General features: G+C 42.7%; 3 protein-coding genes across 6 annotated transcripts in view; 2 read left to right on the top strand and 1 right to left on the bottom strand.

Annotated features, from left to right (window-relative positions):
- LOC119797735 (drebrin-like protein B) overlaps positions 1-10,866 on the bottom strand; it is a 22,651-nt gene extending 11,785 nt beyond the window's left edge. The window contains exons 1-10 of the mRNA XM_038306937.1: positions 10,688-10,866; positions 10,549-10,604; positions 6,376-6,488; positions 5,543-5,617; positions 5,300-5,440; positions 4,663-4,740; positions 4,420-4,571; positions 4,280-4,334; positions 2,725-2,790; positions 1,028-1,139 (exon numbers count right to left, since the gene is read on the bottom strand). Of these exons, the coding sequence (XP_038162865.1) occupies positions 1,028-1,139; positions 2,725-2,790; positions 4,280-4,334; positions 4,420-4,571; positions 4,663-4,740; positions 5,300-5,440; positions 5,543-5,617; positions 6,376-6,488; positions 10,549-10,604; positions 10,688-10,770 (931 nt within the window). The 5' untranslated portion in view covers positions 10,771-10,866. The remainder of the gene's footprint in view (positions 1-1,027; positions 1,140-2,724; positions 2,791-4,279; positions 4,335-4,419; positions 4,572-4,662; positions 4,741-5,299; positions 5,441-5,542; positions 5,618-6,375; positions 6,489-10,548; positions 10,605-10,687) is intronic.
- A 17,296-nt stretch (positions 10,867-28,162) lies between these two features.
- Positions 28,163-70,238, top strand: hpse (heparanase). 2 transcript variants are annotated; one of them, XR_005282617.1, is made up of 13 exons: positions 28,163-28,403; positions 29,715-29,830; positions 41,676-41,804; positions 41,880-42,053; positions 53,229-53,400; positions 59,944-59,991; positions 62,167-62,260; positions 62,342-62,448; positions 63,469-63,583; positions 65,440-65,555; positions 65,641-65,787; positions 69,794-70,046; positions 70,102-70,238. XR_005282617.1 is itself a non-coding variant. In XM_038306938.1 (12 exons), exons 1-12 carry the CDS (start codon positions 28,198-28,200, stop codon positions 69,951-69,953), a joined length of 1,584 nt encoding a protein of 527 aa, XP_038162866.1. In that variant the 5' UTR covers positions 28,163-28,197; the 3' UTR covers positions 69,954-70,238. The 2 variants fall into 2 exon arrangements, 1 of the variants encoding a protein (XP_038162866.1); XM_038306938.1 differs by having other exon boundaries at positions 69,794-70,238.
- A 7,235-nt stretch (positions 70,239-77,473) lies between these two features.
- On the top strand, positions 77,474-126,104 carry LOC119797748 (serine/threonine-protein phosphatase 2B catalytic subunit gamma isoform-like). Of its 3 annotated transcripts, none has more exons than XM_038306950.1 (14): positions 77,474-78,018; positions 97,584-97,781; positions 101,683-101,807; positions 107,076-107,187; positions 107,264-107,409; positions 108,919-109,058; positions 111,395-111,472; positions 111,576-111,670; positions 111,745-111,870; positions 112,544-112,621; positions 114,851-114,935; positions 117,965-118,062; positions 118,998-119,024; positions 124,747-126,104. In XM_038306950.1, the coding sequence occupies exons 1-14, from the start codon at positions 77,967-77,969 to the stop codon at positions 124,923-124,925; spliced, it is 1,539 nt and encodes a 512-aa protein (XP_038162878.1). In that variant the 5' UTR covers positions 77,474-77,966; the 3' UTR covers positions 124,926-126,104. The 3 variants fall into 3 exon arrangements, with proteins under 3 accessions (XP_038162878.1, XP_038162877.1, XP_038162879.1); XM_038306949.1 differs by having other exon boundaries at positions 124,738-126,104; XM_038306951.1 differs by lacking the exon at positions 118,998-119,024 and having other exon boundaries at positions 124,738-126,104.
- Positions 126,105-133,946: the final 7,842 nt, after the last annotated feature.

Raw genomic sequence — 133,946 nt, 5'->3', positions numbered from 1 at the left:
GAGGGGAAAATCCACGTAGCGTTCATCTTCGGAGATCCCCGTCTCACCCAGTTCAGCGGGCGCTATGCACGATGGGTCAATGCAATCCGTGATTTTTGACGCAGGAAAACGAAAGCTATTTCCAGTTAGCTTTCTTTAGCATTTCACGTGAAATGTGACTCTCCTCACAGACGGCGTAACCCAGGGAAAGAGACCGATTTCATTTCTCGCCGCTTAGATTTAAACCCTGAATGACGTAGGGGTATTTCCTGCTGGGATTCCAGCCTTCTTGTCAGCTGATTGGACCATGCGTGAGCTGGCTGTGCCAGGGCTGGAGATTTTCAGAACTTTCCAGAATCATTCTTTTGTTCTCCTTGTGTAAAAGGAGGGATTGATGTGGTTCATCAAATTGATTTGTCTCCATTGTGGCAATATTTCCCAACAGGATTGTGTGTGGGATCTCACCGCGGGCAGGATTTTCTATCCAGCGGTCACAATCGAGGATGGCTGCACTCTCAAAAGCATCTCCGCCCTCGGACTGATTTTCTTCCTGCACGAAAATGTGTTTTGACAGGTTGGGCAGAGGGAAACCTCTTCTGTGAGCCTCGTCTTGATTGGTCTTTGCAGACACGATCACACAGGAAGTAGTGTCAGGAAGGCTTCTTGAAACTACTTCCTGTGTGATTGTGTCTGCAAGGACCAATCAGGAGGAGGGTTACAGAAAACGGTTGATTTCCACCTAACTTGTCAAAACACATTTACCTTTACTTGGGGAGAGAATCAGTTCAAGGGCAGAGACACTTGTGGAGCGCAGCCGTCCTTGAGCTTGGCCGCTGGACAGGAAATTGTACGTCCTCAGCCCGATCCCAGGCGCTTGCGGCGCTCCTCTCAGAGCAGCAGTTTTTCGCACGTGTGATTTTGTTGTTCGGCGGTAGATAAACCATGCGCAGAAGTAGTTTAACATACATGCGAGTATGTTTATTTTGCTGGTAGGCATTTTGAAATAAATGTGACACCATAGTTTAGTAACAGTTAGTTGTGCTCCTACCAGGTCGGGACGCAGCAGGAGGTGTTTTGTTATTGACTTCAAAGCTCTGCTCCTTCTGTTTGAATATGTCTCTGGGATTAAACGATCTCTGAGAAATCAATGACTTTGCCTCCTGGGAATGAAATAAAAAACAGCAATTACATGAAAGTCTGACAGACCAGGAAAGGACTATTTAGGTGCATTGGGAACCAGTGTAATCTAAAGGAGGGTACATCTATAATTAGATAATGAACCAGATTAAGATATTTGGAGCTGAAGGACCTAAGCCGTCATGATCTTGGCACTGATGGTTCGGTTTTTCCCTTTGCTCCTTGCTCCCCTGTCTTATTGGTTCTTCGGCTGATTAACGCCGATCATTTCCACCTGGTTCCTCTGCTATTCATGTTGTGTGCTTGCCTTCCATCAGTGCCAGGTTATTCGAGTGTTTTGGTGAGACTAACTCTAGCTTTCTGAAGTCTGTTCTGTTTTCATGGATGTGACCTGTTTCTGCCATGTGGATCCAGAGTTTTGCTTTGCCCCTGTCTGATCCGTTTGTCTAATCTGTTTTGGAATTGATTCCTGGATTCTACCGGCTCCAGAACCTGGACCTGACTTCTGACTCCAGCTTTGGATTTCCCCTTTGGACGCTGTTGCTGCTTGGCGTCGGATGGCGCCTGCTCCGCTCGCTCGCTAGGAATTCTAGGGGCAGCGCCCGTCATAAGCTGGGGACTCATTCCCCTCTTAGCTTCACATTTGTGTCTCCAGTCCAGTCTAGGTGAACATCAATGTATTTATACTCCTCCATCACATCCACTTATTCTATCCTGATGTTAACAATGTTGAAGATCAAATGATAACCATAGTCTAAGAGCCTTTAGGAGTCCAACCCTCATGTAAAAGACCAAGAACCCTGGTGTAAGCAAATGACAGTAATAATCCTTATTAATAATCATTTATTGGTATTACCCTCCATTTAAATGACCAATTAGCTATATCTTCCAGTTCTAGTTATTTAACATAATCATATCTTCTACAATTACACAACAGGATTCAAGGTTAGTTCTACTAGCATCTCCTATGCCTGCTCTTTAATGAGTCACCAAACTTTTTTTTCCTCCATCATAGGTAAGTAAGTACAATTTTTTTCAGTTTAAATCTAAGTTAGTTCATTCAGTGACTCCATTCTGGAGAGAAATATCAGCTGTGCGGCTGCCATCAACACCTTTGTTTACGGATGTTGGAGATTGGTCTGTTTTCCAGTGTAGTCCTGTTTCTCTGACTTTAACTAACTGGATGTGCTCTCTTCATCCTCTGACATGGGAGCTGGCTTGAAGCTTGTCTTCCTGGCTGTGTGTTGACAGCTGCCTTTTGGATCTCTGCTTCTTTTTCTATGTCTGCTTCTGTCTCCTTGAACCCCAGTGGGCCTCAGCAGATGGCCGCTCACACTGAGCCTCATTTTACAGGAGGTTTCTTCCTATTCAAAGGGAGTTTTTCCTCTCCATTGTCGCTACAAGCATGCTTGGTGTGAAGGATTGCTTTTGAATCAATGAGTCGATGCAATCAACTGGTTTTCCTTAGATAGAAAACTTTGAACTTATCTGACTGTATGATCTGGTTCAACTGTCTCTGACATGTTTTGTGAACTGACACTGAACTGAATAGAATAATATTCTGTATAAGTTGCTGTTACATCCATGTGCTCATTGAGCCATACTCACATTAGCTTTCTGAACAGATGCTGCAGCGTTGATTCCTGTTACCTTCTTTGTGTTTTCCTGCTGATTCTATAATAGTGAGATAGTTTCAAATTAAATAACTTGCTAAAAAAGAGAAACATAAACAATGGAAACATCATGTGTAAAGTTTGTTCTAAATCTCATTCAGATCTAAGGACCCCATAAGTTGAAAAATGTCTAACGGAGGGCTTAGTAGAAGACACACACCAGTTTCCACCATAAAACAAGCAACCATGGAAAGAGCTCAAATGCTGGTGGGTTCTAAAAGAGTCGTCAGCAGCAAAGTCTGAGCTCTGCATAAGGCCATGAGGCAAAATGAAATGGTTTGTCTCTTCACTCTGGGAGTTGGTGAAGACAGATGTGTCTGGATCTCTACTCACATCCTCAACCAAACAAGATGGAAATGTAAAAAAAAAAAGCCCCCCCTCCTGTTCTGACCTGGGCATTCTGAGATAATTACACATATTTTGACTTTATTTGAAGCTGAATGGGTTGATTGCACTGCATCACCCACAGTGGCCACACAATGATGGAGGTTTACTTGCAAACAAGACAATTCTCACAAAAAGGCATTAATACAGCTAGAACCAAGTCCTTAAAATGGAAGTCTTTTTCTTGTCAGGATGAGGGAGTTATTTATAGTAAATGGCATGTACTAATATAGCGCCTTTATTCAAGTTAGGAGACTTGACCAAAGCGCTTTACACTACATTCATTCACCCATTCACGCACACACTCACCCACTGATGGTTGCAAGCTACATTGTAGCCACAGCTGTCCTGGGGCTCACTGACAGAAGCGGGGCTGCCGTACACTGGCACCACCGGGCCCTCTGACCACCATCAGTAGACAATGCAGGTGAAGTGTCTTGCCCAAGGACACAACGACACTGATAGTCGGAGTCGGTGCTTGAACCGTCAACCCTTCGATTTCAGGGCAAACTCCTACATCCAACGCCACTGTCGCCCCGCAAGTTCATCCATCATATGAGTCTGGTTCAGAAACCCAGCTGCAGTGACCGTCTTTGCTGAGCATTAAGATCCTCAGCAACTATTAATAAGACCAAACAGGCTGACCAACAGCTGACCAATGTGCCTGAAACACCCAGAGTCTAATAACTTGTTCTAGTTTTACTAACCGTATGCACAAGGAAGAATATATTCCAACAGAGGGTTAGAGAAAACTATACAGTTTATAATCACCGCCTGGGTTCCCTCAGCTGTTTAAATTATGCTCTGACGTAGAGAATCTTTTTTTGGAAACAGAAATTACAGTTAGATTGTTCTCTTGGATGCAGCTGGGGGAAATGAACATTGTCGACTCTGTTAATATCAAAGGTGGAACTACCAGGAACACCTCAAATATTCTGGCTTTTGTATTTTTAACTTATAAGTGAACAATTCTTACTAAAATGCATCTCCTAGTTACATTATTACTTTATTTTACTTTCAAATGCTGGATTGTCTTCAGCAGATGTATAGTATTTAGAATGAGTAGGAAACAAACCGGACCAGACCGTCTTATTGTAATCACCTACCAGTTGGAGTAGCTCCCTTTCTTTTTCTTCCTCTTCTTTCTTTTTCTGAAGCATCCTGCCAGGTAGAAGGATAGAAATATCTCTGATGAACCTTTCTTGGTGAACACACTTGGTTTCATATTACGGTTATAATCACTCACTGCCGTTGTTCAATCTGCTGCGTTCTCTCCTTTGCTCTCCTCTCCCTCTCCTTCGCCTGTTTCTCATCCAAGTCCCTCCTCTCCCCCTCCAGCTTCTGCCTTTCCTGCTCCGCTCTCCTGCTCTCCTCCTTTCGCCATACCTCTTCATCCCTCTAAGAAGAGACATATATCCGACTTACACCTGGTAACAAAGCAGATACTGTGGTATGTAAGGCTGCAGGTGTTTTGCATGACAGGACAAACCTGAGTCTGGTCCCAGAAGTTATCCTTGTTGGTTTGTTGGATCTCCACTACAGCGTTGATTTTTCTGTAGACAGAACCCTGTTAAAAGAAGAAAAGAGTTAGCATGTTGTAAAAAATCTACTTTGGACAAGTAGTGTTAAGCACAAAGATTAGCTCTAAAAATAACCATCAAATTTGGACATAGATCAGCTGCAGGTCTAAATGATTTAAGATCTAGAATGAGCAACAGAAGGAATAGACCAGGGAAGTCAAACCAGGAAGGGCCATGTGGCTGCAGGTTTTCTTTTCAACCAAGCAATAGCACGCAGACTCCATTCATCTCATCAAGTCATCCTGTTAAGACTAGACTATTAGGAACTATATTTATCCAACATTATACTGGGCAAGTAAAAATTGTTTCTGGGCAAATTAAATGTGAAAGTCACTTGCCCAGAGGGCAAGTGATAAAAATCCTTAACGTCAACCCCTGGCATTGTTAAGGTTCAGCTACCTCATCTTCAGCCACTGGTACACATGATAATGGCCATCTAAGGGCAAAGTATATGACTCTTTTTTATTCATTATATTTATCTATTAATTATTTATTATTATTTATTAATTATTTCTTTCAACTTCATGTATGTGGAATTGTTCTCACCACTTGCTCCCTCGGGGGATCTAAGTAGTTTTGCTGTTTGTGGAAGTTATAGTTGGCTCCAGAAGCTTTGGCCACTTTGTTTAGGATCGTTTCTGGCTCCACATCCTCCTCTGTACGCGCGTTTATAGTCACATGGGCTCCCTAGGATCAAATGAGTCAAAACAATATGGGGCAGATGAAATATGAATTGCATAGGCTACGTTGTCAACTGGTAAAAGAATTGATTACAAAATTCAGACTTACCTTCAAAAAATTTGCAATGGAAGTCAGGTGGTTGGCGCACATGCCTTTACGAGAGTCCTTCACGCCTTCACCAGTCTACGTTAAGAGAGATGGTGTAATCCTATTAGGCTGTGCCTTACAGTTAACGTGGAAAGTAACAAAATATGTAAACGAACATAAACTTCAGGAGGCCAGTCCTGCAGAGGTTGAACGGCGCTTTAAAAAAGGTTCTTTACAGTTTTAGCATCTTTGACACTCTATGATGCTTTAGCTCATGAAACAAATTAAAATATCAGATAAAGATGAGCAAAGTAAAAACAAAAAATTTTTCAATGAATGTGAAAAGAATTTATCATTTAAAACCAACATGCTGTACGTTAAAACTATATCCGCTGGTTGAATGTAAATTAACTGATTAACTGATTAAAAAGGTTTTGGTTATCTGAGTTTTTAGTTTATAATGATTAGGCCTAAATAGACCAGAATCAGTAATAATTTAAATAACCTGTCAAACAACATGACATTTTTGATAGAAATTAAATGAATAGTAAATAACACAATTAATGTACTTTATAGAGTTAATTCAATAAAAACATCTGGATGAATTGGTTAAATCCATGCTCAGCAGAATTATGCTGGGACCTTTTCTGGTATATTTGCAAACCTGAGGAATGACTGGACTTACGAAGACTGAAGTCTGTTCCTAACATAGAAGATCTCATATTTAATGTTATGAGTCGGTTTAAAAGTAGTTGGGGATTAGTTACTAAAATGAATACGAGTCCCTATAAAGTCTTAATACCGGGGAAATAGGAAATTGTCTGAGATGAATAGACACAGAAAGAGAGACTTACCCAGTTTATAAGGACATATTTAGGAAGACCTGAATTGGGGTCTGGGACTCGACAGAATGCATACATGATTTTCCCAGAGTTCAGCTCCTCCACCAGCTCCTCCAACCCTCCACCTGAACATACAAACCCACACCTACATTATTATAAATGCATTTAATATGACTTTATGTAAAAAAAAGATTTCTATTCAATTTTTCCTGGTAAAGATCCAATATATTCATCAAAGACACACTTAGAATAGAAAAGTAACTGTTTGAAGAGAAAGAATCTGTATTTATGGTCAGGAATAATGTTTATCATCTGGAATGGGCTTGTTAAACCTCAGTTGTTAATCATAGATGCTTTTTCCTATCAGTACCATCCTATAAGGTATAAATTATTATTATTTTTTGTTACTGTATTTTAATCTTTGACTGCATACGTCAAAATGTTTAATGAAGGCAAAGTGAAGATACAGAGCAACCTAGATAGATATAAGAGCCTAATAAAAAATAAAGTAACTCTTCTCATTGCCAGGCTTTATAAAGGGAAACATGACAACCACGACCGTGACTCTGTGAAAAAAGACGCAGCAGGTAACCGAGGCAGTTCGATGGGTGTGTCGAAATATGACTCACCCACCAGGTGACAGTTCACAAAAGGACAACAACAGCAAATGTTTTTTCTCAGCTCTTTGTTTTGCCACCTGAGCCACTGCTCTGTCAGACCAGCATACCTATAGTAAATACACATGCGCAACTTGTCAGAATTTCCTTTGATCCCTTTAGTTTTGTATGAAAAATATATTTTAAACTACCTCAACCGCCGTGTATCCCTTTCGTCATGCACAAAAAAACTATTTAAGGTCAGTAAGTAATTTTCTTTTTTTTTTGTACATGACTAAAGGGATACACGTCCATAGTTTAAAGTCTATTTTTCGTACAAAATTAAAGAGATAAACTAAAAGGATAAAAATGGGTATTGTCTATGGGTATACTGGTCTGACAGAACACCGCCACACTCTGTCTGTACCATCACTCTGCTAACGTTTGATTTATTATTGTTATTGTTTAAGTCTGGGAATTCATTGACTGTAAGAAGAGGATTTAAAGGGAGGGATCGCTCCAGGCAAAAGAGCTGGGAATAATCTCCAAGGCGTAAATGTCTTCAGGGGCCTAAATAACAAAAGGGTCTTTCCACCCGCCCTGGAAGTGGAGCGCTACTCATAGGAGATACAAAGTGCACAGTACAGCAGGGGCCACATTCCCCTCCCTGACTGGTTTTCAGGAGGGCTAAGAGATCTATGTCAATTCACTTTTTGCAGAAGGAGCAAAAGAAAAAGGCAAAAAAAGTTGTAATAACCTCTGAGACATAAGCGCCTCCAGGGATCTCCTAGTGAGTCAGATTGGTGATGGTGGAACAGAGCAGTGATTCCCGACAGGGGGCACTTGTACTCCTATCGGTCCGCGGGTGCATTGCAAAGGTTGCATGAAAATATTAAATTTTTTAGGTAATAAAATAAAATAGGGCTTGGAAAATTAAACAAGCTTTTATCAACCAAAAAGTAAGTTTTTCCTGTGAGTTTGCTTTCAGCTTTGACACATATCAGAACCAAGCAGAGGAGCACATTGGATGTAGAGAACAGCCTGGGGTCAGTTGTTTTTCACACTGAGCTCATCAAAGCAGCTCAGGGGTCTGGATTAAAACAAACTAAAACTAATTAAGTCAGTCAATATTTTTTTGTAAAGTATTTTGTTCCCAATTCATCAGGTTTACTTGTGATTATAAGGGAGCTCCAGTTTTATAAATACAGTAGCAGCCATTCAAAATGGCCAACTTCCAGCCACTGGCCTTCTCCTGGGAATATTTTTTTACTCTGACTCCAACTTTAGAGCTTAATGTCGACAAATCATGACAGAAAGAATGTTTTAGTACAAAGATTGATTTTTAAAAATGAATCTTAGGGGACCAGCCAAGGGCCAATCAAGGAAAGTGGGGAAATTTTAAATGGCTATTACTGTACAGGTTTAAAATATGATTTTTATTTTGTATTTATTTTGATTTGTTATTAACTTTTAACTATTAAAAAGAATTCAAAATCCCAAGTTAAAAGTAAGTAAAATAGTTTTTATTTATTAGCAGTTATTGTAAATTCATCAATCTTTAAAACTTTTGAATGAGAGGTGGGACTCGTGGTAAGACAACATGCCCAAAGTGGGACACAAGTCAAAAATGGTAAGGAAACACAGGTATAGAGAGGAAGCTGGAGAGCAGCACCTGGTTTTCTTTGTTCTGTCGCAGTGAAAAAACAGTTAAACAAAACAGTAAAGCTTAAGCGAGGATAGAGAAATGGATGCCAAATTTAAATCTGACCAGCATGCTGGGTCCCTTGGTCTCCATGATTCTCGGAAAGAAGTATCTATGCTTTTTTTTTTATCTCTGCTTCTGTCTCCTTGAACCCCAGTGGGCCTCAGCAGATGGCCGCTCACACTGAGCCTGGTTCTGCTGGAGGTTTCTTCCTGTTCAAAGGGAGTTTTTCCTCTCCACTGTCGCTACAAGCATGCTTAGTGTGAGGGATTGCTGAATAGTCAATGAGTCGATGCAATCAGCTGGTTTTCCTTAGATAGAAAACTTTGAATCAATTTGACTGTATGATCTGGTTGAATTGTAAAATGCCTTGAGATGACATCTGTTGTGAATTGGTGCTACAGAAATAAACTGAGTTGAACTGAATTGAATTCTGTTCATTCGATAATGTTCTCTAACAAACCTTTGGGGCCTGAAACTAAACAGTACCTGAGGTAAAAATTAGGGATGCACGATATAATCGGCCCCCTATCGGTATCGGCCTTAAAACTGAATATCGGACATCGGCCCCCCCACGATATTTAACCCGATATTTGATCAGCTTCTGGGTTTCTAAAGTCTAAAAAAAAAATAAAATAAATACTACTTCTTCTTCTTCCTCAAAAACTTCTTTTTTACAGACTTAAAAACTTCTAAAGACGAGGGAAAAAATATTGATACATTAAAATATCCCAATATCTTCATATGCTGATATATTGCCATTTAAAAACACCATATCAATCTCTTTTACTAATGAAATATTGCTATATGTCATCGTTATGCTACGAAATCCCCCGAAAATTCACAAAATTTTGCAATATTTTTATATGTTGATATATTGACGCGGTATCGATCTATTTTACTAACAAAATCTCACAAGAATTTGCAAAATATCACGAGAGTTTGTAACAGAACGATGAAATTTCACGAGATTTTGAAAGTAAAATAGATCGATACCACGTTTTTAAAAATCTATTTGATATCAGCATATGAAAATATATTTGAGTATATTATTTTTCAAAGTGTCAGAAATGGATAACAAAACTGCTATTTTCAATGACTACTTATTTTGTCCAGCTTTAACATCGGTATCGATATCGGTTATCGGCTACATGAGTTTTAAAATATCGGCATATCGGATATCGGCCAAAATCACAATATCGTGCATCCCTATTAAAAATATACACGGTAAGAGTCATTTTACTAGTTAAAGTTGTTGAAAACCTTAAATAAAATGCAGTGCTCCAGAGATTAGATGGCTGAATCTAAAGGCACGAACCAACACCTGCATTTTTATGATAAAATATATCATTTTAACAACATCAAATCCCAATAAATTATTTCAAAGCTTTTAGCTGTAACAGGACACAAACTTAATTCAGACTTAAAGTTTAAAATGTAAATAGTCCTTTTTTCAAATGTGCTAAATGTCTCTTTAAAAGAAAAAAAGACTGATAAAGCAAATCTTAACGGTAATTTTCCACTTCAAGGGAATTAAAAACACCGGCAGTCTCAGCAAGTCCTTCTTATCTGAGCTGCTTCGTGAACATGAGTAAACTGCAAAAACAATCTAAAAATAAGCCAGCATTTCTTTAATTAAGTGTATTTACTTAAATTCAAGCAGGTAAATAAGATGATCTGCCAATGGAAGGAGTTTTTTACTCTTAAAATAAGCTAAACTACATAATATGCACTTGAAATAAGACAATGCAATTGTTTTTTCTTATTTTAAATGTAAATTGTTACTTACCTCCTAAATTCAAGAACAAAGGCACTTATTTTAAGAAAAAATAACATACTTTTTTTCCCAGCGTAAACTGAAATCCATAAATCATCATTAGCTCTTACCTCCCGTCTCTACCAGTCGGAGGTCATTGCTGTTGCCTTCATAGGTGAACAGAGCCCTTGAAGCACAAAAACAAGCAATGGGCGAAAACTATACACAATAATTCTATCCTACACTTTTGTTTTCAACAAAATAGCTCACCAGTCTGTGTCCGACTTAGCATCCACCACCTTCTTATAGGCGGCCGTCAGAGCAGGACCGTTTTTACTCAGGTTAACTGCCATCGTGTTCCAGGTCTTCAAACTCCAAACAAGCTGATGCTTTCAGAAGATTGAGAGAAATAGTTTGGGAAATAAGAAACTCTGGTTTCAGAAAAGATTCTGATCTCCTGTCACGTGTCCAACCAGTCAGGTTGGTTGATTTAAACCTGATGAGCCACATTCTTTAACAAGTTCCTCCCCTCTGACTTCAACACCTCCACTCTTTTATACCAAACATTAACACATCTATTTTAAACTGGTCCCTTGTAGATGTTTTTGGGAACTTTTATTCCATGTCAAATGTAACATAGCCTGAATATAGGATTGGCATGGCTGAGGGGAAATAAAAAGGAGTGTGAATGGCTGTGATTGTTTACATAAGGAACAGACGTCCCACAGGCAGGTATGGATTCAGCTAGTGTCTTACATAAGACATAGTGACATGAATGGCACTTATGGAAGATTTGACTCTTTGTCAATCTGCTCTACTTAGCAGCAGTCAGATGTTGACCTAAAATCGGGGGGGATTTACTCTTAGGCAATACTAGGCAGCTGCCTAGGGCCCCAAGTTCCTGGGGTTCCCCATACAACTTTGTTTATATGTATGGTTAATACAACTATTCCTTATTTGTGCACATTAATTATGTTTTTGATAAAAATATATCAAATATATCAAAGGTTTCTTCTTGTTAAAAGGGAGTTTTTCCTCTCCACTGCCGCTACATGCATGCTGGGTGGGTCAGATTGCGGAAGACTCAGATAGTAAACAGTCAATCATTCTGACTGTATGATCTGGTTGAATTTTCTCTGTTAAGCGTCTGTCATCATCTCAGCACTGATGCCTGGTCTAATTAATAATTTTAGACACCTGCTTAGCTCTTCTCATTTCTTGTTACAGCTTATCTGTAAAGGGGAGTGGCGGCCTATTGGGCATAGGGCTTTGGATCCTATGGTTGTGAGTTCGATCCCCCACAGACTGTCATTCTGGCTCCCTGAGCAAGACCCTTAACCCCACCCTTCTCCCTGGGTGCTGCACAATGGCAGCTCACTGCTCCCCAAAGGGAAGGGTTCAATGCAAAGAAGTAATTTTCTTCTGGGATTATTAGAGTACATAAAAAAAGAAAGATCTGATTCACTTGTGTTAGTCTCTCTTTAACCAGCCTTCAGACCAGTCATCAGTGCCATATTATTCCAGAGGTGGGTAAGAATTATTCTAGTGTACTTGGGTTCTGACGACCTGATCTTAACCTGTTCTGCCTCTCAACCTCCTAGCTTGCAGTTTCCCATCTGATCTTTTTCCGGACCTGTCTTCTGACTCCTGTCTGACCTCTCTCAGCAATATTTACCGACAACTGAGTCTGCCTGCCCTCATCCAGAACCGTGACCTGACTTGAATCTTGAATTTGCCTTCAGCGCCTCACTGGATCTCTGACCTCCCTGCTCTGAATGCCTACAAGGTCACTGACTTAGGCTTTGGCTTCACCCTCTGGGTCACCCTGCCTTCATCCGTGTGCTGATCTCCTTAATGTCCTCCGACCTCCCATGGAACAGCATCTGTTTTATCTTTTATCTCCCTTTTGTCTCCTTTCTTTCATCTTTTCTCTTTTTTTCAGTTTTTCCTTTCCTGTTCTACTTACATTGGAGTGTCAATAAAATCTGTAATCCTCCCTGCATGAATTATAATAAAATTATTTATATGCATAAATCAAGCGGAACACTATGGTGATAGCCGTACTGCTCCACTATTGAAAGCGAAACCTGTCGGGCTCTCGTTTTGGCATCAAGAATTATTCTTATTGCCACATCGCCAAACAGGGCACTGTTAAAAAAAAATAAAGGGACAGCGTCTGTTTATTGTAAGGCCAGGTTAGTGACTCACTTGTTCTTGATCATCCACTTTCACTAAGAAGTGGTCACTGACCTGCTGTCGCCACCTGCAGAGGTTCCTGCCCTCCAACCCGGTTTTGTTTTCAATAAAGGTTGTTTGCCTCAAATACCGGATCCTTCAGTTCAGAGCCTTGACAGCACCTTGAGATGGCATGAGTTTTGGCGCTATATAAATAGACTGTCAACCCCTGTGACTGAGATGCTACCTTTCCCAATCATTCCTCTTCATATATAACACCACTAACTACATACTGTGGAATAGTATAGTATATACTATGAAATTCTCATAGTAGCTTCGCCTCATCTGTTCTGCAGTGACACCATCCTGGAGAGAAATGGAACCTAGGCGGAAATTCAACTGAAGAAATTTGTTTTTTCATACATCCACCTGCAACACAGCCAATCAGCTTTGAACCACACCTCCACGAAAGCCAATCGGCATCCAAAGTTAATTTTAAAAGGCCTCTGATACGCACCTGTCTGCTCTTGTGCGCAGGCTGTGACTTCATTCAGAAGACAACCCCCCTCCAGCCCCTCCTCCACCATCGTAGCTAAAGCTTCATCAGAGCGTCATTCCTCCGGACTCTTATTGCATTCCCTGTCTCATCTTAACCGGTCCGGCAGAAGACCTCCATGCTGAGCCTGGTTCTACCAGAGGTTTCTTCCCAATGGGGAGTTTTTCCTCTCCACTGTTGCTCCATGCTTGCTCATCATGGACAGTGTCATGATCTGGCCTGTTTGCTCTCCCTTAATTAGTAATTCCTTTCACCTGCCCTCTTCCCTCCCTGCCTCATTATAATTTATTCCTCTCACCTGTTTCCTCTGGTTTATATTCAGTTCAGCCTGAGCATTCAGTGCCAGATCATTGCTTGTCTTTCTGTCAGTCTTTCTGTTCAGTTTTTATTTGGTTCATGTCCTGGATCCTGGCAGCCAGTGGAAAGAGGGTTTTAGTGTTTGTCTCGTCTCCTGATCGTCCACTGTTCCTCCCCTGCGGAGTCCTCTGGGTTTTTGGCTCATTATGGGGGGGGGTTCAGTTTTTATCTAAGTAAGCCTGGCTCCTGGGTGGAGACCAGTTTAAAGTCTGCTTCAAGTTCCGGTTCCACATCCTGTCTCGGCTACCCTCTTCCACTGAGCCTGCCTGTCTGCACCTGAACCTGTCTGCTCCTGTGCGTGACCACCTGGTCATGCTTCTGGTCCCAGTAAGACTCTGAACCCTCCTGGAAGCCTGTGGATGCCTGGAAGTCTGGATCCTGCCACCTGTCTCTGTTCCTGCCTGATCTGGATCCTGCCTGTTTCTGTCTGTTCCTGTCTGTTCTGGATCCCTGACCAGGATCAGCTTCCACCATCACCTCTGGGACTGCAGCACTGGGACACTTGTGGTCTGGACTGTTAAACCAGGTAAGTGACCAACACAGTTAATCTTCTATTGGTTGATCGTGGTCACTTACCTGTGTTTCCTCCCTAGAGTGTCTGAGATTGGGCGGTGCCCCGCCCCCCCTGCCTGCAGTGTCCGCGAGCCACAGCTCCGCTTTTGTTTTGTTTTTATTTTAATAAACCTTTTGAACTTTCCTACTGACTGTCTCTCCTGAATACTGGGTCCATCTGTCCTCGGTTCATGACAGACAGATTCTCTCAACCTGTCTTATCCAACTGGACTTCCATCTTCTCTAGTCCCTGGGTGAAGCTCTAGCATCAGCTCACGCAGTCCACTGGATCTCCCCATAAAGCTCAGCAGACCATCTCTCCAACCAGCAGTCTACAGACTGACCAACTCCATCTATCTCCACTCCACCACCAGTTTCAGGCCTGGGGGGGAAACAGCCTTGTTCTTTGCACCTGTTCATGCATATCTATCAAAATTAAGTGCTATGTTTCCTGCCGAGGCCTGAGCGCCACAGACCAAGTAATTGTATCAATAAATTTCTCCTAATTGTCTTTTTTCTTTGTGTGAGTTTTTCAGATTGAAATATCAGCTGTGCTGCTGCCATCAACACCTTCGTTTATAGATGTTGGAGATCGGCCTGTTTTTCCAGTGTAGTCCTGTTTCTCTGACCGTGACTGGCTGGATGTTTTCTCTTCATCATCATCAGAACTCGTCTGCCCAGTGGGCCTCAGCAGATGGCCGCTCACACTGAGCCTGGTTCTGCTGGAGGTTTCTTCCTGTTCAAAGGGAGTTTTTCCTCTCTACTGTCGCTACAAGCATGCTTAGTGTGAGGGATTGCTGAAGAGTCAATGAGTCGATGCAATCAGCTGGTTTTACTTAGATAGAAAACTCTGAATCAATCTGACTGGATGATCTGGTGAACTGGAAAGTTACTTGAGATGACATGTGTTGTGAATTGGCAATATGTAAATAAACCGAAATAAATTGAATAGAAGTGGGTTCGTAGACAAAAACTGAACTCAAGTAAATTTTGCAAAATTTGGCATCTAAAAATCTAAAATAAATGTAATAGAAGAAAAATAAATCCTGATTATCAAATTACATTAGTGCAGTGGTTCTCAAACTTTTTCTGTCATTCCCCACTTTGGACAAGGGGGAATTTTCAAGCCCCGCCTGTCCCCATCGCCCCAACACAATGCTAATGAAATATGCAACAATCTTAAAATTTTCCAATTTTATTGAAGTAACAAGTAGTATCTAAATACAAACTATCTACATCAAATAACAGCAAGCTCAAAAATAAAGAAAATAAAAATGCAGCTGTGTCAAAATTTGTATCAAGCTCAAAGATAGAAAAAATTAAAGTGCCACTCTGCAATCTGTTAATAAAAGAAAAGAAGTGAAATCCATCTGGCAAGACAGGTCTATTTATCCCTGCATTAGTGGCTGCGATGAGCCTGTTTTGCATTGCACAGTTTCTCAAAACGGGGTTGCAGGCTTGATACTGCCACTCTCAAGTCATGCTCAATGTTCAGCTGAGATCTGTATTTTGTTTTCAGTGAAGCAACAGTTGAAAAGCCCATCTCACAGAGATATGATGTGGAAAAGGGAAGAAGAATGCACACAGCTCTCTGCCCGATGAGTGGAAACTCCCTCTCCACTCCAAACCAGAATTCACTATTAGTCTGAGCATTAAACCTGAGCCTCAGGGTGGAGTCAGACGTCATTTCAATAAACTGGTCCTATTTATTTAAGATAAAATATTTCAAATTCAGTTATTTATGATCAACCTGCGCCGTCAATCCCGGCGCATGTGCGCTTCATTTGCAGTCTGGACGCTGAGGGTAAACATGCTGTGTCTCTGCAGCGCTGAGAGGGACTCCTGCGATAGCGGGGGAGAACGGGGTTGGGACGGAGGCGCCCCACGGCAGCACCTGCCGCTGGAGGACAAGAAAAGGAACGATACGTGCTTTCACGTAAGAGTCTCCAAAAGTCGCTAGATTTGTCGCTTTTTTTAAAAAGAGTCGCTGGAGGGGTCTAAAATATAGCAACAAAGTCGCTGAGTTGGCAACACTGGGGCGCGAAAGTTTATTCCGTTACAAATAATATGCCGACGTCACGTCAATCATTATTTTGGCACTTCAGTTCCAGGTGAAATTTTTCTCATATCTAATGTTCTTTTAATTAGACTGCATGTAGGCTAGTATAATGATTACTTTGTGGGTTTGATTGGTCTAAAAAGTGGCAACATACAGCTATAAGGACAGTTTGCTCTCACACATTCTACATACACATTCTACATTTATAGTCACACACACACACACACACCGGAACTTGGCGCGCCCCACCTGTCACGTCTCAATTCCCCACCAGTGGGTCGCGCCACACACTTTGAGAACCGCGGCGACACTTTCATAGATATTTTTTAGCACAAAACCAAATGAATTGAAACCAAAACTTACAGTACTATAACTGTATAACTGTGAAAAGTGTTTTCATTGACAGTATTAACTAAAGGGGTACAAAGCTTAATTTAACTTTATGTACAATTTACCTGCAAATGATTCAATACCTCAATAGATAAAACAATTAAATGTGTTTGAATAAGAAGTTTTAGACTGTAGGTTTGTTTCTCTCCAGTACATTTTTGGTCATTTTGATCAAAGCAAGTATGTGCTTCATTAAATAATTACTCATAGTGGGCAGATTAGCAAGATATTTTACGCAAGTTGTAATTTGACACACGGAAAATAAACAAGTACTGTATGTTAAAACTAGTCCTTAAAATGAATTTTCTTTAAGAAGTTACTGAAGTAACTTTAAGCTACTGTATCAAGTAAATTTTAATTACTAATTATTTTAATTTATTTGAAGTTATTGGTATAAAACAAAATTTTAACTTAGAGCAGCCTGTTTTATTTCAGATATTGGTAGAGCTAAATTAGAGGTGGCCTAGCTGGTGGATTTGATGAGTCATGATATCATGAAAAGGACCAGAACATAAGGATTTAATGTGTCATAGGGATTATCAAAAACATATATATATATATATATATATATATATATATATATATATATATATATATATATATATATATATATATATATATATATATATATATATATATATATATATATATAATTCTATTTTATTTTATTTTTTTTTTGAAAAATCCACACCTACACACCTATGAGTGAAACAGTGGCTCCCCCTAACCTTTAAAACAAGCATTTCAATGATTTGTACTGAGTCTTCTCCAGTGCTGGGATGAAATTGTCCCACTGATTCCTGCAAAGTTGTGGTTGTTATCAGGGAAAATTTTACATTTACGTTTAGGAAATTCTGGGCCCTAGGCAAAGACAGGGAGGGGGCCATCTAAATTGACTATTTGACAGCATGTCAAATAGTCCCATTATACAGATACAGAAATGTTAATAGAATAGACATCCATTCTCTGTTCTAGGTTGTGTCCCTCTCTTCTTGTCCCTTTTCTTCTTGTTTTCCTCTCTATGTTTTGTACTCAGCTGACTTTTCATGCTGTCTCTAAAGGAATGAAAGATTTTTTCCAAGCACTAAGCTCACTTAGCTGATTGCTCCTTCCTGTGTTTCCAAAAAGGCCAAAGTAAATAACCCAGTCCTTCTTTTCACTGTAGACAAGCCATGATCTGCTTATCTGTTCTCCATTTTTCATTTGGATGAAATAATAGCTGCATGAATCATGACAGCAGACAAGATAGAGGAGAGCAGGAGGCGGGGTTACCAATCTACTTGCTCTGGAGAGCAGAGTTCGCTGCTTTTAGATGTTGTCTCCAAAGTCTCCAGTAGCAGAAAAAAGTCTCTAGATTTGGCGCTAGGGGCTTTTTAGAAATCAAAGTGCTAGAGGGGTCTGAAAAGTGGCTAAATATAGCGACTAAAGCGCTAAGTTGGCAACACTGCTCTTTGCATCGTTTGTTTTCAAATAGTTTGCTGCTGTCTGTTTGGACCTTTCTGAACATGTGCAGCAAATGGATTGATCCAATATGGTGGACACTGAAGGGGGGGGGGGGGGGGGGGGGATGAGACACACTTAATATTACAAACGTTCTGATGGCATTTTAGCAAAAGGATTTTTATCAAAAACATAATCAATGTGCACAAATAAGGAATAGTTCTGTTAACCATACATGTAAACAGAGTTTTATGGGGCCCCAGGAACTCGGGGCCCTGGGCAACCGCCTAGTATTGCCTAATGGTAAATCCCCCCCAGGTTGTTATTATAGTTAATTAGCCACATTGATAGGTTAGCTTTTTTGAGGTCATTCCACAGATTCTCATAGAGTTCAGGTCAGGACTTTGACTAGACCCTCCAAAGTCTTTATTTGGTTTTCTTTACTCATGCAGAGATAGACTCGCTGGTGTGTTTTGGATCAATCTCGTTACAGATGCCTAGTTCATTTCCGCAATAAAGTTACCAACAGATGGACTCATGTTTTGTGTAAGGATTTTATGTCTGAAAGCAGAAGTTAGTGCTCAATTATCACAGCAGGTCTTCCAGGTCCTAACGTAGCAAAATAACCCCTGGCTTATTATTTCTATAGTGCCGATTCACAACACATGTCATCTCAAGGCACTTTACAGTTCACCAGATCATCCAATCAGATTGATTCAAAATTTTCTATCTAAGGAAAACCAGTTGATTGCATCAAGTCATTGACACAAGGGCAATCCCTCACACTAAGCATGCTGGCAAGATTGAGTGCTTGCTCAAAATACTAATACTGTTGGAATTTTGGACTATTTTTACAGGTCATTTCTTAATACAAAACAAAGATTCATTATAATTTTTGAGGCAGACACCCTGTCTACTTTTAAAGCTAGGCTTAAAATGTTCCTTTTTTGATAAAGCTTCTAGTTAGAGTGGCTCAGGTTATCCTGAGCTATCTCTATAGTTATGCTGCTATAGGCTTAGACTGCTGGAGGACATAGGGACCCCTTTTTCATCATTCTGCTTCATTCTATCTCTATTCTCCCACTCTGCAGAATCTGTTAGTTCAATCTCTAACGTTCTGCTCTCTCTGCTTTTTCTCACAGTAACTTCATCTGGTCTGTTCCTGTTTGGCTGTAACTCCATCCTAGAGAGAAATATCAGCTGTGCTGCTCGTCTGCCTGAGTGTTTCCTGGATGGGGCCGCCTTTTACAGTTACTTTTTATATCTCTTCTTCTGTCTCCTTGAACCCCAGTGGGCTTTAGCAGATGGCCCCTCACACTGAGCCTGGTTCTGCTGGAGGTTTCTTCCTGTTCAAAGGGAGTTTTTCCTCTCCACTGTCGCTACAAGCATGCTTAGTGTGAGGGATTGCTGAAGAGTCAATGAGTCGATGCAATCAACTGGTTTTCCTTAGATAGAAAATTTTGAATCAATCTGATTGGATGATCTGGTGAACTGTAAAGTGCCTTGAGATGACATGTGTTGTGAATCGGCACTATAGAAATAAACTCAATTGAAATGTAATTATTAACTTACATAAATTAATTTAATTGTGGAACACTAGAAATAAGTTATTAGCAGCCTTAATAAATAAATGTAAATGAATAATTGTTGCTTCTATTTTTCATGAGCCAAACTCAAAGATCAAATACTTTTTTTATGCATGAAGTAACAAGGAAACTGTTGTTGTACTGTGATTGCACAAGAATCTAATCCCTCCCACTTCTCACTTCCTCTGCAGCTCTGGCTCCGTAACTAACCTGGAGGCACCAAACAGTTTGGCAGAATCGCTTTGAGGCCAACTATTAGTCTTCCTCCATGGCCATTATTTAGCATGGTTTAATAAATGATCAATTTTAATCATAGTTTACTGTAAAGTAATAACATAACAGGTAAAACTATGGATATGTTATGTTTGCCTGATAAAATCACTTTCAGTTGTCAATAAATTACTGTATTAATTTGTTTTTCAAAATTGTTCACACATCTGGTTGACTTTACTTTCACAGTTATGCTTAATAATACCAATGTGCAAAAAAAATCATTTTTTCAACATTTCTGAAAAACTTGGGCAGTTATGTTTTATGTGAAACCCAATCTGTGTGTATGATCTGATTCAGCTGTGACTTTATATGACTTACACACTACATAAGCGTAATTAAATAAGCGTAAATAAATGTTTGCTGTTCATCCTGTCATACCTGCAATGCAGGAGCATGCACGCTTCAAAATGTTGCTTCATGCACCGCTAACAATGCTGAAAGTTTTGTAGCAGCTAAACTGATTGTTCTTCTGGTTGGAAAATATGTTAGTAATTGTGAAAATGAAAGAATGATTCTACAGTGTAACAAGCTTGTCACACTGATCACGCAACAGCTGCACTTTATGGCCCCATAATTAAATATGGGGCCATAAAGTGCAAAAAAGCAGAACAAATCAGAATTACTGACTACAAACAGTCAACATAGCTTTTCACTGAGCACTTTTTTCACCATAACAGTCTAATTTCGCTTCTGCATTATGGCAGCAGATGCATCAATCCTTTTGTCGATGTCCCACTCATTTCTCCCCTCACTTAATTAAATTTTGTTTCACTTCAGTTTATTTATAAAGATTTATTCACAACACGTCATCTCAAAGCAATTTACTGAGACGATTCAATCAGATGGTAAAGTCAGATTGGTAAAAAGGTTTTCAATCCAAGGGACACCAGCTGATTGTATCATGAGCCTGTGGTGAATGTACATATGTGCTTGCATTTTGTTGTTGACTTTACAGCAATCCCTCACACTGAGCATGCATGCAGCTACAGGGCAACTGGGGGTTCAAAGAGACAAAAGTGGACATGCAAAGGAAACATAGAGGGAATTAAGCCATAAATACTATCAGTGTTAGAAAAGGTAACAGTAAACTAGCTCTATTGGTGGCTCTTTCTGTCATGATGTTTTAAGAGATCTGACCCACATACAGAATACCAATCAGAGTAAAAGTTTAACAGGTTTATTGAGGAGTACAGTTGGGTTGAATTCAGGGGAACTCAGTGAGCTGGTGAACCCGAACTGGAAGTGAGAAGGGAAGTTCACAGAGGTTAGTTCAGGGTCCGTGGGAACTTTGAACGACGTCTTGCAAAAACAGAGATAAACGGGGCTCACATTTGCGGAGAATGGTTTCCTCCCAGAATCCAGTCGGTGTGGGTTTTCAAGAGATTGAGGGGGTCGTTAGAGGGCGGACAGGTTTTGGTTTGGTTGGTTCCTGAGGAGCAATGGAGCGGACCTTCACTTTCCAGGAGAACTTGAATGGGACGTATGGAGATTAATCCCCTGCTCAGTGTGAAACTCAAACAATCCTTCCAGGGGGAGAAGGCCAAACATCTAGTATGCACGATGACTTCCTGCCGAAAGGCAAAAGACAAAAATAATGTTAGACTCACAGAAACAAAAGAATCAGTTAGACTCAGCTAAACTAAGCATGGCTAGAGTACCCAAAACTGGCAAACACTCTGGCGTCGAGGTAGTGACAGTCCACTGCTTAAGTATTCCTCCCGATAATGATCCAACGACACGCAGGTGTGCAGGGAGGACCAACGAGGACAGGGCGCCACCTGGTGGTGGAGGAAGAGACAAAGACAAAACAGACCACACAAACTGGATTCCTGACACTTTCTAGGAAAGAAACAGTTAAGCAGATGGGTTCTGAGCCAGTTTTTATACCAAAGAAGATGGAACAGAGCATATACATTACTTACAGTGAAATCTGAGCCCATAGCCATGGCAAGGAAAAAATAGAACAACGCACTGAAAGACTGCAAAATTGAAGAAAAGAGATAGAATAAAAAAATGTCCCTATGTCCTCCAGCAGCAGCATAAATACAGTGACAGCTTAGGACACTCTGATACACTTCAACGATAGAATTGATCAAAAAGGAACGTTTTAGCCTGGTTAGCCAAGATGTGTTGCCAAAAATGCTGTCCTGCTGGTTCTTTAAGGTGCAGAGTCTAGACAGTTTATAAGCAACATGAAGGAAAAGACAGACGAGGAAGGAGCTGCACTTGTGATTAAATTTAAAGTTTGTGTTGTTTTTCATTTGCTGTTCACACTTTGTTTTACCACCTCATTTTGCCTTGTGTGCATACAGTAGCAGCCATTCAAAATGGCCATTCCCGTTTTCCCGTTTTTTTATTCTGACTCCTCCCTTTCACTGAATTACAGGGTCTGACCAGGAGATGGTGCTTCTCTTTAGATCTTAATGTCCACAAATCACCACAGAAAGAATATTTTAGTACAAAGATTGATGTTTAAAAAGGAATTGAAGGGGGATCAGCCAAGGAAAGTGGGGAAAAGTGGAATGGCTACTACTGTCAATAACATTGACAGCTAAGTTTACTGGTTAGTTTCTTACACTTCAATTCAACACTTGTCAAATTATTATAAAATTTTTGTTATTTTATTTTTTTCTCATATTCAATTCAATTCAGTTTATTTCTATAGCAGAAATTCACAACACAAGTCATCTCAAGGCACTCCCTGAGCATGCGTGGGTTCTCTCCGGGTACTCCGGCTTCCTCCTACAGTCCAAAAACGTGACTGTTAGGTTGATTGGCTTCTCTAAATTGTCATTAGGTGTGAGTGTGTGCATGAATGGTTGTTTGTTGTGTCTCTGTGTTGCCCTGCGATGGACTGGCGACCTGTCCAGGGTGTAGCCCGCCTCTAGCCCATTGACTGCTGGAGATAGGCACCAGCACCCCTCGTAACCCACTCAGGACAAGCGTGTTAGATAATGGATGGTATATAAAATGTATAGACTTTTATTTTAATTTATTTGTTAACACTTATCAAAAGTAAAATGGCAATAGTTGCCTAATATTAGTGAGTAATGTAACATAATGAAGCAAAGTAAATGTTAAATGTCAGAGAAAATGATTAATATCTACTTAAATTACTTCATGACAGCAAACTCTACAAGGATATAACATTTACTTAAAATTTTGAGTAATATGCAAGTTCACTTTAATTAATTTTTTAAAATAAATCTAACTTAAAACTTGGATGTAATTAAGTAAATGTTACTTAATATCTTCACAACTGTTATGCTTAATGGAAAGTAAAATTCACTTGATACTGGCAAGTGAGTGTTACTTGATATTGCAGCATTAAATTTTACTTAAATCATTTGAGTGCAAATACTTACAATATATTTTTTAAGTAAATCTTCTGAGCTATTTTTTTCAGTGTAGGCTTTGCTTATGCATCTCTTTGATGAATTATAGCTTGCATATAGACAAGTTAACTTTATCACAATTCGGTAAAAAGACAATTAGAAGAACTTTACATGAATCAAACATTAAAATAGAAGGAAAATATAGCAAGCAAAGATAAAAACAGGATTAAAGCAGGAAGTGAAGCAGATAAAACAGCTGACCCACAAACTTAAACTAATGATAGCTCAGTTAACAGTTTAACTTGAACAGCGTGGTTCAACTTTGAAATATTTAGTACCCACTGCAGTAGGGGTGATAAATATGATAATCAAACAGATATTATCTTGCTGGTTTTGTGTTAGAACAATAAATGAAAGTGTGCATCAAGATCAAATTATGGTAAAACAGATAATTCTGCACATACATGGAAAGAATTTACCACAAGTTTAATAAGAAAAATCATTCAGCTCCAAGTCAAACATATTAGACACTGCTGTTCTGTCAGACCAGCATACCCCATCAGACCGGCATACCCCATCAGACCAGCATACCCCATCAGACCGGCATACCCCATCAGATCAGTGTGCCCCATCAGACCAGCATACCCCATCAGATCAGCATGCCCCATCAGACCAGCATGCCCCATCAGACCAGCATACCCCATCAGACCGGCATACCCCATCAGACCAGCATCCCCCATCAGAGCAGCATGCCCCATCAGACCAATTCAATTCAGTTTATTTATATAGCGCCAAATTCACAACACATGTCATCTCAAGGCACTTTACAGTTCAACCTGATCATACAGTCAAATTGATACAAAGTTTTCTATCTAAGGAAAACCAGTTGATTGCATCGACTCAAATACAATCCCTCACACTAAGCATGCTTGTAGCGACAGTGGAGAGGAAAAACTCCCTTTTAACCAGCATCCCGCATCAGACCAGCATACCCCATCAGACCAGCATACCCCATCAGATCAGCATACCCCATCAGACCAGCATACCCCATCAGACCAGCATACCCCATCAGATCAGTGTGCCCCATCAGACCAGCATACCCCATCAGATCAGCATACCCCATCAGATCAGCATACCCCATCAGACCAGCATACCCCATCAGACCAGCATACCCCATCAGACCGGCATACCCCATCAGATCAGTGTGCCCCATCAGACCAGCATACCCCATCAGACCAGCATACCCCATCAGATCAGCATACCCCATCAGATCAGCATACCCCATCAGACCAGCATACCCTATCAGACCAGCATACCCCATCAGACCGGCATACCCCATCAGACCAGCATACCCTATCAGACCAGCATACCCTATCAGACCAGCATACCCCATCAGACCGGCATACCCCATCAGACCAGCATACCCCATCAGACCGGCATACCCCATCAGACCAGCATACCCCATCAGACCAGCATACCCCATCAGACCAGCATACCAAAAGTCAATTCACATTTGCAAGATGTCAGATCTGCATTTATACCTTTAGTTTTGTACGAAAAAGATCAGATCACCATACGCTTCAAAAAACACCAAAAAGTAAGTACTTAAATAGTTTTTTTGCGAATGACTAAAGGGATACATGCCCATTGAGGTAGTTTGAAGTTTATTTTTTCATACAAAACTAAAGAGATAAACTAAAGGGATACATGGGTATTGACTATGGGTATGCTGGTCTGACTGGGAATGCTAATCTGACAGAACACTGGCCCCAGCAGACCCTGACAGGGCATGGCAGGGTAGATATAGATGGGTGAGATGGGTGTATATATTTCAATTCAATTTATCTATATAAATCCAGTTCACAACACGTGTCATTTCAAGGCACTTAACAATTCAACCAGATCATCCAGTCTAATTTATTTAAAGTTTTCTGTCTAAGGAAAACCAGTTGATTGCATCAACTCATTGGCTCGAAGGCAATCCCCTACAACAAGAATTTATTCAACTTTTTTGTTTCAATAAACGTTTTGAATTTTCCTACTGACTGTCTCACCTTGAATACTGGGTCCATCCGTCCGGTTTCTTGACAGAAACCTCCTATAGAACCAGGCTCAGTGTGAGCGGCCATCTGCTGAGGCCGACTGGGGTTCAACAAGACAGAAGCAGACGTACAGAAACAAGCAGACAACATGAACTTGTCAACCAGCTCCACAGGCGGCCCCGTCCAGGAAATACACAGCCAGGCAGATGAGCTCTGAACCAGCCACCCACGTCAGAGGATGAAGGCAGCACATCCAGCCAGTCATAGAGAAACAAGACTACACTGAAAAACAGGCCGAGCTCCAATATCTAAAAACAAAGGTGTTGATGGCAGCAGCACAGCTGATATTTCTCTCCAGGATGGAGTCACACCCAAACAGGAACAGACCAGATGAAGCTACTATGAGAAAAAGCAGAGAGAGCAGAACGTTAGAGATTGAACTAACAGATTCTGCAGAGTGGGAGAATAAAGATTGAATGATGAAAAAGGGGTCCTTATGTCCTCCAGCAGTCTAAGCCTATAGCAGCATAACTAAAGAGATAGCTCAGGATAACCTGAGCCACTCTAACTAGAAGCTTTATGCTTTATCTAAGGTGTCCAGAGCTGCAATTCACTGTTTGGCTTATTTGATATTTCAAATGATGAAGTAACCCTCCCTGATCTGCCACCTTATTGTGGTGGAGGGGTTTAAGTGTCCCAATGATCTTAGGAGCTAGGCTGTCTGGGGGCTTTATGCCCCTTAGTAGGGTCATCCAAGGCAGACAGGTCCTAGGTGAGGGGCCAGACAAAGAGCAGCCCAAAAGACCCCTTATGATGAATACAACAAATGGATCTAGTGTTCCCTCGCCCAGACGCGAGTCACCGGGGCCCCACTCTGGAGCCAGGCCTGGAGGCGGGGCACGCTGGCGAGTGCCTGGTGGCCGGGCTTTTACCCATGGAGCCCGGCCAGGAGAGGAAACATGGGTCCCTCTTCCAATGGGCTCACCACCTGTAGGAGGGGCCAAAGGGGTTGGGTGCATTGTGTGATTCAATTCAGTTTATTTCTATAGCGCCATGTCATCTCAAGGCATTTTACAGTTCAACCAGATCATCCAGTCAGATTGATTCAAAGTTTTCTATATAAGGAAAACCTGTTGATTGCATCGACTCATTGACTCTTCAGCAATCCCTCACAGTAAGCATGCTTGTAGCGACAGTGGAGAGGAAAAACTCCCTTTGAACAGGAAGAAACCTCCAGCAGAACCAGGCTCAGTGTGAGCGGACATCTGCTGAGGCCCACTGGGCAGAGGAGCTCTGAGCCAACTCCCATGTCAGATGATGAAGAGAGCAGATCCAGCCAGTCACAGTCAGAAAAGCAGGACTACACTGGAAAAACAGGCCGATCTCCAACATCTATAAAGAAAGGTGTTGATGTCATCAGCACAGCTGATATTTCAATCTGAAAAACTCACAAAAAAAGGGGACTGGAGAGTGTGTTCCAACTACAGAGGAATCACACTCTTAAGCCTTCCTGGTAAGGTCTATTCCGGGGTTCTGGAAAGGAGGGTCCGTCGGATATTCAAATCTCGGATTCAGGAGGAGCAGTTTGGTTTTTGTCCTGGCCGTGGAGCACTGGATCAGCTCTATACCCTCAGCAGGATTCTGGAGGGTGCATGGGAATTTGCCCAACCATGTGTTTTGTGGATCTGGAGAAGGCATTCAACCTTGTCCCTCGTGGGGTCCTGTGGGGGGAGTATGGAGTACCGGGCCCTTTAATAGGGGCTGTTAGGTCTCTGTATGACCGTGTCAGAGCCTGGTCTGCATTGCCGGCATTAAGTCGGACTTGTTTCCGGTGAGGGTTGGACTCCGCCAAGGTTGCCCTGTGTCACCGGTTCTGTTCATAACTTTTATGGACAGAATTTCTATAGGCGCAGCCAAGGTGTAGAGGGGATCTGTCTTGGTGGCCTTAGGATTGCATCTGTTATTCGCAGATGATGTGGTTCTGTTGGTTTCATCAGGGCGTGATCTACAACTCTCACTGGAGCGGTTCTCAGCCAAGTGTGAAGCGGCCGGGATGAGGATCAGTGCCTCCAAATCCGAGACCATGGTCTGGAGCCGGAAAAGGGTAGAGTGCCTTCTCCGGGTTTGGGGGGATGTACTGCCCCTAGTGGAGGAGCTTAAGTATCTTGGGGTCTTGTTCACGAATGAGGGGAAGATAGAGCAGGAGATCGATATGCGTACTGGTGCAGCATCTGCTGTGAAGTGTGCACTGTACCGGTATGTTGTGGTAAAGAGAGAGCTGAGCCAAAAAGCAAAGCTCTCAATTTACCGGTCGATCTACGTTCCTACCCTCATCTATGGTCATGAGCTTTGGATCCTGACCAAAAGAATGAGATCCCGGATACAAGCGGCTGAAATGAGTTTTCTCCATAGTGTGTCTGGGCTCTCCCTTAGAGATAGGGTGAGGAGCTCAGTCATCCGAGGAGGACTCAGAGTAGAGTCGCTGCTCCTCCACATTGAGAGGAGCCAGTTGAGGTGGCTCGGGAATCTGATAAGAATGCCTCCTGGACGTCTCCTTGGTGAGGTGTTCCAGGCACGTCCCACCGGAAGGAGACCCAGGACACGTTGGAGGGACTATGTTTCTCGGGTGGCCTGGCAGCGCCTTGGGATTCCCCCGGAGGAGCTGGACCAAGTGGCTGGAGAGAGGGACGTCTGGGCCTCCCTACTGAAGCTGCTTCCCCCGCGACCCGACCCGGGATAAGAGGAAGAAAATGGATGGATGGATGGATGGATGGATGATGATGGATGGATGAATGAATGGATGGATTGATGGAAATGATGAAGTATTTGCAGGTTTTGTTGTTTCATTATTTTGTGAGAAAAAAAAAGAAAGAAAAAAACAGGCCCCTCTTGGCCCCCTGGTAAATGTGACCTAGAACCGCCCAGTTTTTGAACTTTGCAGCATGAAGCTCGTGTCTCCTGTTCCCCGCTGGGTGGCGCCAGCAGAGCGGCAGGAAGTGTTTCTTAGCGGAAAACATGTACTCCACTTTATTTTTCCTTCTTACCTTCTTCTCTTACCGGACCGGAGGGAACCGGCCTTTCAATGGAAGGGGACCGTTTGGACTGGGCCTGGACCTGGATCTGGATCTGTCCACGGTGGTTCGCCGGGTGGATCCCCGCTTTTTGTCCGTCACCATCGACGCCAGCCTGGCTTCACAGGAGAGATTCATGCTGCTGCTGAGGTGAGAGTTACAGCTGAGCTGAGCCAGGCGCGCGCTCCGCACATTTAATCCGCACATTTAATCTGCGCCTGTAAATAAATGCGCCGTGAGGAGCAGCCAGCAGACCCTCTGATGATGTTTGATGTTGAATCGTGGAGATGACCCAGCTGCTGCCTCACAATCACTCAGTTAGGAATAGTTCCAGTTAGAGCCTAAAGTTTGTCTGGATGTGAACCTGAGGGCAGCAGATCCACTCCGTTTCACTTTCTTTTGCTTCTTATTTGTTGCCTGTTTTTAGTTTTTATGGAAGGACTTTTTTTTATTTTGGTCTTTATTGGCTGCCTAGTTTTTAAGGTTCATTCGCTCCCAAAAGGCTTCTTCCCTGAAGGCACACTGCAAAAACGATCTAAAAATAAGAATAACATTTTCTTAAATTAATTCAATTCAGTTGATTTCTATAGCCCCAATTCACAACATGTCACCACAAGGCACTTTACAGCTCATCAGATCATCCAGTCAGATTAATTCAAAGTTTTCCATCTAAGGAAAACCAGTTGATTGCAACTCCAAAGCAATCCCTCACACTAAGCATGCTTGTAGAGATAGTGGAGAGGAAAAGCTCTCAACCTTAATAAAAGTAATAAAAACTAATTCCGTTGGCAAATCATCTTATTTATCTACTCAAATTAAGGGTAAATACACTTAACTTAATTTTTTTTTACTTATTTCTAGATAATTTTCTCAGTTTCTTTACATTTAAAATAATACATATGCATTGTCTTATTTCAAATGTATAATACCTAATTATCTTATTTTAAGTGTAAAAGTACTCATTCCTTTGGCAGATCATCTTATTTACCTACTCAAATTAAGAGTAAGGACAACTGATTTAAGAAAATTGTACTAAATTATGGATCATTTTTGCAGTGAATCCAACTGTTTAAACACTTTTGTAGAAGTTAGAGTATCAAAGTATAAAAGCACCTTTTTTTTAACTTCTTAAAGTATAAAAGTAAAAGTAATGCAGGAGAAAAAAAGTTAAACACAGAAGATTTATTGCACTGCCCTATTAAAAGACATTTATTTGTCTGATGAATAATGTCTGATGAATAATGTCTGATGAATAATTACTACAGTAAAGTATAGATAGCCATAATTTCTCTTTAAGTAAGGTAACAAAGCATTTGTACTCTGCTACTGGACATCTCTGCACTGGGACCAGTGGAAGGTAATGGTAGAGAGCAGGTTAGAGTTACCAGGTCAGATGTTTAAGCTGAGCAGTAAATTTACCCTCACTGCTCTCTAATCCTTTTTGCCTCATTTCCTCTGCAGGTCTCAGAGGATCCGGACTCTGACCAAAGCTCTGAGTCCAGCCTTTCTAAGATTCGGAGGAACCAGACAGGACTTCATGGTTTTCAGTCCTCAGAGCAGCCAGCAGCCGGATGCAGGTCTGAGAATCTCCTTCATCTGAGCAGCAGCTTATCTTTTTTGAAAATAATAAGATATTCTATAATATGTTGTAGAACAAATTTCAGTTTCTAGAATAATCATTTCCCAGTTTTACCTTTGGTTTGGTCCCATCTTTAAGGTTTCCTCGGGTCAGTTGTGTTTTAGGCACACAGACTTTTTTCTGCAAAATTATGTTATTTTGCCGATAGAGTGAAACAATACGGCTGAAAGTTGTGATGATGTGGCAAACATCCAGCACAGGGAAAAAGGGGTTGAAACCTCATAGCACATCCAGCAAACAGAAATGTTGTCCAGCTCAAAGGACTGAATATAGATAGCACAGGTGGGGGGGCAGAGTTTCTCAGAGCATTCAGGTTTTGAGTGAGGTTGTGTGAGTATTTTTTTTTTTATTCTTCATTTTTTACTTTTTTTATCGTGTCGTGCTCTGCCCAACACTTTTGCTTCTCAAAGGGGGCCTTGTCGGGGTGAAAAACCTCCCTTGATCATCCAATACTGTTTATTATTTATTTAAGATTTATTTTTATTACAGAAGTAAGATTAGTAATGTCAAACATGACAGGTAGATAGGAGAAGAGAAAGAAAAAAGAAAGAGGAGACGAAAAAAAAAAACATACAATCAACTGTTGTATCTGTAGAAGACCCAAAAAAAAAAAAAATGGAGGAAGAACCTGCAGGAGCTCCTGCAAACAGACATGATGAATAGGGGGCGGCACCACCGGCCCCGCTGCAGCAATCTGGAGGGGGCAGAGGGGACCTCAGCCCCAGTCCTCCAGCGGCCATCCCGGACAACTGAGACCAGAAAGACCACCGCAGAGACAACCGGGCCCCCACCCAGAGGGTCACAAAGAAAGCCCCCAGCAGAGCCCCCAAGTGCATAGGGCTGTGGCCCCCTCAGGAGCCATGAGCGACAGCAGTCCGTCCCCCCAGGAACCGGCCCCCCAGACACAGAAACCTGAACCCCACAAGTCCAAGCGCCACCAAACCGCTCCAGCAAAGCCCACACCCCTGAGCGTGAGAGAGTCAGGCCCCCCCGGGCAGCCCCATACTGACCCCAGCACCACTGAGGCTGTGTGAGTTTAAGAGCTGAACAACGGTCTCAATACGCACTCAGGTCAGTGGCACAGAAATAATGCCATAGAAATCCAAACGCCCCCATCACCATCCTGAATGTAAGAAGAACGTGACACGGAAAAGGAAACTGAGACCAAACATGCAGTGTTGCATAAAGTACTGAAATCTCAGAGTCAAGTAAAAGTATAAGTAACTCTCAAAAATATGACTTTGGTAAAAGTCCAAGTCACTGACTGAAATGTTACTTGAGTAAAAGTCTTAAAGTATCTGAAATGGCTTGTACTTAAGTACAAGAATTACTGTAAAAATAGATGTACTCAAGTAATGTAGTGAAAAGTATAAGTAAAAAGTAAGTGCAGTTTGAATTACTTTTTTTTTTACATTTTGGTAAACTTTGAAGGTTAAATTCACTTAAAATAATATAAACAACCAATTGTAGAATAAATTTACACTGGCTTTGCGAAACAGGCGTATCCTATTGGTGTTGATGAACAAGCCCAGGCAAGACCCGACTTTGTAGTCAGTAGGTGGGGAAAAAAGACATTGTTTTTTTTTTACTTAGTAACTAAACCAAATATTGAAAATGTATTGAATTAAAAGTATGCAATTAAGTTTGTAAATGTAGTGAAGTAAAAGTGAAAGTTCTCTAAAAGTATTTATACTCTTGGAAAGTATAAAGTACTCCAAAATATACTTAAGTACAGTAGTGAAGTATTTTTACTTTGTTACTATACAACACTGCAAACATGCTACACACTCCGTCTGTAGCAGGCATGTTAGGAAAGGCAGAGCACTGATTCTGCCAAGGGAAATGGTATGGCGTCATTTCTGTGCCACCGACCTGAGTGTGCAGCTACCAGTCAGTGAGACCAACGTGCTGCACCTAAAACCTGCCTGGACGGCTCTGGAAAGCTCCATCCTGCCACCTTTGCTCATAGTTACTCCTGTTCTTCACATGCTCAACAGTGTTTCTGTGTGCGTTCGACCTCATCTCTGCTCGCTCAGCCTGATCCGCGCTCGCTCACACGCTCTATCTCTGCACTAAAGACCGACTGCATGTGAATGAACTTCACTAACCGGCCAGTCAAAGACAGACCTTTTTCATCCAGTCACAGTAAGCTAGATGACATTTTAAAAACACTTTAGTCTCATTGTCAGGGTTTTATTGTTGTATTTGTCTTGGGTGGAATAAAGGAAAACAGACTTAAGGCAAAGAAGGTCCTTTCTCATGTGGATCTATCTCAAAACATCTCTTGTGGTAGAAACCGTAGAAAGTTTTGCATCATTTGGAGCTGGAAGAAGAAAAAAAATCTGTAAATAAGACAAAAACATTTTTCAAATTTGATTTAAGATTAAATATTTTACATTAAAATATAAAGGTTGGTGGCACAAAAATGACAACATGAAAGGTCATAACAAAAAATATCAGTGGTAAATAAAGATGTATAAAGAAAATGTAGTTGACAATTCTAGTTTAGTTAGGGTTCGTTCACAAAAGCCAAAAATGTTTTTATATTTGACATAATTCCTGCCGGTGTTTCGGTGTCTACCCTTGGTTTCCCAGAGATGTCACGTAAAAAAGTACAAATACTTTGTTACTTTACCTAAGTAGAAATTTTGATTATCTATACTTTACTGTAGTAATTATTTTATAGACAACTATTTACTTCTACGCCTTCCATTTTGAAAAATGCCTAGTTAGTTTTGTCTCATTTCAGTTCATTTTCATTATGACCTGTTTGTCATGATTTTATCAAGAGCTCGGACCCACATGCAGAGAAACCAATACAGAGAGACCAGGGGAAAGGTTTAACAGGTTTATTGAGAAGCTTGTGGAGATTCCAGTGTTGCTCTGAACACTGCTCAACCGGAACTGAAAGGTGAGGGGAAGACACTGAAGAAATTAAGAAATTGTTTGCAGACTCACGTTTTCAGAAAAGTGGTTGACTCTTTAACCCTAGTTGGTGTGGGGTGTTCCAGTGTTTGTCTGATTCGGTGGAGGGCAGACAGGGTTTACCCAGAATGAGGTTGTTAGTAGGAGAACAGAGAAACTGACTGCCACACGGATTTCCTGCGGTTCTTGAACTGACTGTGGTGCAGATGAATCCTTTGCTCAGTGTGAAACTCAAACGATCCCTTGGAGGAAAGTGGATCCAAACCTCCAGTTTGAATCCCCAGCTCAGCTTGAGGCACAGTTTATCCTTCCAGGGAGAGAAGGTCCAAAACGTCCAGTTTGCAGGATGACTTCCTGCTGAGAGGCAAAAAAAAAAATGGCAAGATTAAAACTCAGGTTGACAAAAACTCAGTTTGACTCAGCAAAACTCAGCTTGGCTAGAGTACCCAAAACTTTTCGTTCAGATTTCAATCCGTTTTCTCATTAATGGGCCTGAGTTTAGGGCGATGCGAGCTCAGGGGAGCTCATTCTGGGCACAACAGATGAATAATTTGACTATTTTGAAGTCAATGTTACTGATGTTGCCCTATCTGATCACTTTTCTGTTACCTTTGAGGGCATCATTTCCAGTGACTCATTTAGCCAAAGGGACATCATAAGAAAACGCACCTTTAAGGAAAATGCCACAGAAACTTTTATTCAAGCTTACTCTGCTACTTCAACCTTGGGCTGCAACTCAGTAGATGAGCTAGTAGATAACTTTCAGTCTAAAGTCTCAGACATCATTAGCTGCATTGCTCCAATTAAAGTGAAAGTCTTTTCCGAAAGAAAAAGAAAGAAAAAATCTCCTTGGAGAAGTGCTCCAGCAGTTAGAAGTGAAAAAGGGAGTGTCGAAAAGCTGAACGCAGGTGGAGAAAGACGAGACTCCAAGTTCACTATGACATCTATAAAGAGAGACTTTACAGATATAGCTTACAACTGAAAAATGCAAGAGAATCTTTCTTCTCTGAAATCATTAACAAACATTAATACTTGTGCGTTATTTGCCACAGTCGACAAGTTAAAGCTACAGTGTGTAATAATTACAGGGATATACAGTCAGAAATGTAATATATTATACATAACTATGTTATTTATCATCATCTACGAGCTCAGCCTCTTAACCTTAATATTTGCGTTGCCTTAGAATTCGTTATTTATAATTACATAGGAGCGGGTCTCGCAGCCATGGAGGCAGACATATTTGCGCTACGGCAGCGCAGAACAGACAAACTAGCGATTGCGAGATCGCCAAAACGTCACAACGATGTAGAAAAAATAACGGGTATATTTATTATCTTAAGTCTACATGAAATCTATACCCTACACAGACTAATGAAATACTATCTGTAAAATTATCTATGTAAACAAACCTCATCACTTGAGAAGGTAGGTGATGCGGACGTTGTGGAAGACATTTTGTCCAGTAACGCTCGCCGTACTGTTGGGGGGGAGAAGCGGTGGGGGGAGATGTTCATGTTGCTGCAGTCTGCAGACTGACCGCTAGATGTCGCTAAAAATTACACACTGTAGCTTTAACAAATCCTCCTGTGCCCGTGGCTCCTGAACTCCACTCCACCAGGGCCCTCAATGGATTTGCTAATTTCAATTCAATTCAATTCAGTTTATTTATATAGCGCCAAATTCACAACACATGTCATCTCAAGGCACTTTACAGTTCAACCAGATCATCCAGTCAAATTGATACAAAGTTTTCTGTCTAAGGAAAACCAGCTGATTGCATTGACTCATTGACTCAAATACAATCCCTCACACTAAGCATGCTTGTAGCGACAGTGGAGAGGAAAAACTCCCTTTTAACAGGAAGAAACCTCCAGCAGAACCAGGCTCAGTGTGAGCGGCCATCTGCCGAGGCCGACTGGGGTTCAAGGAGACGGAAGCAGAGACACAAAAAGCAGCTGTAAAAGGCGGCCCCATCCAGGAAACACACAGCCAGGCAGACGAGCTCCGAGCCAGCTCCCATTCCAGAGGACGAAGAGAGCACATCCACTCAGTCACGGTCAGAGAAACAGTACTACACTGGAAAACAGGCCGATCTCCAACATCTATAAACAAGGGTGTTGATGGAAGCAGCACAGCTGATGTTTCTTTCCAGGATGACGTCACAGCCAAACAGGAACAGACGAGGCAAAGCTACTCTGAGGAAAAGCAGAGAGAGCAGAAGGTTAGAGATTGAACTAACAGATTCTGCAGAATAGGAGAACAGAGAGAGAATGAAGCAGAATGATGAAATGGGGGTCCATATGTCCTCCAAAAGTCTAAGCCTATAGCAGCATAACTATAGAGATAGCTCAGGATAACCTGAGCCACTCTAACTAGAAGCTTTATCAAAAAGGAAAGTTTTAAGCCTAGCCTTAAAAGTAGACAGGGTGTCTGCCTCACGGACTAAAACTGGTAGTTGGTTCCACAGGAGAGGAGCCTGATAACTAAAAGATCTGCCTCCCATTCTACTTTTAGAAATTCTAGGAACCACTAGTAAACCTGCAGATTGAGAGCGAAGTGCTCTGTTAGGAACATAAGGAACAATCAGATCTCTGATATCAGATGGAGCTTGGCCATTTAAGGCTTTATATGTGAGAAGGAGGATTTTAAATTCTATTCTTGATTTAACAGGAAGCCAATGAAGAGAAGCCAGGATAGGCGAGATATGATCTCTCTTTTTAATTTTCATTAGAACTCTGGCTGCAGCATTTTGGATCAGCTGAAGGCTTTTAACTACAGTTTGTGGACTTCCTGATAGTAAAGAATTGCAATAGTCCAGCCTTGAAGTAACAAATGCATGGACTAGTTTCTCAGCATCACCCCTGGACAGGAGATTTCTAATTTTTGCAATGTTCCTCAGATGAAAGAAGGATATTCTAGAAACCTCTTTGATATGGGATTTAAATGACAGGTCCTGATAAAAAATAACACCAAGATTTTTTACTTTATTATCTGAAATAAAGTGACATCCAAATGAAGTGCCTGCTACTCAGTTTCTTTTTCAGAGACTCTGGTCCAAAGACTATAACTTCTGTTTTGTCTGCATTTAGAAGCAGAAAGTTAAGAGTCATCCAGGTTTTTATGTCTTCAAGACATGCCTGTAATCTATGTAATGGGTTAGCTTCATCTGGATTTATAGACAGATATAGCTGGGTATCATCAGCATAACAGTGAAAATTAATCCCATGCTGTCTAATAACTCTACCAATTGGGAGCATGTATAAAGTAAAGAGAATTGGTCCTAGCACTGATCCCTGTGGTACTCCACAGGTAACCTGTGAGCATGTGGAAGATTTGTCATTAACATGAACAAACTGAATTCGATCAGATAGATAAGATTTAAACCAGTCTAGTGCTGTTCCTTTAATTCCAACAAAATATTCAAGTCTTTCTAAAAGAATATTATGGTCAACTGGATCAAATGCTGCACTAAGATCTAACAGGACGAGCACAGATACAAGTCCATTATCTGAGGCCATGAGAATATCATTAGTGACTTTCACCAGAGCTGTTTCAGTGCTATGATGAGCTCTAAAGCCAGACTGAAACTCTTCAAAAAGTTCATTATGGTGTAAGTGATCGCAAACTTGTTTGGCAACTACTTTCTCAAGAATTTTGGATAAGAAAGGAAGATTGGATATAGGTCTATAATTGACCAAGTCATCTGGGTCAAGAGACGGTTTCTTAAGCAGAGGTTTAATTACAGCAACCTTAAAAGCTTTAGGTACATATCCCTGTAACAGAGATAGATTAATCACATCTAAAATGGAGGAGGAGATCAAAGGGAATACCTCCTTAAATAACCTGGTTGGAACTGGATCTAACATACAAGTTGAAGGCTTAGATGAAGACAATAATTTTGCTAATTCAGAAAGTTCAACTGGATCAAAGCAGTCTAAACCCGGTTCAGATTCCATGACTACCTCAGGTAATCGCGGATAGAGGAGTGCTTATGATCTTATTTTTAATAAGATCAATCTTATTTATAAAGAATCCCATAAAATCATTGCTGCTAAGAGCAGGTGGAATGGACGGTTCAACAGAGATATGGCTCTGGGTGAGTTTGGCAACTGTATTAAAAAGAAATCTAGGATTATTCTTATTCTCCTCTATTAATGAGGAGAAGTATGCTGCTCTTGCTTTACAAAGGGTCCTCTTATACAGCAGTAAACCATTTTTCCAGACTTGGAAGGACTCCCGCAGGCCTGTGGAGCGATATTTTCTCTCCAGTTTCCTAGCATTTTGCTTCAAAGTACGCAGCTCTGCATTAAACCAAGGAGCAAGCTTTCTATTTTTAACGGTTTTCATTTTCAAAGGAGCTGCGTTGTCTAAGGCAATACGCAGAGAACTAGCAACCCCCTCAACAAAATCATCAACCTGTGAAGGGGAATAAGCTATGCTTTTGCACTCTGCAGCACTGCTCAGCGACACAGAGGAGAGAGAAAGTGAAGCAGATTCTTTAAAATTTATGCCTGCACTATCTGATAAAGATCTACTAAAATTGAACCTTCTTTTGGGGGAGGAGAACTCTGTTAAAGTAATCCTGAAGGTTATTAGAAAGTGGTCAGAGAGGACAGGGTTGTGAGGAAATACTGTTATTTCTTCACATTCTATGCCGTATGTCAGCACAAGATCCAAAGTATGAAGATGAGAATGCGTGGGACCACTCACACTCTGAACAAAGCCAATAGTGTCTAAGATAGCATTAAAGGCTGCTCTTAAGCTATCGCCTTCAATGTCAGCATGGATGTTAAAATCTCCCACTATGATGACCCTGTCAGTATTTAATACCAAATCAGAAAGGAACTCTGAAAACTCATCTAAAAATTCAGAGTAGGGACCTGGTGGACGATACAAAGTTACAAAAAGAAGAGGTTTTCTTGCCTTGAAATGTGGATCAGGGAAATTAAGGGTTAAATGTTCAAAAGAGTTGTAGGTATTAAAGGAATAGTACACCCAAAACATGATTAGCCTTCATTTTCTACTCACCTCCATGCTGAACAACACCCTGGAGTACTTTTTTGATATCTCAAATGCATCTGGAGATCTGGGAGGCTTCTTGCTGTCTGCTGACATTCAAATAATGGAGGTCCATGGCGCCCGAGACAGAAAGGTCCATAAAAGTCCACAAAAACGTGTCAATATTCCTCCATACTGCTCGTCCAATGTAATCCAAGTGTCCTGAGTGGGTAGCATCCAGAATTTACTCGAAACGAAGTCATTTAGAATGTTTTTAGAGCATAAACAGTAGTGTATAGGATTTCCTAATAGCGCCCCCATGCGCGCTCACGATTCTACGGAAGCCGGCAGACCAAACCGGAAGAAAGTGCGCATTCAGCGTCTGGTCTGCCGATAATGCAAGCGTAGAAGAAGAAATGTGCTGTTTACCTGTGCAAAGAAAGAAACAACGAAAGAAAAATGTCTGAGGACTTCAGTGTTGAGGAAGAGCATGAGTTCTTTGCCGAGCTGAATGCGCTGGTTTGGTCTGCCGGCTTCCGTAGAATCGTGAGCGCGCATGGGGGCGCTATTAGGAAATCCTATACACTACTGTTTAGGCTCTAAAACGTTCTAAATGACTTCGTTTCGAGTAAATTCTGGATGCTACCCACTCAGGACACTTGGATTACATTGGACGAGCAGTATGGAGGAATATTGACAAGTTTTTGTGGACTTTTGTGGACCTTTCTGTCTCGGGCGCCATAGACCTCCATTATTTGAATGTCAGCAGACAGCAAGAAGCCTCCCAGATCTCCAGATGCATTTGAGATATCAAAAAAGTACTCCAGAGTTTTGTTCAGCATGGGGGTGAGTAGAAAATGAAGGCTAATCATGTTTTGGGTGTACTATTCCTTTAATTGTTTTGGGAGTAATCAGTAAGTCAGACTGGAAGATTGTTGCTACTCCTCCTCCTCGCCCAGAACTTCTGGGGATATGAAAATTTAAATAGCTTGAAGGAGTTGCCTCATTTATGCTCACATAATCCTCTTGCTGCAGCCAGGTTTCTGTAAGGCAAAACAAGTCAATGTGATTATCACAAATCAAGTCATTAACTAGCAGACTTTTATTTCTTTAAAACTTCCAGAAAACTGTAAAAGTGCGGAAAGTCTGCCTTCCTGTTCTAGTTAAACAGTTCAACTAAAACATCATTAGCTCAACTTTTTTATTTTCTTTAGTCCGACTGTTTTTAATGTTCTTTTTTTCTGCATTTTTTATTTTTTTTCCTACTTGCTTTGATTCTGTTTTATTTTCCTATATTTTAATCATGTAAAGCACTTTGCATTGTCTTTCTACTGAATTGTGCTATACAAATAAATTTGCCTTGCCTTGACGGAATTTGGCTAGAAAAATGTGATACGCTGCTCTATAACACCTGAATTAGAAAAGAAGTTACTCTACACTCCGCAACAATGTTGGAGGCAAAGGTGGACTGATGAATGCCAGTCACTCTCATCACTGTACAAAGATACAATCCTGCTGGGATCAAGTTGTTCAGGCTATAAAAGGAGGGTACAAGATACCCAAGGACCCACGTATTGTGTACTTCCGCTGGCTGGAGAGTGAGGAGATACACAGGAAAGACATCTATCTTACAACAACCCTACACACCTGACGCAATTGATATTAATATTAGGGAAAATCTTCACAATGGAGAAAATAACCTACCACCTAAGGATCAAGTCCAAATACCTGAAACAACATTGGATAAAGTTGCTTGATTACACAAATCGGAAGGAACTTACCCTCAATAAAACTGGGACACCAGACAAATCTAACTAAGTAGACCTGTGCAACCCCCACATCCAATGGCGTAACGACACAATAGGCCTGTAAGCGACATTATCTGGGTGGGCCACATATGAAGTACAACACCCCCCTTCAAAACCCCACCCTCCTGCCGCCGCTGCCTTAGACAACTGACCCCAAGTGTGCCCCATAGATACACACTACACACATCATTTCATCCTTCTTCACCTTCTCTAGACATGGATATACTTCAGTATATTCTGCTGTAAAATGAGCTTTATCAGACTAAATTGAGTTTCACAGCCCCGCTCCTCACCCGCGCCATATATATATGGTCCAGTCAGTCAATCTGATATCAGGTGGGATTAAGTGGAATTTTTCATTACATCTGCAAAGAGACGTCCTAGTCCACAATTGTGTAGGGGGCCTACCAGGTGTCAGTGATGGGGTCCCTAAGAGGTCGGGGGTCCCTAAGCATGTAATTGTCTCAAAACCTTTGACCCAATATTCAAAAACAGATCTGGAATGGCCCACTGAGTAGGATCAGCCTGCTCCCTTGGGTCAAGCATGCCATAAACTCTGCTCCCTCTAGGACCACTGGACTCTCTCCATTCAATGTCGTTTTTGGTTTTCAGCCACCGAGGTCCACCATACAGGAGAAGGAGTCTAAGGTTCCTTCCGCCAACCTTTCTGCCCTTAGGTGCCAGCGGAGGGTTCCGGCGCCGCCTTACAGGGTGGCTCAGAGAGTTTGGTTCTCAACTAAAGATCTGCCTCTTAGGGTTGACAGCAAGAAGCTGGATTCCTGCTTTTTTGGGTCGTTCCCTATTGTTAAGGTGGTGAACCCAGTGGCCGTCCGCCTCCACCTCCCTCGTACCTTAAGAATTCACCCCACCTTCCATGTGTCCCCGCCCGGTCAAACCTGTAAGGACCTCAGATTTAGTGCCCACCCCTGGGTCACCTCCACCCGCCCGGTTCATTGATGGAGACTCGGTCTACATGGTCCGCCGTCTTCTCAGGTCTAGGCGGAGAGGCCGGGGGCTCCAGTATTTAGTAGACTGGGAGGGGTACGAACCTGAGGAGAGGTCCTGGGTTCCGGCCTGGTTAATCCTGGATAAGGACCTCATTAGGGCTTTCCACAGGGCTCACCCAGATCAGCCCATTGGGGCGTCTGGAATCCACCCTTGAAGGGGTTCAATAAAGGCTTGTTTTGAACTAGATCCAGATCTGTCTGTTTTTGAATATCAACCTCTGTAAAAACTCGGGATCCACAGGACAGAAACAGGTAACAATCAGATAATCAGAACAACAAACAGACTGCTAGAGTTACTCACAAAAAACAGCTTGAATATTCTGGCACTGGTAGCTGGAAAACACACAGCATTTAAAGGAGGTGAAAACAGGTGAATCAGATAAGCAGTAATGAGAAACCGGGCAGAGTTAAACAGGTGAAATGAGCAATCAGGCACCAGTGCATATTCTGCTTACGGATAGTTACGCCCCTAAACATGGTCTCTGTTATACCTTTGTTGTATTTTTGTTGCCCTTATCTTTTTACTTTCTTTTTTGTGTGTTTTATGCAAACTTAAAAAAACTTTTTAGTGCAGTAAATCATCTTTTTTTAACTTTTTTCCTGCTTTACTTTGTTACTTTTACACTTTTACTTTTCGTTGATACTCTAACTTCTACAAATGAGTTTTTAAACAGTAGGATTTCTACTTATACTTGAGTAATAAACATTAATACTTTTGAAACCTATGTGGTTTCTTCATTTTTGGTTTTCAGTTTCTTTAGGGCTGGATTTAAAACCATGTCCATTTTTTTAAATATTATTTCAGATTGTATGAAACCCAGAAAATTTTGCTTAATTTGAAAAAATATTTGTTTCATCCTAACTTTATTCCCAGAATTTGTCTGAGCTACAGCCATCAAGCAAAAAATCAATACTAATGAACTTATGGTGGTAAATACAGCATTATCTCCCTGAATAAAGTTCCTCTCCAACAGTTTTTTTCCTGATAATGGTTGTTTGGAACAGAAGTCTCATTCTCTGAAAACACTCATTGCTTCCTCAGATGGGTCTTGCAGCAGAGTTGAACTGTCCTGGTGGCTGGAGCAGAAGCTAAAAGAGGAATGGATTCAGCATCAGCTCATCCTCCTCAAAGAGGACCAACAGAAACAGTACCATAGAATCCAGTTCACAGGTAGGTCCTGAATGTCCATCTGTGTCCCCTCTGAAGCTCCCGGTGCCTTCAGACTGCTCTCTGTTTGTTTTTTAGAGCTCACTGTGGATGAGCTGAACTCCTTCAGTAGCTGCAGTGGCCTGGATCTGATCTTTGGCATGAACGCTCTGCTCAGGAATACAGACAACAGCTGGAACAGCAGCAATGCGCGCTCTCTACTCCAGTACTGTGAGTCTAAACAGTACAAGATCTCGTGGGAGCTGGGGAACGGTAAGGCTCTCCTCTCAGAGTTACTGCCCAAACATTGTCCTCATGATGCTCTGAATGTCTGGTCTAGATCAGTCAGTGAAAGGTTACCCTTTCTAGACTAATGCAGATCTCTGAGATATGCTGTTTGGAAAAAAACGAAAAAAGAGCTTTAAAACCTAGCAGTCCATGATTTTTAGCTTTGTCGATCTGTTACACTGCAAAAACGATCTCAAAATGAGTACAAATATCTTAAATTAAGTGTATTTACCCTTAATTTGAGCAGGTAAATACAATGAGCTGCCAATGGAATGAATATTTCTACTCTTAAAATAAGGTATCTAGATATTATGCACTTGAAATAAGACAATTCAGTTGTTTTTTTCTTCTTTGAAGTGTAAATTGTCTTGTTCCATTGGCAAGTGTCTCACTTCAATCCTTAATTCAAGAAGAAATGCACTCATTTTAAGAAAAAAATACTTATTTAGATTTAATTTTTTGCAGTGTAGAAATTCAGTTAGGACTAATATTAGAATGTGACTGAGATGCAAGCACAGCGCTGACATTTCTTTAGTCCCAGGAGTGGGCGTTCAGGGCCTTCAGAGTCTTCACTGCTGGCCTAAAATCAACCACAAACAATAAACTACATTCAGGGGCAGATTTAGGAAATTTGGGGCGCTAGGCAAAGACAGACATCCATTATTTGTTCTAAGTTTTTCCTTCCTGTGTTTCCAAAAAGGCGACGGCAAAAGTAAATAACCCAGTCCTTCTTTTCACTGTAGACAAGGCAAGGCAAGGCAAGGCAAATTTATTTGTATAGCACAATTCAGTACAAAGACAATGCAAAGTGCTTTACATGATTAAAATACAGGAAGATAAAACAGAATCAAAGCAAGTAGGAAAAAATAAAAAACAAATAAAATAAAATAAAAAATGCAGAAACAAAAAAAGAATATTAAAAACAGTTGGATTAAAGAAAACATGTTTTTGTTGAATTGTTTAACTAGAACAGTCGAAGGCAATCCTAAACAAATGTGTTTTTAGTCTTGATTTAAAGGAACTCAGGCTTTCCGCACTTTTACAGTTTTCTGGAAGTTTGTTCCAGATAAGTGGAGCATAGGAACTAAATGCTGCTTCTCCATGTTTAGTTCTGGTTCTAGGTCTGCAGAGCAGGCTGGAGCCAGAAGACCTGAGTGGTCTGCAGGGTTGATACACTGATAGAAAGTCTGTGATGTATTTAGGTGCTAAGCCATTCAGAGATTTATAAACTAACAGAAGTATTTTAAAGTCTATTCTCTGAGATACAGGGAGCCAGTGTAAGGACTTTAGAACTGGGGTGATGTGCTCTACTTTTTTAGTCTTAGTGAGGACGCGGGCAGCAGCGTTCTGGATCAGCTGCAGCTGTCTGATCCACTTTTTAGGCAGACCTGTGAAAACACTGTTGCATTAATCAATTCGACTAAAAATAAATGCATGGATTAGTTTTACCAGATCATGCTGAGACATTAGTCCTTTAATCCTGGAAATGTTCTTCAGGTGATAGAAAGCCGACCTTGTAATTGTCTTTAAATGCTTTTGGAGGTTCAAGGCTGAATCCAGCACTACACCTAGATTTCGGGCCTGATCAGTGGTTACTAGCTGAAGCGACTGAAGCTGTGTGCTAACTTTAGATCTCTCCTCTATTGGTCCAAAGATTATTACTTCAGTTTTGTTTTTATTCAGTTGAAGAAAATTATGGCACATCCAGGCATTGATTTCTTCTAAGCATTTCCTCAGTGCTTGAATTGGTTCATAGTCACCTGGTGACATGGTGATGTAAAGCTGTGTGTCGTCTGCATAGTTATGGTAGCTGATGTTGTTTTTTATTAACTGAGCAAGAGGGAGCATGTAGATATTGAATAGGAGGGGACCCAGAATGGACCCTTGGGGAACCCCACATGTGATTTTTGTCATCTCTGATGTAAAGTTGCCTACTGACACAAAAAAGTCCCTGTCCTTTAAGTAGGATTTAAACCAGTTGAGAGCTGTACCAGAGAGGCCGACCCAGTTTTCAAGGCGCTCTAACAGGATGGAGTGATCGACAGTATCGAATGCTGCACTGAGGTCCAATAGTACCAGCACTGTGGTTCTTCCGCAGTCTGTATTTATACGGATGTCATTAAACACCTTGATAAGGGCGGTCTCTGTACTGTGGTGAGCACGGAAACCTGACTGGAACACGTCAAAGCGGCTGGTCATATCTAAGAAAGTGTTTACCGTAATTGTTGAAATACAGCTTTTTCAATAATCTTACTGATAAAGGGGAGGTTTGATATGGGCCTGTAGTTCTGCAGTAGTAGTTTGTCTAAACTGTTCTTTTTCAGCAGTGGTTTGATATTTGCTGTTTTTAGGGACTGCGGGAAAACACCTGACAGAAGGGACGTGTTTATTATCTGAGTCAAATCAGATGCTATGACAGGCAAAACTTTCTTAAAGAAAGCTGTGGGTAGAACATCAAGGCAGCAGGAGGAGGAACTTAGCTGCTGAATGATTTCCTCTAAGCTTTTATAGTTTATTTGGCTGAATTGGGACATTTGGCCAAGATCAATTCCAGTTGGAGACAACTTTGGTACTGAACTTGATATGGATGTATAAACTGATACTCTGATCTTTAGGATTTTCTAGGTAAAGAAATTAGCAAATTCATTGCAGGCCCTGGTGGAGTGGAGTTCAGGAGCCACAGACACAGGAGGATTTGTTAGCTTGTCGACTGTGGCAAATAAAGCACGAGTATTATTAATGTTCTTGTTAATGATTTCAGAGAAGAAAGATTCTCTTGCATTTTTCAGTTGTAAGCTATATCTGTAAAGTCTCTCTTTATAGATGTCATAGTGAACCTGGAGTTTCGTCTTTCTCCACCTGCGTTCAGCTTTACGACACTCCCTTTTTTCACTTCTTTTTATTTTTTATTATTTTTTTTTTTTTTTCTTTTTTTTTTTTTTTCACTTCTAACTGCTGGAGCACTTCTCCAAGGAGATTTTTTCTTACCGGAAAAGACTTTCACTTTAATTGGAGCAATGCAGCTAATGATGTCTGAGACTTTAGACTGAAAGTTATCTACTAGCTCTTCTACTGAGTTGCAGCCCAAGGTTGAAGTAGCAGAGTAAGCTTGAATAAAAGTTTCTGTGGCATTTTCCTTAAAGGTGCGTTTTCTTATGATGTCCCTTTGGCTAAATGAGTCACTGGAAATGATGCCCTCAAAGGTAACAGAAAAGTGATCGGATAGGGCAACATCAGTAACACTGACTTTAGAAATCTTCAGACCTTTAGTGATGATCAAGTCTAAAATATGTCCCTGTTTGTGTGTTGGTTGTTTAACATGTTGAGTTAAACCAAAGTTTCTAAGTGTGTCACACAGTTCTTTTGCACTTCTGTCTTCAGGGTTGTCAACGTGAAAGTTAAAGTCTCCCACAATAATTAAACAGTCATAATCAACGCATTTCACAGACAGGAGGTCACTAAAATCATTAAAAAAGTTTGACGTGGACTTAGGAGGCCTGTAAACATTTAGAAGCATAGTTCGTACCGGGCTCTTTACCTGCAGAGCCAAATGTTCAAAAGAGTCAAATTTTCCCAAAAACACCTTTTTACACTTCAGTGAGTCATTAAACAATGTTGCCACTCCTCCACGTTTCCTTTGCTGTCTGCTCTCGCAAAGAAAATTGTAGTTTGGAGGAGACGACTCCAACAGAATATGTGCTTCATTAAGTCCATGTAACCACGTTTCTGTTAAAAACATAACATCAACATTATTGTCAATAATAAAGTCATTAATTAAAAGGGATTTTCCTGACAGAGATCTAATGTTTAATAAAGCCAGTTTATATGACCTAGTGGTTGATGTTGTCTCTGTAGCAGGCTGCATCTGACAGTTTATGACTCTTAAGTGTCTGTTCCTGTTTGTTCCCATTTTGTTTTTCTTATTTTTGCCATGTTTCATCACAGATATTCCATAAGCTCCGGTGTAAGGCCCAAGCTGATGCTGGAAACTGTTATGTCTGATAAGCTTGTTGCCAGGGCCATGGTGTGTATCACAGAGAAGTTATCTGAAGGTCCTGACGTTCCGTGATATGTAGAGGAGGATCTGGGGCTCTGCTGCTTTTAGAAGATGCTGGTTTTTTCACATAGCTGCGGCTTTCGGAATGGCTATGTGGAGAGGATGTCAACTGTAGGCCAATCTTGAAAACTTTGTTCATGTTATGAGAAAATTACAGAAAAGGAACATCTGGGCTTTGTGGGGGAGAGGGGGAATTGGGTGCAGTCTGGACTGGTGTCTGTGGGGATGGAGGTTTTTGGTAATTTAAAGGGGAGTCCTCTTTTTGTCCTGCTGAGATCTGGGATGAATCCTCCTGTAGTTCTGATGTAGGCTCTTTCTGTGTCAACTTTTTGGCCATCTTTATCTTGGCTTGTTCGGGCTTTACTGGGCTTATCGTTTGTTTAGGCACTGGTTGTACTTTGTTTTGGAACAAACCTGATGGTGCATGGTTCACTGAATAGAAAATGTTTGATATCAGCCGTTTCGCTCCTGACCTATTTAAAGAGAAACCATCTCTGTTGAACAAATGTCTCCTCTCCCAAAAGATGTTAAAATTGTCTATGAACGTTACAGTTGTTTGTTTGCATGTTGCATCCAGCCATTTGTTTAACATCAGAACTCTGGAAAACATTTCATCTCCACAATTAATGGGCACGTGAGGGCCGCTGAGAAACACCTTGACATTAAGACCATCAACTAAATTCAGCAGACGAATGTAATCCTCTTTCAGTATTTCTGATTTTCTCAGGGCTGCGTCGCCCAAGGCTTCAGCTTGTATGATGAGTTTTTCCAAGGTCGGGCGTTTTTTCATGATCTCTGGAAGGATGTCTGATACATTAGACACCAGGCCATAGTTCAAAGGGGTATAAATCAACACCTCTGTGTTTTTCTTGTTACAGAAATGTTTAATCCCACGTATAGATCCACTGCATAATATCAGGGTCCTTGGCCCTGTGGCCTGTTTTTTCTCTGGTAGCTTAGAGTGAAGATTGTTGACATACCTTTGATTGTCTTTGTGATCCTTCTGGGTCTCATCTTGAAGTGGAGCAAATCTGTTTTGTAACGGAATTCCAATATTTCCAGCAGGTTTACTCCTATAATTTGTTGTGAGAACATCCCGTTTTTGTTTCACTTTTCTTGGGATATCTCTCTGTGGTCTCGGCCAGTTTTCTGTGTCTAGGTGGGTTCGTTGATCCTTTGGTCTAGCACCCAGAGTGGTCCAGGTATTCTCCTTTTCCTCTGGGAACTGTTTGTTCGCTGAGTTGCTGGGCTGGTGGTCCCCGTTCGGAATCACAGGCAGCGTTGTTTCATTACCATACGCGGCGTTTACATCATAGTTTACTTCAAGTTGGTGGATTTTCAGCTCCATGACAGCTATTTTCTGTAGAAGCTTGTCAAAGTCGTCTGTGCTGAAGGTAGGCATCCTTTGAATCGGGTGGTTCTTCTCCATATCCACTTCGGGGAAGAAAAAAAATAAATAAATAAATAAAAATAAAAATGTTTAAAAAGAAATAAAAGAAAATAAATCAAATAACTAAATCCAACTTTCTGTAGTTTTGGTTAAGAGATAAAAAGAAGATAAAAGGACCAGAAAGTGTAAGCAAGCAGGGAGCAGAGAAAAGAGCGTGTGCACAGCGTGTGCACACACTGAAGACAAGCCATGATCTGCTTATCTGTTCTCCATTTTTCATTTGGATGAAATAATAGCTGCATGAATCATGACAGCAGACAAGATAGAGGAGAGCAGGAGGCGGGGTTACCAATCGACTTGCTCTGGAGAGCAGAGTTCGCTGCTTTTAGATGTTGTCTCCAAAGTCTCCAGTAGCAGAAAAAACGTTGCTAGATTTGGCGTTAGATGCATTTTGAATCTGAACAGCTACTGATGATATTCAATTCAGTTTATTTATGTAGCGCCAATTCACTTCACATGTCATCTCAAGGCACTTTCTCGTTCACCAGATCATCAGGTCAGATCAATTCAGTATTTTCTATCTAAGGAAAAGCTGATTGCATCGACTCATTGACTCAAATGCAATCCCTCACACTAAGCATGCTTGTAGTGACAGTAGAGAGGAAAAGACCCTTAACCCCATACTGATTGAGAGCGAAGTGCTCTGTTAGGAACATAAGGAACAATCAGATCTCTGATATCAGATGGAGCTTGGCCATTTAAGGCTTTATATGTGAGAAGGAGGATTTTAAATTCTATTCTGGATTTAACAGGAAGCCAATGAAGAGAAGCCAGGATAGGAGAGATATGATCTCTCTTTTTAATTTTCATTAGAACTCTGGCTGCAGCATTTTGGATCAGCTGAAGGCTTTTAACTACAGTTTGTGGACTTCCTGATAGTAAAGGATTACAATAGTCCAGCCTTGAAGTAACAAATGCATGGACTAGTTTCTCAGCATCACCCCTGGACAGGAGATTTCTCATTTTTGCAATATTCTTTAGATGAAAGAAGGAAATTCTAGAAACCTCTTTGATATGGGATTTAAATGACAGGTCCTGATCAAAAATAACACCAAGTTTTTTACTTTATTATCTGAAATCAGTTTAATCCCATCCAAATGAAGTGACTGGCTAATCAGCTTCTTTTTCAGAGACTCTGGTCCAAAGACTATAACTTCTGTTTTGTCTGCATTCAGAACCAGAAAGTTAAGAGTCATCCAGGTTTTTATGTCTTCAGACATGCCTGTAATCTATGTAATGGGTTAGCTTCATCTGGATTTATAGACAGATATAGCTGGGTATCATCAGCATAACAGTGGAAATTAATCCCATGCTGTCTAATAATTCTACCAATTAGGAGCATGTATAAAGTAAAGAGAATTGGTCCTAGCACTGATCCCTGTGGTACTCCACAGGTAACCTTTGAGCATGAGGAATATTTGTCATTAACATGAACAAACTCAATTCGATCAGATAGATAAGATTTAAACCAGTCTAGAGCTGTTCCTTTAATTCCAACAAAAAATATTCAAATCTTTCTAAATGAATATTATGATCCACCGTGAATTAGACATTTTTTATTGTCATTTTGTATACACAGGGTGTATATAAAATTAAATTTCGTTTTTCACAGCTCTCATGACATTTCCATTTCTTAAAGTTCAGCAGTGATCAAATGTAAACAGTGTGGGAGAAAAAAAAACTTGGTCAAATGAAGCGCTGAGAGCTAACAGGACAAATGTGGCGGCGCTGTGGTCATAGAGCAGAGGATGGTTGTTTTTTTTAACTGGGATTCACCATAATGTTAATCTTTCTCTTGGTTATACCAGCACTTGTTGTATTCTATATTTAAATACCATTGGGGTTTCTATTCACACACAAAAGTGGATCCAGATGAGGGCCCGTGGTCCGGGGGGCGCAGCACCCCCTAGTTTGGACAAAATGGATCTCACAGAGATTCAGAAAAGCTTGGCACTCATCAGGATCACCTCAAAACACTTCTGGTGGCAACAACTGAGGCTTTCTGGTATCATAAGCAGGAAAGTCGGGGCAGTGACGCGAACTGACAAATGCGGAAATGAGGAGCCAGATTGAGCTTGTTTGCTTATTATAGGTTATTGATACAGTGGCGTTGGCTGTAGGAGTTTGCCCTGAAATCGAAGGGTTGACGGTTCAAGCCGCGACTCCGACTTTCAGTGTCGTTGTGTCCTTGGGCAAGACACTTCACCTGCATTGTCTACTGATGGTAGTCAGAAGGCCTGGTGGCGCCAGTCTACCGCAGCCCCGCTTCTGTCAGTGAGCCCCAGGGCAGCTGTGGCTACAATGTAGCTTGCCACCATCAGCGTGTGAGTGAATGAGGGAATGAATGTAGTGTAAAGCGCTTTGGTCAAGTCTCCTGACTTGAATAAAGGCGCTATATAAGTACATGCCATTTACCATTGATAGAATTCTCCGCACGCCACTGTTGATCTGCTGATGGCTCCATTTTTGGCCAGATTATTCTGTAGTGACTAGACAACAGAAAACAACTTGAGACATTTTAAACCGTTTATTGGAATGTGATACTGCCGTAGGTAACGAGGAATTGTCCAGAGTTAGCGATCGGTACTTCCTCTAGGTGTTTAAGGACAAACTGAGGAAAACCGGGGAACAGGCCCACTGACCCCAAAGGGGATACCCCGACTCCCTAGTCTGGGAAGGGACCAGGCACCGCCATAGGGTGGAGAGCAATGTAGCCAAGGACTAGCCCCAAACACCACCCCAGGCCCACACACAGGAGGCACAACTCCCCTTAGCGGTCACCCATAAACCGCACATCCGCCCCGACATACACCAGAGCAGGTATCCAACCCGCTGAAGAACCCACCCTGACTCACGCAGTCAAAGCCATGCCATGTCTTTGACACATCAGTTTGGTCCTCTCTGATCCAGGCATTCGCAGGTAGTTCACCTCCTTAGGCCAAGTATGGGCCTACCGCACCGCAGGCGCCACCACAACCCCAGCCCCAGTCTGAATGCATTACAACAACCACAGGGGGGCATCAGCATTGAAGGCAAAGCCGGAAAGCCTGACCCACCTCCAGTACCCCAAATACGCCCACCTCGATGCCCTACATATGGATATCTTGGAGATGTTATTAATTATTCTTAATAGGGGGTTTATTAAAATAGTAGCATAGGCCACCTGCACCATGGGATGACGTCCGCTTGTTATGATCTCTTCCCCAAGAACCTATGTGTGTGGTAGTGTGATAGAGCAGGTGCAGGGAAACATGGGGAGCAAAGATCTGGGGAACAGGGTTATCCTTGGGAGCCTGCTCCCCTACTGACTCCAATAGGCACCCAGTTCCCCTCCCTCTGCCGGAGGAGAAAGGCACCAAGGGGCAGACCAAAACCCAGACCATCAGCCCCCAGAGGCAAAAGAACACGTCATCCCCACCATGCAGAGAGCCAACCAGCCAGTGTGACTCAATCTTGCCAGGGGGGCTGTGCCCAGATGACCCCCAGCCTGGGTACAGCTTCCAACAATCAGAGCAGGACCTGAACCTACGCCAAGGCTGCAAGAAGTCTATCTATTGATAGCCTGCTGGTTGCATCGAGTGATTGACTGCAGGAGCGTGCACTGAAAAAAGAACTTCGCTTGCTCCTTGTCGTTGAATCTGCAGCAGACACCCTCACTCTGAACATGTATGCAGTGAAGGTGGAGAGGAAAACAGGGTGACATCTCCAGCAGAAACAGGCTCGGTGTGAGCGGCCTTGAACTGAGGCTGACTGGGGATTTGAGAAGACGGGTGACGAAAGAAGGGGCAGCTGCATGAGAAAAAGCGGCATTGAAGCATCGTCATGCGTCATGCAGCAAAGCTGTACGCATCTTAGATATGGTGGCAGACTCATGGTGGGGGGTGGGGGAGAGAAGCATGTTGTGTCATTGGATAAAGTCAGGGGTTTAGAGGTGTTGTTCTTGGAAAAGGTGTAGAAATCTTTGAAGATTTGTCTGTCTGACAGAAACACAGAGAGCTGTTAAAGGCCGCCACCATGGGAGGCTCTATCGCCGCACTGAACTGAGCTCTGAAGACTTTATAGGCCCCTTAGAGGAACTTCCTCTTTCTCTCTTCCCTTTTCACAGACCATTGCAGCAGTGGCGGCTGGTGAAAAATATTTTTGGTGGGGCTGATATAGCCTAGTGTATGTCTCCAACTAATCCGGAATAAGAATTCAAATAAACAATTGGACAATACATACAATTTAACAGTAATGATTTAATTTACTATATAATAACAGTAACAGTGATGATTTGGGTCACTGTGACGGGGTTCTTTGGCCTCCAAGAATCCAGTCTCAGTCGGGTTACCGGTGTTGGTGATTTATTGAGCTCAAAAACTCAAAACAGGGTGCAAAAGAAACTAAACATACAAGATACTCTGGGCCTCAGCCTCCCTCCGGTTACCAGCAATGTAACAAAGAAACAGAAAACAAAAATTGCCGCTTTTCTTCCCACAGCCCTCATTAAATAGTTTAAGCCCCTCACATCAGGCTCTCTTATTTCTGATTTCTTCTCATTAATCAGTTTTGTCCATATATTACCTCCACAAACAATTGATGTACAAAAACAAATAATTTTTACAACTTAATTCTTTTACACAGATTCATTGACTTATTCAATTACACCAAACTGGGTTTGAACCCAGCAATGACGCAGCCAGACTGAAGATGACAGTCTGGCTGCGTCCCCCCCCCCCCCCCCCCCCCCCCCCCCCCCCCCCCACACACACACACACACACGGCTAACCCCACTGAAATATTAAGTGTGCACCCTCAATATGCCAGCAGGTAACCAGGAACAGCTTGTGTGTTTTAAGTTCATGGAGCTACTGGTCTCAGCGCGAGTGTATTGGTCCTCACAAACACAGTATAACAGGAATGTGTGTGTGGTGCGCAAAGTTAGAGAGGTTGTTTTAAGCGACGAGGTGGATTCGTCACAGTCACAATAACCATGACATGAAATGTTCATATCCTACAACAGGGATGTTCTTCTGGCAAACGGGTAGATAAATAAGGATCTCACCAAATTTGGTGGAAGCTGCATCTCGTTCGTTACATTCGCCATCTTCCCTCTAATTGTCTGCACCTGCGCTTGGGTTCAGAAGCCTGTTAAAGCGCAGTATTTTCAGCGCCCCAATACCATAAAGTTCCGAGACGCTGATTGGCCATTAAATTCACCTAGCAATAGTACATGATTGACAGATTCTCTGCAAATGTGGGTCAGTCTGATCAGCGCCCCCAGAACAGAGACGGTAGGAGTCTGTCTGTGGAAATCCACAAATTAATGACAGTAGATAGGGAAATGTAGTTTATATAATTTGTTTTGCTTATAGGTACACAGTCTAGAGAGTAAAACTGACATTTATGAGTTAATTTCTAAAAATATATTTTACGTTTCTCTCTTCTTATCAGGGAGGGCGGTGCCCCAGCGCCCCCTATGGGCCGGCCGCCACTGCATTGCAGTAAAGTTGGAGTAATAACGAAACCCTGTGGTTTCTCCTCTGCCACAGGAGTTTCTCTTCTGTATCATCATGCAGTTCTCTCTGTAGAGGACTATGCTGCTGTTTCCTTCTGCAAAACCCAGACACCCCCCCCCCCCCACCTAATGGTATCTGCTCTGATCTGTCCACAGAGCCCAACAGTTACGAGAAGAAGGCTGGGATCCGTGTGGACGGATACCAGCTCGGACTGGATTTCAGCCACCTCAGGAAGATCCTGTCAGAGTCCAAACTGTACCAGGACGCCGGGCTGTACGGGCCAGATGTGGGCCAGCCACACAGCCACAGAGTGGACCTTCTAAAGAGGTTTGGATTCAGTATGAAACTGCTTTTTAAATTGATCCATAATGCTTCTCTTTACTTTCTGAAGATGGTTGATGTAGTTGAAAGAGTGGAGAAAGGACGCCCATATTGCTCCAGTCCTGCCACACCTAGTTAATGTGACCTTTGTTATTTACATTCAGCCAAGAAACTGTCACCCAAACCGGTTCATTACTGCCCACTCAGCAGGACTGTCACTAGGCTCCTTTTTAGATAAGCTGTATGAAAGTAATAAAATAACAGAATAGAGTCTTGAAGAATATCTGACCCTCCAGCATCAGACCTTTAACCAGATCTGGGGTCCGTTTCACGAAGCAGGTTTATCAAACTCTGATTCAAATCCGCAATTCTAATTTTATCTAGTCTATTGTCAGGAACTCTGAATTTCCTGTTTCACAGTGGCTGCTATGAATTAGTTCAATTAACTCTAAGTAGGTCCACTCAGAGTTTAGCATGGGTGCCACAAGTATGAAAAGCCATCATCAGTGGAGCACCGATTCCACGAGGCACCATGACAACAGGCAGCCGGAGGTGCCTATTTCACCCCAATGAACTGAAGAAATGAAAAACAAAATGGAGAAATGTTTAAAAGACAAAGAAACAGCTGCAAAGCAGAGGAAGATGGCAAAGGATCATAAGTTTATATGAACATAACATTTATTAAAGGAACTCTCCTCTCTGTTTGATTACTATCGTACTCCTAGACTGAACTATAATATACTTTCTAAATTATATTTTTTAAGGAAGAAACTGAATTCCAGAAAATAAATAATAATATAAATGATGAGCAGTAACAATAGAAATATGGAGATCTGAAATAAATTTCTAGACATCCAGAATGCTTATTCTAGATGTGAAGAATGCTATTATGTTCGAAATGGTCATATTGACAAGGAAAAGGGTTTTTTTCAGATGTCAGGAATACATATTCAGTAAAATGATTACTAGGGCTGTCAAACGATTAAATTTTTTTTATCTAATTAATCACAAGGTTTCTTGAATTAATTTTGATTAATCATTAGCCTAAATATTATTGAAAAAATACACAAAACAGAAAGATAAGCAAGATGGGTATTACATTTACCGTATTTTCACGACTATAAGGCGCACTCAAACGTCTTTTTTTTCCCTCAAAATGTGCGGTGCGCCCTTTGGTGCGGTGCGCCTTATGTGTGTTGTAACTGCGACTTTTGAGACCACCTCATTGAGGAGATGATGAAAGAGTGGCTGAATGTAAGGAGACCAGGTGTTTTTTTTCCACTCATCACCATTAATCTGTGACTCCATGCGTGCCCATCTCACAGCTGATGTGAAGAACATGGGGAAACAAATTAACCCTGTGCTCGCTGTTCAACCGCTCGACATCGGTGTGAACCGGACCCAGCAGGTGCAGCAGAAGCAGCGAGTTTACATGCAAAGTCAATGGTTGACGCGCGTATAGGTGCAGCAAAAAGCGCGTTTTGAGCAGCAGGCGCAGCGCGTCGGGAGCGTTTAAGCATCTGACGCACCGCCGACGCGCTGCTGCTGCTCGAGATGGAAAAATTGAAGTTTTGCTGCTGGACGCGCCGCATCAACCAATCAGAGAAGCTGATCTGGGAGCTGACAGCGAGACAGACACAGCACTCTGATGACATTAACGCAAATGAAAAAGGCTGGAGATGATGAAAGGCAGGTGTATGTGAGGAGACCAGGTCCTTTTTTCCACGCGTCACCATCGCTGCGTGCCCATCTCACAGCCGATGTGAAAAAAAAAGGTGAATCAAATGAACGCTGTGCTCGCCATTATCCCGGGGGTCTGACAAAGGAACTTCCACCGCTCGAAATCGGTGTGAACCGGCCGTTCAAAGTAAGGCTGCGAGCGGCGTGGGAGCGATGGATGACAGACGGAGACCACAGTTTCAGGATAAGTGGAAGGCAGCGCCGGGCAAGTTACGCCACCGTTAGCGGATGGATTGTAGATGCTTGGACTAAAGTGTCTGCTGGCACTGTTCTTCAAGCTTTTGCAAAAGCCGGCATTATTTCTGAGGAGCCCCGCTGCACAGAAAGTGACTGACAGCGAAGAAGGGGAAACTGGCATGTCTGATTTAGCGCAGCTGTTTTATTCAGAAACAGAGGATGATGACTTTGATGGGTTTGATTAATACTTTGTAATAAATACATGAATAAAGCACAATCATACTCAGTTTTGCTCCAGCTCTATTTTTCTACCTGAAAACTTAATTCAACAGCAGCCTCTGGGCCGGGTCTCCTCCTCTTCACCGCGGTGGCTGGCAGGTGTTTTTTCATCTAAATAATCTAAATCTTGCAGCTATATTTGCTGTGATCAGGGGGAATAAAGTAGTTTTAATATGTTTTTAAGTGAGAAAGGCCACCTGAAAACTTAATTGCAGTCAATTCATCCAGATTATCTATTTCTGTCGGAGGCGCTCAGACCCCCACATACCAGCGGTGCACCGACAGTAAATCCCTTCAACAGCAGCCTCACCGCGGCGGCTGGCAGGTGTTTTTCATCTAAATAATTTAAACTGCAGGCACCAGGATACCGGCAATAAAAGCGAACATATTCCGTCGGCAGGTTTCAGGATTTTAAGTTAATTTAGGAGTGATCACAGCGCTGTGTCATCTGCGATGTGTCTGTCTCACGGCCAGCTCCCAGGTTTGATTAATACTTTGTAATAAATACATGAATAAAGCACAGTCATACTCAGTTTTGGGCCCGCTGTATTTTTAAAATACGCAGTAGAGGTATTTAAAGGTAGTAGAGGACATGTACCTGTATATAAAAAACGCGCCCTATAGTCCGGTGCGCCTTATGTGTGTGTTAAATACAGGAATGGCACACATAACTGAGACTGCGCCTTTTAGTACGGTGCACCTTATGGTCGTGAAAATACGGTAGTTTTCATTAATGACAAACCCAAAAAAAGAATTTAATTCTCAACAATTTTGGCAACTTAGCCATTGCTTTTTTTTTTTAGCAAATACAGGATGGGTGAATGGAACGTTTTGTCGTTTAAAACAAACAGCTTGACTTTTAAACAATTACATGAGGTCATTTTACCTATTATTTATTCATCTTTTAGCCAGTTGTTAAGGCAAACTAACTGGTTAACATTTTCTGAACGTAAAGCGGACCGTTACTTAATGCCCTGCGTTCAGTGAGGGTGGTGTGACGCCTGCCAGTCGTAACAGCTGAAGTTGAAGCCCCAACAAATGAATGATTGGCATTAAGATGATATTTAAGGCTCGAAGTGCTTCGGTGAAACGAAAAGTCCTTCTTGCAGTGTGAGCAAATGTTTATTTATTGTCCCGTCTTTGTTTTTTTTATACTCAAACTGTCTATCCAGCGGGCCAACAGGTTCTTCTGATTCCTCCATCTCGCTCATGTCGGACAATTGAATTATGGGTAAAACAGGGCGGGACTGCGTTAATGCGTTAAAAAAAATATTGCGTTAATTACAGAAGTTAATCATCTCGCGTTAACACGTTAATTTTGACAGCACTAATGAATACTTATCAAAACGGCTTGCCTGTTGTGACCACAAAAATCATTACAGGTTTATTTCTTGAATGGAAATGAATCAATGTATCTATTTAGGTGAAAACATCTGGCAGCAGACAAAGATGAAGGATAAAAACAATCTTTTAAACCTGTTCATCATGTCATGGGGATCCTCCTCATGTTGATTCTGTCTCTCTTCTTTACACAGTCAATACTAAGTGGCTACTTGCAGCCGCTTCAGATGTTATCATTCCAATAAATAGTGATTATTAAAGGTTAGCAGATCCATAAAATGGCTTTAGATGTGCCAGTAGCAGTGGCGGATCTAGGGGGCTGCAGCCCCGGATGTTTTCCCCAGAGTCCTGGATCTCACTTTTGAGGGTAGCAGAAGTAGCAGCATGTGCAGGAAAGCAGCCTGTAGCATTCCCCTGCAGAGGAGGAAGTTGTCACCACTAGCTGTTGCTAAACGGACTGATGTCCCAGGGATGTGAAGCTCTGACCGACTTGCAGACGTTGTTTGTCCCGATGAAATTCTGCTTTCTTCTCCACGCATTGAAGCCAGAGAGGCGGACATGGTGGCTGGGACCATTTTCATGGCGCTTCTGATCGATTTCTTGCTAAAAACAACTCAAATGTTCATACCAAGGTTGTAACATCCATCTGCAGCTGTTTTCTATAAAATTGTAAAATAAATAAATAGACGAGATCCTTTTTAAGCTGTTTTGTTTTGTTATTTTAAGCGCCAAGAGAATCTGTCTTTTTCCAGCTTCTGTCCCTTCAGCCTGACAGAAATAAAAGTCAGTCACAAAACACAGTTTTTCAACACGTAGTGAGTATTTATCATTTGTCATTGCGGATATTAGAGGATGGAAACTGGACTCAAAAACATGAGAGAGTAGACCTTCTGGTAAATCCCCTTCTAATGTAAAATATGACTGATTACTGGATTATGGACATTTCTGGTATTTGACATGCTTTCACACATAACAATCTTTTTTTTAGACTTTGGAAACATTTGCTCTTTATTTCCCAAAGATCTGGAAGGATGAGAGGGGAGAATGGATATTTTAGCTGCCTGAAATAATCCGTTCCATAACATGGGAAGAAGTTAATTTACCTGAATTATTTTAACTGTGTTTATTTCTCTCTCTTCATCAACAACAAACTCCGTGGATCTGGAAACATTTGATCATTATTTGCCAAAGTTATGAGAGGGGAATCATATATTTTAGCCTCCTGATATAATCCGTTCCCCCATAACATGGGATACAGTAACGAATCCTGTGAATTTTGAAACTGCAATTATTTTTCTATATTATGTTTGAAAGATTTATTATTTTATATTTTGAAATCCAAAATAGTTCAAATAAATACGACTGTTGGTTTGATGATCTTTATGAAATGAAAATAGCATTGCTCCATTGCATGGAGAAAGCTTTCTGGATGGAAAATGAAACATCTTCAAACTTGGAAAACAAAGTCCAGTGATTTTTGGTTTGAACTTTTTGGGGAATATTTGTAAATTTTAGATAAACATTTAATCAGAAAATAAATTGTAGAAAGATCCTAAAAGGGGGAACAGATTATATCAGGCGGCTAAAATATATGATTGCCCTTTAATAACTCTGGCAAATAATGATTAAATGTCACCAACTCCACAGATTTAATTGTTGATTAATAGAGGAATTGTTATGTGTGATAGCCTGTAGGATACTACATGTAGGATACTAGAAATTCCTTTAATCCAATAATCTGTCATATTTTACATTATAACAGGATTTAGCAGAAAGTCTACTCTCTCATCTTCACCCTGAGGGCTAAGCCCCTCATCTCCTAGAACCCTAGATCCTCCTCTGCTCAGTAGGTTGTAGGGTGAGTGTTGCCCTAGTGGTCAGAGCAGGGCGTTGTGCTCTGAGAAGGTTGCAAGTGCTCGGTTTGATTCCCACAGCTGGCACACTGGATCTCTGACCACACACTGCTTCCACTGTTGCTCCCCATGGTGGCGACCCACTGCTCACCAAGGAGATGGGTTAAGATCAGAGGTATAAATAATTACATTTGAGAAAATTGAAAAAAATACTTTTGGGAGTAGTTATACTTAAAGCTACTTTTTACTTTCATATATGTAAAAAGGTTTAAACATTTCACCATCCCTGATTGAGTGTTCCAGTTCCCCACCAACCACCAGTATATCTGAGTAATTGACAGATGAGGTGAAAATGGAGGAAAGCTGCAGATATTGCAGCCTAAAGTTCTTTATGCTTCCCTGACATTTATGCATTACCTACAGTAAAAAGGTTTATACTTTTATTTTGGAAAATGTCATTTAGAAAAGTGTTTTGTATGACAGAAATTATTATATTTTCAGTTCAGTAGCTTTTATTTGTCCCATAGTAGTAGTGCAGTAGTAGTATACCTTTCACACACACATTCACAAATCACAGATAAAAAATAAAAGGAGAAACACATAAAATATTTTAAAAAGATAAAAATAAGGTGGATAAAAGAGAGAGGAAGGGGATGAATGAGAGCATAGGCCTGAATGCATGCAACATATGGCTATCTGCTTTCTCTGGTAGAACAGCAGAGGGAATAAAGGAGTGTTTGTATCTGTTGGTCCGAACTGGTGGATATTTAAAACGGGAACCAAAGGGTAGAAACTGGAATTCGTTATTTAGGGGATGGGTATAATTATCCAAAATGGACTCGGCCTTCCTGATTACCTGATCTTCAGTCAAGTTTTTCTGTTGCACACCCATGATCTTACTGCACACCTTAATAATCTTAGATGTGGCATTTTCAGTTGTTTTATACTCTGGAATATCTGATTATATTATTTTGAGCAGATGTCATGAGCCAACAATTGCTACATAACAGCTTTACCAAGTACTTTTTATTCAATTAGAGTACAACCTTATGCATTATAAATATTGACTGATTTCCTTTCAGACAGACTGGTGGAATTGAACCTGTGTGCTCTTCATGTGGTTCAGAGTCTAACTCCTCTTCATGTATCTTTTCTGCAGCTTCCTTCAAGGTGGAGCCGACGCTATCGACGCCTGCACCTGGCACCAGTGAGTCCCTGAGCGCCGCAGCATCTGCATGAGCTAAAACATTGAAGGAGAAACTTGGTCCAAGTCCACGAACCCTGAGTAACAAGTGGCCTGGTGGTTAGAGAGCTGCTTTGGATAACCCCTGATTGGATCGCTAACCCCTGATTGGATCGCTAACCCCTGATTAGAATGCTAACCCCTGATTGGAATGCTAACCCCTGATTGGATCGTTAACCCCTGATTGGATCGCTAACCCCTGATTGGATCGCTAACCCCTGATTGGATCGCTAACCCCTGATTAGAATGCTAACCCCTGATTGGATCGCTAATCCCCCGGTTTTGAATGCTAACCCCTGATTGGATCGCTAACCCCTGATTAGAATGCTAACCCCTGATTGGATCGTTAGCCCCTGATTGGATCGCTAACGCCTGATTGGATCGCTAACCCCTGTTTGGATCGCTAACTCCTGATTGGATCGCTAACCCCTGATTTGATCGCTAACCCCTGATTGGATTGCTAACCCCTTATTAGATCGCTAACCCCTTATTAGATTGCTAACCCCTGATCGGATCGCTAACCCCTGATTGGATCGCTAACCCCTGATTTGTTCGCTAACCCCTGATTTGTTCGCTAACCCCTGATCGGATCGCTAACCCCTGATTGGATCGCTAACCCCTGATTTGTTCGCTAACCCCTGATTTGTTCGCTAACCCCTGATCGGATCGCTAACCCCTGATTGGATCGCTAACCCCTGATTAGAATGCTAACCCCTGATTGGATTGTTAACCCCTGATTGGATCGTTAACCCCTGATTGGATCGCTAACCCCTGATTGGATCGCTAACCCCTGATTGGATCGCTAACCCCTGATTAGAATGCTAACCCCTGATTGGATCGCTAACCCCTGATTAGAATGCTAACCCCTGATTGGATCGCTAACCCCTGATTAGAATGCTAACCCCTGATTGGATCGTTAGCCCCTGATTGGATCGCTAACGCCTGATTGGATCGCTAACCCCTGTTTGGATCGCTAACCCCTGTTTGGATCGCTAACCCCTGTTTGGATCGCTAACTCCTGATTGGATCGCTAACCCCTGATTTGATCGCTAACCCCTGATTGGATTGCTAACCCCTTATTAGATCGCTAACCCCTTATTAGATTGCTAACCCCTGATCGGATCGCTAACCCCTGATTGGATCGCTAACCCCTGATTTGATCGCTAACCCCTGATCGGATCGCTAACCCCTGATCGGATCGCTAACCCCTGATTGGATCGCTAACCCCTGATTTGATCGCTAACCCCTGATCGGATCGCTAACCCCTGATTGGATTGCTAACCCCTTATTAGATCGCTAACCCCTTATTAGATTGCTAACCGCTGATCGGATCGCTAACCCCTGATTGTTCCATTGTGTTCACAACACATGTCATCTCAAGGGACTTTACAGTTCACCAAATCAAAGTTCAAATTCAAAGTTTTCTATCTAAGGAAAACCAGTTTATTGCATTGACTCATTGACTCGAAGGCAATCCCTCACACCAAGCATGCTTGTAGCGACAGTGGACAGGAAACACTCCCTTTTAACGACTGGGGTTCAAGGAGACAGAAGCAGACATAGAAAAAGAAGCAGAAACTGCTCCACAAGGGATGGGTTTTCCTGCAAAACTCTGGAGAACATCACTGGATTCTAAAGCCCCGGTCACACCTTGACGATTTAGACCAGCGTATGCCTGCTGTATGGAAAATATGGGAAAAAGGCTGGCATGTGTTGGATAAGTTATGGGTACATTTTGTATAAGTTATGAGCACGCTGCTGTACGCTGGGCACACTGAAACACGTGCTTCTAATTGACATACGGCGAGTACATATGGCATATGCTGGCATACAGCATTTGCCATATGTGGGTTCATACGTTACAGGTAAGTCGGCAAGGTCTGACAGGGGCCTCAGTAGGTAATTAAACCACATGGTTGAGGTCTGTTGGACGAGGGACCAGTCTGAAAAGTGCAGGGACCTAGAGAACCCCAGTTTAACGACTCTGCTTTAGAGTTAGTGACGCAGTCAGAGGTCTGTTCACTTGTTTGCTTTATGTCTGGAGTCTGGCTGCTGGGAAACAGTCAGAATGATTCTGATGGGTGTCAGGAGGGACAATCTGCTTCATGCATGGACTCATTCCATCTCTATGTCTCTTAGTTACTACGTGAATGGCAGGGACACTTCATTAGATGACTTTCTGGATCCTGAAGTTCTGGACACTCTGGCTGTGAAAACCAATGAAGTCCTAGAGGTAAGCTGATCAGATGGAGAGTGGAGTCGTTCAGGGCTCGGTGAAGGAAATGTTTCATTGTCTGCTCCTCCTGTGGCTCAGAAAGTGGAGCAGGAGTCTCCGGGGAAGGCGGTGTGGCTTGGAGAGACCAGTTCAGCCTATGGAGGAGGAGCGCTGGGACTGTCAGACACCTTCGTCTCAGGATTTATGTGAGTCACCAACAGTTATGGCGGGGTTTCCATTCAGCCATGATGCTGATCTGGATCAGTGTGATCCAGATTAAGTTGGATTTGGTCTGGCCTTCGACTAGGCTATTCTAACGCATTCATTCTATCTCTAGCTGGATGTTCAGGGTGTTTTTCTGCTGGAAGGTTTCTCCACACTAGCCCATTCACAAAATTAGGCCGAGTCGACTCACATCTGGACAAGTTGAAGGCTGGTGAACTTTTAAAGTTCACCAAGAAAGGAAAGGAAATAACTTAAAATCATCATTCAATTGGTGGTAGAAGCAAATATTCAAACGAGAACTTTGAAGGCCGAAGTGGAGAAGGCTTCCATGTGAACAGCAGTTTAACATGGGTCAGTCTGTCTAAAGGATGGGCAAACGCCACGACTCGGGTTCAGATCCCCGAACCTGGAGTGGCAGAGATCGGCGCCGCGTTAGAAATGAGAGACTGCAGTTTTTTTTCCCCTATTTTGAATGTAAATTGTCTTGCCCATTAGCAAAGTGTCTCATTGATCTCCTCAATTAATAAAAACAAAACAGATGGTTTTTATTTAAAATAAAATGACTATTTTAAATTTCCATATTTTGCACACTGGACAAATGTAAATCTAAATAAGTCATTTTCTATGGAACTGAGGAGGTAAGTGAGACACTTTGTCAATGGAACAAGACCATTAAAAGAAGAAAAAAATTTATATTCTTTTTTTAAGTGCATATTATTATCTAGTTAGTACTCATTCCATTCGTCTTATTTACCGGCTCAATTAAATACACTTAATTTAAGAAATCAACTTATTTCTAGATTGTTTTTGCAGTGCATGAAAACAACCCAACAAAACAGAAAATTGTTGACCAATTCAGCTAAAAGCGTTAGCAGAGAATGCTACAGGAAGCATCCGATGCTAAGCTTTCTGATGATCATTGAAGCAGACTGCTGATGCTGCTCAGAATGTTGTCGGGTTGGTGTTGGATTAGATACAGAGATATGTGGATCTGTGTGCAGGTGGCTGGATAAACTGGGCCTGGGAGCCAGACTGGGCCTGGAGGTGGTGATGAGGCAGGTGCTGCTGGGCTCTGGGAGCTACCACCTGATCGATGACAACCTGGATCCTCTTCCTGTAAGACCGTTTCCTCAGAATCGGACCATTATTCTGCTTTTAATCTGCGTCTGTGATTGATCCAAGCTCATCTCTCAACAAGGGACCAAAAACAACAACCACAAAACCACAAAACATAGATCTATCTATCTAGAGCTGCTCGTAAGAACCCTCATGTGACCAAACCTCTAAAGGCCAGAACATCCAATTTTACGTCAGATCCGACAGAAAATCGGTCAGACAAGGTCGTGGCGTGTAGTCAATGGGTATTATGGGGGACCACACCCGATGTGATTTCCTGCAGGGGGCAGCATAGATCAGATTGAGATAGACCCCAAGTCTATTTTAGTCGGACTACGCAGTAATTTCATGGGTCTCGCAAAAAAACAAGGGACAGAAAGCGCAGTTTATAAATCTCCTTCAAAAATAAAACAACTTCAGGAGGACAGAAAAAGGATATAGTAAAATGTTGATCCTCATCTTGGAGCCGGTCTGATAAATGGAAGCTATCTGTAATCCTGGCGCATAGAGGCAAGACGCATACAGGTCAGGGCATTGATGGCGTGTCATTTTCTGATACAGACAACTAAGCATCCACTTGATCCAACACATAGACTCATGAGGTATAAGAAGGAGAAGATGACCTTGTTCTGTACAGATCTGCTCACCCTGCGCAGTCGGAGCCTCTCTAAAGGCGGTCAGTGAGCCACGGGAAAAAAATGGGATTGGAGATTAAAAAGTCGCACCAGTCGGTGTGTTCAGGCCTTAACCTTCTACAGGGCCCAACTGACACCTGCTCATGTTTATTTATAGGAATGGCCAAAGCACAGTCACATGGTGTTTCATCCACACGCCTTTAAAATCGGGCTTTAACATTTCTAAAACATGTTTTAAAATTATTTTTTGACAAATGCCTTTTTTTGTAGCTGTGTAAACAAATAAAATGAGATTTAAAATTCCAGCTGACATGTCGGAGGTAATTGTGCGACCATTTCAGGTGATGTACCCGCTGTGGGTTACATCAGCTTACTCTTCTTATTTTCTGTTCAGTTTGGTGATATTATTGGTAAATTTCAATGAAACAACTGCTAAATCTTACTAGCAAAGGCTTTTTCTTGTGCAGAAGGTCTCCAATCATGTAAATCAGCATATTTGTCTGACCAGATTCCCTTTGAGAGAGGAAAAAAAAAACATTTTTGCACTTTTGGTATTTTGCAAAAATCCTAGCACACTTTCTACCTAGCACACTGCTCACTAAAACCTTTGTGGAACAAACATGCTCCAACTTATTCAGTCCAAATTTGCTTGACTTATAGTCAAGATGTGGCTCTATAGAGTCTGAGGGTTCCAGACTTTCAAATGTTATTTTATTTTTATTTAACCTTTATTTTACCAGGAAGTCCCTTGAGATAAAATCTCTTTTTCGAGATTGGGCTTTCATGGTTATTTTCAGTGTTTATTTTGGAAGAAAATTTGGCGAGACTAAATATTTTTTATATTTTCTTTGTTTAATCACCTATAAATCAGACATGGTGACATTTAAAATAGTGATTTCACTTGAAAAGTATTCCTCAGTACCGTTCTATCACACAAATACATACAATTGTATTTCCAATTTATCGTTCGGGAGCTGTTCTTGCTTTAATTTACATATGTAATTTCAGTTGGAATTTGCCCCTAAGACGCTCAGGGCTTATCAGTCCAGATCTTTACGGAACTATCAGACTGTAGATGATGTTTTTATCATTTCTATAGAAGCTGGAAAAGGCTCCTTGTGTTTGTTAGTTGCATTAAAATCCTCTAAATACCAAGAGAAGGTCCGTTAGAATGGATGTGATTTGTTCTGGCTGTGTTCTGAAGCATGGCTCTCCTTCCAGGATTACTGGCTGTCGCTTCTCTACAAGAAGCTCGTTGGACCAGAAGTTTTGAACGTTTCTGATTCTGGCAGAAATAAAAGAGTCAGGCTTTATCTGCACTGTGCCAACAGGAAGAGGTAATTACAGAAACATGGGTTCAAACAAAAACTAATCAGAGTGCTTGGCAGAGAACCTGTCATCTCCCTGTTTGTGTGTCTGCAGTTACGCCAGAGGCGCCGTGGTTCTGCTGTGGATGAACCTTGGTAGGAAGCTAGCCAGGATCTCCCTTCCTGACCTGATCGCCAACAGCACAGTGGACACTTTTGTTCTCCAGTCAGACCAGCTGGGGGAGGAAGGACTGGAGTCCAGGTGCCTCTTCACTCAATGCTGCCTTTATTTTCTAAGTTAGGGACATGGAGTCACGGGGAAGATCTGATTTATTTGGACTTGGTGCCTCTGGGCATGTGCATCTTGTTTGACTTCTCTGATTCACAGGAAACTCCCTGAACTTATTCAAGAGAATCCCTCCTATGAAGAATGAATCAAATCTGCGGCTTTAAGCAGCAAAACATCCATTTCCTCCTTTATTTTCTCTGTCCAGCTTCTACACTAGTGTCAGGGAGGGGCGGATTTAGGAAATTCGGGGCCCTGGGCAAAAACAGTCAGAGGGCCCTCTGAATTGAGGAGACAACACATTTTACAGATACAGAAATTTAAATTTTACGCTGGTGGTAATGACACCCGGTTACGCCGATCGGAGGTCACTAAAATTAGTGTTGCTTCGGTGTGTAAGTTTGCCAAAAAAATGTCGGACTCCGTAATTTTCTCTGGTCCCCTCCCTGATCTGACCAGTGATGACATGTTTAGCCGCATGTCGTCATTCAATCGCTGGTTGTCTAGGTGGTGCCCTGAAAACAATGTGGGCTACATTAATAATTGGCAATCCTTTTGGGGAAAGCCTGGTCTGATTCGGAGAGACGGCATCCATCCCACTTTGGATGGTGCAGCTCTTCTTTCTAGGAATCTGGCCACATTTATTAGTCCTCCAAAACCCTGACCACCCAGGGTGCAGACCAGGAAGCAGAGTTGTAGTTTAACACACATCTCTGCAGCTTCTCTACTGTTACCCACTCTTTACTCCATCCAGACAGTGTCTTGCCCACGACCAAAATCTAATAAATTAGCAAAGATTCCCAAAGGAGTAAATCATGATAATCTAATTAAAATCAAAATAACTCCAATTGGGGAAAAAGTTAAAACAATTAAATGCGGTCTGTTTAACATAAGATCGCTTTCCTCTAAAAGTCTACTAGTTAATGACTTGATTTGTGATAATCACATTGACTTGTTTTGCCTTACAGAAACCTGGCTGCAGCAAGAGGATTATGTGAGCATAAATGAGGAAACTCCTTCAAGCTATTTAAATTTTCACATCCCCAGAAGTTCTGGGCGAGGAGGAGGAGTAGCAACAATCTTCCAGTCTGACTTACTGATTACTCCCAAAACAATTAATTCCTACAACTCTTTTGAACATTTAACCCTTAATTTCCCTGATCCAAATTTCAAGGCAAGAAAACTTCTTCTAAGCTCACTTAGCTGATTGCTCCTTCCTGTGTTTCCAAAAAGGCCAAAGTAAATAACCCAGTCCTTCTTTTCACTGTAGACAAGCCATGATCTGCTTATCTGTTCTCCATTTTTCATTTGGATGAAATAATAGCTGCATGAATCATGACAGCAGACAAGATAGAGGAGAGCAGGAGGCGGGGTTACCAATCTACTCGCTCTGGAGAGCAGAGTTTTACCGTCGCCTTTTTGGAAACACAGGAAGGAGCAATCAGCTAAGTGAGCTTAGTGCTTGGAAAAAATCTTTCATTCCTTTAGAGACAGCATGAAAAGTCAGCTGAGTACAAAACATAGAGAGGAAAACAAGAAGAAAAGGGACAAGAATAGAGGGACACAACCTAGAACAGATAATGGATGTCTATTCTATTAACATCTCCCTATCTGTAGAATGGGTCTGTTTTCTGTGGTCGTCTAAATTCGGAGGGCCCTCTGGCTTTCTTTGCCTAGGGCCCCAAATTTGCTAAATGCGCCCCTGGTGATGATTGCTGTACATTGGAAAGGGAAGAAGAAAAGGATTTCAAGCTCATTGGTTGCATCCTTTCAGGAATGGGTGGGTGTGGATGAGAACACATCTAAGGTGCTTTCAGGGCAGAGGCGTAGCCAGAATTGTTAATAAGGGTGGCCAGGCAATAACCAATGTACAGTGAGGGTGGCCGAAAGTGGATAGGTGCCGAAACCTCAGGGTCAATCTACAATGCTCTAAAAGGAAAATGATCAACCACATCATCCATGCTGATGAAGATTCTCAGTCATTCAGGTCATAGTCATTCTGTAAAAGTTTAAAAACAATCCACTGGGCTTTGTTTCTAACTTTACTTTGTTCCTCCGTGATCACAGAGGGACAAAGTACCTCCCCTCTTCAGCCAGGTGAACAATCCCTCCTTTAACGACCAACCTTCAGAATCATAGACAGGTTTCAGGTATTACAGGCTAACAATAGAACCAAACCACCCGCTCATCGGTTTCCATTTGCATGTTTCCAAGCGATACAAGGCTTTGTCTATATAAAGACTCAAACTCACTGCGGATCCAGACCTTTGAATTGAGAAAGCTTCCTGGAGGGGAAGCGAAACGTCTTCAAACATTGGAAACCAAGTCCAGTGGATCGTTTTTGAAACTTTTACGGAATCACATCATCCATATGTTCTAAATAAAGGCTAAAGGGCTGTTTATCCTCCCACTGCAGTGTGTCACAGGTATGACGCAGATATTTTTGATTAATTTCCAATGTTGAAGCATGGTCTGCGCTACGTTATTCCACGCCACAACGCAAGAGGGACAATCAGCAACTAGCTAGGATTGTGGGTGTCCGTGTGTCCGTTTGACGAGCTTGTCTACAACCGCTCATCCAACGCGGGACGACACACAGTTCACCCGTCAGTGTTCCCCAAAAACTGGCCGTGGCGTTGCGTGTTTTGGCTTCGGGTGCAAACCAACATAAGTCGCACAGAGATATGAACTAGCGTCCTGTACGGTGTCTGGCTTAGTGTCAGGTGTGCCAGGCGTTGTGGACGGCACTACAGCCATTAGTTACCAAACAGGAAATACGCATAGTGTAGAGCGGATGTAGATTTGACCAATCAGAGGCCTCCTATCTGTTTATGGTCACCTACAATTTTGGAGAGGTGCACCAGAATATCTGCGTTAACTGCGACACACAGACGACCGGTTTCTGAGTATAAATCAGGCTTAACTATACTTTCCTGCAGCCTTTGCTAACAAATAGATTCATATATTTAAACATCCATGCTGTTAAAGGTGTAATGGAGAAAATTCTTCTTTGAAGTTTGAGTTTTGGGGCGGCCATCTTAATCATTGTCATTACTTACATAGTTTGATCAATAATAGTTCTGCATGAAATTAATATTTCAATCTTCTAATATCTACATTTAATTGATTAAGTATTATTTAAGTAGTTATTTATCTCTGATTTCGTGATTTGTAAAGATATAAGTTTCTGTTTACCCCATAAGACAATCTATTTGTGAAAAGAGAATGAATTCTGTATCTTTTTATGTTAGTATATTGATGAGCATAATTAACCACAGACTTTTTGTTGTCATGTAACTGTTAATATATGGAAAATTAGAATGTTAAATAAGCTAGAACATTTCACTTCAGAGTATTACTGCTGCCACCGTCTGTATTAGTAGGAAAAAATGGTAGGGACCCCATGGCGCCCCATCTAGCTCCGCCCCTGTTTCAGGGCCCGCATCATTCTGTTCTGTAGAGTCTGTGAAGAAGCGTAATGGTGAAACTGGGATCCGCCACCGCCACACACAGGGCAGCAGTCAGATCAGCGCATTCTCCTTCTAAGCATGGTGCTTCCTCAGGATTAGCCACATGGTTGCGTTCTGGTTGCGACGGCTCGCTGATGTCAGCAGAACTAAAGCGCTTGTGTTAGACTCTAAAGCTGACTCAGGTCAGAGGTCCTTCCCATGATGCACTGCGCTTTTAGCTGCATCCCAGATAGACTGTTATCTGTAGGGTAGCAGCAGTCCTTCACAAAGTCCTGCAGATGTGGCTGATCAGGAGTGTGGCGCCATCTAGTGGTGCATCGGCCTTATTAAGAGGATTTTCATTCAGGGAGTCATCTTCTTGTTACGCTCTGGCCCTTTAAGAGTAGCATTTGTCAGAATGGTCCAGCTTCTTTTTCATCCCTCCCAGCTGTATTATCTCTCATACAGATTTCACTTCATTGAATGACAGGATAATGGCGACTCTTCAAGGAGGCTTATGTGTTTTCCTCTAGGTCTGTGCAGCTGAATGGAGTCCTGTTGAAGATGGTGGACAATAAAACTCTCCCCGATCTTAGCGGTGCTCGGCTACCTGCAGCTGGACATCTGAAGCTTCCTGCGTACTCCCTGGGGTTCTTCGTTTTCCTGGAGGCGCGGGCCTCGGCCTGCAGCTGAGCTACTGCTGACCAGTGAGAGACAGAAGAGGACGGGTGAAGAAGGGGACTCCATCTTCTACTCTGGACGTTCTCTCATACAGGAGCTCCTGTTGTTAGAGCCTTCTATGCTGCTTTAATCCACTTCTCGGACCTGCCCCTTATCACAGATTATAACTAATGCTTAACCTGATTGGTCAGATTCCATGGACCAGATTACCTCCCAAATGCACTACTGTGGTTGAAGACTTTAAAGCATCTCCATTTCCTGTTTTGATTTGAATAAAGGACATTCAGCTCACTGTCATTGGCTTGTTTGGGAAGTATGCTCTGCCATTCATCATCCATCCATCCCCTTAGAAGTTACACAAATCAACACTTTATAAAACAAACATAACTCTCTCAGATTAATTTTTTTGAGGCAGTTGAGCAGATATAACAGGGAATTTTAACCCTGCAGAAACATGGCTTTCAACATAATTTAAAACTCTAAGGTATCTGCCAGAAATGGAAAGCATATCACAAATGTATGATTTCTTATGTGTTCATAATGACAGTTGTTCAAATACAGCTTATTTGCAGGCTGTGCAAAGTGTCTGAGGAACAGTTAGGACAGGATTGGAGCGGTTCTGTGGGATCTGATCTGAGCTCCAGTTCTGGTGCTTCAGCTAATTAACCCTTCTTGTGTGTTTAATTTTTAAATTCCACAATTGTGCATTAATATATATTTGCTGGAATAAAATATTACACATAATATGATATTGCAGAAAATGAATATGTAGATTATAAGTTGTTCTGTTTTTGATGACACTGCATTTGGGCCAAAAGATGGCACCAATTCCCTCTCAGTCACTTATTGTACCCCCTGCTGCTGGATTAAACAAAGCAGACACATAGTTTTACCTTTGTTGCCTCTAAACCGGGCCCCACCAAGTTTAGTTCACTGGGTGGAATGCCATAGTAACCAAGTCAGGCTCAGAGTGCGCCAGCTTCAGGAAAACCAAATTACAACAGAATAACCCAGACCAACTGACTGAGTCAGCTTTATGAAAATATCCTACAAATAATTCATTCCAAAAAGTAAAAAAAAAACAATCCACTGGACTTTGTTTTCAAGTTTGAAGACATTTTGCTTCCCGTCCAGGGAACGTTTTCAATTAAAAATGTCAGAAATCGCGTTGAGTTTAACAGGAAGAAACCTCTAGCAGAACCAGGCTCAGTGTGAGCGGCCATCTGCTGAGGCCCACTGGGGTTCAAGGAGACAGAAGCAGACATAGAAAAAGAAGCATAGATACAAAAGGCAACTGTCAACCAGCTCCACAGGCGGCCCCGTCCAGGAAACGGCCAGCTCCCATGTCAGAGGATAAAAAGAGAGCACATCCAGTTATTCACAGTTAGAGAAACAGGACTACACTGGAAAACAGGCCGAGCTCCCACATCTAAAAACAAAGGTGTTGATGGCAGCAGCACAGCTGATATCTCTCTCCAGGATGGTAAATACAATCAATATGTTCATTAAATTGGAAACAATTGTCCAGGATTATTCCTAAGTTTTTAAAAGAGTCCACTTGCTCTACATCCTGTCGGTTTAATTGAAGTGGTTTAAACAGCTCCAGCTTCTGTTGGCTGCTGAGTGTAGTGGGAAAAAAGTATTCAACTATTCACCCCAGTTAAATAAACGGAGATGGATGGATTTCACTCAGTCGGCACATTTGTTCATATCTTTGCAAAGAGTGAACAGTTCATCATTCAGCCCTTATGGCACAGCATTCTGCCCTGTTCTGACTAGACATGAGTTTGTCTCCCTTGACGAAAAAACTGTAAAGTGTCCTGGGTCGTCCCCTGGGCCTCCTCCCGGTGGGACATGCCTGGAACACCTCTGAGGGAGGCCTCCAGGAGGCATCCGAAAAAGATGTCCGAGCCACCTCAACTGACTCCTCTCGATGTGGAGGAGCAGCGGCTCAACACTGAGCCTCTCCCGAATGACCGAGCTCCTCACCCTCTCTCTAAGGGAGAGCCCAGCCACCCTGCTGAGAAAGCTCATTTCAGCCGCTTGTATCCGGGATCTCGTTCTTTCGGTCATGATCCAGATTTCATGACCATGGGTGAGGGTAGGAACATAGATCGACCAGTCAGAGTCAAAACTAACTATACACACTTTAACAAACCTTGAGAAGGACTTTGGCTTGTGGGAATAAGTAAACCATCCCTCACTCAGACATTTGCTCAGCCTTGCAGGTGAAACAAACTGAGTAAAAACATTTTTCACTTGATAAATAGCATAACTAATATATGAGAGAGAGAAATCTAAATCTTCTGACCACATGAGGCACATTTGTTTACTTTTATTTACATTTAACTGGAGATTACTGTTCTGAAACCATTTCATGAGTGATTGTGGCGTTCACATAGAGCGGCATTGAATGAACATCGGTGAGACATGCGAGTGCAACCAAGGCCATGTCGGCGGCATATTTGATCAATGTTACAGTCTGCGTCATATCTGATTTCATTTGTGTATATTGAAAATAACTAGGGAGATAATATGCACCCTTCGTAATATGGGGCAATCCTATATTTAGCATTACGTTGTCAGACATCAAACTATTTACTTTGACTTTTAGGTCTGCTGTAAAGAAACGCCTTCAGCCAATGAATAATGGCGGCGTTTACTCCAAGGTGAGAAAGATGTGAGCAGAGCGCTTATGTTTACCGTATTAAATGCATTCGAGAAGTCTATGCGGATTGTTAGAGGTGCAGAGATCCCTGAAGCATCAGCTTTAGATGGTTGCACATAACGCTCTCCATGCGATGGGCCTGAAGTCTTTCATATCCTTGGCCCTTGCAGTCTTGGGGAGGGGGATTATTATAAACAGACCTTGTATCTATAAAAAGCTGGAAAAGTCTGGTAAATACTTCTCCAAGCTGCTGGGCACTCTCTTAAAATCCTTCCTCACAGTCCGTCTTGTCCCTTAGCTTTGTGTGGGTTCACACTTGTCAAGAGAGCCATGACGTCCTTCTGCTTGATCTTGAATGATCTGTCCTCACACCTGGTAGATGATACAGGTTGATGCTGTTGTTGGTCATGATATGAGAAGAAGATTTGCCCTTAAAGAAAATGTCTGCTTCCAAAACTAAAAGACTATTCTTTTCTGTCTGAATTTCATTCTTAATTCACCCTTACATTTCATATTATTTATCTTTTTCAGTGAATTTATTGTTCCTTTTAATATCTTTATCTGATTGTTAAATAGCTTTATTTATTTATTAATTTTTTCAATTGCTATTTTGTACAATTTGCTTAACTAAGTATTTTTTTGTGGTTGAATATAAGAGATTTCAATGAAGATATCTATAAACTAGTCTTAACTTTAAAGAATATGTGGTAAATGACCATTCTAGCTGCAAAAGTCTGGTTTTTGGTGCAAAACTGACCTTCCTTTGAGCAGATTGAGTTTCTGGAGAGTCACATTTGTGGGGTCAATTAAACGCTCAAAATGGCCAGAAAAAGAGGACTTTCATCTGAAACTCGACAGTCTGTTCTTGTTCTTAGAAATGAAGGCTATTCCATGCGAGAAATTGCTAAGAAATTGAAGATTTCCTACAATGGTGTGTACTACTCCCTTCAGAGGACAGCACAAACAGGCTCTAACCAGAGTAGAAAAAGAAGTGGGAGGCCGCGTTGCACAACTGAGCAAGAAGATAAGTACATTAGAGTCTCTAGTTTGAGAAACAGACGCCTCACAGGTCTTCAACTGGCATCTTCATTAAATAGTACCTGCAAAACACCAGTGTCGACATCTACAGTGAAGAGGTGGCTGCGGGATTCTGGGCTTCAGGGCAGAGTGGCAAAGAAAAAGCCATATCTGAGACTGGCCAATAAAAGAAAAAGATTAAGATGGGCAAAAGAACACAGACATTGGACAGAGGAAGAAAAGTGTTGTGGACGGATGAATCCAAGTTTGAGGTGTTTTGTACAGGGTAAAAGGGATTCTGAATAAGGAAGGCTATCACTCCATTTTGCAACGCCATGCCATACCCAGTGGACAGCGCTTGATTGGAGCCAGTTTCATCCTACAGCAGGACAATGACCCTAAACACACCTCCAAATTGTGCAAGAACTATTTAGAGCAGAAGCAGGCAGCTGGTATTCTATGGGTAATGGAGTGGCCAGCGCAGTCACCAGATCTGAACCCCATTGAGCTGTTGTGGGAGCAGCTTGACCGTATGGTACGCAAGAAGTGCCCATCCAACCAATCCAGCTTGTGGGAGCTTCTTCTGGAAGCGTGGGGTGCAATTTCTCCAGATTACCTCAACAAATGAACAGCTAGAATGCCAAAGGTCTGCAATGCTGCAATTGCTGCAAATGGAGGATTCTTTGACGAAAGCAAAGTTTGATGTAAAAACAAAAAATTTTTATTTCAAATACAAATCATTATTTCTAACCTTGTCAATGTCTTGACTCTATTTTCTATTCATTTCACAACGTATGGTGGTAAATAAGTGTGACTTTTCAGGAAAACACAAAATTGTTTGGGTGACCCCAAACTTTTGAACTGTAGTGTATTTTCAATTCAATTCAGTTTATTTATATAGTGCCAAATTCACAACACATGTCATCTCAAGGAACTTTACAGTCCAACCAGATGCTGATGAAGGTTCTCAGTCATCCAGGTCATAGTCATTCCGTAAAAATTCAACAACAAAAAAGTCCAACCAGATCATACAGTCAAATTGATACAAAGTTTTCTATCTAAGGAAAACCAGCTGATTGCATCGACTCATTGACTCTTCAGCAATCCCTCACACTAAGCATGCTTGTAGTGACAGTGGAGAGGAAAAACTCCCTTTTAACAGGAAGAAACCTCCAGCAGAACCAGGCTCAGTGTGAGCGGCCATCTGCCGAGGCCGACTGGGGTTCAAGGAGACAGAAGCAGAGATACAAAAAGCAGCTTTAAAAGACGGCCCCTTCCAGGAAACACACAGCCAGGCAGACGAGCTCCTGGCCAGCTCCCATGCCAGAAGACGAAGAGAGCACATCCAGTTAGTCACGGTCAGAGAAACAGGACCACACTGGAAAACAGGCCGATCTCCAGCATCTACAAACAAGGGTGATGATGGCAGCAGCACAGCTGATGTTTCTCTCCAGGATGGAGTTACAGCCAAAAAGGAACAGACGAGGCAAAGCTACTCTGAGGAAAAGCAGAGAGAGCAGAACATTAGAGATTGAACTAACAGATTCTGCAGAGTGGGAGAATAGAGATAGAATGAGGCAGAATGATGAAATGGGGGTCCCTATGTCCTCCAGCAGTCTAAGCCTATAGCAGCATCACTATAGAGATATAGCTCAGGATAACCTGAGCCACTCTAACTAGAAGCTTTATCAAAAAAGAAAGTTTTAAGCCTAGCCTTAAAAGTAGACAGGGTGTCTGCCTCACGGACTAAAAAACTTCTTATACATACATTGTTTAAAATTACGTATGTCTTTCTACCCCTTTTCTGTCATTACATTTGCTTTTTGTTTATGCTCCCGGTGGTTGTCACCTTTATTCCACTCTGTCTTCTCATGAGTGTAGTCTTTGTTCATTTTACAATACAAGAAAATAAGTAAATAAAAACAGACAGTAGTAAAAAGTTCAGTAGTCATTCTTTTCCTGCTTTGTGTGTCAACTATCACGGTTGCTAGGCAACAGAGAGTACAGCGGTGAAAGCCGGGGAAGGCTGGACCTGTTTGAATTCACAGCCAAAACTCTTCAGGTCTCCTTATTTTCATGGACTTCGAAGGATCCAGTCTAGATAGATCGGGTCCATGGAGGATGCAGCCTTTAAAGCAGAGATCATGGATTAGAGGAACGCGGTCCGGATCCCGAATCACCTGCTGGCTAATCCAGACCCAACTTGATTTAAAACATTTATAAATTACTGAATGTTGTTGAACGACAGTGTCTAACTTCATTTGCGTCTCTTCTCCTGTTAATACGGTAAAGCCCTGGGGAGCGTCCGGCTCCAGGCTGCACATGATCCATTAGCCAATGAGCTGTCAGTCTGGGTTGCTGCTGCTGCTACTTTTAGACACAGCAGGCAAACCTGTGGCAAGCCGGGCGATGGGAAAGAAGGAGAAGATGATGAGAAAAAGAGAGCAGAGAAAGTGTGGACTGCTGGAAGAACTGCGGTGAACTGGTGAAAGAAAAGTGAAATGGCGTGCTCAAGGATGACCCTGCACATTTAGAGGATGTTTGGCTCAACTTGCTGCTGTGAAGCAGGATTCTCCACCATGAACAGAATCAACAATAAATCTGGATCCAGGCTCAAAATGAGCTCCTTGATATGTGCTTGAGAATGGCTTAGTCTCCATTTAAACCCAGGTTTAAAGCCTTGTAGGGCAGCCTAAAGCCCACTTCTATGGAAGAGGGTTAGGGCCACTGGAAAAAAAAAAGTTAACTGATTTTTTAATTATATTTCAATTTATTATGGGAAAAAAGTCTCAGAATTCTGACTTCAATCTCAGAATTCTGACTTTTTTCTCAGAATTTTGACTTTTTTCTCAGAATTCTGACTTCAATCTCAGAATTCTGACTTTTTTCTCAGAATTTTGACTTTTTTCTCAGAATTCTGACTTTAATCTCAGAATTTTGGATCTTAATGTAGATGGGTACCATGAAGGCAGAGATGTTGGAGCAATCAGCTTCACTGACAAAGATGTGAGTTGTTTGAGGTGGCCAGTGAAACATTGGTGTAAAATGACGGAATTAGGAAACTTTTTACGTTCCCGAGGGGTCCCCTCATTAATGGAGCAGAAGGTCATTAAAATAAGAGAGCTAGTCTCTAAAACAGACATGGCTATGGCTTGATGCTAACATGTTTGTTAGCTGTCAGAATTCTGAGATTAAAGTCAGAATTCTGAGTTTTTTCCCATATTAAACTGAAATAAAATTAAAAAATCAGTTAACTTTTTTTTTTTCGTACACTGCTCTCACTTAGACAGAAAAAAGAAAAATCAAAAACAGTCAGCTCAGGTCTTTTAGAAAATATGGGAATCAGGACATTGTTTATATACCAAACTGAAGGATTGTTGTTCTCTACTTAAAAAACACTTTAGATTTTAAAATGGAAAATTTTTCTTTTTTAAATATTTTTTTTTTATTTGAACAAGTCAACGTATAACATAATTGCATAAACACCTTATTTTATGTCAGTCTTAAATTCTGTTTAAATTAACAGATTAAAGTTAAAAATGTCTCCGGACCTTTACTGGTTGTTACTTTTCTTTATTCTGACCTCTCTGATGTTTAATTGTTTACTCCTGCAGTATACCTTTTATCTAGACTGATTTTTAAATATATGCGTCTGTTTGTTAACAAAGGCTGTAGGGAAGTATAGTTTGTGTTTATTTAGAAAATATGGACGCTGTGCTTGGTCATTTTCCTGCTGGAACAGTGTACTGTAGATTGCCCCCTTCCCGGCCACCCTTATAATAAATTTCTGGCTCCGCCTCTCCCGCGCGGGCGGCGCCTACAGCTGACATTGATACTACATTACCCACAGATCCCCGCGCCGAGCCATGTTATAGGAAATCCGCTTGCGGCGGATTATTGTAATCCGACAGCGGGTCTGGACGACACATCGGATCACGATAAAAAGCCAAAGCGCAGCGGCCTGTGACAGATGCAGCTGCTCTGACAATCAAAGGATCACGTCGGGATATGATCTGAGGCGCGGCGCCGTGTTCCTGCAGCCAGAGGTCGGTGCTGCCCCGGGCCGCTTCATCCGACGCGCACACACGGTGACAGCGGCGCGGCATTTCTGCACCGCGGCGCCGAGAAACGGCTTCAATTAGCTGGACAGAAACGCTGCCTCCGCCGGCCCCTTCCTCCCATCCTCCCCGGGGTGAGTCCAGCTGAGTGCGGCTGTCCTCCCCGCCGCTCCGCTGCTAGCGCGGCTAGCCCAGCCCAGCTAGCCTGCTAGCTGCTGAGGAATCTGTCCAGTTCGGATCATCGGGTTCGGCTCCGCGTCCCGCAGGCAGCCAGCAGAGAGGATGTCGGCCAAAGAGCAAAACAAACTATCTACTGTGGACCGGCCCATCAAAGGTAGGCGCCATTAGGAAACTTCTGTTAGGGAGGGGGGCTAACCGGAACCTCGGTGATCCGGGGGCCACAAGGCTGCTGGACCTGACCGGGGACATGTCTCTGTCTCTGACGGGACATTTCTGCAATTCAGACATGTATTAGTTGACATGAAACTCCTGAGATCAAATCTGTTTGGTTTCAGGAGCTGGATCTCCATGTTTTATGGATAAAATAAAAAATATAATAAAATAAACATGTGAGAAAATGTTAATGATGGTGTCCAGGCCCTAAGCAATGCACACTGTTCCAACAGCACAACATCCATAGTTTGTAAATAAAGACAAACTTTACTTTCCTGCAGCCTTTGATAACATAACATAACATAATAATAGACGCATTTATTTAAACATCTATGCTGTTTAAAAGGTATTTTGGACCAAATTTCAAGGGCAAACATCTTTTCCGTTGTCATTACTTACCTACTTTTATCAAAAATTGTTCCGTCACATAAGTAATATTTGCATGTACTAATATCTTCATTAAATTGATTATTATTATTTATATAATTATTATAAAAGTATTTACGACTCCTTGATGACCTGCAGAGATGCATCATTTTCTCTTTACCCCAAATTACACAAAATCTTGTTCTAAAAACCTTTAATGTTAGTATATTAATGTTAATAATTAACCACATCGTTTTAGTTGACAAGTAATTGTTAATATATGAAAAATTAAAATGTTTAATAAGTTTGAAAATATCCCTTGAAAGTATTGCTGCTGCTACCGTCTGTATTAGAGGGTGAAAAAATGGTACAGGGGTCATTCTTGCATCATATAATGGTCTAATTAGGGCCTTTTTATATTGAATAATCATGTTTTATATATATATATATATGTATTCAATTAAACTCCATCTAAATGTGGGATTAACATCAGTCTGCTCCTTGGAGAGAAATACTATTGTTTAAACTTTTATCCTAAAAAACAAGGCAAGGCCTGGTTGGGCTTAAATAGGGCGCGGACCAACTTAGACTCCAATATTTATTTACCAGTTAATGTGATCATTTTTAATCTCTCGGCACATAAACTCATTCCATGGAGTTTTTCAGGATCTGTCTTGATCTTACTGCTGCTTTTGGTCACAATCTTTTATCATCTGCTTCTTTTTCTATGTCTGCTTCCGTCTCCTTGAACCCCAGTGAGCCTCAGCAGATGGCCGCTCACACTGAGCCTGGTTCTGCTGGAGGTTTCTTCCTGTTCAAAGGGAGTTTTTCCTCTCCACTGTCGCTACAAGCATGCTTAGTGTGATGGATTGCTGAAGAGTCAATGAGTCGAAGCAATCAGCTGGTTTTCCTTAGATAGAAAACTTTGAATCAATCTGACTGGATGATCTGGTGAACTGTAAAGTGCCTTGAGATGACATGTGATGTGAATTGGTGCTTTAGAAATGAATAAATATAAACTGAATTGAACTGAATTCCTTTGGTCGTCTAATTTCGACCCCTTATCTGCTTCCTTAGAGATTTATATTTAGGAAGTTAAGTGTCCTTTTATTGTTTTAAGTATATATGGGATTAATTTTGAGAAATAATAAAACTTTACAGTTAAGCCGACCCTCAAAGTGCCAGAGGGAAGCAAGGTTTTAAAAAGCTCAAACTGAAACCTATCGGAACAGAATCTGGTGAATGTTTTAAATTCTTTGCACAAAGTTTCACGGTCGGTCCATATAGACATAGATAGTCGCTCTGATTAAAACGGCCAGTCGGACCTAAAAGGTGTGGTGGGGCTGATGGGAATGCGATATTCTGATAACATCAGGGAGGAAATAAAAACCCAGGGAGGTCAGCAAGCCTGTTTTGGATGAACTTTATGGTGTGTTTACATGCATGCCAGTCAGCATAACCCACCTCTCTGCTAGATTACAGTTTCATTCCGATTCTGCTGAATCCGATCAGAATATTCCCACAGAACAGACTTTAGTCCAATAGCTTATTCTGGTAATGTTCATGGAAAGGTAGCTGCAGAAACCTGGATGGACATCTTCCATCCAAATGGGAAGCAGAGCGGATGGTTGTCAGGACGACCGATGGGCTCTGCTGATGCTATCGATCCTTTGAGGTCTTTGCTTGTTCTGCTGTTGGATCTTGGAAGATTTCTATAAAGAAATGAGTGTAGTAATCCAGTTGGCTAAATCAAAGCCTCGCTGCTGTGGCTGTAACAGGTGAATAAACGCTTTGATTACCTCTAGACTGGCACAGCGCAGCTCTGTGTGGCTGCATCCCAAACCATTCCCTAAGCACTAACCCTTAACCATCAAACGTCACCCCCATGATGTCTCACTGGCAGCTGGGGAAGGCGCACTGGTTGAAGGTGGATGGGGGGGGGGTGTAGGTACCAGATCTGCTCTGGGTCCTGCCCCTTCTTATGATGTCAATATATGGCAACTCCTCTTGGACAAACTTTATTGCACCTGTTTCTTAAGGATTGAATCTCTTTTGGATTCTTACCATATTATTAAACATATTTGCTATTATTTGACATTTCATTGGTGATCTAAAGTAGAAAACAGTCATTGTCAGTCTAGAAGGAAAGTCTTCTAAGACAGACTGAGCTCTCCTGTTTAACAAGGTGACAAATAATTCAGTTTATTTTTATTAAGATCTGATGTTCTGAATGCTGGCGTACCATAAAGAATAAATGATGAAGAGTTTAGTTTGGGCCTTCAACTCGTTGCCCGTAGGAAGACGTTACCTGGATATAAACTAATAGAATATCTTCAGAACGGCTCCAAATGACACAAAACTAATATGGGTGAGTAGAACATGATGGAATAACAGAAAATCAACGAGCCCAATGTAAAAGAACCGGTGTTCCCCTTCAATCTGGACTTAAAAAGGGGCATTTCTGTGAGAACATGCAGACCAGGCTGTTCAGGTGCCATAAAGGAACGATCGCCCCGCTGTTCGTACCGGGACCTGGGCATTTCCAGAACCATTTGATCAGCATTGTTTATTGTTTACAATAAGCAATTGTTTATTTAGGTTTTGTTGTTTTTAATCTGTGGACCCCTGCAGGACTTAACTCGCTCTGGGTCTGTAAAGTAGGTAAATCAGAGGTAGTGGAGGCGTCTGCTGTCAGGTGGCTAAAGAAGAGAGCAGCGTGGGGGGGGGTGTTGCTGGATATGGAAGAGGAAGGAAGCTGAACTGTTTCGTAGATGATCAACACCTTCATGCTTTCAATCTAAAAGCAGAACTCAAAGCAAACTGCCGCTTGGATTCCCCTTAATGCAGAGCAATCTGTCTGATGTCAGAGTGGGCCTCCTCACCGGCGTCTGGGACGTCGGACACGCCGAACCCTGTCTCCCAGACGGCGTGTGTTGGTAGCGGCGTCAGAGTAGCAGGTGACGGTCACATCTGATGGGCTCAGGTAGGGTTAGACTGGCTTAGAAATGGGAATGTGTGAGGAGAGCATCAGTCCATTAAAGCTGCCTTCCTAAAGCTGCAGATCAGCTGGCAGGTCCTGACCGCTCCTGATTGGCTTTAGCTGTCCTTCGTCTCTACTTTACTGTCTGGAATAGAAACCCTGTTGGAGCCGGAGGTTAGAAAACTCACCTGGAGCTTGACGAGGCGGCGCTCCTCGTCCCAGACCTCTCCCTGTCACAGCTTTAAGGGCCTCCTGCTTCCCAGAGAACAGAGTCGCCTTAATGCTGCAGAGACATGCAGTCAGAGTTCTTAGAGCTGCATAGCTCTATTTCATCTGGATCTGGACTAATGGCTTTGATAACTCTGGTTCAACATGAACGACCGCTGTAGCTCCCAGATCTGCTCTGGTCCTGCTTCCTCCCAGCGACGTTACGCTACAGGATTGGCTAAACGTTGTCACATGATGTAAAACATTGTGGTTGCTCAGACAATGACGATAACATCACACAGCGTCCGTGAGCCGAGCCGGGAGCATCTGTAGCGTTAGCTTGTCTAATGACAGAAGTTTTACCTGATCGATAACAAATCTGAAAAATCTGTTTCTGGTGAACAAAGTAACTGTTAGACCATAAAGAGCTGTGGCTAGCTGTGCCCAGTAGCTAACAGGTTAGCCTCTTTTAGCTCGGCCATATTACGCTACAATTCTTTTAACTTTGTTTCAACTGTTCAATTTCTACAAGTAGAATAACTGTTGTTTTAAAATCTCTACGAAAGTTTTTTTTTTTTTTGTCCTCCTTTGCCCTCCGATCTTAATCAAAAGAATACAAATAAGCTGAGACTTTTTTTGTCACCCTGTTAAACAGCAGAGCTCAGTCTTAGCTGAGTCAGTACATTCCTTCCAGACTGACGATGATTGTTTTCTACTTTCGGCTAATTTAGATCGCCATTGAAATGTAAAATATAAGCAAATATAGGAAAGGTTAAGAAACGGGTGCAATACAGTTTGTCAGAGTGGAGTTGCCATATATTGACGTCATAAGAAGGGGCGGGACCCCGAGCAGATCTGGTACCTACAGTGGCAAGGCATGGAATCGTCATGGTGATATCACAGCTTGTGATATCAGAGCCATGAAGGATTCCTTGGAGCAGACTTATTCCAAGTGTAATGAGCTGGTGGGACAGTCTCTGATGTCTACTGGGGGCAACCATGATGTCCATCAAAAAGTTAAATCAGAGGGATGGAAGCGTAGATGAGAGCCGATGGAAGTAAGACAGTCTGCATATATAACGGCTCATGTTGCCATGGCGATATTCATTAACGTTATCACCGCCCCAGGCTTGTCTAATGTTGTGCAGCCAGAGGAGAACGGGTTTGGTTTTGCATGTAGGTCCTTGTTCCTGCAGCTGCTGGCTGTTTATCTGATGGGTTGAATCAGCCAGAGGAGGAGCAGCCATGCAGGAAACTGGGGGCTTGGTTTTTTTTTGTTTTTAGGGGGAACCGTGTAAACGTGGACTTGGGGGAATAATTGGCCGCCTATCATGTTGAGGTTCTCCTCTGTTTCCTGGAACGGGGCTGAGTCTCTGAGTCCAAAGATCTAAACCAGGGGGGTCAAACTCATTTTGGTTCAGGGGCCGCATACAGCTTCATCTGACCTCATGGGGGCCACACCAGTAAACTCATTGCAAGATTAAACAGAACTAATCAAAGCTGACCTGTTGTCATTATTTTAAATTGAACCAAGTTTGCTTTACAAAATATATTATGAATAACCTCTGAGTTTTTAAGAAAAATAAGTTCACCTTCAACCATTTTACTCACTAAAACATTTAAGTTTATTATGCATAAGAACTGATCAGTAATTCCACAATTTTGCTTAACATTTATTCACAGTTTTTGAATTTTAAAAACACCGCCCTGCATGACAAAATACATCAAACAGATCAAATTTAAGAAATTATTTAATATCAGTTTTCCACATCTGGAAAGTACTTTAAAGAAATTATCTGGCTTCACACATTTGAAATCTTAATTGTCTGCTGTTTTAATGGAATGGAAATGTTCATTTACCGTCTGGAAAGCTGCACTAAACGAAATGTCATTTTATACACAAAAGTTGTCCAAGTCTAAACAGACATTTGATTAAGTACATTCTCCATTCCTGTTGAAAGACTTACAGAGAAATATTTTACCAAACAAAACTCTTTTATTGTGAGTCTGATCGACTTTATTGATCTCACAGTGGAGAAATCTACTAACTGTTATAGATTAGCACTAACTTTAGCAGAATTAATCAGCAAATATTCAAAGCTGTATTCTTAGTGCAAAATGACAGTTACTTTGCATAGGATTTAGTTTTACTCAGTATTTGACATCATGTCCTGAGCGGCAGACAATCCAGCACATAACTGCAGGGTGTAAGATGCTGGCAGGGAAAGCTGACATGGAGCGCCATAACCAAGTGGCTGGAATACAGTAGTATATAGGAACATCTGTGCAGAATATGGGCTGGAAATCTGAAGGTCAAAGTGGGAAACGCCTCCAAAGATGGTAGAGAACGATCGAGTCAAGATCTTGTGGAGAATAGGGGGTTTTCAGTGACGTCACTGGCCAGCTTCCGGTCCGCCATCTTGGGTGGCATATTATCGTATATCATATATATCATGTTGCGAATGGATAAGTACGCCAGCACGCTAGAGCCGCCAGATCATGACTTAACGTTGTTGAACGAAGAGACGTAGAAGTAGAGTTGAGAAAGAATAGATAGAAAAAAGATGTTAAAATCCCGAAAAGGATCTGAAATTTACCGGGACACATTAAATAGAGAAGCCAGGGATCGGTATGTTGACAAAATCAGCATTATTAATAATTTGGATCCATATGAAGTTCCAAACAATGACTTGTTGCCACTGTTTTGCATATCGGACGTCTTCGGCTACCTTGTTTGTGGTGTGAGCGCCTATACTTCAGAACAGTTCCAAAGCTACAAGTCCTTGGAGTCTCATATGCAGTTCATGAATGGATGGGTTCAGGAGCTGCGGCAGCAAACAGTGCTAACCGTTAGTGCTAACAACCACTCAGGCATGTAGTGTACTTTTAACTAGCTGCTATGTGTTTCAAAGGTTTGGTTAGTAACGTTAACTGCCAAACCTCCCTAAACCCTCCGGGTTTCTCACATATTTGAGCCTTTTCCCGCTGGTTGAAATCAAGTTAATGTGAAATTAATCAAATTAAAACACGGCTGAGAGAGGGAGTCCAGCGGCGGCGGAGACGGTCAACATTGCGGCCACGGAAAGTAATACGTCATGACGCCCAAGCCCTATTATTAATATATTCTTACATGTTTTAAATGCTTGACAGTTAATTACCTGTGACAAAGTGAGCACTGCAGACTCTGGCGTATTCCAGCTTAAAGGAATAGTACACCCAAAACATGATTAGCCTTCATTTTCTACTCACCACCATGCTGAACAACACTCTGGAGTACTTTTTTGATATCTCAAATGCATCTGGAGATCTGGGAGGCTTCTTGCTGTCTGCTGACATTCAAATAATGGAGGTCTATGGCGCCCGAGGCAGAAAGGTCCATAAAAGTCCACAAAAAACGTGTCAATATTCCTCCATAATGCTCGTCCAATGTATTCCAAGTGTCCTGAGTGGGTAGCATCCAGAATTTACTCGAAACGAAGTCATTTAGAATGTTTTTAGAGCATAAACAGTAGTGTATAGGATTTCCTGAAAGCGCGCACACGCGCGCTCACGACGCTACGGAAGCCGGCAGACCAAACCAGCGCATTCAGCTCGGCAAAGAACTCATGCTCTTCCTCAACACTGAAGTCCTCAGATATTTTTCTTTCGTTGTTTCTTTCTTTGCACAGGTAAACAGCACATTTCTTCTTCTACGCTTGCATTATTGGCAGAGCAGACGCTGAATGCGCACTTTCATCTGGTTTGGTCTGCCGGCTTCCGTAGCGTCGTGAGCGCGCGTGTGCACGCTTTCAGGAAATCCTATACACTACTGTTTATGCTCTAAAAACATTCTAAATGACTTCGTTTCGAGTAAATTCTGGATGCTACCCACTCAGGACACTTGGAATACATTGGACGAGCATTATGGAGGAATATTGACACGTTTTTTGTGGACTTTTATGGACCTTTCTGCCTCGGGCACCGTAGACCTCCATTATTTGAATGTCAGCAGACAGCAAGAAGCCTCCCAGATCTCCAGATGCATTTGAGATATCAAAAAAGTACTCCAGAGTGTTGTTCAGCATGGGGGTGAGTAGAAAATGAAGGCTAATCATGTTTTGGGTGTACTATTCCTTTAACACCGTCCAAATCGGACCTGGATATCCGTGTCAGCCATAGGTGACGGCGTTGTTCAGATAGCTGTTTTGTTTTTTCACATTGATTCACGATTACGGCTGGTATGCGATAGAAAGAGCGTTGATCTCCACCTCCACGGGCCGTGCAACCAACAATTACACACGTTTTCACCATTTTTCACTGTCAATACTGCCTAAGGCGTCATACAATGCAGGGTCAACGGTGCGAAACGACTGCCACCCAATATGGCGGACGCGCTGAGTAGTCACGTGAGCGTGACGTCACCTGAAAACCCCCTATTCCAGATACAGACGGATCGAATGGTGATGGCCAACCAATCAGACGTTGTGGTGGTGGACAAAAAGCAGAGGAAAGCAGTTGTGGTTGCCATAGCGATACCAAGTGACTGCAACATCAGGGAAAATGACAAACTAAATACCAGGGGTTCATTGGTCATTGGGGCCCTCAGGGCAGTGACCCCCAAACTGGAGGAGTGGCTACAGCAGCCAGTCCAGAAGAGTGCGGTTCTAAGAACGGCAACGATACTGGCAGAACCCTCAAACTCCCAGACCTCTGGTGGAGGAGCCCAGCTTGGAGGAAGAAGATCACGTACTGGGGGGAGGAAGACCAGCCACCATGGGGGAGGAAGACCAGCCACCATGGGGGAGGAAGACCAGCCACCATGGGGGAGGAAGAGTTTTTCTGTATTTCATTACAATGCCTTTGATCCCACAGGATAGTGGGAGAGTTTCCTTCTTCAGGTGTGTGTGTGTGTGTGTGTGTGTGTGTGTGTGTGTGTGTGTGTGTGTGTGTGTGTGTGTGTGTGTATAATCACACTCATAGTTTGAAAAAGAATTTTGGAAGATGTTTAGAAAAAATAATAAAGACAAAAACCTTTTAGAGACAACAGAAATGTACTATTTACTATGATTTGACAATTTACATAAAATTAAAAGAATAAAACAAAATAGTTTTCAGGGGTTGACGTTAAGGATTTTTACCACTTGCCCTTTGGGTAAGTGACTTTCACATTTCATTTGCCCAGAAACAATTTTTACTTGCCCAGTATAATGTTTGATAAATATAGTTCCTAATATTCATTTTTGTATAAATATCAATGAAACTTGTTTGTTTTTTAAATGTTTTTTGTAATTCAGTATTTTTTAAGTTTCCAGGTTCCTGGTGTGTATCTGCATGCGTCAGATAATGAACTCCAGCCTACATTACCGTGTTAACATGCTTTTCAATCCTTCCTGCACATTATTTTCAATTAAACTTTGCTTTAAACTGCTGTGTGCTTGGAAAATGTTTAGTGAATGGAGGAGGATGGGTGGTGGATGGAATGGGTGGAGGGTAAAATAGGTGGTGGGTGTGTTACTGTACTTACATTTTTTTGCCTTGTTGTTTTTTAGCCTGCCAAGTCGAAAAAAATGTATCTGAATCGCGCCAATTCCCTGACAAAAATCACGCCATCTGGCAGAAAATCACGCAGCTTTTTCAAATCACGCTGCTTTTCCAAATCACGCGAGAATGTGTACAAAACAACAAAAATGGCGCCGACAACGCTTCTGGGTCGTTTTCTTCTAATGTAGGTGATTTTTAAGTGATTATGCGAATAAAATGATACAGAAACACAAGTACAATCGCGCTTCCTAGCTTGTTTGTCGGTTTGGTAACTACATCAAAATTACCGCTAGGTGGACAAAAATCACACGATCGAGCGAAAAATGCCCCGGCAACGCTTCTGGGTCGTTTTCATCTAATGTCGGTGATTTTAAAGTAGTGTTGTCACGATACTAAACTTTTCAACTCGATACCGATACTAAGTAAAATATTCGATACTCGATACCCTTTTCGATACCAAAAGAATAAAAACAAAGACTCTAAAATTCAACAGAAATATTTTCATTACTAAAAAAATACAATAAATAAATAAAAAACAATAAGAATAATATTTTGAGGTTGTATACTGTGCACAGTATTAAGCAAGCTTGATAAAAAACTTACAAAATAAAGATTAAGTGTTCCTTCCTTGGCTCTGCTTTGCAGATGTTTTTCAGTCTGAAACTGAAAAATGCGTAGAATTATTCCATCACACAGTTTTCAGAAAGTGCATTTTCCACTATTCTGCACTTTAAATGGCTGTATCGATACTTTTGAAAACGAGTATTGTATCCGGATACAACGTTTCAGTATCTATACTTTTGACAGTCCTATTTTAAAGTAATTTTGAGTAATAAATGTATTTATTTTTTTGCGATCATTGCATTTGCCCGCCGGGTAAGTGCAATGAAATTTGTATTCTCCCGACAATAAAAACGACTTTCCCCGGGAGATCGGCGATGGTTAACATCGAGCCCTGGTTTACTCTCTTTTGTAAATCACATTGTAACACATTTCCTCCATAGATCACAATACTCATCCTCAAAGCGCAATCCTTTAATATACTGAATAATAAGAAATAAATAGCTTTAAAACATAATCTTATAATCTATTAAAACTCTGTGTTCATCATATTAATATTTAATTGCCTGGCCGTAGCAAGGAAGGAATAATTTAGCCTGACTGCTTTAACTAAAGCTCTGCTCCAATCAAACGCTGACTGATCTGCGAGCCTCCATAGGATAATTATTGCCAGGAGGGTCCAACCAGGTGACGTGTCCTGAAATGATGCAGAATCCAAAAAGATGGCGGCCATGATGCTGGTTTGTGTCTCATCCTGCTGATGGAGAGCTGATCACAGCCTCTTGGTTTGGGGAATTTCCAGAGTGTGGTGGGAAATGGCCAGCTGTCTTATCTTCAATCGCCGTCGCCTTGTGACCCGGTGCTCCGCTGTGCTGAACGCTGATCACTACCAGACCGTGCTTCTCGTGTGCATTTCAATCTGTGAACCCATCATATATCACCAGCATGTGTTCACGTTTTTTCCCCCTTTCAGCCTTGCACCGCCCGGTTGCTGTCCTGGTGCAACTTAGCAGCAGTTTCCTGTCTGCCAGGACATTTTGATGATGATGATGGTGAAGGTTTAACCCCGGTGGTGGTTTCTATCAGACTAAACCTGCAGGCGTTTTAGCAAAATGATTCGACACCACAGAGACTGCTGAAAACACAAGTGTCTGAACCTAATGAGCAGTGCTGCTTGCCTCCGTCCTCCTGGTTTAAACGAACCCCTCCCCCCCGCTCATCATCGGGCGCTTGGCTGAACTGAAGTGGCACCAAGCTGCATTTTTTAAATACATTATTCCACAGAATAATGACCCTGAAGTAGGTGGGACGTCCAGCTCCGAGGTAAAACTAAAGCGTGAAGCTGCTGCAACAGTTGTGATGAAGTCTTCCTCTGTCCCTCCTGCTGTTGATGATTTGACTGCCACTTCCTCATGCGGTCTATGCAGCCTTTCTGTATTGTGGTTTTTATTTACCATGGCAGAAACTCCAGGCTGGTTGACTGCCTGTTCTGTGCGTGGGCCGTCCATCCTCAGCCCCACTCGCAGCTGGACGGCCTCCTGCCCCGCTGCTGAGGAACCAGATTAGGAGCTGGATGTGTGTGACCCGCTTCGCTGTCAGGAAACTAGACCACAGAGCCTCAAGGGGGTGTGTGTGTCTGTGGGTGGGGGGGGCTTTCAAAAGCAAGCAAGCTTTCAAAAGCTTGCCCAGAGTCATTATTACAGGACGTAGAGCTGAAACAATTAATCATATTAATCAATTATTGAAATAATCAACTAATTTAGTCATTGATTAATCGTCAACTGGAGAATAGAGACTGAAAAATAAACCTTTTACTGACGGAGGAACACACTTAGAAAGGTAATTATACCAAGATGGTAAAATGTAAACATGTATATAAAATTTAAAAACATTTTTGTCTGTAAATGTGCTCTAACTACGGAAGCCCTGAGCGGCCATGTCACAACTTCATTATCTCGTTATCTAAAGATAAAGACTGTTTCCTCATCATAACGAGATGATTGGTGTGCGTTAAAACTGATTACATCCTTCAATACTGCAACAGTGGGAGAGGATTTATGAGTATAAGTCATGGTAGTCTATGTGTAATTCTGTAAATAATCCACCGTTTAACTTTTGGGTAATGAGACGACGCTGGTTTGATGATTTGCATTCAGTTTTGATTCATAACAATTAGACCTATGCCTCCGGCATCGTAGTGCCGGGTGTTTTCTGCAAAGCGCCGGTGTTCCACCTGTAATGCTGCGTTCACACCGGGCGCAGCAGAAGCAGCGAGTTTACATGCAAATTCAATGGTTGATGCGCGTCAAGGCGCAGCAGAAGGTCCCGCAGCGCGTTTTGAGCAGCAGGCGCAGCGCGTCGGGAGCGTTTAAGCATCTGACGTGGGTGACGCGCCCCAAACGCGCTGCTGCTCAAGATGGAAAAATTGAACTTTTGTTGCTCGAAGCGCCGCATCAACCAATCAGAAAAGCTGATCTGGCAGCTGGCAGGGAGACAGACACAGCGCTGATGATACAGAGAGCTGTGATCACTCCTCTGAAACAGTTTGACGCATAAATTAACTTAAAATGCTGAAACCTGCCCACAGAATATGTTGGCTTTTATTATCCTGGTGCCTGCAGTTTAGATTATTTAGATGGAAAAACACCTACCAGCCACCGTGGTGAACCATGAGGAGGCGACCCGGCCAGAGGCTGCTGATGAAGGGATTCCTACTGTCGGCGCACCACTGGTATGTGGGGGTCTGAGCGGCTTCGACAGAAATAATATTGTAAGGCAGGATGGTAATCTGGATGAACTGACTGCAGTTATTAAGTTTTCAGGTGGATTTTCTCACTTAAAAACATATTAAAACTACTTTATTCCCACTGATCACAGCGAATATAGCTGCAAGGCAAAGAAAGGATAGAGTAGCTCCGCCCAAAGCGCGTCAGACACACTTTTGTGTAGCGTACGACAGCTCACTATGGAGGACCGATCCTGCCATAATTAAAAATACGTACAAAAATAAATGAAGGACTTAATAATATAAAATTGCTTGAAAAAGTAGCTAATAATATGAATTTGTGTGCCATTAAATGTGACTAAATAATAAAAAGAAGATATTTCTTCAACAATTGACCAATTATTCATCAAAAAATAAATGATTTTAACTTACACTTTTCTTTTAACTTTTCTTCTTTTTGCCTTTATGCTGACTTATTTTTAACCCGCCTCTTTTCTGTTATACATTTTTTATTGAAGTCTTTATTTTGTCTTTGTGTATTCTTTGCAAGTGAGTTTTTTTGTTCCGTATTTCCACTGCGACCTTTTTTTATTTTATATTTATTCACGCCAACATTTTTAAAATATTTTTGTCTCATAATGATTTACACCACAGCATTTTTAAAGCATGTTTTTACTTCATAAATATTCCTTTTCATTTTGTTTTAACATCCTTGTATTTCTGAAAGAATAATTTATTTCTGCCTCTAACTTTCAGTTTGTTTTACCTAAAGGATTTTTACCTGCCCTTTTATTTCCTTCTCTCCTTTTTCCACTTCATTTTTTTCTACTTCTTATTTTTAACGCAATATTTTTAAAGCATGTTTGTACTCCACCATAAAAAATTATTTTTATCTTATTTTAACCTTCTATTTCTTAAACAGTCATTTATTTCTGCCTCTAACTTTTCTGTTTCTTTACCCAAAGAAATGGTTAGGTCAGGAGAATTAATTGCCCTGATCTAATTGGCTGAAACCAAACTTTTTAAGCGGGGCACTTGGTGTTTCTTCGCCCAGTTTGCTCGAGATGCTCTGCTAAATGCCCCCTAACGGGTTCTATCATAGTCCCAGATGAATGATGTCTAGAAATAGAAATATCAATCTAGCTGATGCTGCTGTTGTCACTGCGCTCATAACCCTGTTACACTCTCTTCCACTGTGGCTCACTATAGAGCAGGGAAATATAACAGAATCATGGAAATATAAGCTAACGAAGAGTTAAAAGAAAAGTCCGGTCAGCAAGGAATAATCAATGGATCATTATTTATACCCAAAACAAAAAAAAATAAAATTATTTTTGTCGCAATCATGTCCGGGAGCGGCCATTTTTGCCCAAATATAGTAACCCCTCCCTCCTGCCATCTTCCAGCAGTGATGTCACGGTGCGGTAAGCCTAGCGCCATTCTCCCCGCTTTACAAGCAAAATCAATGGGAACTACTAGACACATCTGCAATCAACAACAATTATTGAAGATTTCCAGAGGACTTCACCATTGAAATTCACCAGAGCTATAGTGAAACTGACAATGCCCACGTGCATGGCAGCTGGATGCTGGAATACATCGGGTAAAAGTGGAAAAAAAAAAAAAAGAGTTATTCCACCTTTCTGATTCCTGATCCTCCACGGACGGGTTGGTCGTTGGATCGCCAACTTGAAGAGGGAGGATTTACCATCGAACTTCTGGCCAGAGAAAAAACCCGTAATATGTAGCCAACATTTGGAAGAAGAATGTTTTCAAGATGACTTGGATAATAGCGCGTTGTGATAAACACCAGATACAGCACTGGGACTTGATCAACAGCCGATACCGCACCGTGACGCCACAGGTCGGTGGGGCCATTGTCAGACCATCCCAAAGCTGCACGAGGTGGCTGGATTCAAACCTACAACCTTCCAACTGCGAGACGGTGATGCCTTGATTCATGGAGCCTCATTGTTCCCTTCATGTTAGAACTACAATCTTAGGCTAACTTCACACTGCAGGCAATAATGTTCAATCCTGATTTTTTTTGTGAAATCCAACTTTTTTGTGCGTTGTTGTTCACATTTCCAATAAATGCGACTTCTATGTGATCCCCTGTGTGAACTGCATTTATACAACGCAAGTGTCCCGCATTCGCAGTAGAGGACGCAATGATGTCACAAGCCTGCATCCTCTGTGTTTACGGAAGTAAACATGGATGGTAGAGCCGGAGCGCATGTAGCGATCTTTCCCAACCCTAAAAACAAAATTTTTTTTGTATAGATACTACTCTCCACATCATTGTCTACCATGGTTGTTGTTTTTCTTGCCACTTCTGCGTAGCAAGACAGAATACTGACCTTTGTCGGGTATTAATGACGTATAGGTTGGATTAATGCGACCTGCCCGTTCAGACGCAAAAATATGTTTTCCATGTTAGCAGAGATCAGATTCTTATCGGATTCAGGACCACAGAGCCAAGCAGCCTGAGTCGCATTGGAAAAAATGGGATCTGAGTTGTTCAGACTGTCATGAAATGATCGGATAGAGGTCGCATATTGGCCAAAAAAAATCTGATTTGGGTCACTTGAGGCTGCCGTGTGAACGCAGCCTTATTTCTGCCTACTTAGACATAAGAATCCATTGGAAAGAATCCAACCAAATCACTTCCATGCTAACCATGTTTTATGGCATCAAACACTCTTCTCTGCTTCCTGGTCAACAAAATGGAAAAAGGAATCAGATGTTGGCGTTTTTCTTTGCATCGATTGAATCTCTAAGCTTTGCCTCCTCTAGTGTTTCCAGGAACGGGGCTGCTTGGTATTTTCCCCAGGGGCTGGGCTGGGCTGCCAGAGTACCAGGTCAAGCCTCAGCATGCCGTCACTCCTCACTTGTTACAGCACTGAGAGAGAAAAAAAAGTGACTCACTAGTCTTTGGTTTTCCTAACAGCCCAGAATGAGGAAAGCTGCAGTCTTTTAAGCTTAGAACATGATTGGATCTGCAGGAAAACTCCTAAAAGATTGAGGGAAGTAGATCTGAACTTTAAACATGCTTCACTGAAGGAGTCTGCACTGGTCAGAATGCCAGGTCATAATCCCAATGGGATCTGAGCCGGATTGCATGTTCCTGCAGAGAGGGCACCCATGCGGTTGGAAAGCATTGTTGACCAGGATTTGCATAAATTAAGATTTTGGTTCCTGGGTAGATCTAGATCATTCATTATTATGACAGAACAGAAAGAAATTCCATTCAACTTTTAGTCCCGCCAATAATCCCAGAATGTTTGGAGCTAGATCGGTTTCAATTTTCACAAACACATATATGTGATTCATACACGCACAGGACAGCATTCACCAACGTATTTCTGGTCCATAAACAATTACAAATTAAATTGAAAAGTACCAGTGGTTGTTAAACATTTTTTTGAGACTGCCCTGACTTACCTCCATACACAATTCAATTTATTTCTATAGCTCCAATTCACATTCTGTCATCTCAGGTCACTTTCCAGTTCACCAGATCATCCAGTCGAATAGATTCAAAGTTTTCTATCTAAGGAAAACCAGCTGATTGGATCGACTCATTGACTCTTCAGCAATCCCTCACACTAAGCATGCTTGTAGTGACAGTGGAGAGGAAAAACTCCCTTTGAACAGGAAGAAACCTCCAGCAGAACCAGGCTCAGTGTGAGCGGCCATCTGCTGAGGCCGACCGGGGTTCAAGGAGGCAGAAGAAGACAGAAAAAGAAGCATAGATATGACAAATGCATTTTTTTTTAAACAGTGGATGGTTTTCCACCAATCACAAAGCGTGCTTGTATAAGCCAATCACAAGAAAGTACTCTACGTCCGATGACTAACCCCCAGATCCCTCCGTATCCGTCCCACCTTTTGCACGTCCTGTGCATGTATGCATCACATGTGCGTATTTGTGAAAATTGAGACTGATCTCCCTCCATAGATTGTTCCTCATTCCTCATTTATCTGTGTTGACAGAAACTCAGAACACTATTTAAATTGTGTTGCGAAATCCATAAACATTTTTTATTACCGTATTTTCACGACCATAAGGCGCACCGTACTAAAAGGCGCAGTCTCAGTTATGTGTCCCATTTCTGTATTTAACACACACATAAGGCGCACCGGACTATAGGGCGCGTTTTTTATATACAGGTACATGTCCTCTACTACCTTTAAATAGCTCTACTGCGTATTTAAAAATACAGCGGGGGCAAAACTGAGTATGACTGTGCTTTATTCATGTATTTATTACAAAGTATTAATCAAACCTGGGAGCTGGCCGTGAGACAGACACATCGCAGATGACACAGCGCTGTGATCACTCCTAAATTAACTTAAAATCCTGAAACCTGCCGACAGAATATGTTCGCTTTTATTACCGGCATCCTGGTGCCTGCAGTTTAAATTATTTAGATGAAAAACACCTGCCAGCAGCCGCGGTGAACGAAAGGATTTCTGCTGTCGGTGCACCGCTGGTATGTGGGGGTCTGAGCGCCTCCGACAGAAATAGATAATCTGGATGAACTGACTGCAATTATGAAGTTTTCAGGTGGACTTTCTCACTTAAAAACATATTAAAACTACTTTATTCCCACTGATCACAGCAAATATAGCTGCAAGATTTAGATTATTTAGATGAAAAAACACCTGCCAGCCGCCGCGGTGAAGAGGAGGAGACCCGCCCAGAGGCTGCTGTTGAATTAAGTTTTCAGGTAGAAAAATAGAGCGGAAGCAAAACTGAGTATGATTGTACTTTATTCATGTATTTATTACAAAGTATTAATCAAACCCATCAAAGTCATCATTCTCTGTTTCTGAATTAAACAGCTGCGCTAAATCAGACATGCCAGTTTCCCCTTCTTCGCTGTCAGTAACTTTCCGTGCAGCGCAGCTCCTCAGAAATAATGCCGGCTTTTGCAAAAGCTTGAACAAAAGAGCCAGCAGACACTTTAGTCCAAGCATCTACAATCCATCCGCTAACGGTGGCGTAACTTGCCCGGCGCTGCCTTCCACTTATCCTGAAACTGTGGTCTCTGTCGGCCATCCGTCGCTCCCACGCCGCTCGCAGCCTTACTTTGAATGGCCGCTTCACACCGATGTTGAGCGGTTGAAGCTCCTTTGTCAGACCCCCGGGATAACGGCGAGCACAGCGTTCATTGATTCACCTTTTTTTTCACATCGGCTGTGAGATGGGCACGCAGCGATGGTGACGCGTGGAAAAAAAACACCTGGTCTCCTCACATAGCCTACACCTCCCTCAGCCACGCTTTCATCATCTCCTCATTCATCCAGCCTTTTTCATTTAATATCATATGTCATCAGAGTGCTGTGTCTGTCTCGCTGTCAGCTCCCAGATCAGCTTCTCTGATTGGTTGATGCGGCGCGTCCAGCAGCAAAACTTCAACTTTTCCATCTCGAGCAGCAGCAGCGCGTTGGCGGTGCGTCAGATGCTTAAACGCTCCCGACGCGCTGCGCCTGCTGCTCAAAACGCGCTTTTTGCTGCACCTATACGCGCGTCAACCATTGACTTTGCATGTAAACTCGCTGCTTCTGCTGCACCTGCTGGGTCCGGTTCACACCGATGTCGAGCGGTTGAACAGCGAGCACAGGGTTAATTTGTTTCCCCATGTTTTTCACATCAGCTGTGAGATGGGCACGCATGGAGTCACAGATTAATGGTGATGAGTGGAAAAAAAACACCTGGTCTCCTTACATTCAGCCACTCTTTCATCATCTCCTCAATGAGGTGGTCTCAAAAGTCGCAGTTACAACACACATAGGGCGCACCGCACCAAAGGGCGCACCGCACATTTTGAGGGGGAAAAAAGACTAAGTGCGCCTTATAGTCGTGAAAATACGGTAATTGATATTTCTGAGGGCTGCTCAGTGGCACAGTGGGTAGCACTGCTAGCTTGCAGCAAGAAGGTTCCGGCTATAATTTCCGGCCCAGGGTCCTTCTGCATGGAGTTTGCATCTTCTCCCTGAGCTTGAGTGGGTTCTCTCCAGGTACTCTGGCTTCCTCCCTCAGTCCAAAAACATGACTGTTGGGTTAATTGGCTTCTTTTTTTTAAATTTTATTTTATTTATTTATTTTCTTATTTTTTTCCTACTTGCTTTGATTCTGTTTTATTTTCCTATATTTTAATCATGTAAAGCACTTTGCATTGTCTTTGTACTGAATTGTGCTATACAAATAAATTTGCCTTGCCTTAAAGTCTCCTTAGTTGTGAGTGTGGCGTGAACGCTTGTGTCTCTGTGTTGCCCTGCGATGGGCTGGCGGAGGATGTAACGGGATCACTAGGATCATACACATTTTTTTTTTTTTATGAATTATGTTTGTTCTCTACTTCCAAACTCAGCATCTTTTCATCCACGCCTGCGATAAGAAGTTTCTTTTGAAGTTATGAGATGCGCTCTTTTTATACATTTTATGCCTCTCAGTAGAAAATTAATATTTTTATAGAGATGAGAAATTTGCTTCCTCGTATGTTGAACCACCAATAGTTTGCACCCCATAATTAAATTAAAAGGTCTTAGTTTTGGGGAATATATATGAATTATGCTCTAGTTTGTAGTTACAGATCTGTCATTACTATATTTTAGTTTGACAAACCGGATCCTCTCTACATTCTTTTTCCTGTTTGGTGCCATTGCACCTGGCTGTCCTGGAGCAAATAGAAACGGATGAACGGGTCCACCCCTTTGGAATGGAGGTCGTTTGGTTTCTTTGTTAGCCTGCAATGCCCCATACCTGTCTATGTCTCTGAAAGGGGGGTCATTAAAGGGAATAGTTGGTCTGGCTGAATAGGCTAGGTCTTCTGTTCTCCTGTAAAAGGGTTGGGGTTGCGATGATAGCAGGAAGGAATCAACTCTATCGCTGTATTGTAGGTTTTATAAAAGCTGGAATCTTGAGTGTCCCCCCCCCCCCCCCCGTTTAAGGTTTGTTTTTCCTTCTTAACATAGATGGCTTCCTCTCTAACCACCTGTTTTGGTCCAAAATATGAACATTTTGTGTTTGAAAAATGTTTGGAATGACTTCGACCTGGATGACTGAGAATCTTCACCAGCAAATCTAAAGGGTGGTTGATGTTGGAGCCTAACCCCCCATCTTCCTTCTTGTTTGCAGCGGTGCCGTATCCCCCCGGTACGCGCCTGTCGGTCAAAGACCTGTATGCAGATGGGAAGCCCAGCCTGGAACTGCTGAAGGCCCATCTGGTGAAGGAGGGTCGGCTGGAGGAGGAGGCGGCCCTGCGGATCATTAACGAGGGCGCCAGCATCCTGCGTAAGGAGAAATGCATGCTGGAGGTGGAAGCTCCCATCACAGGTAACCTTCTTTCCTATTGGCCTAAAACTTTGTGAATACAGCGGAGCTAGCTCCGTTCAGAGGTATAGAGCCAGCTGAAGGTCTGACCTTTGTCCTTTATGCTTTTATGAACACGACGTTAGATCTGACTCCACTGAGAGTGAGGAGGTGTCAGATATTGACACCACCTGATATTGATATTGTAAAATTAGAAACCTAGTTTTTATAAATTTTTCAGTTCTGCTAAACGGATCTTGGACTGGTTCCGACAATAAAGGAAGACAAGTCCAAGATCCCCGTGTTACCCTGCGACCTAGGTAGGTTCCTTCCCCTCAGGGCTCACTCTACATGTTCTAGTTTTAGGACCGTTTAAGCCGAGAATAGGCTGTTCCATTTTTTTCAATTGTTTCACGCAGCTACAGCTCACACTGTACAACAAAGCCGCAGGGTTTAAGTTCACAGCTCACGATGTTTGTTCTCACAATGTGCGGCCCGACGCTCTGATGCGATCTACCTGCCTCTACCACGTGGGACTCACCGCCGCAGTGAGATGGCACTACTCGGACTCGTCCATCCGGAAGCCAAACTTCAAGTTGTGCTGAAAGCACCTACCGTAAATTTCGGACTATTAGCCGCACCGGACTATGATCCGCAGGTTTTTTTATGTTTAACACAAACTGTCTTTCGCTCGCAATGTCAGTCTTTTTCGCTGTCGTTCTGTCTCGTACCACTCGCGGTAGAAGTCTGCTTCCGGAGGACCTCCGCAATCCCGCGCGTGTGCGGCTACCGTACTTGTGTGTTGAAGCAAATGTTACGGCGTTAGCTGTAAAAGTCCATAGATAAGCCGCATTGTTATATAAGCCGCAAGGTCGAAAAATTATTGGTTCAGTCCTCATAGCCAAACTATTAAAGATAATGTTGCGGCCGGTGTTCTGTCACATCAGCATACCCATAGTCAGTAAACCGTTTATCCCTTAACCCCAGGCTCACACCGACTCCGGTCTTACCGTTGCGGTGCGGTGGGTGCGGCGCCACAGTGATTCCAAGTCATTAAAAAGACGTAAACCTCTCTCACCGGCTGCTGAGCTGTCCGGCTGCGGTTACTGATACACTCCGGCGCTGTAGAAAATTCCGCAAGAAAGCTATCCTTGCGGTGTGCCGGAGCCCTCCGCGACAAGCTCTCGCAAATATCCTTATTCGGGCCGTGTTATCGCGTGAAGTTACGTGAACTCAAGTGAACTTCTGTTCTCGCGAGTTAAATCTCCGGACCTGTTGCCGGAGCTGCAGAGCCGCACCGTAGTCAAAAGGGCGGTGTGAGAGGGGGTGTGCGGGAGTTGCGGTCTCCGTCGGCTCGGTAACCGCACCGGAGCCAGTGTGAGCAAGGGGTTAGTTTATCCCCTTAGTTTTGTACGAAAAATAGACTTTAATCTACTCCAACAGATGTGTATCCCTTTAGTCATGTACAAAAAACTATTCAATTACTTACTTTTTGGTGTTTCTTGAAGCATATGGCGATCTGACCTTTTTTTTTTTTTTTTTTTTTTTTAAAGGAATAACGCTAATCTGATGTCTTGCGCATGCGTATTGACTGAGTATTGTTGTCTGACAGAACACTGGCCCTGTGGAGGACTGCAGTTTAAAACCTGTGCTCTGAACCAGCGGTCCCCAACCTTTTTTGTGCCACCGACCACTTATATGTTAGGCAATATTTTCACGGACCAGCCTTTAAAGTGTGGGGGGTTAATACGATCAAATAAAATGATACGACTGGCATAAAATCAAATACGAACAGCATAAAAATAAAACTCACCATTATGTTGAATTAGTGGGAGCTAGAGTCCTGCACGGGTCGAGTTTTACCAACCCGCACCCGCCCGAACCCGTTAGGATGACTACCGAACCCGACCCGTCACCCGTGGATATCTTCAATTCAAATCTGAACCCGACCCGACCCGTTGATATTTAACCCGCAACCCGAGCCGTTAACCCATCCGGTAATAGGCTATAGTACGCTGCGCTGCAGAGCAGTGCCATTAACACTGCAGCAGACGTGTATGCACTGACTGTGGCCTTTTAGGAGGGAAGCCCACACTGCCGGCAGGGCTTTAAGCTACAACAAGGGTGACCCCAGTGCCTAATTAAAATCACATTTCTGATGTCCATAACAATAGACACGCATAAAAAAAAAGTAAATCACCAACTACCCGGCCGCACTAAAAAAATATCCGCCCGACCCGTTTATTTTTATTTATGTATTTTTCACCCGCAAAAATGCTCTTTTGCGGGTGACCCGACCCGTTGCAGGACTCTAGTGGGAGCCCTGAACTTGTTTCTCCGAAACAAGCCGGTCCCATCTATGCGTAATCGGAGACAATGACACACAAAGTGTGCTCATAATGTCCTGTCTGCTCCGTAGATTTGTTTTGGTCGCTGTAACTGCAGAAAATTCCACTTGTGCGGACCGGTACCAAATGACAGACGGGCCGGTACCGGTCCGCGGCCCGGTGGTTGGGGACCACTGCTCTAAACCTCATAATTCTAGACTTCCCCACATTTGGGGCATGCAGATTTACTAAATGTCTTCAAACTTAGAAACAAAGTCCAGTGGATTGTTTTTGAGTTTTTTACGGCACTAGTGGCTCATTTGTTCGACAGTAGGCTGACAGGAAAAAGGGTATGAGAGAGGGAGAGACATGCGGCAAAGAACAAAGAACAACAGGCTGGATTCGAGCCCGGGTCGCTGCGTCGAGGACTAAGGACCCCGTACATTGGTCGTGCGCGCTAACCACTGCGCCAAAAAAAACATTTTTAGAATGACTAATACCTTATTTAAAATTACCCTTGAAAAACCGTGCAGAGACCGGTCCGAGCTCAGTACCTGAGATAACTTATCGTGTGTAAATGGAAAGCAAACTGAACTGAACCGAGCTAGACACAACCGGACCGCGCTGCAGACCAGTTCCAGAGTTGGGCTCGGTTCGGTTTTTCCCTGGCTCGGTTCTCTGATAACGAGAGCGCATGAGCAGAACGCGTCATCTCCGTCTGGCTGCACATCCCGATTTACACTCCATTCCAGTAGTTGGCGGTAATGCCCCTCCGGAAGTTGTTTGCCAACCAACACAAAACAGAAGAAGAACAACAACTATAAACGACAATTGAAATCTTCTTGTGTTTTATGGCAGTCGGCAAACAACTTTTGGTGCATTACCGCCACCAGCTGCTTGCTTTCCTCCTTCAATACTGGCAGTAATACCGCAGATCGTCACTAGGAGGCGAGGATCTGAGATAGCATGATGTGTAAACGGTCGTCAGAACCGAGCTCGGCCTGGTTAACTGATCCGAGCTCGGATCGATCTCGGTATGGATCGGTTTTTCAAGGGAAGTGTAAATGGGGTAAAAGACCTGGATGACGCAGAATTTTCCCCAGCTTCATCAGAACATGTTCTCCCAAATTAATTCTCTTTGTTGCCTTCAGGACGCCGCTATGTAACGCCTCACTCTGAAACAAACCAGAGTCCCAATCATTTTATACCAACAGCAATTCAACGTATAAAATCTATGTAGGGAGGCTGTTTTTTTTTTGTTTTGTTTTTTTTATTTATTTGAGGCATATTTGCTGGCCCAGAAATTAATAGTTTATGTTCAAATAAACATTTGGATAAATTTCTTAGGACCAGATTTTTCTTAACTTTTTATCACAATGTGTGATCACAGTGGTGTCACTCGTGGACGGAGTGACGCCATTAGCTGCTCTTTAGTCTTATTTCCTCAGAAATCTGCTCTGGTTTTCACAGCAGCCCATCCTGATGGTCTCTGGGCCCCTGGAGCGGTTCTCTCGGATGGCATTGAGATGTTAGCCGTCTCCGGTTCTTCATGTTGCTGAGTGTTTAGATGACCTGAATGCAGGTTTGTTTGTGTCCAGTGTGCGGGGACGTCCACGGCCAGTTCTTTGACCTGATGAAGCTGTTTGAGGTGGGTGGCTCACCCAGCAACACCCGCTACCTGTTCCTCGGGGACTATGTGGACCGAGGCTACTTCAGCATCGAGGTAGGAACACTTCACTTCCTGCTTTATGACCTTAAGTCTGGTACTGACCAGGAACGGTCAGTCGGAGCTTAAACATCTGAGCCTCTTCTGGTTCCTAAATGCCACACATGGCAGCTGCAGATGGAGAAAACTGTGTCATGGAGACGTTTGTGCCAATAATGGAGATCCTGTGCTTCTTCTCACTGTCTGTCTTTAGAGAGAGAAGCTTCTTTGCCTTTTTACCTTGATAAATTTAGGTGTTTAATTTCTGTCCTCTGTTAGAAAATGAAGCCAGTTTAGAAAGGATTTCTGATTAGCTTCACTGAACTTATTAGTGAAGGCAATAGGATGTTCCTGCTGATCACAGCTGCTAAAGCCCCTGTCACACCTTGATTTAGTCCAGCGTATGCCTGATGTGTGGAAAATTTGGCAAAAACTCTGGCATACGTTGGGTAAGTTAGCGGTACGTTTTGTACAAGTGATGAGCACACTGAAGTACGCTGAAACACGTCTACATATGACGAGTACGTCAAGAAACTTTGAACTTGGCCAAAATTTGCCAACGCATGCCAGCGTACGCCATATCTGGGCGTAAGTTAATTCAATTAAGTTTGTTTCTATAGGGCCAACTCACAACACAAGTCATCCCAAGCCATTTTCCAGTTCACCAGACTCATTGACTCTTCAGCAATCCCTCACACTAAGCATGCTTGTAGCGATAGTGGAGAGGAAAAACTCCCTTTCAACGGGAAGAAACCTCCAGCAGAACCAGGCTCAGTAGTTCCCCGTCCAGGGAACACGCAGCCAGGCAGACGAGCTCCGAGCCAGCTCCCATGTCAGAGGATGAAGAGAGCACATCCAGTTAGTCACAGTCAGAGAAACAGGACTACACTGGAAAACAGGCCAAGCTCCAACGTCTATAAACAAAGGTGTTGATTGCAGCAGCACAGCTGATATTTCTCTCCAGGATGGAGTCACAGCCAAACAGGAACAGACCAGATGAAGCTACTATGAGAAAAAGCAGAGAGAGCAGAACGTTAGAGATTGAACTAACAGATTCTGCAGAGTGGGAGAATAGAGATAGAATGAAGCAGAATGATGAAAAAGGGGTCCCTATGTCCTCCAGAAGTCTAAGCCTATAGCAGATCTGCGTAACTTATCCAGAACTTCTCTCCAACGCATATAAAAGGTATCCGACGTGTTCCAGATGAGCTCTGAACATGTTTCTAACTTCCAGCTACTGTATAATGGCATATTGGCAGCGTTTTGGTAGAAAGGGGGGGAAACCATCAGTTCTCCTCCAGACTTCATCCCCATTATAGGGTGAGCCTGAAGGTGAATGATGGATCCTCCCTGCGTTGACGGCCATGCCAATGCTAATAAAGGATGCTAAAGACAGCTGGAATGAAAGTTGACCTGAAGGTATTTTGTGTTTGTTTTTAAGAGGGTCGGTTGAATTGGATCAGGTGATCAGAACCATGACTTAAGAGAACTTTTATTGTCATTTTCTATGTGCATTGATACGGTCAGTTTGATGCAGAGTCTTTGACATGACCTCTGACAGAACCTGCTGGACCTGCATCGACATGTTTCTCCTTTAGCTACATCCCCCAGTAAGCAGGTGCAACTGGACGCTCCTTTGGTTTTAAAAAAGCCGACCAGAACCCTAGAGCTGCTGTTCCTCTCTGCCTCTTTGCTGCTGGCCCGTCTCTGTGGTCATTGCATGTCTTATCTGATCTAACATTGCAGGCGCTGCAACTCTTTGTGCAGCCTCTCTCATCCTGGCAGGTTTCAGACGTCAAAACAACCAGAACTACAAAGATAAGGAGTCGCTGAGCCGATGATATGGAGCCTGCTGCGGACCGTCCAACAGAGGGTTTCCATTTAGTATTAAATGAGACATTGGGGGGTCAGGGGGACGTTGACCAGAGAGTCAGAGGGAGGGAGAGGCGGCTGAAGGAGGATTAAGTCTGGAGGAAAGTTCAGTTTCTTAGAGTGAGCATGCTGCCATCGCTCTGCCTGCGCAGTGATCATGTGTTCCCATGATTAGGCTCATAATGTGGGCGTGGTGTTCATCTCCAGGCTGCAGATCTAACACAACCTGGATTTAAATTCCAACCTGAGGGCCTGTCAATGTCAAATTTGTCCATTTTCTTCCAGACAGCAGTTTTCCTGGTCTGCTTGTAGAAATCAAAGCCAGTCAATCATAGTCTGTTTTTGAAGACGCTCTGGAGCATTTAGCTCTCCGCTCTGCAGGGTGGAGCTGAGCCCACTTAGTAAATGACTGAGAAGCGCTGACCTTTGACCAGACGATAATAATGTTGAGTTCTCCATAGGCTGCATTAGTCCCAACATCATCTGCTGTGGGTGGACGTCACACTGTGTGAGAGGGGATCCACAGTGGAACATGGTCTCTCAAGGCTGATTTATACTCAGAAACCAGGTCGTCTGCGTGTGTGTCACAGCGAATGCAAATGAACCCGCTCTTTTTCGCCCTCATGTCCCTCCGTTGTCGCACAAACTTGCCCCTTTTCCTCACCGCCTCGGCCAAATCTAGACCCACAGCTAGTTCCTGATTGTCCCTGTTGCGTTGAATAACATTAGCCTCGTGAGACCATCCTGATCTCGCAAGCTTTCAAGGTTTCACTCACTAATCAGTCTGGAGACTCTCCGTTGAAGAAAATTTGGAGCCGTTCACCAAACGAACATCCAATCAGCGTTGGCTTTGAGGCGGGTTGAGGTGTGACGCAACGAGAAGCGCGACAGTTCAGTCTAAAGAACATATCGGCTTCAGCCGATGAAACTAGCGTTAGCGTGGCTATCGAGCAAGTTTTATCGGAATTACAGAGTATTTCTTCACTGAAATATAATATCCTTTGCCGACATGTTGCTTATTTGCTGAGCTAACGAGCCTTTACCTGCAGCAGCAAGAGAAGCCTGGCTTGTGGTTGTGTTTTCGTCGTCGCCCTGTTACGTCATATGCTTCGTTGATCTGATTGGTTTATTTGGCCCGTCTATCACCAACATAGGCCAATCAGCTAACCAGTATTTTCGCCCCTTCCCAAAATTACTTCAACGGAAGGTTTCCAGATGGATATGCGGAGCAAATCCATCTGGCAGAGTCAGGTTAGAATAACCTAGCCCAGATCACGTGTAGAAGCCATTATGTATAAGCTCTATAAAAGAAGGGAAATGATGTGTGTTTCACCGGAAAGGGCAAATCGGTTTGACTGCTTGGCGGGAAACCGCTGTCAACTCACAGCTGGCTGTTTTATCATTATTTTTGTTTTGTAAGCAGCAAGAGTGGGAATAAATCAGCCTTTAAACAGCAAGAACGGCGTCTGGACATTTCCTGTTCACACCATCTAACCCCAGCAAAGCGCTTCAACCATAAGATTCCGGTTTAAAACCACTCCAGGGGCTTTAAGCGTCGGCTTTGCCCCTACACCATGCTTCAAAATTCGACATAAATCAAAAATATCTGCGACAAGCTCACTGCGACACACTGCTGCGGGAGGATAACCAGCCCTTTGCTGCTATCCAACATGTTCCAAACACTTCAATTCATCTCATATCATCCTAAGGCTCTAGCATGCAGCGACACTGGAAGGTAAAACTCCCTTTCAACAGGAAGAAACCTCCAAGGCCAACTAGGGCTTTCAGGAGGAAAATAAAAGAAATATAAAAACAACGTAGCGGCAATGATCCATAATTACTTTCTATGTAAGAAAATGTTTTTCATGTCAGTCACTCATCACTTCTGTCATTGCTGAGAAGAGACCAGCATATAAAATGAGTTGGACATGCACAGACGCGTCTGTCCACACGTGTCTAAAGGAGCTGAGTTTCTTCTGAACAAGTGGAGGAAACTTTTTACATTTCTTACAGAAGAAAGTCCTGATAATAATTTTGGAGAACTGGGATTTTTCATTGAATGCTCTATATCTTATATCCACCAGGCTTCATGAGGACAAATCTGTGAGAATACACACAAAAAAAAAAACACCAGAGAAAACCCAGCAGAGAATGACATATTTAATACAGAAGGGATCATTTGCTAATAGCTTTTAAACGGGAGGAAAATGCTTTCTTGAATACTCAGATTACACCAGCTGGCGCCCTTTTTCTTTAATTTCTTCTGTCATTCAAGCCCCAAACATTTCTTGTTTATAGATACTGAACCCTAGCTTCGTGAGACCATCCTGATCTCGCGAGCTTTCAAGGTTTCACTCGCAGATCAGTCTGGAGACTCTCCGTTGAAGAAAATTTGGAGCCGTTCACCAAACGAACGTCCAATCAGCGTTGGCTTTGAGGCGGGTTGAGGTGTGACGCAACGAGAAGCGTGACAGTTCAGTCTAAAGAACATGGCGGCTTCAGCCAATGAAACTAGCGTTAGCGTGGCTATCGAGCAAGTTTTATCGGAATTACAGAGTATTTCTTCACTGAAAGGAGAGCAAAACACTGCTCTGGAGGCTTTTCTCAGAGGAAAAGATGTTTTTGCTCTTCTCCCGACTGGTTTCGGCAAGAGTTTGATCTATCAATTGGCTCCTCTTCGTCGTCGCTCTGTTAGTACGTCATATGTTTCGTTGATCTGATTGGTTTATTTGGCCCGTCTATCACCAACATAGGCCAATCAGCTAACCAGTATTTTCGCCCCTTCCCAAAATTACTTCAACGGAAGGTTTCCAGATGGATATGCGGAGCAAATCCATCTGGCGGAGTCAGGTTAACTGAACCGCACCTCGAGGTCATTACTGGATTTGATCCTACTTGAGGCAAAATATTCACCGAAAGAAACAAAATTTTCCAGTAAATTTGACCTTCCAATATTCGCCGGGAGAGAAAAACATGGCAAAATCCTGGGAAAAAATTGCATCTGGAAGAAACTTCCAAACCTTGTTTGACGCAGGTTCCTCTGTAGGAGCCTTTAACTTTGGTTTCATCCGTCCGTCACTGATTTTTTTTTTCTTTTAGACCTCTTTCTCTGCTTCCGCTCTCTTGGTCTGCCTTGGTGTTTAGACTCAGCGCTCTGTCTACCATATCAGGCATTATTGATGCCAGCTAAATGGATGGATTGTAGAGTTTCATTCAGCAGCTCTGCGGTTGTCAATTCATTTTAGATGAAAAGGAAACCCTATGTCCTCCAGCAGTCTAGGCCTATAGAAGCATAAATGCAGAAAGTAGCTCAGGGTAACCTGGGTATTTTGGATGAGGTGTAAGAAAGTTGGTGCCACAGTGTGGCCAAGCTAGAGCAAAGGACTGACGCTCTCTTCCTGTGTGTGTCTGCAGTGTGTGCTGTACTTGTGGGCTTTGAAGATCAACCACCCCGACACGCTGTTTCTCCTCAGAGGGAACCACGAGTGCAGACATCTCACAGAGTATTTCACATTTAAGCAGGAGTGTAAGTGTCCCACTTTCACCGAGTGACGCGTCTGAGAGTGTTTAGTGCTCAGCGGGTGTGTTTCTGTGTCCTTCAGGTAAGATAAAGTACTCTGAGGAAGTGTATGATGCCTGTATGGAGGCGTTTGACTGTCTGCCCCTGGCGGCGCTCCTGAATCAGCAGTTCCTCTGTGTACACGGAGGTTTGAGCCCTGAAGTCACCTGCCTGGATGACATACGCAAGGTGAGACCGTGTGACGGATCAATTGTCCTGGAGGTCTGAAAGGTGTTAATTCTACTTAGCTGTGGAAATGTGTGAAAATGTCTTAAATGAAGTGCATTTACCCTTAATTTGAGTAGATAAATAAGTTGATTTGTCAGTAAATTCGTTTTTTAACTCTTAAAATAAGATAATAAAATTATTTTAAATGCAAATTTGCTTGTCCCTCCATTCCAGTAAACGTTTCAGATTTAAATTTTTGCAGTGTATTACTTTTTTTGTGGTCTAAAGTTAAAGTTTCTGGCTTTTTAGTAAATGGTTAACTGTGAAGGTGCTGTTCTACACCACCATCCCGAACAGGTTTGGTTCAGAAAGGGATGCCTTTGGCTAAAAGAAGATCCATGAAAGAATGTTATAAAAGGAGGAAACGTTTCTTAACAGTTTGGGTTTTCAGGGAGTTAAATTCAATTCAAGGTACTAGGGATGTACGATATAATCGACCCCCTATCGGTATCGGCCTTAAAACTGAATATCGGACATCGGCCACCCCACCGATATTTAACCCAATATTTGATCAGCTTCTGAGTTTCTAAAGTAAAAAAAAATAAATAATAATAATAATAATAACTACTTCTTCTTCTTCCTCGAAAACTTCTTTTTTACAGACTTAAAAGCTTCTAAAGATGAGGGAAAAAATATTGATACATTAAAATATCATAATATCTTCATATGCTGATATATTGCCATTTAAAAACACCATATCAATCTCTTTTACTAATGAAATATTGCTATATGTCATCGTTATGCTACGAAATCCCCCGAAAATTCACAAAATTTTGCAATATTTTTATATGTTGATATATTGACGCTGTATCGATCTATTTTACTAACAAAATCTCACAAGAATTTGCAAAATATCACGAGAGTTTGTAACAGAACGATGAAATTTCACGAGATTTTGAAAGTAAAATGGATCGATACCGCGTTTTTAAAAATCTATTTGATATCAGCATATGAAAATATATTTAAGTATATTATTTTTCAAAGTGTCAGAAATGGAGAACAAAACTGCTATTTTCAATGACTACTCTTTTTTGTCCAGCTTTAGCATCGGTATCGATATCGGTTATCGGCTACATGAGTTTTAAAATATCGGCATATCGGCCAAAATCCCAATATCGTGCATCACTACAAGGTACTATGATGAGAAAAATCAGGAGAGCAGAACATCAGGGATTGATCTAACACATACTGCGGGATGGGAGAAAAGAGGTGAAATGTAGCAGAATGATGAAAAGGGGTCCCTATGTCCTCCAGCAGTCTAAGCTTATAGCAGCAAAACCATAGAGATAGCTCAGGATAACCTGAGCCACTCTAACTATAAGCTTTATCAAACAGCGTATAGTTTGTCCTTAACTGAGAAACATTGAAACAGCAGCCTTCCTGATATAAAGTGTTGTATTTTCAGCAGAGATGCAGATGCCCTCAGTTGTTGATTGCTTCTGTAAATAACTTTTTTAATAATCTGTGCAGCTTGACCGCTTTAAGGAACCGCCAGCGTTTGGGCCCATGTGCGACCTGCTCTGGTCGGACCCGGGGGAGGACTACGGCTCAGAGAAGACCCAGGAGCATTTCTGTCACAACAGTGTGCGGGGCTGCTCTTATTTCTACAGGTATGGCCCTCTCTGCCGCAGCATTAATCTGAGCTGATTAAAGCTTTCCCAAACAAGGGCTTATCTCCAGATAAATGATGGCGGCTTAAATCCGCTCTCACACAAATACGGTGAATAAATATTAGCATTCTGCTCTCTGGGTATTTATGCTGAATCTGCCGTGTTAACCCCCAGCCTGGGTCAGGCATGAGACAGAGCTGCTGCCGCCCCTCTTATCCTCAGCTGGGGGGGTGATGCTTCTGTTGGCTCTGAAGACCAAAGGATGGGAGGAGGGCCTGTAAACAGCAGCAGAAGGGAGGTCCTGATAAACAGGTCTGTGTGATCCCGGCCTTCTTATCCCAACAGTTCCAACCACCCAGACCCCATGTTCAGACATGTAGTTCCCAGCTTGATAGAACAGGCCTGGTTCTGTAGAGGAGTGGTGGATGGTGGAGGTTTTTTTCCTGGGGGGGGGGCTATAACTTCAAAATCGAGTATACCAAAAACCAATCAAAAAATATTGCAAGATTTGAATTTTGCACTCTTGGATCTAAAGAAGGTTCAAAGTAGAGATTAAAGGTAAAAATCAGTACAAGAGACAAGAACTTTTGACCGTGGATTTTTCTGATTACTGCATTTACACTCAAACATTATTTTTTCAACTGATCAAAAGTTTAAGACCATAGTCTTTAAAAGCCAAAAGCTGTGCAAAAATCTGGATTCCATGTCATTTTCTGTCAAGTCTTTACACTGTCAAGACCTCCTGATGGCAAAAGCAAAAAAGCTCACTGACTTTGAACGTGGTAGGATTGTTGACCTGCATAAGCAAGGCCTCTCACAACGTGCGATCGCTGCTGAGGTTGGACGCAGTGAGACAGTCATTTTGCATTTTTTTAAATGATCCTGAGGGTTATGGAACAAAAAAGTCAAGTGGTAGACCCAAAAAAACTTCACCAGCTCTGAGCCGCAGGGTCCGATTGGCTGTCCGTCAAGACACTGGACGATCCTCTACCCAAATTAAGGCCATTACTGGTGCTGACTGCAGCCCAATAACCATCAGACGGCATCTGCAAGAGAAGGGCTTCAGAAACAAAAAACGTCTTCAAAGGCCACGTCTTCTTCAACGCCACAAAATTATATAGATAGATGGATATATATAGACGTTTGAAAAAGCAGAATAAAGCCTTAGCCTTGATGCATTCAGTTAGCCAAGCCTTGTTGCTAAATAATTCAATAGTCAGTTGCTATCTCTAAAAGACGACTGTGACATCGGCACTGTGGTGGGAGGTGGTGTGCAAATAAAGTTGCTTTCAGCTCTGGAAGCAGAAGAAGAGCTACTGCATATGGACAACTTTTAACCCGAGTCGTAAATGGGCAAAAGATTTTTGCCCTCCAGCGTGGAAATAAGTCACCAATGCGACGATGAACGAAACAGCTTTACCTGACATTAAAGATTAAAAATGTATCTTGCATATCTAAAAAAATATACTAATGTATTTCAAAATATTCCAATTTATTTTTGTTTTTTATGTCCTAATCAAGGTCACTGGGTGAGTGGGGCGTCGCCCTAGCACCCTCTATTGGCCAGCTGCCACTGCCTGTGTTCCTCCAATCATCTGGAAGACATTAGTGTGTCACAGTTAAAGCAGATATACGCCGCCCCCCCCCTAAATTGTAGGTGACCGCAGACACAGATGGCGAAACTCTGTGGCTGTAGTGCCTTCCACAACGCCTGGCATACCTGACACTATCCCAGACACCGTGCAGGACGCTAGTTTGTAGCTCTGTGCGACGGTCTGTTGGTTTGCACCCAAAGCGAAAGCACAGAGTGCCATGGCTAGTCTTTTGGGAACTCTCATGGATAAACTGTGTGTTGTCTGGCGTTGGATGAGGGGGGGAAGACTGCGAACAAGCTTGTCAAACCGACACACAGACACCCACAATCTTAGCTAGTTCGTGATTGTCCCTCTGGCGTTGTGGCGTGGAATAACATAGAGCAGACCGCGCTTTAATATTGGGCATAAAAAAATAAATATTTACGTCATACCTGTGACCAGCCAACTGTGACATACTGCTGCGGGAGGACAACCAGCCCTTTGGTCTGGCTTTCTGTTATATCTTCTGTCAGGGTCTCATCTGGTCCGGTACGGGACTGACAGCCTCTCATCAGGAGTGGTTCTGGGACCCTCAGAAATTAGGTAAAGAATCAGGATCTGCAGCCATCAGAGGCCAAAGTGATGGAGTCCAGGGGCCCTTCCAAAGAGCCCCGACCTTATCTGACCCCTGAGTTTGGTTTGGTGTCTGGTGACGGGAAGCAGGAGGGCCCAGTTCTGACCTGTGTGGGTTTCTTTCTGCAGCTACCCGGCCGTCTGCGACTTCCTGATGAACAACAACCTGCTGTCTGTAATACGCGCTCATGAAGCCCAGGATGCAGGGTGAGTATGGCCGCCTGCAGCTTTTGGTGGGATCCTGTAGATCCTCCATGTGGAAGAAAACCAGACGTGTCCCTGAAACGTCTCTATCGTCTTTGTCCAACAGCTACCGAATGTACAGGAAGAGTCAGACGACAGGCTTCCCATCTCTGATCACCATCTTCTCTGCTCCCAACTACCTAGATGTGTACAATAACAAAGGTAGGAGGGTGCATCAGGGAAACCATGGAGATGGGCTAGAGACCTGGGAGATGTTGACATGTTTGTGTCCTCAGCTGCGGTGCTGAAATATGAGAACAATGTGATGAACATCCGTCAGTTCAACTGCTCTCCTCACCCCTACTGGCTGCCAAACTTCATGGACGTCTTCACCTGGTCCCTGCCCTTCGTCGGGGAGAAAGGTCTGCGGCCGCCTTCACTCACACATATGCAGACGTAGATTTACTGAACCTAGAGCTGCTGTTCCTACCAACACATTCTGTCACATCTCATGAATCCATCCATCATCTTCCACTTATCCATGCTGCGGACGGGCTAACGTTAGCCCCGGCTGCTGCTGCGGACGGGCTAACGTTAGCCCCGGCTGCTGCTGCGGACGGGCTAACGTTAGCCCCGGCTGCTGCTGCGGACGGGCTAACGTTAGCCCCGGCTGCTGCTGCGGAGGGGCTAACGTTAGCCCCGGCTGCTGCTGCGGAGGGGCTAACGTTAGCCCCGGCTGCTGCTGCGGAGGGGCTAACGTTAGCCCCGGCTGCTGCTGCGGAGGGGCTAACGTTAGCCCCGGCTGCTGCTGCGGACGGGCTAACGTTAGCCGTGGCTGCTGCTGCGGACGGGCTAACGTTAGCCCCGGCTGCTGCTGCGGACGGGCTAACGTTAGCCCCGGCTGCTGCTGCGGAGGGGCTAACGTTAGCCCCGGCTGCTGCTGCGGACGGGCTAACGTTAGCCCCGGCTGCTGCTGCGGACGGGCTAACGTTAGCCCCGGCTGCTGCTGCGGAGGGGCTAACGATAGTCTCTGACCTGCTTGTGTTGTTGTTTTAACCCTGCACAGCGCCACCTGCTGGCTGTTTGTTTTCACAGTGACGGAGATGCTGGTGAACGTTCTGAATATCTGCTCTGACGACGAGCTGATGTCCGAAGGGGACGACACGTGTGAGGGTAAGACTATTTCATATGTCCGGCTGGAGCCACAGTTCTGGTCCCCACCGAGTAACGGTGTAAATTCAGCCACGCTTTGATGTCTGAGCAGAAACCGGTTTAGTCTGGACTTTGCTAGTCTGAACACTTTATCTTTGACTTTAAAAATGTGTGGTGTGCTTATATTCCACTTCCTGAGTGGAATATAAGCACAGCAAAGAAAGATTGTCTCTGTCAGCATGGCATTGAGGCGTCCCGCTCCATCACAGCATCATGCACTAAGAGGGAGGATGTAGAACGTTCCTCCCCTCTAACGGAGCAGATGAACATGGCGGAGCGTCTTCACAGCCTCCTGATGCGTAGTGTCTCTCAGAAATGCTGCAGCGCCGACTCTGGTCTGAGCTCAGCCTAATAGGGCGGCTGGCAGGTTGACATGGCGACACAGAGTAGGCGTTAACCCCTGAATTTGATTAGTCAAATTCTTCTTGGCCGAATTAGGAAGTGAAACCTTCAAGGATGTCAGGCTTCACCCCAGAGGATCTGCTGTAGGTACCAGATCTGCTCGAGGCCCTATGGCAACTCCACTCAGACAAACTGTATTGCACCCGTTTCTTAAGAATCAAATCTCTTCAGGAGTCTCAACATATTCCCCATATTTGCTATTATTTTACATTTCATTAGCGATCTAAAGTAGCCAAAAGTAGAAAACAATCATTGTTAATCTTGAAGGAAAGTCCTGCCTTCTAAGACTGAACTCTGCTATTTATCTAGGAGACATAGTCTCAGCTTATTTTATTCTTTTTTATTAAAATCTGAGGGCAGCGGACGACAAATGGGACATCTTAAAAAATGACTTTCATAGAGATTTAAGACCAAGAAAACAACAGTTATACTTTTAGAAACTTCATGCAAAGTTAAGTTAATTCAAATCAGTTTAATTTTATAGTGCCAATTCAAAACATGTCATCTTAAGGCCCTTCACAGAGACAATTCAACCAGATAATCCAGTTAAATTGATTCAAAGTTTTCTATCTAAGGAAAACCAGCTGATTGCATCGACTCATTGACTCAAATACAATCCCTCACACTAAGCATGCTTGTAGCGACAGTGGAGAGGAAAAACTCCCTTTTAACAGGAAGAAACCTCCAGCAGAACCAGGCTCATAAGCTACATAACTTAGCGGCAGATGGCCACTAAGTTAACTGACCGAGCTGAAACAGGCTAACCTGTTAGCTACCACAGCGCTACCCAGCCCCGCCCCCTTATATCATGGTCCTGCAGTTAATTTGTTCACAATAAACAGATCTGTTCAGTTTTGTCATCTATCAGGTAAAACTTCATCAGTTATTAGACACGCTAACACTGCATTTGTTCATTGTCTGGGCAACTGCAATGTTTTACGTCATGTGGGAACATTTATCCACTCGTCTAGGGTAACGTCACTGGCATGCGCAGGGCCCGAGCAGATCTGGTACCTACATCGGCACTCTGAACCCAACGAAGGGTATCTGATGGGTCTGATTAGATGGTTACCTGCGAGCAAACAGTATCTCTGAACCCAGAGGGCTCCGAGGAACACTGGGCAACAAAGGCGCTAGACTCACAGTCCATCAAAGCTGGTGGTGAGCCGACGGTAGCTGAACCTGAGGCTTGGTGCTTTTCTGTGAGATAACAGAAGCTGTCAGTTTATCCCTTTGACCCAAAACTACTTGTTTTTTTCCGTTCTTTAATGGAACTACTTCCAAGGTTTTCTGAAGAAGCCATTTCTATAAACCCCTTTAGCTGCTGAGATTACACATCCCGACTCTGATTCGACCCACCGGCTCACACTGTACGTCTAAAAACGTTGTCGGACTCGGCTTCAAGAGATGCCGCTGGTCGGACTCGTCAACCTGGAAGAAGAAGAACTCTGATCGGAATGTGGTCGCGAAAGGCTGATCCCGATTGACAAAATTCTCACACGACTGGATAATCAGAAATATTCTCATTTTATGTACAAATGTTATTTTACTGCATTCAAAGTTTCAAATATTAGCTTTTTTTAAAGCAACATTCATAGAAGTGATAATAAATGACTTTGTGTATTTGATCTGAAGGAGCAGGAAGACAGGATAGAGTTAGTGATGGTATGCAGATTAAATGGTGGAACAACTCCTGATGGTCAGCGGAGTCTGTTAACTGGTTGGTAAATGTGTGTTTTTGGTCCAGTGGGAAAGCTGCAGTCATACGGTTTCTCTCACTTTGTTCAGGTGGAGCTCCTGCTGCCAGAAAGGAGGTGATCAGAAACAAGATCCGGGCCATTGGGAAGATGGCGCGCGTCTTCTCTGTGCTCAGGTGAGTTCCTCGCCCTGCGGTGTTCAGCGCTTTGGATCAACGCCTCGTTAAATAAAGACAGCTTCGATAGAAGTCCAACAAATGAGATTATCGGACAGAAAAAGAAAAACTAGTTTAAGTTGCAGCCTCTGCTCTACTTTAGATAATGACTTTCCTTCGATCTAAACACGTTCTCCTTTCCATCTCACTGAAGTGTGTCATTCTGGTTCTGGTGTTCATCTATCGTGACCCAAATGAGCCTCAGTAATGAATTGGCTTATCACGCACAACCCATGCATGGAGGCCTTAGTCCTGGATCCGGGCGACCCGCGCTGAATCGAGCCTGCGGTCCTTTACCGTATGTCTCTCCCTCTCTCATAACCCTTCCGTTCTTATCATCCGAGAAGAAGCGACGTGTCGGATCAGGATCTCATGTTCAGAGTCCAAACCAGTTCATCAGAGTAAAGACTGTAGAAGCTCCACTACCCCGCTGAAGGCTGTCTGTGGTCTTAGAGGGTCCATGTTCCCATTTTTATTTCTGGGTCTGTCCCTGATCTGCTAGGCAGGGAGAATACGGTTATTGGTTCTCTGCCCATCAGAAGCAGAGAGGCTGAGGCACTGTTGCAGGGTTCCCGCGAATCACTATTTTTAGTGGTATTAAAAAGACTTAAAAAGTCTAGAATTTAACTTTCCTTATGCTGTAAGAACACTGTCAGGTTGCCCTCTATTGCCACCTGGTGGCCATATTGCTGCCTGCACCAGGCTGGATGTTCAGGCTGGTTTTCCTGCTGGATGAATACGAATCTTTAAGCATTTATCATATCATTACTTATGGATCCAGTATTTTTCTGATATCCATAGCACTTTATTTTAGTCAAGCAAAATGGTAAAAAGACAAAAGAGCACTCAGTAGTTTTTTTTTTAAACGTTTGTAACAAAAACAATTAAAAAACAATATAAAATCCTAGACTTTAAAAACTGCCCTGACGTTTCCCAAAGTTGATCCAGCTTGTTGAAGAGAAGAATATCAGATATAATATATCAGCTGAACCTAAACTAGAATTATCAGTTTTGTTCGATGCTGGTGAAGATTTTCAGTTATTCAGGTCGTAGTCGTTCCAAAAAAGTAAAAAAACAACAATCCACTGGACTTTGTTTCCATTTTGAAGATGTTTCTCTTCCCATCCAGGAAGCTTTCGGTTGGGGGTTGCGATGATAGCGGAATCCCGCTTTCATCTAAGGAAGACCTCTCCTATTCAGTCAGGCCAGCAATTCCCTTTAATGACCCCCTTTCAGAGACATAGACAGGTATGGGGCATTGCAGGCTAACAAAGAAGCCAAACGACCCCCACTCCAAAGGGGTGGATCAGTTCGTCTGTTTCTATTTGCATGTTTTCTAAACAATAACAAGGCTTTGTTGGTCTGCTGGATAAAACCTGGAACTGAACGCTATTTCTGACATTTTGAATTGAAAAAATGTCATGGATGGGGAGAGAAATGTCTTCAAACTTGGAAACAAAGTCCAGTTTCTTTACTTTTTTGGTATGGGTTTAGTTATATTATCAGCTTAATTACAATAGATGGCAGACGGTGGATGACCTGAATCAGAGGCTGGATTCATTAGGTTAAAATAATAATAATTGAACTTTATTGATCTCACATTGGAGAAATGTACCTCTGCATTTAACCCATTCCCTTCGGGAGCAGTGGCGCCTGGGGAGCAATCAGCAGTTAAGAGTCTTGCTCAGAGAGCCAGAGTGGCAGTGAGTGGGAGTGGGCTTCGAACTCACAACCTCAGGATTCCAAGCTCTTTGCCCTATCCCCTAGGCCGCCTCTCTCCTGCCACCTGAATTCCATCTCGCTTTCTAATGCAGGGCAGATCAACTGGAAGCTTTGCTCACAAGGGAAATGGAGTTACGTCTGTCTCTGCGTTTGTGCTGAGGGAGGGGGAGGGACGAGCAAGCAAAATTATGAGCCGTCAGATGCTTCACTTATTGTCTCTAAAAGTATGGGAACAAATTGCACAGAACAACCGGTAAAAGCATGTGTGCTTCTGAAGAATAGCAGCAGTCTGAACCTTCCCTGATGACAGTGGAACGTTTGGCACTGCTCTAAGCAACCATTTACACATCACGCTATCTCGGTTCCTCGCCTCCTAGTGACGATCTGCGGTATTACTGCCAGTATTGAAGGAGGAAATCAAGCAGTTGGTGGCGGTAATGCACCAAAAGTTGTTTGCCAACTGCCATAAAACACAAGAAGAAGAAGACGAAGAAGGAGGGAATCAAGCAAACCAAAATGGCGGCGCCCGTCACATTCAGAAAGTTATGCTTGATTATTATTGCTGTACTTTGGTGTTTGCGGAGGGTCAGGCGAAGACGATAACCTTTCGTGGATTTACTTAAGAAAGTCGGCTTAACTTAGTTGTTCTTCTTCTGTTTTGTGTTGGTTGGCAAACAATTTCCGGAGGGGCATTACCGCAGACTACTGGAATGGAGTGTGAATCGCGATGTGCAGCCAGACGGAGATGACGCGTTCTGCTCATGTGTTCTTGTTATCAGAGAACTGAGCCAGGGAAAACCGAGCCGAGCCCACCTCTGGAACTGGTCTGCAGTTAGCTCGGTTCAGTTCAGTTTGCTTTCCATTTACACACCATAAGTTATCTCAGTTACTGAGCTCGGACCGGTCTCAGCACGGTTTTTTAGGGTAGTGGAAATGGGGTATATGGTTCCCATCTCTAGTCAACTTTTACCGAAAATCAGGTCTTCCCCCTGGGAATCCTGCTCAGCCCCTGATGTCACACAGATGGGGGGATTTACCATTGGGCAATACTAGGCAGTGGCCCAGGGCCCCTAGTTGCTGGGGGCCCAATATAACATTGTTTACATATATGGTTAATACACCTATTCCTTATTTTTGCACATTAATTCGGTTTTGGATAAAAATCTTTTCAGTAAAATGCCATCACAACCTGATACCCCTCTGTTGGTATCAGGTCAAACTTCTAAAATAAAAATATATTACTCAGACCGTGGTGTTTTTTTTCCCAGGGAGGAGAATGAGAGCGTGCTTCAGCTGAAGGGGCTCACCCCCACAGGGACGCTGCCCCTGGGCGTTCTGTCTGGAGGGCGCCGCACTCTGCAGAGCGGTGAGTATGGACCTGGCAGATACTAACCCGAAGGAGATCCCACTAACTGGGCCTGTTCTCACCCCAACCCCCAAAACTAACCCCAGCCCCCCCACACACATCTACAGACTTCTCAGGAGGGAGGGGGAATCATGCTGCCCTGCTGAGATAGAGCTGCAGTGAAAATGGACCTGGATAGACGGCTCGGGTTCTGGACGGTTTCATAGTAACGACGTTCACATCAAACACTATTGGAGCAGAAGAAGCAGCTGGTTAACGGAGAAACTCTATGGTTGACGCTTCAATGCACATCTAAATGTCCTGCGGCTCTCCTCCAGACTGGCATATGCCGGTTTCCAACTGGCATATGCCAGTTGGAAACCGGCATACTTGCAGATGCCATTTTTGGCATGTCAGACACCAGTTTTGGCTCTCGCTGTCTGTCCTCTTGAGGCGCGTCTGACTTTATTGAGCACAACGATCGAAAAAAATGAAGCAGCAGACGCCTCTTTGCTTCTGAACTCGCGTCCGGTCATACCGCTGCGTAACGCAGGGACTGGCTGGAAGTCTGAGGATGATGCAGAGGAAGCCTGGACCTGGTTCTGATGGGATCCCCTCCCAGCAGAATCTGTGCCATCCTGTCCCTTCCTAAGGGGGGTCCAGTAGGACCACATTGGTTCTGTTGTCTGGTCCTGGACCCGATGGTTCTTCTCTGCAGCAGTTAGAGGTCAGAGATCAGCAGCTCCTCTAACTTGGACCCATCAGCGTACGGATCGGGTCCCGTCAGGGCAGCATGATGGCGATGCTCTCCCCTCCAGGATGGGGGGGTTGGATGATGTTGGATCCGTGTTAACAGGACTGATGGATGCTTTGACGATGTGTCTGATGATGTCTAACCGTCCCACTCTCTCTCCATTGTTGTTCTGGGCATGGCTCTTCTCCTCACGCTTACACAGCCACCGTAGAGGCAGAGGAGGCACGAGGTACGCAACCCTTTCTCTAGTTTCTGTGCGTCTGTCTGTCTCTGTGCCCCCACCAACCAGCAGGATCAACCGGGCTCATCCAGAACCAAAAAAAAAAAAAGCTTATTGTTCCCATTAGGGTTGAAACTATGAATCAGATTAATCAATTATTGAAATAATCGTCAACTACTTTTGGAATTGATTAATAGTTAACTGGAGCATAGAGGCTGTAAAACATAACATGCTAAGCAGCTGTCAGAGCGACCCACTTAGAGCACAAATTATACCAAGATTGTAAAAATATATGCAAAATTTTGGCATTTAAGATTAAAAAACAAACAAAAAAAAAACAAAAAAAGCTCTATCCAGAACTCCTCAGGTGGAAAAGTTTTAGTTTCATTCATTTAATTTTTCAAGAAGTCTTCTTTAAAGGAAAAGTCCGGTCAGCAAGGAATGATCAATGGATCATTATTTATACCTTAAACTAATACGTTCGCAGAGATTTGGGTTAAATCTCTGCGAACGTATTAGTTTAAGGTATAAATAATGATCCAAGCCCTATCCAAGAACAAACCCCAAAAAAAGTAATTTTCTGTTTTGTTTTAAAGTCCTTATTTGGCATTTTAACAAAATATGTAAAGAGAAAAAAGTCAAGATTATTTTTTGTGTAGTCTTCTGCCCTCTGTTATCAGATATATCTGATTGTGTACAACAGGATTTTGAGCAAAGTTTTTACCTTTAACTTATGCAAAACATGTCAGACGCAAAACATTTCAGAAACCGTATGTATCAAATATGACACATTTGGCATTACAGGGTTAATAAATTTAGCATTAATCAGTAAAAAATTAAAAGTTATTATTTACGAGTCTGGGAGTGGCCAATTTTGCTCAAATATAGTAACCCCTCCCTCCTGCCATCTTGCAGCAGTGACGTCACAGTGCGGTAAGCCTAGCGCCATTCTCCCCGCTTTGGAAATCTTCAATAATTGTTGTTGATTGTAGATGTGTTTAGTAGTTCCCACTGATTTTGCTTCCAGAGGACTTCACCATTGAAATTCACCAGAGCTATAGTGAGACTGACAATGCCCACGTGCATGGCAGCTGGATGCTGGAATACATCGGGTAAAAGTGAAAAAAAAAAGAGTTATTCCACCTTTCTGATTCCTGATCCTCCACCGACGGGTTGGTCGTTGGATCGCCAACTTGAAGAGGGAGGATTTGCCATCGAACTTCTGGCCAGAGAAAAAACCCGTAATATGTAGCCAACATTTGGAAGAAGAATGTTTTCAAGATGACTTGGATAATAGCGCGTTGTGACAAACACCAGATACAGCACTGGGACTTGATCAACAGCCGATACCGCACCGTGACGTCACTAACCAGTAGGTGGCAGTAGTGTTCCTTGACAAACACGGATGCCTCCAGTAAAGCACATTCACATGAAAATTACACTTAATTAGAAACACTTTTTTATTGAACAGTATTTCATAATTTCATATTTAAAGAACTTTCAGAAGTTTAAATTCTTAATATGAGCAGACTTTTCCTTTAAGGAACCTTTGGCTATCTGATTGTTAATCAATTAATTGAAAAATAATTAAACTATTATCAACATAATGGTTAGTTGCAGCCCTAGTTCCTGTTCTGTACCGGAAATTTCTGTACATTAGAACAGGTTCTGGAGAAAAGTCCAGTCTGGTTCTAGTGCCACGTTCCTCATCTCCAGTTTTCTGGAACTTTCAGATACCTCTCTGCTTTAACACACTGGAGTCCAATAATCTGCTCACTTAGAGAACTATCATTGGATTTTGGGTGTGGCAGCAGAAATTTGTCTAAAATTTCCAGGATGGGACATTAGGAACTGTGGTCTAGAACCAGGTTGAATGGGAGTAGTCTGGTCCAGACCATGGGGCCTGGCTGCAGGAGGAGGGACGGTTCGGTGCCCCCTTTCAGCCCGTGACTCTCATGTCTGGATGGCGGAGCCGGTCAGAGCTGTTTGGTTCTGACCGAATTGCTTAAAAAGTCCCTGATGTTCAGAACTAAATTGTTGCTTCTGGTTTTTTCCATGCTGTCTCTGTCTGCTCCTCAAGTAAGTTTGTCTTTGGTTCTTCTCTTCAGCGCTGTTTTCTTGTCCGGTCAATGTTTCTGTTGGCAGCAGGTTCTGAAAGGACCCAGGAGTATCAGAACCATGGGTTATTTACTGGGAATTCGAATGTCTGGGATTAAATGTAGTCATAGCTTCAGGACAGAACCACAGATTCTATGGGTCTGGTTCTAAAGAACCTGGTTTGCCAGGTCACTAGTGGGCTGCTGGGGTCATCTGCTGGTAAAGCCGTGACGTCCCGTGGGATCATGTGGATGCTGGGAGGTCGAATGGCGTCCCAACCCACAAGCTCAGACTGGTTCCTTTCCAACCCTGCTGCCTTCTTATGCTTGGTTCTGACTGTGGTTCTGACTGGTTCTTGAGTGTGGTTCTTGAGTGTGGTTCTTGAGTGTGGTTCTGGCTGGTTCTTGAGTGTGGTTCTGGCTGGTTCTTGAGTGTGGTTCTTGAGTGTGGTTCTGACTGGTTCTTGAGTGTGGTTCTGACTGGTTCTTGAGTGTGGTTCTGGCTGGTTGTTGAGTGTGGTTCTTGAGTGTGGTTCTGGCTGGTTCTTGAGTGTGGTTCTTGAGTGTGGTTCTGGCTGGTTCTTGAGTGTGGTTCTGGCTGGTTCTTGAGTGTGGTTCTGGCTGGTTCTTGAGTGTGGTTCTGGCTGGTTCTTGAGTGTGGTTCTGGCTGGTTCTTGAGTGTGGTTCTGGCTGGTTCTTGAGTGTGGTTCTTGAGTGTGGTTCTGGCTGGTTCTTGAGTGTGGTTCTGGCTGGTTCTTGAGTGTGGTTCTGGCTGGTTCTTGAGTGTGGTTCTTGAGTGTGGTTCTGGCTGGTTCTTGAGTGTGGTTCTGACTGGTTCTTGAGTGTGGTTCTGACTGGTTCTTGAGTGTGGTTCTGACTGGTTCTTGAGTGTGGTTCTGGCTGGTTCTTGAGTGGTGCTTGAGTGTGGTTCTGGCTGGTCCTTGAGTGTGGTGCTTGAGTGTGGTTCTGGCTGGTTCTTGAGTGTGGTGCTTGAGTGTGGTTCTTGAGTGTGGTTCTGGCTGGTTCTTGAGTGGTTCTTGAGTGTGGTGCTTGAGTGTGGTTCTGGCTGGTTCTTGAGTGTGGTTCTGGCTGGTTCTTGAGTGTGGTTCTGGCTGGTTCTTGAGTGTGGTTCTGACTGGTTCTTGAGTGTGGTTCTGACTGGTGCTGGAGTGTGGTTCTGACTGGTGCTGGAGTGTGGTTCTGGCTGGTTCTTGAGTGTGGTTCTGGCTGGTTCTCGAGTGTGGTGCTGGCTGGTTCTCGAGTGTGGTGCTGGCTGGTTCTCGAGTGTGGTGCTGGCTGGTTCTCGAGTGTGGTGCTGGCTGGTTCTCGAGTGTGGTGCTGGCTGGTTCTCGAGTGTGGTGCTGGCTGGTTCTCGAGTGTGGTGCTGGCTGGTTCTCGAGTGTGGTGCTGGCTGGATCTCGAGTGTGGTGCTGGCTGGTTCTCGAGTGTGGTGCTTGAGTGTGGTTCTGGCTGGTTCTTTAGTGGTTCTTGAGTGTGGTGCTGGCTGGTTCTCGAGTGTGGTGCTGGCTGGTTCTCGAGTGTGGTGCTGGCTGGTTCTCGAGTGTGGTGCTGGCTGGATCTCGAGTGTGGTGCTGGCTGGATCTTGAGTGGTTCTTGAGTGGTTCTCGAGTGTGGTTCTGGCTGGTTCTTGAGTGGTACTCGAGTGTGGTTCTGGCTGGTTCTTGAGTGGTACTCGAGTGTGGTTCTGGCTGGTTCTTGAGTTGTTCTTGAGTGTGGTTCTTGAGTGTGGTTCTGGCTGGTCCTTAAGTGTGGTGCTGGCTGGTTCTTGAGTGGTTCTTGAGTGTGGTTCTGGCTGGTTCTTGAGTTGTTCTTGAGTGTGGTTCTTGAGTGTGGTTCTGGCTGGTTCTTGAGTTGTTCTTGAGTGTGGTTCTTGAGTGTGGTTCTGGCTGGTTCTTGAGTTGTTCTTGAGTGTGGTTCTTGAGTGTGGTTCTGGCTGGTCCTTGAGTGTGGTGCTGGCTGGATCTTGAGTGGTTCTTGAGTGTGGTGCTTGAGTGTGGTTCTGGCTGGATCTTGAGTGTGGTTCTGGCTGGATCTTGAGTGTGGTGCTGGCTGGTTCTTGAGTGGTTCTTGAGTGTGGTTCTGGCTGGTTCTTGAGTGTGGTGCTGGCTGGATCTTGAGTGTGGTGCTGGCTGGTTCTTGAGTGGTTCTTGAGTGTGGTGCTTGAGTGTGGTTCTGGCTGGTTCTTGAGTGTGGTGCTTGAGTGTGGTTCTGGCTGGTTCTTGAGTGTGGTGCTTGAGTGTGGTTCTGGCTGGTTCTTGAGTGGTTCTTGAGTGTGGTGCTGGCTGGTTCTCGAGTGTGGTGCTGGCTGGATCTTGAGTGTGGTGCTGGCTGGATCTTGAGTGTGGTGCTGGCTGGATCTTGAGTGTGGTGCTGGCTGGTTCTTGAGTGGTTCTCGAGTGTGGTTCTGGCTGGTTCTTGAGTGGTTCTCGAGTGTGGTTCTGGCTGGTTCTTGAGTGGTTCTCGAGTGTGGTTCTGGCTGGTTCTTGAGTGTGGTTCTTGAGTGTGGTTCTGGCTGGTTCTTGAGTTGTTCTTGAGTGTGGTGCTTGAGTGTGGTTCTGGCTGGTTCTTGAGTGGTTCTCGAGTGTGGTTCTGGCTGGTTCTTGAGTGTGGTTCTTGAGTGTGGTTCTGGCTGGATCTTGAGTGTGGTGCTTGAGTGTGGTTCTGGCTGGATCTTGAGTGGTTCTTGAGTGTGGTTCTGGCTGGTTCTTGAGTGGTTCTCGAGTTTGGTTCTGGCTGGTTCTTGAGTGGTTCTTGAGTGTGGTTCTGGCTGGTTCTTGAGTGGTTCTTGAGTGTGGTTCTTGAGTGTGGTTCTGGCTGGTTCTTGAGTTGTTCTTGAGTGTGGTGCTTGAGTGTGGTTCTGGCTGGTTCTTGAGTGGTTGTTGAGTGTGGTGCTGGCTGGTTCTTGAGTGGTTCTCGAGTGTGGTTCTGGCTGGTTCTTGAGTTGTTCTTGAGTGTGGTTCTTGAGTGTGGTTCTGGCTGGTTCTTGAGTTGTTCTTGAGTGTGGTTCTTGAGTGTGGTTCTGGCTGGTTCTTGAGTGGTTCTCGAGTGTGGTTCTGGCTGGTTCTTGAGTTGTACTTGAGTGTGGTTCTTGAGTGTGGTTCTGGCTGGTTCTTGAGTTGTTCTTGAGTGTGGTGCTTGAGTGTGGTTCTGGCTGGATCTTGAGTGGTTCTTGAGTGTGGTTCTGGCTGGTTCTTGAGTGGTTGTTGAGTGTGGTGCTGGCTGGATCTTGAGTGTGGTGCTTGAGTGTGGTTCTGGCTGGATCTTGAGTGGTTCTTGAGTGTGGTTCTGGCTGGATCTTGAGTGTGGTGCTTGAGTGTGGTTCTGGCTGGATCTTGAGTGGTTCTTGAGTGTGGTTCTGGCTGGTTCTTGAGTGGTTGTTGAGTGTGGTGCTGGCTGGTTCTTGAGTGGTTCTCGAGTGTGGTTCTGGCTGGTTCTTGAGTTGTACTTGAGTGTGGTTCTTGAGTGTGGTTCTGGCTGGTTCTTGAGTTGTTCTTGAGTGTGGTGCTTGAGTGTGGTTCTGGCTGGTTCTTGAGTGCGGTTGCTGACTCTGGTTGTGATTGGGGTTCTGTTGGTTCCGACTCTAACGGCCTCCTTTGTCCCTGCAGCCATTCAAGGCTTCAATCCGCAGCATAAGATCCAGAGCTTCGAGGAGGCGCGGGGGCTGGACCTGATCAACGAGAGGATGCCCCCCCGCCGCGACAGCAAGCAGCACGAAGGCCCCCCCTCCCTCAACAACCTGCCCGCCGGCACCGGGCCCCCAGACAAGAACGGCACCAGCGCCCAGCAGGCCTAGCTCCTCTCTGGCTTCTCTTCCTCTCCTCTGTCCTTCCTCGCTTCCTTTTCCTCGGCCTCCATCCTCCCGTCAGAGCTGGGGGGAGGGGGGGCGGAGTCAGTCCGGTCTGAGTGCTTATTTATTTTCTCATGGAGTAAATATCAGAGTACGGAGACGGAACCGAGGAAATCTCGACCAGGACTGGATGCTTGCTGGCCCCAACGGCACACCTCTGGGCCGGCCGTCTGTCTTTGCTTTTTTTTTTCTTTTTTTTTTATACCATTGGGGAAGAAGTGATGCTCGTTCAGATGCTGTATTTGTCTGCAACGCACACACACACACACACACACACACACACACACACACACACACACACACATTCATCCATTGTTTCTATGCCAACAATAGTGTGACTGAGCTCTGCAGAGCGAGTATTGACATTTATACTGTATATGGATGTTTTAACTTCCTGCTTTTCAATGTGATGGGTTTTTGTTGTTTACTTTTTTACAGCACACAAAAAGATTAAGGGGGGGGGGGGGTCCTGGAGCTCCCCCCTAATTTAAGGAGGTGGAATGATAAAGACTGAAAAAAAGCCCTGATTATTAGAGGCTTTTATTCAGACTTTTCCCTGGTTGGCGCCCTGCATGGGTTTCCACTCCTCCTCCAGTTTCTGCTAAACCGACAGAAACTTTTCCAGGAAGGTGTTCTGTATCATAATAAATTGTTCCCAATTAAACCTTTAGCTTAAAATTTCCAAACAATCCTGGAAAAACTGTTAAGTATCCAAAGATGTTTAATTGCTCATTAAAATCTAAAAGCAAAAATGTGTAAAAAATATTAGTAAACCAAAGATGGAATAAAGAGCTTTATTCCTCTCTGAGGCTGAACCATCTAAATAAAGCAGATCCTGAAGGAGCGATCGGTCCAGCAGTGACGACTTTAATGAAACCTGCTGGTCCTCCAGCTCAGAGCTTTAATTGGCAAAAAAAAAACAAGTTTACCAATGAATTGACTTGAGAAGCAGGGTTTAGTCCAGACTTGGCAGTTGGACGGGCCTCAGAACATCTCACAGGTTGTGGGTTTGTTTTTCTTTACAGATACATTTTCATGCTCTTTTTTTTTTTCTTGTTTTGTTGTTTATGTTCTGCAAGGCCTCTCATTCATGTAGACGTTTCACTCCATTCAATAAAAAAAAAACAGAAAAACTCCTCCTGCTATGAGTGTGTCAATCCTTTCCCACCTTGGTGTCATTTAGCAACACAGCGTCTCTGCCTCACAAAGGTCAAGGGGGTGGGGGACCGAATCTGAAACCATGGCAACCACATATATCTGTGTTCAGAGACCAAATTAAAGGCCTGAACCCTGAATCAGAATTACCCACTGATCTGTATTTATTCACTGGATTGCTGATAGCTGAAAAAAGTGAGTAAAAATGCCTCCCCATGTAGAATTTGGCTGCAAAAACCAGCAGTTTTCTGTCCGCAGGAAGACGTTCCACAGGTAATTTCCCAGGCCCCGTCCACACGAAGTCAAGACGAACACGAAACGCGGATATTTTCCAAAACGTCTGCCGTAAAGACGGAGACGTAAAATAAATGTGAGCGTCCACACGAATGCATGAAAACGCTGCAAAATGTATGCCAGGCCTGTAAGTGGCGCTGTGGTGCCAAAGCAAAAATAAGCGACGAAATGTTGGGCATGCGCACTAATATTTATACATGGTTGCCCTGCGGGTCCATTTTCGTGGTTCAGTCAAATTCAGGTGCTGAACTATGTGGTCGATATTGCTCTGTTCTTCCTGGAGATATTCCAGAAGAAGATTCTGTTGTAAGCCCGACAGCACGGTGAGTAGCATTAGCAGCAACAGCGCCATTGTTGTTGTGATACTGTGTCGCGCATGCGTGTTTAGAGGCGACGCTATGACGCATGCGTGTAAAAAAAAAAAAAAAAAAAAATGCGGTTAGAGCGTAAAGATGGAAACGCGAAAACGGTGTTTCGAAATCTTCCCACTCTGAAGGCTGAATAAAAAAAATCGTTTACAGACCCCCGAAACGCCGGCTTCGTATGGATGAGAGGCTGGTTTGGTGAAAAATTTGTGCGTTTAGGCCAGGGTTCGTCTTCGTGTGGACGGGGCCTCAGTCAGTGGATGATTAACCAAGAAAATCAATATATAAGCAGAAGGATCCTACAGTGCAGCGTGTAGCGTAACAGTCTGGCTATCTCAGACTGACTGGAAGACATTGAGTTAGCCATAAGGTTCAACATTAGAAAGCAGAATAAATCGAAAGTACTTCAATTTGAAATGTTGATGTAGTATTTATGTAGTATATTTATTTTGTTTTATTTCTTATATAAAAAAAATATATATATATATATATATATAGCATGCATATGTAGGATATAATTACCGTAGCAATGTACCAAATACATGTATACAGGTGCTGGTCATAAAATTAGAATATCATGAAAAAGTAGATTGATTTCAGTAATTCCATTTAAAAAGTGAAACTTGTATATTATATTCATACATCACATACAAACTCATATATTTCAGATGTTTATTTTGTTTAATTTTGATGATTACAAATGACAACAAATGAAAATCTCAAATTCATCATATCAGAAAATTAGAATATTGTGAAAAGGTTCAAAATTGATGGCCCCTGGTGCCACACTCTAATCAGCTAATTAACTCAAACCACCTGCAAAAGCCTTTAAATGGTCTTTCACTCTAGTTCTATAGGCTACACAATCATGGGGAAGACTGCTGACTTGACAGTTGTCCAAAAGACGACCATCGACACCTTGCACAAGGAGGGCAAGACACAAAAGGTCATCGCTAAAGAGGCTGGCTGTTCACAGAGCTCAGTGTCCAAGCACATTAATAGAGAGGCGAAGGGAAGGAAAAGATGTGGTCGAAAAAAGTGTACAAGCAAGAGAGATAACCGCACCCTGGAGAGGATTGTGAAACAAAACCCATTCAAAAATGTGGGGGAGATTCACAAAGAGTGGACTGCAGCTGGAGTGAGTGCTTCAAGAACCACCACACACAGACGTATGAAAGACATGGGTTTCTGCTGTCGCATTCCTTGTGTCAAGCCACTCTTGAACCACAGACAGCGTCAGAAGCGTCTTGCCTGGGCTAAAGAGAAACAGGACTGGACTGCTGGTGAGTGGTCCAAAGTCATGTTCTCTGATGAAAGTAAATTTTGCATTTCCTTTGGAAATCAAGGTCCCAGAGTCTGGAGGAAAAGAAGAGAGGCACTTCATCCACGTTGCTTGAAGTCCAGTGTAAAGTTTCCACAGTCAGTGATGGTTTGGGGTGCCATGTCATCTGCTGGTGTTGGTCCATTGTGTTTTCTGAGGTCCAGGGTCAACGCAGCCACATACCAGGAAGTTTTAGAGCACTTCATGCTTCCTGCAGCTGACCAACTTTTTGGAGATGCAGATTTCATTTTCCAACAGGACTTGGCACCTGCACACAGTGCCAAAGCTACCAGTACCTGGTTGAAGGACCATGGTATCCCTGTTCTTAATTGGCCAGCAAACTCTCCTGACCTTAACCCCATAGAAAATCTATGGGGTATTGTGAAGAAGAAGATGCAATACACCAGACCCAACAATTCAGAAGAGCTAAAAGCCACTATTAGAGCAACCTGGGCTATCATAACACCTGAGCAGTGCCACAGACTGATCGACTCCATGCCACGCCGCATTGCTGCAGTAATACAGGCCAAAGGAGGCCCAACTAAATACTGAGTGCTGTACATGCTCATACTTTTCATGTTCATACTTTTCAGTTGGCCAACATTTCTATAAATCCTTTGTTTTTATTGGTCTTCAGTAATATTCTAATTTTCTGATATGATGAATTTGAGATTTTCATTTGTTGTCATTTGTAATCATCAAAATTAAACAAAATAAACATCTGAAATATATGAGTTTGTATGTAATGTATGAATATAATATACAAGTTTCACTTTTTAAATGGAATTACTGAAATCAATCTACTTTTTCATTATATTCTAATTTTATGACCAGCACCTGTATTACATGTACATCAATTTAACACTTTTGGCAAATCTGTATTCTGCTCCATTAACACATTAATTTTATTGTGATTGATTTGTATAATGTTATATTACATGATTTAGAACAGAGGTCTTCAACAGGGGGTCCGCATAGGTACTGCATGGGGGTCGCGAAGTTTTGGTTAATTAGACTTATTCCCCCCTGCAATATTTTCCACTAATTGAAATGTCTTTAAATCCACATTAACATGAATTCAACACACTGCAGTAAACAGATAAATGGAGGCAGATGTCTTTCAGTCATCAATGCAGATCTGCGTATCTGAGTAAAAATAAGTCAAATATCTGACAAAAGAGTGGAAAATAGAAGATTATATAAAAAATGTTTTGTTATTGTTGTTATTGTTGTTTTGTTGTTGTTGATTTTTTTAGTTCTTCAAAAAGTCAGAGAAAGAATATCAAGATTTGATGCATAAAATATCTAAAAACATGACTTATATTTTTAGATAGTCTTCAACATAAATGACAAATGAACCAGAGAAAGGAGGTGAAACAGGTATAGGATAGCTGTAACCTAAACCTTTTTTTTTTATATTCCCTCCTGCAATTTTTTTCCACTAATTGAAATATCTTCAAATTCACATTAACATGAATTCAACAGACTGTAGTAAACAGATAAATGGAGGCAGAAGATGTCTTTCAGTCATCAATGCTCACATTCAGAGACACACAGGAGCTCTTTCAAGCTGGGCACCGATTCATTCACAACACCTGTCCCATCAACCAGGAATCAGAAATACTTTAATAATCCCAGGGAGAAATTAGTTCCATTACATGACTCCATCTGTAATAGAGTGACTATAGAACCAGATTAATATAACACAATTTCATACAATATATAAAATTAGGGGGTCCCCGCTCCATCTCGCCATCAGTTTGGGGTCCTTAGCCTGGAAAATGTTGACAACCCCTGATTTATGGACTTCATATTGACTATGCAATGTGATGGGCCTATTTATTCTATTCTAAGTTCAAGTTAATCTACTGATGCTATAAAACAGCCAGAGTGTGACAAAGTGATACATTTATTTTAAAAGTCTTAAGTCCCCCTGAAAATGAGATCATTTTTCGATGCTGTAGCGCACAGATTGTTTACATTGCGACCAGTCTAACTAGGGAGTACCAATATGGCGGTCGGTGGCTCCACTTCAACACCGTTCTACCAACGATCAGCAATCCAGTGAGTAAATGGAGATGAATGGAATTACCGGCTTAGTGAGATCACTTCAGGTTTAACCTGGACTTCCTGCTTCCACTAAGCTAGATTCTCTGGTGATGCCAGTTACCATGGTAACATAACGGCAAACCTGCTCCATGGCAGCCAATCAGCTGTTAGGAAACAACAATGTCTCTTTTCATTGAGAACCCAATTTAATTCAGAGGGAAAATAACTTTAATCCAAACATCACAATAAAAGAGTTTTTAGTTTTTCACATGCCATCCGTTTCGTGTATTTTTTCTCCTCACGCACCTCTGGCATTCACTGCTTTCTTATATAATTGAAGCTACAGAAATATCAGAGTTTGTGGGAAGTTGCATTGGATCCTTATATGAACAGGGGCGGATTTACCTTTAAGCAAAACTAGGGCCCCAAGTTCCTGTGGGCCCCATAAAACTCCTATATGGTTGATACAGCTATTACTTATTTGTCACATTATGTTTTTGATAAAAATCCTTTTGCTAGAATACCATCAGAATGGATATAAGTGTGTCTCAGCCTCCCCCCTACACTGTTTTTGGATCAGTCCATTTGCTGCACACAAGGTCTAAACAGAGAGGAAGATAGAAGAAAGATGAATATAAGCAGGTTTAACAAACTGATTCAGATCCGCAACTCTAAATTGATCTAGCCTAAAGTTGGCTGCTATGAATTAGTTCAATCATCTCCAATTAGAACCAGTGCTTAAGAAGTATTAAAAGCCATTATCAGTAGACCAACGAGTCACCATGACAACATACACCCCACAAGACCAAGAGATTTTAATGCAGGCATAATATAAAAGGGATAATTTGTTTCAAAGACAGAAACATTCCTACAGCTGCAAAGGAGAGGAAGGTGTCGAAGGAGAAGATTGTTGCTTGAGGTTATGTGTAAGTTTATATAAAGTTCCCTAAGGCAGTACATTTTTACATTTATTCAAAGCACTCCCCTTTCTGTTTTTCCATTTATAGATCACTAAAATAAGATTCTTCCTTATAAAGATCACACTCCTAGACTGAACTGTAATAATATATATATATATATTTTAATAAATTTTGTAGCAAAAACTGATTTTTAGAAAGCTAAAACAAAATTATACTAGTAAAAATTAAGTTTTATAAATCTAGTAATATTTTTTTTACATTTTAAGTGGCTTTTTTTTTTTTTTTTTTTTTTTTTTACATTTATCCGCTTTACTAATACCTGAAATAAATTTCTTTATAGTCAAAATAATACAAATGATGACCTGTATATTAGGAATATGGACATTTTTAAATACCTTTGTAGACATCTATAATGATTATTCTACATGTGGAGAATGTCATTTTTGTTTGAAATGGTCATTTAGAGAAAGAAAAAATGTTTTTTTCAAATATCAGAAATAAATATTCAGTTAAATCAATACAAATCAAAATGGCTTGCCATAGCCTGTTGTTATGGTGGTAGATCAATGAATCTATTTAGGTGAATAAAAACGATGATCTAACCTATAGAACCTGAGCCTCATCCCATTTGTCCCTCCTAATGTTGATTCAGTCCAGTAAACACTAAGTGGCTGTTTGCAGCACCTTCAGATATTATCATCCCAATAAAAGGTTGTTATCAGTCCCATAGAATGAATTCAGATTGAGTCAGTAGACTCTCTAGGTTGGACTGATTTAACGATAATGCTAACCCTAAGTAACTAATTTCACCCGCGGAATAAATGAACGTAATGTGTAATCTGAAAATTATTTCATTAGTTCTTCATGCACTGTAAAAATAAATAAAAATTATTTGCCTGTTGCTCATGTAAAACAAACCAAAGACGCATAAATATCCTATCCTCCGCTCCTCTCCTATAAATATTAAATTCTCTGTGAAAAAATACCGATCATTCATAACAAAATTAAGGATTTGTTCTTTTTTTATACACAAAACTACGACTGAAATCTGACTGAATCAGGAAATAAAACAACGTGATTGGCTGTAATGAGACCGAGGAAACCTGCTACCCAACAGGCTAGCTCTGGGGAGAATGTTACTATGGCGACTAAAACAGAGGGTGTGGAAAATGTCTTTGTGAACCGGAAAACTCAGAGTTTCCCATATTTCAGGTTTAGAAAACTAAACAGTTTTCAGTAAACCTGCTTGGTGAAACGGACCGCAGCGCACTACAGTTTTTAAGGCGGTTCTAAAGGCTTTGGACAAACAGACGCTAACAAACTACTTTGGACCAGAGGCTCCCAAAACCACACTGGAGATGAATGTAAATTCTGTATAAACACTGATTATTTATCTAGACTCTTCTCTGGAAGCGGACGGTCATCGTAAAGTCTAAAAATGTTAAAGTAAGGGCCTGTGGGAAGTGGATTTAGGCACTATAGAGTTCTACCTGGGAGAGACAATTTAAAATCCTTCATTGGCATTATAACACACCTGAAATGAGACATAGAAAGTTTCCAGCGTTATCAAATCTTTGTAAATGTCAGTCTGCTGTTGGTTCTTTGTTCTATTGCTTGTGTAGTTGTCCTCATATTCTGCAATTCTGGGAATCCGTTATAGACAAGTTACGTTTAATATTTAGGTACCAACTGCAATTGGGTGCAAGAACGTAGCCTCGTGAGACCATCCTGATCTCGCGAGCTTTCAAGATTTCACTCGCTAATCAGTCTGGAGACTCTCCGTTAAAGAAAATTTGGAGCCGTTCACCAAACGAACGTCCAATCAGCGTTGGCTTTGAGGCGGGTTGAGGTGTGACGCAACGAGAAGCGCGTTCAGTCTAAAGAACATGGCGGCTTCGGCCGATGAAACTAGCGTTAGCGTGGCTATCGAGCAAGTTTTATCGGAATTACAGAGTATTTCTTGACTGAAAGAAGAGCAAAACACTGCTCTGGAGGCTTTTCTCAGAGGAAAATATGTTTTTGCTCTTCTCCCGACTGGTTTCGGCAAGAGTTTGATCTATCAATTGGCTCCTCTTCGTCGTCGCTCTGTTAGTACGTCATATGCTTCGTTGATCTGATTGGTTTATTTGGCCCGTCTATCACCAACATAGGCCAATCAGCTAACCAGTATTTTCGCCCCTTCCCAAAATTACTTCAACGGAAGGTTTCCAGATGGATATGTGGAGCAAATCCATCTGGTGGAGTCATGTTACTTCTATAAACCAGTGGAAATGGACTGTAATAAGTCTTATTCCACTGGAGGCCTTTTCTATGATGTTGAAAGACAAACCATTTCTTTTTTACCGGACATGGGACCCTTTTTTGGACTACCTGGATGCGCCTGCAGCTCAGAGAATGAGACTGGGTTCATTAGATAAAGCTTGGCTACAAGAGGACAATTTGTAGTGTTATGTTTGTGGGTTTTTTCTGCTTTTGGACTCCCTTTATTTATTTATTTATTTAATTATTTTATTTTTTATTTTTGGTTTATGTGTGTACTGTATATCCTTCTCACATGTATGTAGAGTGTTTCATTTTTGATGTTTTCCTGCTTTGCAAAAAAGTTCAATAAAAAAAGAAAAAAAAAGAAAAAGGTTAAAGTTGTAAAACAGCTGGACAAAGCTGACGGGTGGATGAACACAAGTCCCGCCTACGAGTCGGACAAAGGAGGTGAGACGAAGGAAAGAAACCCAGACAGAGACTTTTTTTCACTTGAACAGATTTATTCTAGGTATAGTGAGGATGAGGAATCCCGGCATGTTGTTTACTGGTGACATGTTGATAAGCAGGAAAGCCTCCTTTCAAGTGTTTCAGAGATGAGGAC

Source organism: Cyprinodon tularosa, unplaced genomic scaffold (genome assembly GCF_016077235.1).
Source record: "Cyprinodon tularosa strain WSP-4 unplaced genomic scaffold, ASM1607723v1 ctg598, whole genome shotgun sequence".
Classification (NCBI taxonomy): Eukaryota; Metazoa; Chordata; class Actinopteri; order Cyprinodontiformes; family Cyprinodontidae; genus Cyprinodon; species Cyprinodon tularosa.
Note: the sequence above shows the minus strand (reverse complement) of the source record. Positions and strands in the feature narration are given on the sequence as shown.

What these genes read in the sequence shown, in the direction of transcription:
- hpse (XM_038306938.1), top strand. Translation starts at nt 28,198, where the DNA reads ATGTACTCCACTTTATTTTTCCTTCTTACCTTCTTCTCTTACCGGACC. An exon ending in CCATAGAATCCAGTTCACAG is followed by an intron (nt 41,805 to 41,879) that starts GTAGGTCCTGAA and finishes TTTGTTTTTTAG; the next exon opens with AGCTCACTGTGGATGAGCTG. An exon ending in GAGGAAGGACTGGAGTCCAG is followed by an intron (nt 65,788 to 69,793) that starts GTGCCTCTTCAC and finishes GTTTTCCTCTAG; the next exon opens with GTCTGTGCAGCTGAATGGAG.
- LOC119797748 (XM_038306949.1), top strand. Translation starts at nt 77,967, where the DNA reads ATGTCGGCCAAAGAGCAAAACAAACTATCTACTGTGGACCGGCCCATC. An exon ending in GCCCTTCGTCGGGGAGAAAG is followed by an intron (nt 111,871 to 112,543) that starts GTCTGCGGCCGC and finishes TTGTTTTCACAG; the next exon opens with TGACGGAGATGCTGGTGAAC. An exon ending in CGCGTCTTCTCTGTGCTCAG is followed by an intron (nt 114,936 to 117,964) that starts GTGAGTTCCTCG and finishes TTTTTTTCCCAG; the next exon opens with GGAGGAGAATGAGAGCGTGC.